Below are 144,179 nucleotides of genomic sequence, written 5' to 3' on the forward strand. Positions count from 1 at the left end.
CTAGCCCAACACCGAATCCATGTGCGACAGGTGCTCGAACGCCTTCTCCATCACAAACTTTTTGTTAAAGTGGAGAAGTGCGAGTTCCATGTGGACACTGTTTCCTTTCTGGGCTTCGTGGTGGACAAGGGGAATCTACTCATGGATCCCGGAAAGGTCAGTGCGGTGTTGGACTGGCCCCGACCCTCCTCTCTCAAACAATTACAACGCTTTTTGGGTTTCGCAAACTTTTATCGGAGGTTCATTCGCGGGTTTAGCGCCTTAGCGGCCCCGTTGACAGCCCTCACCCAGACTAGCCTACGCTCCTTTTCTTGGTCCCCGGAGGCGGACACCGCGTTCACGGCATTAAAACAGCGCTTCACCTCAGCACCCATCCTGGTGCACCCGAACCCGTCCCTACCCTTTGTTGTGGAGGTGGATGCCTCGGACATTGCGGTAGGGGCGGTTTTGTCACAGCGCTGCGCCAAGGACAATAAGACTCACCCCTGTGCCTTTTTCTCTCGCAGGCTGTCCGCGCCGGAGCGCAACTACGACGTGGGGAACCGCGAGCTGCTTGCAATCAAACTCGCGCTGGAGGAATGGAGGCACTGGTTGGAGGGGGCCGCGCACCCTTTTATAGTGTGGACGGACCACAAGAACCTGGCCTATATCCAGGGGGCCAAACGCCTCAACTCCCGACAGGCCAGGTGGGCGTTATTCTTCACCAGGTTCCAGTTCACGATCTCCTATCGACCGGGCTCTAAAAACACCAAGCCCGATGCACTGTCGAGGCAGTTCGATCCTGTGGACCTGGTGGAGAGTACGGATTCGATCGTCCCCACTGGCCTGGTCGTCGCCCCCGTGTCCTGGGGAATCGACAGGGTAGTGAGGACAGCGCTGAGGCGGGAGCCTGACCCGGGCGGGGGTCCGCCGGGGAGGCTCTACGTTCCGAAGACTGCGCGTGCACGACTGCTGCAGTGGGCGCACGCCTCCTCCCTCACCAGTCACCCAGGGGCCACCAGGACATTGGACTTCATACGAAGGAGGTTCTGGTGGTCCACAGCGGAGGGGGACACGCGCGCGTTTGTGGCAGCCTGTGCCCTATGCGCGCGCAGTACAGCCTCCCGGCAACGGCCGCCGGGACTCCTACACCCCCTGTCCATCCCCAAACGTCCCTGGTCGCACATAGCCCTCGATTTCATATCGGGTCTACCCCCATCTGATGGGTTCACCGCCATACTAGTGGTGGTAGACCGGTTCTCCAAGGCGGCGCACTTCATCCCCCTCCCCAAACTCCCCACGGCCCAAGAGACGGCGGAGCTAGTGGTCCAGCACGTTTTCCGGGTGCACGGACTACCCCTGGACATGGTATCCGACCGGGGTCCTCAATTCGCCTCCAGGTTCTGGAAGGCATTCGCCACCAGCCTTGGCGCCTCCGTCAGCCTGTCCTCCGGGTTCCACCCCCAATCCAATGGGCAGACGGAGCGCGTCAACCAGGACCTGGAGGGGGTCTTGAGGTGCTACGTCTCCAGCAATCCGGCGACATGGAACCGGCGGCTGGCGTGGGCTGAATACGCCCACAACACCCTCCTCTGCTCCTCCACTGGCCTCTCCCCTTTCCAATGCCAGTACGGGTATCAGCCTCCCCTTTTCCCGGAGCAGGAGGAGGAGGCAGCTGTACCATCGGTCCAAGCCCATGTCAGCCGCTGTCGCCGTACCTGGAGGCGGGTAAGGGCGGCGCTTGTGCGGGCTTCGGACAGGTCCCAACGCCAGGCCAACCGCAGGCGCCGTCCGGCCCCGGTCTTCCGTCCTGGTCAGAGGGTCTGGCTGTCTACCCGGGACCTCCCCCTCCGGGTGGAGTCACGCAAGCTGGCTCCCCGCTTCGTGGGGCCGTTTAAGGTGGTGCGGCGGGTCAACGCCGTGGCCTACAGACTGCTACTCCCACCCTCCATGCGAGTTCACCCCACCTTCCATGTTTCACTCCTCAAACCCGTTGTTTTCTCCCCCATGGCCCCTCCACCCCGCCCCGCCCCCCTGCCCCGTCTCATTGATGGACAACCTGCCTACACGGTTAACAGGATTATTGACTGCCGGAAGGTGGGGAGGGGTCTCCAATTCCTGGTGGACTGGGAGGGTTATGGGCCTGAGGAGCGTACCTGGGTGCCTCGGCGGGATATTCTAGATCCGAGCCTCATCACGGACTTTCGCCGGCTCCATCCCGAGGCACCCGGGTGAACTTCTGGTGCCGTTCGTCAGGGAGGGGCACTGTTACAAGGGGGGTCAGCGAAGAGGACTCCCCATCGCCCCTACTGGTCGAAGAGCGACAGTGCTCCAGCCCTGGACTAATTATCGAATGATTGTTGTCACCTGTGAGTGTTTGTCAGTGTATTTAGGTGCGTCCCATTTCCTCGTTCCCTTGTCAGTCGATCACTTGTGTTACACCGTATGGAATGCTTCAGAACCCTGTGTATGTATTACCACTTCACGTATCCGTTACCCGGAACGTAATTTGAACTTTGACTTTGTTTGCTGGTTTGCAACCTTGTACCGCCTTTGGAGCCCTTTGCTCAATCTTTAGTTTTCGTGCACTTTATTATTGACCGCAGTGCCGGAGTTATTATTACCTACGTGCTGAGCCCTACTGCTCCCCTTTTTGTTGTCCGGCTAAGAGTTTATGTTTGTACCTATGAATCATACGTCTCAGTAAAGAGAATCTTTATTTTATTACATCTCCGTCTCATTCTTTACTTACACCGCACCTGGATCCGACATTATTGTGTACACCCAGAACCTATTGAGAAACATAACAGAACCTATTGAGAAACATAACACTTTCCTATTCAAGTGTCCTTTCCTATTCAAGTGTCCTTTCCTATTCAATTGTCCTTTCCTATTCAAGTGTCCTTTCCTAGCTTACCAGGTCAGACTGCTATGGAGAGAAACACAGTAATAAACGATGACAAAAAAGAGCATTGAAGCTTTTCTGATTGGGTTATATTTCTACTCTCTAATCTCACTCTCCAGTGTCCATGAGACATTATAAGGCTACATATGGGCCATTTACATCCAGTAAACCATACATTGACACTCTTTTTTTAATCTCTCAAGTCTCTGTCATCCTCACTGGCCCTCACAAGAGAACATAACGGTGATCTACAATTAGCCTGTGTCCACTAAACACCCATGTCCCCATGCATGCACGCAACTGTAATGCAAACGTGAATCTGGAAGGAGTGGGTAATCTAATGAGTATTTTAGAGAACATGTAAAGCTGACAGTGTGTACCATGAGAACAGTGTACCACTGTCAACAACAGTAGTCGTCTGTGTGCAGTGACAGTGACAGAAACAGGGTACTTTGCACTTACTTCTTTCAGCTCCTTTTCAATCTGCAACGCCCGCTGCACGATCGCGCGCACCGCGTATTCAACCCGCTTCACGTTGGGGTTCATTGTGTCCGGAGTCAGAACCTTCCCGCGGGGGCAGCAGAACCCGTTCTCCGTCATGTTCGGGTCCAAAGCCTCAGATCGTCCACTAAATAACGTGTGAAACCTACGAGACAGCAGGAGGGGGAGGGTGGTTAGTCTGGAAGTAGAGTTACTCAGCTACAGTGAGTGAACCCGGGTGATCACACCGATCTGAGGTCGTCTGTAGGCTATCACTTATACAATACAACCATGTCTGAATATAAGTTACCATGCTCAGAACATCTGATCTGTGCACATGTAAGCAAGAATCCAGCATGGTAAAATGTTGTTTCATCTCCTCGGTCGCTTGCTTTGACTCCTACAAACTGTGTTACACAGCAATGCACATAATGATCATCAATATTATGATATCTATTGAAGCAAAACCCTCACCAGTCCTTCTCCCCCAGCCCAGACCTCTGTGGGATGTACTGCCCGGAGCTCGCTGCTCTGCCTGGCTTTCTCACCAGAAGCTGTTCGCCAACTTTCAAACTCCCCCCACAACCCAGTGTCATGTGGCATAAGTTATAATATTATTAGATAATATTATTTACATTTTTACAAGCTTGCCTCGAACATGCCTGAGGTGTTGTCTGCAGGATACAACAGTTATGGTGAGTGTGTGTAGCTTTAATCCTGTGCGCCCTGATTCCCTTGTTCCATGCTTCCTGTTATGTCAAGTCTATGGCCCCATGGTGAGACCAAAAGCCAAGCTGCTAACCACCCATGGACCTGTCTGTCCCCCTCTATGGACCTGTCCCCCTCTATGGACCTGTCCCCCTCTATGGACCTGTCCCCCTCTATGGACCTGTCCCCCTCTATGGACCTGTCCTCCTCTATGGACCTGTCCTCCTCTATGGACCTGTCCTCTATGGACCTGTCCTCCTCTATGGACCTGTCCTCCTCTATGGACCTGTCCTCTATGGACCTGTCCTCTATGGACCTGTCCCCCTCTATGGACCTGTCCTCCTCTATGGACCTGTCCCCCTCTATGGACCTGTCCCCCTCTATGGACCTGTCCTCCTCTATGGACCTGTCCTCCTCTATGGACCTGTCCTCCTCTATGGACCTGTCCTCCTCTATGGACCTGTCCCCCTCTATGGACCTGTCCCCCTCTATGGACCTGTCCTCCTCTATGGACCTGTCCTCCTCTATGGACCTGTCCCCCTCTATGGACCTGTCCTCTATGGACCTGTCCTCCTCTATGGACCTGTCCTCTATGGACCTGTCCTCTATGGACCTGTCCTCCTCTATGGACCTGTCCCCCTCTATGGACCTGTCCCCCTCTATGGACCTGTCCTCCTCTATGGACCTGTCCTCCTCTATGGACCTGTCCTCTATGGACCTGTCCCCCTCTATGGACCTGTCCCCCTCTATGGACCTGTCCTCCTCTATGGACCTGTCCCCCTCTATGGACCTGTCCCCCTCTATGGACCTGTCCTCCTCTATGGACCTGTCCTCCTCTATGGACCTGTCCTCTATGGACCTGTCCCCCTCTATGGACCTGTCCCCCTCTATGGACCTGTCCTCCTCTATGGACCTGTCCTCCTCCATGGACCTGTCCTCCTCTATGGACCTGTCCTCCTCTATGGACCTGTCCTCTATGGACCTGTCCCCCTCTATGGACCTGTCCTCCTCTATGGACCTGTCCTCCTCTATGGACCTGTCCTCCTCTATGGACCTGTCCTCCTCTATGGACCTGTCCCCCTCTATGGACCTGTCCTCCTCTATGGACCTGTCCTCTATGGACCTGTCCTCTATGGACCTGTCCTCTATGGACCTGTCCCCCTCTATGGACCTGTCCTCCTCTATGGACCTGTCCCCCTCTATGGACCTGTCCTCCTCTATAGACCTGTCCTCCTCTATGGACCTGTCCCCCTCTATGGACCTGTCCCCCTCTATGGACCTGTCCTCTATGGACCTGTCCCCCTCTATGGACCTGTCCCCCTCTATGGACCTGTCCTCTATGGACCTGTCCTCCTCTATGGACCTGTCCTCCTCTATGGACCTGTCCTCTATGGACCTGTCCTCTATGGACCTGTCCCCCTCTATGGACCTGTCCTCCTCTATGGACCTGTCCTCCTCTATGGACCTGTCCTCCTCTATGGACCTGTCCTCCTCTATGGACCTGTCCTCTATGGACCTGTCCCCCTCTATGGACCTGTCCTCCTCTATGGACCTGTCCTCCTCTATGGACCTGTCCTCCTCTATGGACCTGTCCTCCTCTATGGACCTGTCCCCCTCTATGGACCTGTCCTCCTCTATGGACCTGTCCTCCTCTATGGACCTGTCCCCCTCTATGGACCTGTCCTCCTCTATGGACCTGTCCTCCTCTATGGACCTGTCCTCCTCTATGGACCTGTCCTCCTCTATGGACCTGTCCTCTATGGACCTGTCCTCCTCTATGGACCTGTCCTCTATGGACCTGTCCTCCTCTATGGACCTGTCCTCTATGGACCTGTCCTCTATGGACCTGTCCTCCTCTATGGACCTGTCCTCCTCTATGGACCTGTCCTCCTCTATGGACCTGTCCCCCTCTATGGACCTGTCCTCCTCTATGGACCTGTCCCCCTCTATGGACCTGTCCTCCTCTATGGACCTGTCCTCTATGGACCTGTCCCCCTCTATGGACCTGTCCTCTATGGACCTGTCCTCCTCTATGGACCTGTCCTCCTCTATGGACCTGTCCCCCTCTATGGACCTGTCCTCCTCTATGGACCTGTCCTCCTCTATGGACCTGTCCTCCTCTATGGACCTGTCCCCCTCTATGGACCTGTCCCCCTCTATGGACCTGTCCCCCTCTATGGACCTGTCCTCCTCTATGGACCTGTCCTCTATGGACCTGTCCTCCTCTATGGACCTGTCCTCTATGGACCTGTCCTCCTCTATGGACCTGTCCCCCTCTATGGACCTGTCCTCTATGGACCTGTCCTCCTCTATGTGTTACGGCTGGGCCTTCACACACGCCCTCCCCCGCCCCCACAACTCGAGCACAGCGTGCTCTCCGCCGCAGCTGAGGCTTGTCCCCCTAATTAGATCTTCAGCCAAACCTGCACACCTGTCTCCACTCCCAATCAACCCTCTGTCTACATCTACCCTGGATTTCTACTCACTCATCGTCAGTTCTTCCCTAAGAATGACCTGGCAAGTATCCTCTGTGACTAGTCGTGAACTTTGCTCTCGTGCCTAATTTTGTGATTCGTTTATATCTTATGTACTGGCCTACCGTGGAGACTTACCCTGTTTTTCTGTTCCTCCACAGCCCACGCCAACCACTACCGCCAGCCCGCCAGGTTGAAACCCCCGGACTCATCCTTTCAGTTTTTCCACTGTAAATAAATACCCTACGGGGCTTCACAGTATTCTGCCTCCGTTGTCGTGTCCTTGAGCCCCCTCACCACCGTGGCATAACACTATGGACCTGTCCTCTATGGACCTGTCCTCTATGGACCTGTCCCCCTCTATGGACCTGTCCTCTATGGACCTGTCCTCCTCTATGGACCTGTCCTCCTCTATGGACCTGTCCTCCTCTATGGACCTGTCCCCCTCTATGGACCTGTCCCCCTCTATGGACCTGTCCTCTATGGACCTGTCCTCCTCTATGGACCTGTCCCCCTCTATGGACCTGTCCTCTATGGACCTGTCCTCCTCTATGGACCTGTCCTCCTCTATGGACCTGTCCCCCTCTATGGACCTGTCCTCCTCTATGGACCTGTCCTCCTCTATGGACCTGTCCTCCTCTATGGACCTGTCCTCTATGGACCTGTCCTCCTCTATGGACCTGTCCTCTATGGACCTGTCCTCCTCTATGGACCTGTCCTCCTCTATGGACCTGTCCTCCTCTATGGACCTGTCCTCTATGGACCTGTCCTCCTCTATGGACCTGTCCTCTATGGACCTGTCCTCCTCTATGGACCTGTCCTCCTCTATGGACCTGTCCTCCTCTATGGACCTGTCCTCCTCTATGGACCTGTCCTCCTCTATGGACCTGTCCTCCTCTATGGACCTGTCCTCCTCTATGGACCTGTCCCCCTCTATGGACCTGTATACATTGTGTAACATAATTACAGTTTGAAAGTGACGTTCTTTTCTCATGGCCCCATTCCTTGAGTCTTTCTTTTCAAATAACATTTTAAATATTATTTACATTTTTACAAGCTTGCCTCGAACATGCCTGAGGTGTTGTCTGCAGGATACAACAGTTATGGTGAGTGTGTGGACGGACCCAGAACTCACTAGCCTGCCTAGATACAGGTTCACTAAGTCTCTCTAGATACAGGTTCACTAGTCTCTCTAGATACAGGTTCACTAGTCTCTCCAGATACAGGTTCACTAGTCTCTCTAGATAGTAGATAGTAATGTTGGTCAGCAGCAGAAAGACCATTGGTCATCATCTTATATACAGTGCATTGCTCATAGATGGCTATCATGTTATACAGTACATACCAGGGTTTTTCCTGGGTCAGAATCAAGCCTTGGAGGTTGATGTTGTGCGCGCGCAGTGCGCCCAATTTTTCTTTGAGGGACCCCCAATTGTTGTATTTGTATTGTAAATTGTAATTATTATTATTAATAATAATAATAATAATACGATGCGATGCGATTTGAAAGTACCAGTAGGCTACCAGATACGTATGCACATATTTTGCTACCAGGGTTGCCAGATGGAATTCACAATTTCCAGCCCAACCATTCTAAAAGCTGCCGAATCCACCCGTCCAGTGTGACCAAAAGTAGCCCAATCTGGCAACACGGCTTGCTTATGGAAGCATATAGTGGACTAAGTTCAAATGTTAATGCAATTTGAGATTGCATTTGCATGTTCCACTTTTGCATGCATTCTTTCAGACAATATTCAAATTCAAATGCAATTCTAATGTGTTTCCTAGAACATATAAATGCAATTGCTAATCCCATTATTGCATTACAATTTGAATATTGACTCAAATAACGCAGGCAAAAGTGGCAAATGAATATGCTATTTTGGGATTGCATAGTCATTTTCACATTAGAATGAAAATTTGAATTTTGTCAGCTACAAAGAGGATGTGTTTACTAGAACATGTAAATGCAATTGCGTATCACATTATTGCATTACAATTTGAATATTGACTCAAATAACGCAGGCAAAAGTGGCAAATGATTATGCTATTTTGGGATTGCATAGTCATTTTCACATTAAAATGAACTTTTGAATTTTGTCAGCTACAAAGCAGCGCATGACTTTGAAAATTAAATGTCAAATGGCTTTGCATTATCATTTTAATATTGACAGCGAATGTGCACATCAGGTACATGAAAATGAAAATGCAAATCATTAGAATTGCATTTGAATTTGAATATTGTCTGAAAGAATGCATGCAAAAGTGGAACATGCAAATTCAATCTCAAATTGCATTAACATTTGAATAAAGTCCACTATATGCTTCCATACGGCGCGACTGTAATCCCGGTCGGACTGTCTCAGTGCCCAGTGCTGCCCACCCAACCACGTGGCGTCGGGTCTACTGTAAAGCGGGTTAACCAGGGTTCGAGTTATGTGGGAGCCAATGGAGATGGTCTGAGACTCTCTGAGCTCCCATGAAGGCAGTAAAATCAGAAATCTGTGGGGGTCGCTAATAATACATTACCACAACTATTATTTGATCAAAATGTCAATGTAATGAATATTATTTAATTTATATTATAAATATTGTAAAATAAACACGTTTTCCAAAAGAGCTACGCGCACCATTAATCTCCTGTGAATGACAGTAGGCCTTTGACTGCCTGCACTTCACCACCAAGACACCATGGGGCACAGTAGAATATTGTGCAACAGCAAAAGGTTGATTAATCAGCTGTGCGGTAAACCGTTGGAACACACAGTGCACAGCTGATTAATCAATTAAACCAATAGAGTGAGACAGGATATGTTCATATACCAGTTGCCTTTCAGGAAGTAGTGAGATCGTGCACCTAGCCTATTATTGAGAAGCAAACATTCATTCATTAGCTATACAGGAGTATATACATACAGTAGCTACCATGCCGCCCAAAAAAAGGCAATTTTTTGACCCTCTCCCGTTCATCCAATCTTGGATAAAGAAAGAACATCGGACGTCAGCATCATGGGTTCCAGGACCGCGACCGCAGCCTACTGAAAACAGACCAAACAGGTCTATCTTGTCTCCGTAAAGGTAAGGTGGCTTTTACTTTTTACTAACCTAGTGTACATGTATTTTTCTCTCCTTCAGTATAGCAAAAATAACACAATTATTGGCCGAGATACATGTGTGACTATCGCTTTTATAGCTGTTGTTTCATGTGGGGCTGTTGATGTGGTGAAATGAGTAGCCTGCAGCTGTAGCGTCAGGATATGTTGGTATTTGAGGAGGAGGATGAGGATGAGGATGATGTTTCGGTACCGGTACCGTTTTTAAAGTATCGATTTGTCACCGGTATCGAATAAAACCCAAACTGTACCCAACCCTAACTATATGTTTACATGCCAACTAATTAGCTAATTCATTTCTGTCATTTAGAGCTGAGGGGAGCAACAGAGAGACGGACAACAGGACAGTAACAGAGAGACAACGGGAGAGGAGAGCAATAGAGACAGAACTGAATGCACTGAACTTTTTTTTTAATTCTTTGCATTATTAACACTGTTGTGTTATTGTGTTATTAAAGTGTTTAAGTGTTTTATGGTAAAGCATTATGAGTGGTGTGTGTGCAGGGTGCTCGTGAGCAGAGGCGCCCCGTCCATAGAGGCAACCAAGGCAATTGCTTGGGGCCACCAAACAAAAAGGGCCTCCAATTTTTTATTCAAAATTAATTTTTTTATTTTTTATTTTTATTTTTTCCAGATGGGAGTGTTACATTAGTTTTCTTAAGATAGGATAATACATAAATCTGTTCAATGGGCATTTGCCAAAGTAGCCTACTGTTAATCAGTATTTATCCTGTATAGAATAGAATAGAATAGACTTTATTGTCGTTGTACAGTTGCCTATACAATGAAATTGTAGTGGCTCTTCCGAAGGTGCAAAAAAACAGAAAACATATTCACAAACATATACACATATAAGATAAACATTTATGAACATGTCTTATGTCTACTGTTCAGTGTCTACTGTATGGTGTATATGAAGATGTTATGACGTTTTATCATGAAAATAATGAACAGCAAGCTAGATCCAAAACTAGGGCCGGTGGAGGAGGGCAATTGTCACATTGGACAGACTACCAAAACAGAAAAATAAAGTATCTTAACGACAGCAAAAGTGATGGATGTCAGAAATACATTACCTGGAGATTCAATAAGGTACTTTTATATGACAGGATATGGGTTAGGGTTATATGACACCTGTAGCGAGATAGATAGATAGAGCCAAAAGTAAAAAGTCGCTGAGAGACGCAACCAGGGTCTGGCTGGTAATTGTATGACGCGCCAAACAATCCGCTGAGATGAAAAGTACGTTATATAAATATCATTTACATGCTCCATGTTGCATGTAATTTGTATGCTACTTGTGGTCCAGTATGTCGCAATGTGTACTAGGTGTGCTACTGTACCTGTGGTCATGTACTGTTTTTACTGTTTCTACTGTTTTTACTGTTTTTATGTAATGTGCTTTGCATGTTTTTATGTGCTTTTATTATGTCAAATGTAATTGTTGTATTGTGGCTGTCTTGGCCAGGGCTCCTTTGTAAAAGAGACGCTAGTCTTTCAGACAGTTTTTTTACTTACACACACACGAGCGCGCGCATATGCGCGAACTTCGTAAAACCGTATTATATTTTAGTGTCAGGGAAATAAATACATTTTAAAATGTCCACATCGTCACCCGCCTAAGACCCTTACCAGGGGCCTCCATAATGTTGTTTGCTTAGGGCCCCGAAAAGTCTAGGGGCTCCACTGCTCGTGAGTTGTATATTTTGGGGAGGGGGGAGGCTTGTGTATGGGGGCGGGGGGTCCTCACACAAAGGAGTAGCCTAGGGCCACTGACCACCTTAATCCGCTACTGCCTATAGCTAATTAAAACTTGTAAGTCCCATCGCTGTGTGGGCATGATTCGCGCGTGCATGAGAACATTTCGCACTGTTATTTTGGAGACCCCCACAGAGATCAGCTTATAACTCGAACCCTGGGGTTAACGTGTCCTTTTCAAAGGTATTAAAATAGACGCAAGGAAACATAACGTCAACCATGTGTTTCCTTGTTGGAAATTATGGATCGTGAATCGTGATTGCTTCTGCACTCTGCAGCAATCGGATTTTGATTGACAGGCAGCTGCATCTCTTCCCCCAACGGCGTTCCGGCACAGAAAGTCTTGCCGGAACGCAGCACCGGACCATTCCGGCCCACTTTCACCTATGGCTGCATCTCTTCCCCCAACGGCGTTCCGGCACAGAACGTCTTGCCGGAACGCAGCACCGGACCGTTCCGGCCCACTTTCACCTATGGGCATAACTAGATTCAGGGGTCGAACATTTGGGGGTTTTGTGCAGAAAGTCACAGAAAGAAGTGTGTATCTTTGCTTCTGAACATGCTATTTTCATCTCTCTAATTTAAGTCTATACATTTGTAATACCTTTGTAATTAAAGGTTGAAAGAACACCCTATAATTATTATATATATATATATTATATATTATATAATTATTATATAATAAATTACTTTTATTTCTTTTTCGACACGGCCAGTTAATAGGATAACACATTAACTAATAGATATCACCATGAAACTTCCCCAGTTAATCACTTACATTAAGACTACTATTTTTTGTATTACAAGTTTTCTGAAATATTATGTTTAAATATGCAAATTAGGCATTATCTAATTAAATATGTGCTAATTTGCATAACATTCAAGATCAGAAATCTGAACATTGGATAAAGCCAGGTTAAAAATTATTGTTTCATCTTGTTGACATAATAGTCAAGGTCCTCTAAAAGAGGGAATTTGGATATCTCTTTTTATCACTCCATAAATCTGAAAATGCTGTCGCCATGTTTTTAGGAGTAAATGTTACATAAATCAGGCTATGAATGATATATTAACAAACCCCTCTATAGCAGACATCGGAATATAGGTAGGGATACAACTGGAAAGTTTGGTGTATGTAAGTGCTACTGAAGTGGAGATATCTGGCTCAGAGTATGAGAAAAAACTCATTTTGAGAAAACGGCCATTACCCCCTTGGGAGCACCCTTAACCCAAAATTATACTTTTATTTTATTCTAATTTTTAATTGATTTTTTTGCCATTTAGCAGACGCTTTTATCCAAAGCGACTTACAATTACGAATTACAGGGACATGTTATTCAAACAAAGTCAATCAAATTAGTTCACAACACATTTATTATCATTGACATTTCGGAACATACAGAAATGTTAATGTTTTTCCATGAAAACCATGTTGCATATCATATACAGATTAAACCCTTAAATGAGAAATAAACCATATATAAACCTATTAAAACCAAGCTTGAAATATGCCTTTACTGTAGGCCTACGTGTAACCTTCACTCCAGATGTCCTCATCCAAATGTTGTGCCAACATATTTGTGCACACACCTCTGCATTCTGAACAGGCTACGGAGCAATCAAGTCCTTGATGACGGCATTTGCAGCGCATCGTGCCACAACCTGACTTGCAATTACAGCGCACAAGCTCCAATACGTATTGAGGATCAGGGTCCTGGTCGGAATGGATGGGAATGAGGCATGAGTCTTGGATCCTCCAGCCCCATTCCTCTGGTGGTATCGTTTGACAGAAATCCATATGTCTTTCCTATCTCCCTAGGTAGTCGGTGGAGGAGGGCCCCTGCATCTAACACGTACAGGATGTCTCTTTCTGGCACATCATCATGAAGGACTGCGTTCCATATTGCTTTTGCAATTTGGGGTTTGTTCCCTGGGAGAAACACTGTTTTGTCAAGAGTTCATACTTGAAGGCTTCAGCTAACTTGTCTGCCTATGTCCCAGCAATCACTAGTCTCTGAAACAAGAGCTGCGAATCAATATGGACAACTTCTTCTTTGTTCAGTTGGACTGTGGATTTAGAATCCATGGTGACTGCATGTGCTTTCCTCTTGAAGGTATATTCGGTCACCTTTTTCCCTACCATGTCCTTTAAGACCCTTCTACCAACCTCTTTTGAATGGTCCACATTCACCTGAGCATTATGGGCTGTCACACCAGTGATTAGGTGCTGAAGGTGTTCATACCCGGCAAACGGATTTTGTGACTCCAACAATTGTAGTATTTTGATAGTCAGCATTGTCTCGTGCCTGTCTTGGTGCAGAAAGGTCCTTGTGCTGTTCACTAGTTTCATAGTTTTACCCCTGTCACTTCTTTCATTGCATTGTTTATTTCAGTTCTATATCGTGGAGCTCCGCCCCATAGGGGAGCTCTGCTCCTATTGGTTTACCCGCTACCTAAAGTAGCCAATGACTGAATTTTTCAATGCCTGCGCCCGCCTGGGGTGCTATATAAAGGGGTGTACTTCGCTCCATCATTCTCCCAAAAAGTTCAGCACGGGTTTATATCTGAAGACTGAGAAGGACGACTACTAAGACTGGAGGACCCGCCAGACTTTTCCCTTCAAGATGGATCGTCCGCCGCCTATGGAGAAGTTCCTCCGGGACGCCTGCCACTGCGACTTCCAAGCAGCGGAGGACACTTTTCAGCGGAGGAGACTTTTCCCTTCAGCGATGGATCGTCCGCTGCCGACCACGAAGAAGTTCCTCTGGGACACCTGCCGCTGCGATTTTCTAGCAGCGGAGGACAAGCAAGAACGGCGTTCTGGGCAGGCACCTCCCCAAGTAGGGATGGTCCCGCCCGCTCAGCCGGCCCTGACATCACGCCGCCCTCACCCAGCTGAGTGGTCGGTGCCGGTGTCAGAATCAGAAAGCTCTGATGTGAGCGAGCGGCAGGTAGAGCACGTGCTCCCCGCCCTCGCCCCCCCATCACTCCACCACGACTTCCAGGGCCTCCTGGAAGCTGCGGCAGGCGTGTTGGCAATTCCCCGTCCCGCCTCCCCTCCCCCAACAGAGTCCTTCTGGGAGAAGGACCTGTTTTACGGAAAAAGGGCGAAGCGACAGGACCAACCTCCTAACGCTGTCCTCCCGGGCTTAGATAAGTTCATGGAGGACAAGTGGGGAGAACCACTCACAGGCAGGGCGCCGGTGAAGGCGTTCTTGCCCTTTACCAGAGTGGAGGGGCTCGCGGAGGGGATGACCAACGGCTCCCCGCCGCTCGAACCAGCTCTAGCCGCCTACTTGGTACCGGGGTCCAGCGCCTGGTCGGTGCCTAAAAAACCTATGCCGCCCAACCAGCGTGACAGGTTTAAAGCCACCCTGGTAGACAAGAGCTACGCTCTCGGTGCGCAGGCGGCGGCAGCGGCGAATAACATCGCCGTGTTTAACGCCGCCATTGCGAAAATCACCACAGACCGACCCTACGGTTTGTCTGCAGCGGAGACGGTGCTTCTGAGCAAGCTCAGTGCCGCGACGATGTACCTGGCCCAGGGCGTCGCGGTTTGTGGGGGTCGCCTGATGGCAAACGCGGTGGTGCAGCAGCGACAGATGTGGCTGTCTCTCACCACCATGACCGGGGCGGACCGGATGGCCCTACTGAATGCTCCAATAGAGAGACAAGGGCTATTCGGTCCCGCCATGGACACCTTGACGGTGCGCCTGGCCGCGATGGAGGAGGCTAAGAGGCACCTTGCCAGCCACCTCCCCCTCCAGCGACCCTCCACCTCTTCTTCTTCCGCCGTGGTGACGACTAGACCGTCAACGGCTGCGAAACGGAGGTTTCGGTGTGATGCGGCACTGGCTCCACCTCTACAGACGGAGCCATGCCCCATTCGGCATCCCCAGCCCCCGCCGCTGACCACTGGGAGGGCCCGCTACGGCCCCCCACGGCAGCGTGGCCCGGTTTCACTGGCGGAGGGGTCGGTAATGACCCCACCACCGGTTTCCTCTTCATGGCTGCTACCTCATAAAGAGGTAAAAGAAGGAAAATCCCCACCTTACTTTTTCAGTAAAGGTGATTTTCCCATGTTATCTACCGGAGCGGAGACCCGCCTGCCTTGTCGGAGCGTGGTCCAATCGCTACCGGTTAGAAACGAAGCGGAGACTGGCCCAGCGTACCAGCGTGTGGCCAGCTCTCTGCCTAACAGACTTACCCCTATCACGACACAAACAGGGTTAAACACCCCTGTCTGTAGCCGTATAGAGGGATCGTTATTTACATCAATAACCCCTCCATGTCTATCAGGATCTGGCCCAGCTCATGAGCGTGCGGCCGGTTCTTTGATTATCAGGCATAATAAACCTGCGTCAATAAAGGGCATTGTTACACATAGCAAACACTCTTTACAGACGGCAGCCCATCCCTTTCGAAATGACCCCACCTTGGGCTGTGCCACCTCCTCGGTGTGCAGCGGCGGCTGGGGTCATACAGAAATTCAAGCTTTTTCTGTCGACTGCACCACAACAGAAGGCCCAGCCGCTGTCGTTGCGTTATGCAGAATGGCTAGAAGGAGCAGGTATTCTGTCGGGCTGGCTGGACAGGACATTGAGGAGGGGATATGCACTACAGTTCATTCAGCCTCCTCCGCCCTTCAGGGGCGTGAGAGAGACTGTTTTGTCCTGCCCGATAAAAACACGTGCGCTCCAGGAGGAGATTACGAATCTCCTAACAAAGGGCGCAGTGACAATGGTTCCGAGGGACCAGTGGGACATGGGGTGGTACTCCCCGTATTTCCTTGTCCCAAAGAAATCCGGAGGCATGAGACCCATACTAGATTTAAGGGTCCTCAACGAGAGAGTGGCGAAACGCCCCTTTCGTACGTTGACGACGAGGCGCCTTCTGTCTTGTATACAGAAAGGCGACTACGGAATCAGCATAGACCTGAGGGACGCGTATTTTCATGTGCCAATCACAGAGAGGCACAGGAAATTTCTACGTTTTGCCTTCCAAGGGAAGGTTTACGAGTACACGCGCCTGCCCTTCGGGTACGCGCTTGCTCCTCGAACTTTCTCCAAATGCGTGCAGACAGCACTCGAACCACTGAGGCGAAACGGGATACGCATATTAGCTTATCTCGACGACCTACTGGTCTTGGCCAAATGCCCAAATCGAGCCATTCGGGACGCAACCTCACTGGTGCAGCACCTCACTCAGCTGGGGTTAGCTGTCAACTGGACAAAGAGTGCTCCGTGGCCGGCTCAACAGTTTTCCTATCTAGGCATTCAGTTGGATACTGCCAAGATGAGGGCCAGTTTATCGGCACCACGGAGAGCGACACTCAGCTCTCCGGGTGTGTCGAGTGACAAATACAATCACCGCTCAGTCAATGATGTCCTTACTAGGACTGATGTCTGCAGCCCATGTAGTGGTCCCCTTGGGCCTATTACACATGCGCAGACTGCAGAGGTGGTTCGCACGACTGCGACTGGATCCAGTGAGACACCGTCGCAAGTTGATTGTAATACCGAGATCGGTCAAGACCGACCTGAGCTACTGGAGAGACCCGCGCGTCATCGCGCGAGGAGTCGCCATGGGCAGACCGGCATCCCACTACCCAGTCTTCACGGACGCGTCGTTGACTGGGTGGGGAGGAGTGTGTCAGGCAGGTTCGGTGGCAGGAAGATGGGGACCGTTAGAGACGCGTCACATCAACCTGCTGGAACTCGAGGCGGTGAAGTTAGTTAACGCTACTTCATTTTGCCCCGGTGTTAAAGGATCTGGACGTGTTAGTCAGATCCGACAACAGGACAACAGTAGCATACATCAATCGTCAAGGGGGAGTACGCTCAGCGTCACTTCATCGCCTAGCGACAGATATATGGCTGTGGGCTGTCACACACCTGAGTTCGCTAAAAGCTCTCCACATTCCAGGTCTGCTCAACGAAGGAGCAGATCTGTTATCACGGGGAGGCCCGAGGGACGACGACTGGAGGTTAGCACCCTCCATTGTGTCTCTGATTTGGGCACGGTTCGGGCAAGCAGAAGTGGATCTGTTTGCGTCCCGGACGAATGCGCAGTGTCGCCTTTGGTTCTCCCTGCGCGAACAGGACAACCCGCCATTGGGAGTCGATGCATTCGCACACCACCCATGGCCGAGGGTCCTGTTATACGCGTTCCCACCCCTGACATCTATCCTCCCACTGTTGGCACGAGTGAGGTCAGAGAGGCTAGAGTTAATTCTTGTAGCCCCGGACCGTCCCGGAGCCCCGTGGTTTCCGGAACTGATGGAGATGTTGGTAGAGGGCCCATGGCCCATACCTCATCGACAAGATGCACTCTCTCAAGCCAGAGGCTTGGTGAGGGGGCCGCCTATGATGGGGGGCCCCCTCATGGCCTGGTTACTGAGAGGGATTTGTTAGAACGCAGGGGTCTGACAGACGCGGTCATTCAGACCATTCAGAGTGCGCGCGCGCAATCCACTGCAAAGGGATATGCGGCGCGCTGGCGAGTGTTTACACAGTGGTGTGAGGGACAGGACGTTGACCCAGTCTGCTGTCGGGTCGAAACGTTCTTGTGCTTCTTACAGTCGCTGTTTGACAAGGGATTGGCGGCGGGAACTATTAAAGTTTACGCGGCTGCCATCTCAGCTTGTCATGAGGGTTTTGCGACAACGACACTGTTCAGTCATTCGCTGGTTAAGCGTTTTTTGACTGGAGTGTGTAGGCTTAGACGCCCTCATAGGACTCTAATGCCAAAATGGGACCTGTCGATTGTGCTAGAGGCGCTGTGCGTGCCCCCATTCGAACCCATTGACACTGTGTCGTTGCGTTTATTGTCTCTCAAGACGAGTCTACTCCTCGCCTTGACTACGGCTAAGCGAGTGAGTGATTTATGTGCTCTCTCGACACGGGCAGATTGTTTGATCATATCTGATGACGAAACAAAAGCTGTGTTACGTCCTAACCCGGCTTTTATCCCTAAGGTTAATCGTGGGTTTAGGGTTCAGAGCTGTGCTCTGAGCGCCTTTTTTCCTCCTCCTCACGACGGAGAGAGGGAGAGGCGTTTACATTGTCTATGTCCGGTGCGCGCGTTGGCACAATATGTGAAGCGCACGGCAGGACTGAGATCTTCTCCCCAGCTTCTGATCTGCTACGGCGGACAGAAAGCCGGGGCACCACTCTCGAAGCAGAGGCTGTCCCATTGGATTTGCGAGGCTATTAGCCTCGCATACGAATCGAAGGGGCAGCCCGTGCCGACTGGCATTCGGGCTCATTCCACCAGGGGCATGGCCACATCAGTGGCCATTCTCAGGGGAGTGGGAGTGGAGGAGATATGTGAGGCGGCGTCTTGGTCGTCGCCATCACCTTTTGTACGGTATTACTTGAAAGATATTTCTTCCTCATCCTTTTCTCATTCTGTCCTCAGTTTTGCTGATGACTGATGTAGTGGGGAAGGCACGTGGATTACCCTGGTCATGGGGATTCTATTCAAGTGCTGTCAGGATGAATACGGATGTGCCTGGGGAGGGGACCCTCCTCCAGGACATGTTCCGTTAGATCAACAACCCTACGTGCTCACGTAAGGGTTAGATCAGTGATATTTCTTCCGCATCCTTTTCTCATTCTGTCCTCAGTTTTGCTGATGACTGATGTAGTGGGGAAAGCACTTGGATTACCCTGGTTGGGGATTCTATTCAAGTGCTGTCAGGATGATTACGGATGTGCCTGGGGAGGGGACCCTCCTCCAGGACATGTTCCGTTAGATCTACAACCCTACGTGCTCACGTAAGGGTTAGGTCAGTGATATTCTTCCTCAATCCTTTCTCATTCTGTCCTCAGTTTTGCTGATGACTGATGTTGTGGGAAGGGCACTTGGATTACCCTAGTCATGGGAATTCTATTCAAGTGCTGTCAGGATGAATACGGATGTGCCTGGGGAGGGGACCCTCCTCCAGGACATGTCTGTTAGATCAACAACCCAACGTAAGGGTTAGGTAAGTGATATTTCTTCCTCATCCTTTTCTCACTCTGTCCTCAGTTTGCTGAGGACTGATGTAGTGGGGATGGCACTTGGATTACCCTGGTTGGGGATGCTATTCAAGTGCTGTCAGGATGATTACGGATGTGCCTGGGGAGGGGACCCTCCTCCAGGACATGTTCCGTTAGATCTACAACCCTGCGTGCTCACGTAAGGGCTAGATCAGTGGAGCAGACTCGTGTGGGTTGGGCCAACTTTTTAAGGTTGTCTTGAACCAACATCAGTGGTCAGCTCCGGGTGCCGCTGAGATTGTTTTCGGATTAATAGTCTCAGTGGGGGTACATTTGGCCTCGCTCGCTCCGCCTAAACCAATAGGAGCAGAGCTCCCCTATGGGGCGGAGCTCCACGATATAGAACGATAGTTATGGAGATAGACTCCAGTTCTATGAGTGGAGCGGAGCCCCATAGGGCTGCTGGCCCACTTCGACTCGTTCAAACCCGGCTGTTTTGTATGTTTGGGAGAATGATGGAGCGAAGTACACCCCTTTATATAGCACCCCAGGCGGGCGCAGGCATTGAAAATTTCAGTCATTGGCTACTTTAGGTAGCGGGTAAACCAATAGGAGCAGAGCTCCCCTATGGGGCTCCGCTCCACTCATAGAACTGGAGTCTATCTCCATAACTATCGATGTTGCAGGGTTGGAAAGAGCCCACACCAAACGTTGTGTTTCAGACATACATACCCAGCCATCACCTTGTCTTGAGATGTCTTAAGATGTCTTAAGATGTCTCGAGACAAGGTGATGGCTGGGTATGTAGGCCTACCCCTTTCCCGTGTCAGTCCTCACTGCTCAACACTATAACCCTCTATCATATCTTAGCTTTCCGCTATCTGTAACCATACCCTAAATTAATTCAAGCAGAAACAGACAATGTTCAAAGTTTACCAACTGGTTGTCACTTAAGAACATTCAGTTTCTGTGGGAGTCTGTGATGACGTCCTCAGGCTGTTCCAGGCTACCCTGTAGGCTGGTTGCAAGGTGCTGCAAAGAAAATAACACTACTACACACATACTAATACAATACATTGTTTACAGAATATGGGACCAAGATAAAACATCAACATGCTTGGGGTTAGGGTTAGGGCCATGGTGAAAAATGCAACAAGTTTTTTGGCCACATTCTATTTTTATCTTCTCTTGCTGGAGTTGCTGAACACCCAGAAAGAAATGTCTGGTACACACGCGGTGTGCTCCTTCCCCTCCAAACCAAGGGTGTAGTGTTACTACCAGGGAACACAAGCTGCCCCCCTACCCAGAGGTCATGGCCCTGTTCCAGAGGGTGGCACCCATTGGTCTGCAGTGCCCTGCGTAAGTAACGGCACAGTGACGCATTTCTTCTTCTTTTGGCTCTACACTCCAAAAGTTTGGATTTTAAAGTGTGTTACGTCACATCATGTGTGCCGTCATGAGAGAGTCTCCATGTCTAGTATATAGTATATAGTATATAGTAGTATATAGTATAGTACTGAATTTAGGTTTTGTGTTTGCCTTTGGAGTCTGCTATTGGTGTCAACATGGGGACCAAAGAGATGTCAATGAAAGTCAGGGAAGTCTTTATGAGGAAGAAATATCAGGGGGAAAAAAATAAACCTATACCAAAATCAATAACAGACCATAAGCCCATAAACCTATACCAAAATCAACAGATCTCAACATCATCAAAAGGAAAGAAAGCACAGATGACCTGCTTCAACAGCAGACCTACAGAGGCTACACTAAAAGCTGCTAACCCACTAGTTAGCCGCAAAAACAGGTTTGATTGCGTACGGGGGGGTTTTGCCGATGATGGATTTATAAATGAACTGTTACCAGTGAGTCTGTGGCCTGGTGTGGAGTGATGGCCAGCTGACCACCCTACAGAGTCATGTAGTTACTTTGATGTAAGGTAACATGGAGGCACTCCACCGTCACAGTGAACACATTCTAAGGTCTGTGGTCTGCCTAAGTTTGGGACAGAAGATCAAGTCAGGTCAATTGGAACTATTTTATTATTTTATCAAGACAAATTGTTTTAGAAATGATGTTTTACTATGAGAGAGAGAGAGAGAGAGGTTTTAAAACAAAGTCATGGAAGGAAGGGATACAGTTAGCATGACCCTAGACCCTAGTCCTATGAAACAGTACACAGCAGAAGATGAGAGGCCATTTGAAGGGACAGCCATTGCACAGAGGTTGGTCTTTAACTCCATGTTTGCATTCGCACTTTGATACCCATTGTGTTTTCCAATTAGATGAATCACTCCGACAGGCAGACGTAGCCTCTGTGTCAGTGATCAGCAGCTTCTGAGGTTATGTTATTCTGTGGTTATTCTGATGGAATGGAATGGACTTTATTTGTCATTGCTACAGTACAGGTACCAAACAACGAAATTTAGGAGGGGTGGCTCCCCTGGTGTTAGGAAAGGGAAAAAAAATAAAAAATAATTAGAAAAAGCACAAAATCACAAGAAGGTAAGGAGCTGGTTTACATAAATAAAGGCTATGTACACAATCCACTGTACTATACTGCACAGATAGTCAACTAAGGTTGTCATATTGCACAAAAGTATTTTTTCACGTTATTTTAAAGTGTCACAGTTTGCAGGCTTGAAATGTACATGTTTGTGCCTCAGCACTAGCTGCCATACAATCCGTCCGGACTGTCCTGGGCCCAGAACTTAGGCCTTTGCTGTGTTCAGGGACTTGACGGCCCTGTGGTAGAAGCAGTTCTTCAGTCTGTTTGTCTTAGCGGCCGGGGTCCTGATGTTATTCTGGTTATTCTGTGGTTATTCTGATGTTATTCTGATGTTATTCTGGTTATTCTGAGGTTATTCTGATGTTATTCTGATGTTATTCTGATGTTATTCTGATGTTATTCTGGTTATTCTGATGTTATTCTGATGTTATTATGATGTTATTATGATGTTATTATGATGTTATTCTGGTTATTCTGATGTTATTCTGATGTTATTCTGATGTTATTCTAATGTTATTCTGATGTTATTCTGAGGTTACTATGAGGTTATTCTAATGTTATTCTGATGTTATTCTGATGTTATTCTGATGTTATTTATTTATTTATTTATTTATTTATTTTGCAGACGCTTTTATCCAAAGCGACTTACAATTACGAATTACAGGGACATTCCCCCTGGAGTAACTGAGGGCTAAGTGCCTTACCCAAGGGCACACTAGTAGTGGTGTGGCTTCAGGCCACACATTATTCTGATGTTATTATGAGGTTATTCTGATGTTATTCTGATGTTATTCTGATGTTATTATGATGTTATTCTGATGTTATTATGAGGTTATTCTGGTTATTCTGAGGTTATTCTGAGGTCTTTCTTTGGCGGTTGTCTTCACTGGACCCTGACAGCCAGGACATGAGAAGCATTAGTCACTGATAACGTCACACCTTTCTCCCTGCCCTCATGATCAGTCCTTCTCAAGGAGCGTCTATTAAGGACTGAAATAAGAACTACTCTGACTGCCCTTTGCCTTGGAGGGGCGGCCTGTCACTGAAGCGTGCAGTAAGAGTGGGTGAGCTGGGTGCCTTCTGTTTACCTTACTAGGGGTCTCACCCAAGCTTACTGTGTTAGGACTAACTGTGTTAGTAAGGATGCCATGGAACGTAAGGGAATTCACATTTATAGTCATTTATGTAATAAAAGATAAACATCAAAATGAACCCTTAAATGGTCTGATTATTTCAAAACATTCAATCAATGTGTTCTTCTTCTATAGTTACTGAAAGGGGGAAAAGTTGTGGTGTGGAGGGGACTGGCGATGACTAGAGGTCCTTAGGGGACATTGTTGTCTTTCACCATGTGGTGGTAGATCATTATTAACTCCTCCCCGTGTCGACAGCCAACCGTCTGGAGGAACAGGTGGATCTGGGGGATCTGGGGGAACAGGTGGATCTGGGGGAAAGCCTTGTTGTGTCTGTGGAGGGTTGGAGGCTGAGCTGGGCACTTGGACCTTACATGATTGCACCATGACAGTGAGCTGTGTGTGTGTGTGTATGTATGTGTGTATATATGTGTGTATGTGGTATAGGGCAACGCTGCTCTACTAGGTAACTGCACATTTTCTCCACAGGGGGGGTGACATCTTCAGCTTGAACTTGAACTTCAGCTTGAACACACACAGCCTACTGTACAAATACATGAACAAGAAAACACCCAGGGCAGTTATATAATATATTTATTCTAAAATATTTACAAGGGCTCTAGATTTGTTGTAAGGTGCTGCAAAATAAACAAGGAGCGAAGAAAAAAAGGTACAGAAACAGGTACAGCAGGTCCTCGATCAGTCGGAGTTGCCTGGAGTCCACCCCCCCCCCCCCACCCTATGGAATGAGTCCACCCCCCCCCCTCCTATGGAATGAGTCCTTATCCTAACTTGAGATCTGTGTGTGTAACTCACGTATTCACGTAAAACATCCATCGCGACTACTACGTAAAACATTCGATAGAGAGAAATGTTGCGAAAAAAGTTACTGATATGAGCACTTATATAATATAAGTGACATGAGTTAGGAAACTGTCCTTAATTTAAAGAGCAATAATGTTTGTCAGCTTGACTCCCTCTCCAACACAAAGCCCATATAGCATTACAAAAAACTAATCAATACAAAAATCGTCTGTGAAAACATGACAAACCTTTTGAACAGACAACAGTACAAATCATGGACTACGACAAACAAAAAGTGAAACATGTAACTGAGAGAGACAGTCATTTGAAAGAGGCTTCCTGTTCCATACTTCCAACCCAATCAAAGCTCCACCTGACCTGGGCTGAAGTTGGATGATTTGTTAAAAACTTTGTGCAAGCATCGCAAACCATGTTTCATTTACCAACCGTACAGAAGGCACTTATCTTAAACAAACTATTACATTGTTAACACCTTGCTTAAGACACAGACATTGAAATAGATTGTTTTGTTTTTTTCTTTCAATTGCTCTGATGACACCTTCATTTCATTAAGACAGTTATATAGATCCTGGGTTTCAAGGTAGGAATGTAGGGGAATTGTGGAGGCCATAGAAGACATCCTACTCTATACCTCCAGTGAGACAGTCAAAGAGAGAAGAAAACCCTGCCCTGTCCAGAGCATAGAAACATGTTCAATATCAATGCCTAGTCCTTATCCTGCAGGGAAACATTAAAACAAACACAGTCATTACATTAATTTACACATAAATCTCTTACAATCATTTAAATAAACAGAACAAATCTTTGTTTACAAATTGCAACATCAAAGTATCAAAATGTAGGCGTTTCTTAGTCCATGGAACAGTAGATTGGTTTATATTTTAAGAACAGTGCAGATCAGGAGTTAAGGCAGGGCAGTTGCACTAGTTTACAATCATGTGTAAATGTGATGCACATTCAAACCAACAGGAAAGAGACACCATCATCTACAAACACACTCACTACTGTACCTTGTCAATAGACTGGTGTGTCTGGATGGAACACAATAAATAAGATAAATAAATGCAGATTATGATATATCATTAAGATTAATCATTTAGAAAAAAACAACTCTTCCTTCTCTCAATCACAACCTGTCCTTCTCTAAAAATATTCATTCACTTGCAGTGCACATATCTGATCAAACTCAGTCAATCATGAGTACGAAATTATAATTTATCCTTCACTTGTCTGATTATCATTTTAACAATATAATAATAATCAGCTTTGGTACATTAACATTCACTCTGCTCTAGACCCTATTTGCTTTATGTATAAGCAATCAAAATCATTTGGGTCATGTGGTATTTTCAGATATTGTGCTTAAAATAATGTGAGAAGATATTTCAATTGAAATACCTCAACATGGACTGTCGTACATGCAGTCGGTGAAACCGTAGAATGAAACAGTGAAGTACTCTTAAAAGCCACCAGGTGGCCATCTACGGTCCAGTGAGACCCATACCCTCCTAGAGGCAATGCTCTTAACTTTGGTTAAGTACTCTTATTATATAGGGTACATTCTATCACAGTATAGAATGTGTTGTTCTAGAGCTGAAGAAGGGAGAGTTGATAGCTAAATCGTGCAGGAGGAATGTACTTATCGTTGAGAAATGCAGTGTAGACAAAGTATGAAATGGCATGTCATTGATGAAGGTTGGACACACATTCAAATAGCTGTTAAATCAACCTGAAAAACAATCCTTCAAAAGTTGCGCCACATAGGAGTGTTATACATCCCTCACTTTAATTTATAGTCAGGCAGTCTCTACATGAGGCCACAGCAGGGGTCCTTGGTGTTTCTAGTCAGGCAGTCTCTAGGCCACAGCAGGGGTCCTTGGTGTTTCTAGTCAGGTAGTCTCTAGGCCACAGCAGGGGTCCTTGGTGTTTCTCTACATGAGGCCACAGCAGGGCTCCTTGGTGTTGGAGGCGTCCTCCTCCGGGGCTCGTAGTTTGAGGAGGGGGGGGTCCCCGCTGGCTGGGTTGAAGTAAATGGCGCTGGGGTCAGCTTCCTCCTCAGTGCTGGGGGGCTCCTGGGGGACTGGGGGCGGGGCCTCAGGAGGAGGTGTAGTGGGAGTGTCCTCCTCTGAGGTAGGGAGTAGAGGCGGGGGGGTAGGGAGTAGAGGCGGGGGGGTAGGGAGTAGAGGCGGGGGGGTAGGGAGTAGAGGCGGGGGGGAGGGCATGGTGCTTGTGGAGCTTAGCAGCAGCCCGCTGGCGCTTCAGGTCTGCTAGGGTCTGGTGGGACTTCTCCCGGGTCATGCTGTCCCCGCCCTCCCCCTCCTCTGGTGGGGGGCTCAGCTGGTAGGAGGCGCTGCGCTCCATCAGACCCCCGCCGCCCCACTGTTCCCCCGGGACGGACGAGGACAGGCTCATGGACGGCCCCCCGTTCCCCAGGCTGGACTCCCTCTTCCTCGCCACTCCCTCCTCATCCTCGGCCCTCAGGACCCCTACAGCTACCGCCTGGGAGGGAGAGCAGAACTACCTCAACACCAGATGGTTCTACAGCCTACAGCCTAGTCATATAAACATAATAATAACAATAATCATAATCATAATATTGTGGGGAGCTTGGCGCGTTTGGCCTGCAGGGGTGAAGGGGATGGGGGCGTAATTGGCACCGGCCACTTAATGTGTGTGTTTGTTTCCCCCGGGAGAACAGTAGGTGGAGGAGCGGAAGCGTGGGTGGAGAGAGAGACTGAGAGAGAGAGAAGCGGAGACTGCGACCATAAGGGGTGGAGTGAGCGGTGGAGTTGAGCAAGGCTCAGACACCGCGGCGAGCGGAGCGAGGCTCCGAGACACAAGAGACTTTGAGAAATACTGACTCTGTCGAAATAATAATAAACCAGGCGGTGCGCTTTTCATTTAACCTGCATTCCTGTTGTCCGGCTCCCTCTGTGCGTGTGAACTCGTTACAAATAGTAATAATAATCATAATAATAACTTTTTATTTGTATAGCGCTTTTCCTGCAAACGTTGCAGCTCAAAGTGCTCCAATCATTATATAATCATCATTTAATTATTTAGTCATTTAAAGGCACTTTTGGGGTTTTTAGTCTCGACTTGAACATGTGCTGAGGTTGCATCCCTATTGTAAACTGCCAGTGCATTCCACAATCTGGGTGCATAAAATGAGAATGCAGCTTCACCAAATCTCTTCTTTTGTACATGTGGGACACAGAGAAAGCCAGCGTCAGAAGACCTGAGAGCTCTATTGGGCTGATATGCTAGCAAAAGGTCTGAGCATATTCTGGTGCTGTGCCAGTGAGAGCTTTATAAACAAGCAGAAGGATCTTGAAATCTATTCTGAACTTCACAGGAAGCCAGTGTAGAGTCTCTAAAATAGGAGTTACATGAGCTCTTCTGCTTGTTTTGATTAAAACTCTCGCTGCTGCATTTGAACTAATTGCAGCTGGCCAATAGCTTTCCTCGGAAGGTAGTAGTTCCATTTCAAAACAAACCCTAGCCCCAAGCCGAAGGCGATACAGTACAGATTTAAAAAAATAAACATTGAATGAATTTCCACCATATACTGTATTATATTGTATATAACAGTGTTTCCTCTATATGCATTTATTGGTGGCGGGCCGCCACGAATGAATTTCCTCCGCCACTAATTGATTCAGTCCACTAAGTGCACGATTTCTCAAAAAAAACAAAAAAACAACTCTGAACATTTTAGCTGATTAAAATATATCTGATCCTAGATCAGCGCTATAATGGATGTTGACTAAAAGTGCACCTAAATCCACGCCCATCTCTCTCTAACCGCTGATCCAAAATCAGATTAATGACATTAAACATTCAGTTGACGTCGACGTGACACAAGGGCTACTCTTGATTGGTCTAAATGTGAACTGTGGTATTATTGTTATTGTGTACAGGCCACCGTAGTGACATCAGGTCAGGTGGGCAGGTTACGACGAGACAACAAGAGACCGGTATTGTAGAGCTTACAGAGCGAGTTAAAATAAAGACACTTACATTGAAATACAGAAGGACTCACGTGTATGTTTAATAGAATAACACGACATGGTGTCAGAAGTCCTGTAAGTGAGTGTTAAGAGTTAGATCGGCCGACAAGTGTCATTTGAGCTCGTGACGGTGAGAAGGGAGGAAGAAAAGATGGATGCTAATGCTAACGCGGGAGCAGCTGCAGCCCAGAGAGCGGCGCCAGTTTCAAGTGCTACGTTCAGCATCCAGCCTCCGGATCAGCCTAGCATCTAAAAGATACAAAAAGCTGATCTAGCTAGCTAGGTGCACAAATAAGATATCACGTTAAATAACTTCGAAAAATTAAACGAAAACAGCGACAGATGGATGGATTTTTCAAGAAAAAAGATGTCCCAGACACTTCAAACATTGCTGAAGCTAGCAGTGGCTATGAGCGATCCGAAACTGCATGGCTGGCAAAGGAGCTAGGTGGTGGATCAGCTAACAACGTTTATGGCGGGGTACCACCACCACCAGCTACAACTACAGCGGGAGAGCCATCAGCATCGGCTAGCTGTGTTGGTGTATCAGCAGACATTAGCAAGTCAAAAAACGATTCTTATGTGCCGTCACTTTAGCAACGACACAGTATTGTCAAGGGGAAAAGAAGGGGAGTCGATTTTTTTATTGACAACGGAATTACATGCTGGAAAAACATGCAGCTAAAATTCAGGGAACATTTGGACAATAAGAGACACACGGGAGAAGTACGGGAAAACAGGGCTGATGTGGGTGTCATCAAAGGTAAGAGTTTGTTTTCTTTAACTCAACTGATACTCAGCTGTTTACCGAATGCTCCATCTGACTGTGATTTTACTTGTGTAATGTGGTGCGTTGACATATTTCACGCACAGAACTATGGGTTGGGAGTATTGTTCCGTCCACAGTTGAGTGCGTAGTACCCAAGTTGTTTAGTCTGTTCTATTTACTGCTTGAGTGTGTTGTTGACAATCGTTAATGTCCTTCATTAAACGTTTAGCTTTGTCATTTGATACGCCGCCTACGACTCCCGTCTCTCGGCACTACAGTAAACAGTATGAGTAACGTTAGCCGCTTTTGTGCTCTTATGTAGGCCTACTTCGTATTATATTATAGCTGATGATCTTTGTGTGTGTGTATGTGACTGTCAGTCACAAGTTTATATTCTGTATATATATATTTTTTTTTTTGCCATCCTCCCTCTAGTTTTGGTTGAAATTAGGTCGTTGTTTTGAGCGCGCGTGCACGCGGAACAGGACAGGGCTATCCGCCACTAATGTAAAAATTCCTGGAGGAAACACTGATATATATTATATACTGTATTATATTCCCACATTTTCAGGTGTTTTTTGAGTAAGGGTTGATTTGGACGATAATCCTAGACCGTCCTTATTGTGGAGGTGTCGGTGCCGTCGTCAGCAGAACAGTGCCACTTACCATAGCAGCCTGCTGGTTAGTGCTGTCCCAAACGACTATTTTTCTAACGATTAATCTAGCGATTATTTTATCGATTATTCGATTAGTCTAACGACTAATTTATCGGTAAGTCTAACGATAATTTTTGTACTGTAAAAAAAAAAAAAAAAAAAAAACTTTTTTGTCTCCACCTCACTGCTATGTTTAACTTGAATGCCAACATGGCCATTTAGAAGTCTGTCCATCACCACAACACATAGCTAGCTAACGTTACTCTCGCTGCTATGTTATGATTAGCTAAATTGATGCTAACGTAGCATGCGAGCTACGAGCTAGATAACGTACAGTAGGTGCTCGCACCACAATGACAATAGGCTACCGTAGCTAGCCAGCTACATAGCTAACGTTACTAACACCAGAAGACAAGACATACGAACTGTGGTGAGCTACATTGCTTGTGTAACATTAGCTAGTAGCTATCCATTTTCACTCATACACTTAATTGTCTCGCCTGGTAAAATAAAGGTTAAAAAAAAAAAAAATTTTTTTTTTTTTGCGACTAACCGACGCATATTACGCTAACCGACGTATTGACGTAGTCGGTGACGTCGACGACGTCGAATAATCGTAACAGCCCTACTGCTGGTGCAGCTCGTTGTCTGTCTGTCTGTCCTCGTCCTCGTCCTGCGGCTCGGCCTACCGGCCGCGCTCCTGCCACACTATGGCCTCCTTGTGGTGCTCCCGGCGGTACAGACTGGACCGCTCGTTAACGCTCACCCGCCGCACCACCTTACTGTACCCAGAGAGAGAGAGAGAGAGAGAGAGAGAGAGAGAGAGAGAGAGAGAGAGAGAGAGAGAGAGAGAGAGAGAGAGAGGCCAGAAGAGACGAGATTAGGTGAATAAAAATAACAAACAGCTGGACAAACACCATTCCCCTCTGGAACGCCCTCCCCAACCACATCAGACAGGCCAACACCTTCCCAACATTTAAACAGGCCCTCAAAACCCACCTCTTCAAGCTCGCCTTCACCAGTTAACCCTCTCCCCCTCCCCTTCCCATGTGTCCCCAGCACTACCTTCATTAGGCCCCTATACTTTCTTCTATATACCTTTTTATTATTACTACTCAATCTTTTCAGTTTGTAAATAGTCTTTGAGTGTCTAGAAAAGCGCTTTATAAGTTAATGTATTATTATTATTATTAATATTATTATTATTATCATCATCATTATTATAATTATTATTATTATTATCATCATTATTATTATTATCATTATTATGATTATGATTATTATTATCATCATCTTCCACTTGTAGGTGAGCTCACCCCCTGCTGCCTGTGCTGGAGGCCCGTCTCTGCAGGGTGCCTTTGTGTCGGTCCTGGCTCTTCATGATGGCGTCGTGTTTGTGTTTCAGCTCCATCAGCTTGGCTCTCACCTCCTCGTCTGCACACACGTCTACCACGGACACAGCACCACAACAACACAATCATCTACCACGGACACAGCATCACAACAACACAATCATCTACCACAGACACAGCTTCACAACAACACAATCATCTACAATGGACACAGCATCACAACAACACAATCATCTCACATCGGTTAACATCAACTTCTATGTCTCTATTACACAGGTACCCTTCAGGACACCATTGGGGCATTGCCAGTCAGGTCTCACCCAGTGGCGTCTCCTCCAGAACAGACTTGGTGTTGAGACTGGCCCCATGAGCCACCAGGAGCTCCACCATCTGGATCTGGGAGAAAACAAGACCGTTGACATTGTCAGGTTCAATCATGACAGTGGAGAAAAAGGCTCCTTGATGAATCCAGTGCAGTACTGACCTGTCCCCAGCAGGAGGACACGCAGGTGTACCAACACTCTAAATGACCTATGCAGGTGTACCAACACTCTAAATGACCTATGCAGGTGTACCAACACTCTAAATGACCTGTGCAGGTGTACCAACACTCTAAATGACCTATGCAGGTGTACCAACACTCTAAATGACCTATGCAGGTGTACCAACACTCTAAATGACCTATGCAGGTGTACCAACACTCTAAATGACCTATGCAGGTGTACCAACACTCTAAATGACCTATGCAGGTGTACCAACACTCTAAATGCTCGATGCAGGTGTACCAACACTCTAAATGACTCTATGCAGGTGTACCAACACTCTAAATGACCTATGCAGGTGTACCAACACTCTAAATGACCTATGCAGGTGTACCAACACTCTAAATGACCTATGCAGGTGTACCAACACTCTAAATGCTCTATGCAGGTGTACCAACACTCTAAATGACCTATGCAGGTGTACCAACACTCTAAATGACCTATGCAGGTGTACCAACACTCTAAATGCTCTATGCAGGTGTACCAACACTCTAAATGACCTATGCAGGTGTACCAACACTCTAAATGACCTATGCAGGTGTACCAACACTCTAAATGACCTATGCAGGTGTACCAACACTCTAAATGACCTATGCAGGTGTACCAACACTCTAAATGACCTGTGCAGGTGTACCAACACTCTAAATGACCTATGGAGGTGTACCAACACTCTAAATGACCTATGCAGGTGTACCAACACTCTAAATGACCTATGCAGGTGTACCAACACTCTAAATGACCTATGCAGGTGTACCAACAGAAAAAAAAACAGTTGTTAAAAATCTAGATTTTAGACAGAAGGGTATACAGCATGCAGAGATGGAAGATGTGTCAGGTCAGCTCTTACGTGTGTTTGTCTTTGAGAGTCCATCTGGTGTCTTTACGTTCATACATGACGATGGGGGGAACCCTGTAGTCAGGAGACATCTTCTCACCGTCAATCTGGGAAGGCAGAGTAGTCATCCAGTCATCCAGATACCAGACACAGACACAGACAGATACAGACACACACAGATACAGACAGCTGGAGTGGAGCTGACAACATACTAAATAAAAAAACGTCCTTATGCATGCATGCATATATGGACACAGACGCACACGCACACACACACGCACAGACACACACCACAAGAAGAAGGAAGTAGTAGTCCATACCATTAACAATACTGCGTTGTTACACTGCTCAGCAATCTTGTCTGCTATCTTCAGAGCACCTGGAGTAGGACTAACCAGGGGAGAGAAGGGACATGTCACATGGTGTAGGGCTAAGCAGGGGAGAGAGGGGACATGTCACATGGTGTAGGACTAACCAGGGGAGAGACATGTCACATGGAGTAGGGCTAACCAGGGGACAGAGGGGACATGTCACATGGTGTAGGACTAACCAGGGGACAGAGGGGACATGTCACATGGTGTAGGGCTAACCAGGGGAGAGAGGGGACATGTCACATGGTGTAGGACTAACCAGGGGACAGAGGGGACATGTCACATGGTGTAGGTAGGGCTAACCAGGGGAGAGACATGTCACATGGTGTAGGGCTAACCAGGGGAGAGACATGTCACATGGTGTAGGTAGGGCTAACCAGGGGAGAGATGAGAGACAAACACATGTTGAAGATGCTGCTGGACCACTTGTACAGGAGACCCACCTGCTGTCTGACACACAGGCGTTGGCTTGGTAGTATCCTACAATCCTCTGCTGGGTCTGTGCACACCACACATCCACCTGAAGAGAAGTGCATTGTATAGGTATGTTACAAAACATGACCAAAGGCCCCTGACTGTCTCTCGCCAGCTGCTGCGCTCTGAAGTGAAGTGAAGCGAGTTCTAAACTTGTGATCCATCAGTCAAACAAATGTTTAGCCAGTGGAATTTTGAAGAGGAAACCGGAGTGCAACGTGACCTCAACATTACCAGAAAGAAAGAAAAAAATTCAACATTTGCCGGCCACCTAAAGATGAAGCGCATCTTCGCGAGCCTCCCAAACGACAGGGGAGAATCTTCCAACGATCAAAAGTAACTTTCCATTGAAAAGAGGATATCATCTAATAAATATGTTAGTATCATCAATAATTTCACGTGCAAACTCGCACACGAAGACCCGACAGCTGAAGCGCACTGAGTCAAGTGTCAGTATTTCATGAGTATTTACCTCAATTTGCATATTTAAATTTGTTGGTAAATAAACTTGTAATACAAAAACATGTTCTATACATGTTTGCTTTCACTATGTTAAGTTTCATTATGATAGGAGTAAAGGGAAAAAAATATCCTATTCTGGGGTGGTGTCTGACCTAAGATCACAGTTTTTAGGCCATTTACATTGAAAACACAGGGACTAAATCATTCACTTTTGACAGAACTAAGATTGGCATAACTTCCTTATTTCTTAACAGATTTGGACAATCTTGGTGTCTTTCGTTTTCTTTTTCCAAGCCCCTATAGGCTGGACAAAATGGTTTCAATGTGTTTGTAACATACCTACATTGTTAGTGAATAACAACAAGAAACCAACCACAAGTCCCAGGAACATGTACTTGACCATCTCAGAGACATTATGATGGACTGACAGTGAACAGACAATGAGGGTACCTGTGTGAGGGCCAGCTGAGTGATGGGGGACAGAGGCAGGTGAGAGTGCAGCAGGGGGACACTGTCTGTGACGCACACTGCGCCCCCTGGCGGGCCGGAGGAGAGCAGCAGCCCGTTGACACTCCACCGGGGGAACAGACAGGCGTGCAGGTACATCTTCACATAGGCCAGGCAGGACAGCTCCACCTCCCCCATCTCTGCTGGGAACACAGACACATCATGTTAATCATCATAAACCTCTGCGACTCAACATAACAGCGGTTACCCCACCACTGTGCTTTGGGAGTTGATTGCGACTGTCATCTACTGTCATTGATCAGATGAGCCACAGCAATCCGTCTTATCACTATCGAGGTAGTCACATATTAGGTTTGAATTTCATTGATTTGAGTTTGATGGTGATCAACAAGACATGATGGATCAGCTAGCGACTCAAACCAGAACTTACCGTTAAAGGAGGATTAGCTGGGATGAGAGGTTAGAAGTGAAAGTGCTGTAAATAAACGTTAATGTTGAAGTAATACTATATCTAATAGTGCATATTCACGATATGACTATCTACTGAGCTAAACGTTTAATCTGACAGGCGACTTGCGCTGCAAAAAACCTGCTCCGGTTTGATGGAGAGATACTTCCTGTTTACGCCCACGAACAAAAACATCTGTGTTTGGATTGGCTTACAACACGGAGCTTCTAAAAGCTCCATTGGTGTCTCATTATGTCAATCACCAGAGTCTCGCGTCTTCTTCTGTGGTGTGTTGGTCGCGTTCTGCAGAACGCATAACCGTTTCTGACCCCAGCGGCCCCCAGTGGATGGAGTCTGCAGTTATCTGTTTTAGGCTACATGCACGCAACATGATTTTTCAAGATGTTCTTTTCTTTGGGTAAAAATGTTTGTTGTAGAAAATCATTATTTATAAACAATAGACATTAGTGTCTATGTGTACAGTTATTTTCAATTTTGCATTGCATCCTAAAAGTAGTTGAAGATGAGGGACCCCAGTATTAGGGCCACCAACTGAGTTTATATATATATACTGTATACATATATATATATATATATATAGTTTAAAGTCAGAACTTCTGAGAAAAAAGTCTGAATTTCTGAGATAGAGTCATCATTTATGAGATTAAAGTCAGAAAAGTCTTTGACTAAAGACTTTTTTCTCCGAAATTCAGACTTTAATCTTTAAGAATATAACCCCGCCTCAGTGGGTGGCTCTAATCCTCCTCCGTAGGGACCTACTCCAAACATCAGATATTTCTCTGGGAACCTTGAAGAGGAAGGCTTAAATAATTTGAAAATAGAGAACCTACAATGCATTATACTCAACATTTTAAGCTGTTTATTTCACAAATGGATATGTTATTATTTGTCAGACCCCTTTAATGACGCTTGGTGTTATTATTGTATATGGAGACCGAGCGTGACCTATATGTGACCTATATGGTCGGTGCTGCTCGCTCCTGCTTCGTAGTGAGGCGCGCGCTGAGAAAGTCCGCCGAACTCTCTCAAACGAACTCTCTCAAACGAACGGGGCAAGGTTCATCTTTCAACATCGAGGATATCATAAGAACTTCGATGAGAGGAGGTAGATGGCAACGTCGAACCCAAAGTTGAGCAGTTTAGTGACTAAACTAAGAAAGCTGCAACAAGAAGCTTATTCCCGACGAGGACCAGAACACTGTCATGGTTTAGTCTCACAAACCTCGAGAGAATCGCGGAATACTGCGAGAGCAACTACGTCCAAAGTCTAATTGTGGAGTATCGATAACTGGAATACTCGCAATAACTAGAATACTACTGGAATAATTCTACACGAAAGAGACATCTTTTCTACCACATAAGGATTTATTTGGAATTTCTAAGGTCTGTACAAAATGGCGCGGCTCTCAACTACCTCCCCTCCCCCCCTCACCTTACCACAGAGAGTCCATTGTTTCACCACCCCTCCCCCTCACACCACGGTTGATGCTTATCTCTCTGTGGAAGCTATTAAAGTACCCTCCAGCCTTTACAAAAGATCTAACGAAGAAGAAACAGTTTAAGTCAGATCTCCTAAAAAGTAATCCAAACATATTATTTGCTGATCTTACGGCCACAGGTATAACTTCAAACCAAGGCCTCGTCGGCGGACATCTCCGCGGACATCTCTGCGGACATCAACAGCACAAGAACATCTTTATCCTGTCCTTAAACTAGACTAGACTAGTGTGGTGTAATAGTATTTTCATTTTTCACAGACCACAGACGATCAGGGACAGCTGGAAATCCAGTGGATGCGCGGTTCCCCAGCACCAGATGCTGTCTTGCAGTTGCTCTCCTGCAAGTGTGTGAGGTCATGCAAACCACCACAGTGCACATGTATCAACAATGGCCTGAAGTGTACAAACCTGTGCAAACTACAAACCTGTGCCAACCAACACAGTGAGGAAGAGCCTGCTGCACATCTGACAGACTCAGATGTGGATTGAAGATGCAGATGATGATCTGACCTGAAATACACTCCCACCTCCGCTTCATCCCATGGCGAATCATACGAAGTACCTCACCTAGCACCCATACAGGTGCTACTTCCTGTCTACAAAGAGGGCGCAATTGCAATTTACATCTGTGTCGTCAGCCGTGATGATCACCGCCTTATAGCCAGACTCTGCTGCATGGAGAGCATGCAATAGCATGCGGGTGTCAGCTTCTTCCTGAGAGGATTTGAGCTGTGTTACCTCTTTCCACTGGGTCTTGCTGATTTTGAAGCAGACTTCTTCACAGGTAACATATAGGGTCTTGTCCTGTAGTTTATTTCTGTGATTGGGACCTTTCCATTCCTCAACTAAGAACTTGATCAGACTGGCTTTGCTGGCATGATGATGACCGATCGAGTCATTTGGAGTGAAAGTGGCCGATAAATCGGAGCATCCCTAGTCCTGCGGATGCTGATGACCCCCCTGCTCCTGTTCCTGCTGCTGAGGTTGCTGCTGGTGGTGATACTGCTAGTGGTGGTGATGTCTCTGCCCCTGCTACCGTTGCTCCTGTCGGTCCTTATACCCACCTTATCATTGGCGACTCTATGGTCCGCAATGTTGCTGTTAAGGGAGGGGAGACGAGGTGTTTTCCTGGAGCTTTAGTGAGGGACATGACTACTATGATACCCAGTATGAATGTCAACCAGAACTTTCTGGTGCTCCATGCCGGTACCAATGATGTGCTGACCGGTACCTCTGAACTTCTAAAGAAGGATTTCGCCTACTTGCCTGAGACTGTCTCAGATCTTCATCATAATCTAGTTATCTCTGGACCCCTGCCTTGTTTCAATCGAGGAGATATGAGATACAGCTGCCTTCGCAAACTACATCTCTGGCTGAAAGGACAGTGCTGGTGGTGGGGCTTCCCATTTGTGGACAATTTTACTTTGTTTAGTACCAGACCGGATATGTTCTATAGTGATGGAATTCACCTAAATAGCTCTGGAGCCACGTTGCTATCTATGAACATTTCTGACACACTCAAATCCACTGCCTCCTACTTATCTTCTCTTTGATGCTCTCCATGTCCAAGCCCTAAATCTCCACAGTTATGTTATTCCCCCCAACCCTCCCCTCAGACTAGGCTTGGGCAGTTAAGTAGTTCTTATTACACTACTGCAGTCCCACCCCCGCTATCGCTATTGACTCCTTCATTAATTCCCTCCCGAATTACAGTGAGACACCCCCACCACTATCCTAACCGTGCTGCTGGAAATTCTTGCCTACCTACAATTACTCTTCAGCCCTCTCAGACTTCTCATGAGTCAGACCCCCCCTCTGCCCCTCTCAATAACCCCCAATCCCTTAAGGATAGGAAAGGGTTGGGGCTGATACATTTAAATGCTAGAAGCCTTCTTCAGCATGATAAAATGGACCACCTGAGAATACTTGTTACTGAAGCAAACCCTGACATTGTGGTTATATCTGAAACATGGTTACGAAACACAGCTTGTGACTCAGCTGTGGAACTGCAACATTTTAATTTGTTTAGGGCTGACAGAATTGGAAGAGGAGGGGGTGTCGCCATATATGTCAAATCAAGGTATGCTGTTTCACTAATCAAGTCAGTTACTCTTCCAAAGTCTTTTGAGTTACTTGTTTTGAAGGTTGTCCTGGGCTCCAATAGCTCAATTTATGTTGCTGGTGTTTATAGACCCCCCTCTGCAAATACTGACTCTCTTAATAGTCTTGCTGAAGTGCTCTCTGCTTACTCTGATTTTGAATTGCTTGTGCTGGGTGATCTGAACCTTGACTGGTTGAGTGATAACTCTCAAGGACTCAAGGAAGTCTTTGGGAACCTGGGCTTATCCCAGCTAGTCGCAGAACCTACTAGACCTAACCCCAAAAACTATTCCAAATCCACACTCATTGACTTAATTTGTTCTAATAAACCGGACAGGATTTCTGCCTGTGGTGTTTTCGATCTGGGAATCAGTGACCATTGTCCTATTGCATGTATAAGAAAAATGAAAGTTGCTAAATCTAAGCCTCTCGCTGTACTGAGGAGAAACTTCAGACTGTTTGATGCTCAAGCTTTTTTAGATGATCTGGAAGGAACTTTACACCCAATTGCCTTAACTGAATCTGACGCTCAGGTAGCCTTACATTCATTTATCGATTGTTTTAACACAGTGGGTGTTAACACTTTTTTGGGTTGGGGAGTTCGATTTTTGCTTCTTTTGATTGTTTCAGAAACGTTGTTTAAATGTAAGGGTTGTTCAATCTCCTGTATGTATGAATATATTTGGTAATAAAAATTATTCTGATTCAGATTTTCTAATAATAATAAATGAATGAAAACAAAGTGTTTCAGTAAATCAAATCACCCTCACATTACTGTGTATTTTTTTTTAGTGTCTCTAGCTCCCTTTCGTTTTCATCTCTTTATGCTTTTAATATCTCAATATTTAATATTGAACAACAGTGATGCACTGATCAAGCGGCGTGGCCAAGAAGAAGAGAAAGCATCAGCCTCAGCACCAGCACCAGCCACAGGCCCAGTTTTCCCTGATTGACAATGGTATATTATTACACGTAATAATGACAATGTAATTGACAATGGTATATTATTACACATAGACATGCACCACTTAAGATGATTCGCATTAAGGATAGAGTTACCCCTTGGTTTAGCTCAGAATTATCTTTGTTGCTTAGGGACAGAAACCTAGCCTGGGCCCTCGCTAGGCGATCGGGAGACCCTCTTCATTGGACTACATTCAGGCAAATCAGGAATGCACTAGCGCTGTAAGAAAGGCAAAATCTAGCCCCGCGGTGGTGTAGCGGTCTACGCACTGGCCACTAGTGCATGCTGCCCACCGGGGCCGGGGTTCGTATCCCGGCTCGCCAGATCCAGATATGGCCGAGGCACACGGGAAGCGGCATATTGGGCGGCCGCTTCCGAGGGCGGTATAGGAGTATTTCTGGACAAGGATCCGTCGCGCAACACCGCCCCCTGGGTGCCGGAATAACGGTGCTGGGCTCGAGGAGCCAGTCAGCTAGTCTGCCTGGCGGCCTCTTCTGGGACTGCCGGCCACGGGGTCGTGCGGCGGATCCTATGCAATAGGCAGGGGATAATTGGATGCTAGGTTGGGTTCAATTGGCTACCAAATTGGGTGAAAAAGGGATAAAATCTGAAAAACAAAAATAAAAAATAAAGGCAAAATCTGATTATTTCCTAGATCTAGTTACAAACGCGCATTCTAATCCCTCTAAATTTTGGAAAGCAGTAAACATAAACAAGAAACAATTCTCCAACTCCCTTCCCGCGCGAATTAAAATTGAAAATAACGAGATCTTTGATCAGAATGAAATCTGTCTGGCTTTTAACAGGCACTTTGCTGAGGCAGGACATCTGTTCGACAGGATTAATACTGGGTCCGATCCTGCTGCAACAGTTGCTACCCACTCTTCAGTGTTTAAACCATCTACAGCCTCTCCCCGCTCAAACTTTTCTTTTCTTCCGTTTACTCACGAGGAAGTTCTTGGGGCACTTCAGTCTATTAACCGGAAGTGTACTACTGGTGAGGATGAACTAGAGGCCTTCTTCATTAAATTAGCTGCCCCAGTTATAGTTGAACAGTTGACTTACATTTTAAACCTCACTGTTTCTGAAGGGAAACTCCCCCTTGAGTGGAAGTCCGCTAGGGTGATGCCATTACACAAAGGAGGTGACAGGGATAATGTGGACAATTACAGACCAATCTCTCGTTTATGTTGTTTAGCAAAAGTGCTGGAGTGGAGTCATTAGTAAATGTCCAAGTGAAATCCTTTCTTTCTACCTTCTCTGTGCTCAGTCCATTTCAATCAGGTTTCAGGGCCCAGCATAGTACAATCTCAGCTGCCACTCTGGTTGTAAATGATATTGTTACAGCGTTGGATCAGGAAAAACATTGTGCAGCCCTGTTCATTGACCTGTCTAAGGCCTTTGATACAGTAGATCATTCTCTACTTCTGCATTGTCTAGCTAGCTTAGGCTTGGATAACACTTCTCTCAACTTTTTCCTTAATTACTTTTCTGATAGGTGCCAGTGTGTAAGTGTTGGTACTGTCCGGTCTGAGTTCCTGCCCCTTACTAAGGGTGTTCCGCAGGGTTCAATATTGGGTCCGGTTCTTTTTACAATCTATATTAACAATATTTTAACTGCTCTGGACGACTCATGTAAGGCTCACCTTTACGCGGATGATACGATAATCTATTGTACTGCGGATTCTCTTGAGTCAGCTAATCTGAAATTGCAACTAGCTTTTGATAATCTTCAAAGGGCATTTAAAGAACTTAAATTGGTTTTAAATGCTAGCAAAACAAAAGTCATGTTTTTTACTAAGTCTAGAAATATTGATGTTAATAGCTTCCAAATTTCCTTATCAAATGGCTCCATACTAGAGCGAGTCAAGAAGTATAAGTACCTTGGTTTATGGATTGATGAAAAATTTACTTTTAAACATCATGTTGATATCTTGTCCTCCAAACTACATCAGAAGATTGGCTTTCTCTACAGAAATCGCAGTAACTTCCCGCCGAGCTGTAGAAAGAGAGTAATTGAATCTGTTTTTATGTCTGTACTGGACTATGGAGACGTGATCTATCGTCACGCGGCTGTCACTACCTTAAAGGCTCTGGATTCGGTATACCACTCTGCACTCAGATTCATCACTCAAGACAAATATAACACTCACCACTGTGTCTTATATGATAAGGTTGGCTGGACATCTCTCGCAGCCCGCCGAGATTATCACTGGTATCGATTTCAGGCAAACTCCCCCCCTATATCACTTCCCTGTTGGACTGGAATGTTTCTTCCTATCAAACACGCTCCAGCAAGTGGTTGGTTTGTACGGTCCCTCAAATGTCTACTAAGCTGGGTAGGACAGCCTACGCTTATGATGCTGCTAATAGTTGGAACTCTATTCAGAATTCTCTGAAACTGGTCACTCTCCCATCACTCAATGATTTTAAGAACTTGGTTTTTCCCCTCTGTGTCACTTCTTGTAACTGTTTTTAAATTATGTTGTACATTTCTTAGTAATGTTTTTTGTTTGTTTTATATTTTGGGTTGATTTCTATTCTGTTTATGACTTGTATTGTTGGTTCTCTTCTGTTCACTCGTTGCTGCTGTAAATGAGGGCAACCTCAGTAACTTACGAGTTTAAATAAAGGTTTGAATGAATGAATGAATATGGGGCTGTGGGTGCGGGTGGTTCTTTTTCTCTTCCATGTCTGCAGAAAACTCAATAAAAGACTTCATGTATAAATTGAACTTTTATTTATATTTTCACAGACAATAAAATCAACATTAGTTATTACAAATGTCTACATTCTGAGTGTTCATCACCAACATTACAAACACCTGTTCTCCCAGTGCTCTTTTCTCAATGCAACATCTATTGTACACCCTCTGTTGGTCTACATCTATGCAAACAATTTACTCCCCATTTTGGACCATAGAGTTGATGTATGAACTGCAAAACTATTAGGGTTATTCAAACATTTGAAACCTTGTCAGAACAGTTAGCTAAATCCTGAACTGGCATGAACATGACTTGAAGATAACACAGATAATTACAGACGAACTACGAATTTGGCTAAAAACAAGCTAAGTACCAAGGTAAAAAGGTGCATTTTGTTGAAACCCTTGTTGCAATGAACTCTGGGACACTGAGAAACCCATACAGGAGGTGTGGTGTTGTGGGGGGGCTGTTCTGTTCCAGTCATAAAAAGGCACTTCATGAGATACTGGCACACAGTCAGAGTGGATAACATAACATGTTCACAGCTTCGCAGGGCAGCTAGTGTCCTGTGTGGGAAACAGACCAAGTACACTAGGAAGGGGAGGATGGAGGAGAGGGGGGTTAGGAATACTGCTCTGTAAAACGTTGATGGAACTCCCTGATCTTCTCCAACACCACCTTCAGCTTTTCGATAGAAGGCAAGATGGTCATTCTAGAGAAAGAGAGAGAGAGAGAGAGAGAGAGAGAGAGAGAGAGAGAGAGAGAGAGGAGTTATCTTAGCATGTACTCTATCTCTGGAATAACGGTTGTGAGGTTGTATGTAAGCAGCAGGCGAGGCTAACCTGAAGTGGAAGGTTCCGTCCCTCTGTCCAAACCCGCTCCCTGGGACCAGGCAGATGCCCGTCTCCTCCAGCAGCTGCATGCAGTAGAACATGTCTGGGGCCTGGCCCTTCTCCTGCACAGACAGACAGACAGACAGAGGAGGGTTAGGGTTAGGGCCACAGACAGACAGACAGAGGAGGGTTAGGGTTAGGGCCACAGACAGACAGACAGACAGAGGAGGGTTAGGGCCACAGACAGACAGACAGACAGAGGAGGGTTAGGGTTAGGACCTCTCCTACACAGACAGACAGACAGAGGAGGGTTAGGGTTAGGGTCTCTCCTACACAGACAGACAGACAGAGGAGGGTTAGGGTTAGGGTCTCTCCTACACAGACAGACAGAGGAGGGTTAGGGTTAGGGCCACAGACAGACAGACAGAGGAGGGTTAGGGTTAGCGCCACAGCAGACAGAGGAGGGTTAGGGTTAAGGCCACAGACAGACAGACAGACAGACAGAGGAGGGTTAGGGCCACAGCAGACAGAGGAGGGTTAGGGTTGGAGCCACACAGACAGACAGACAGACAGAGGAGGGTTAGGGTTAGGGTTAGGGCCATTCATTCATCACAACACGCTGCTGCGTTGGACCAAGTCACATCATGTTATTTCGATTGGAAAGGCCTTGTCTTTTATCTGACCATATTTTCTTTTAATCAAGAAAGTAACTATGGCAACATATACTTAATATATACTGTATGTTAGGGCACATCTTTTATTTGTTTACGAATAGACAAAAACCAAGTCAGAAGAAAAGGAGACATACACAAAGAGGCAGAGATTCACAAAGAGGCAGAGCGAGAGGAAGGGAGGAGGGAGGAGGGCGGAGGGAGACCTTGGCGGCGGCGATGGCTGCCTCTGGCAGGGAGATGCGGGGGAAGGTGTACATGGCTCCCTGGACCGGGTTACAGGAGATCCCAGGGACCGTGTTGAGGATCTGCTCTGTCAGCCGGGCCTTCTCTGCCAGGTCAGCCAGCACGGCGCTGCGCTCCTGCAGGAGGGGAGAGGAGGGCAGGTTGATCCAGCTGTATGTATAACCCTAACCCTTCATCCAGAAATACTGGTATCTTTGATTTGGAAGACAACTGTCATTCTATCCATCACACTCAGTGACAGTGTGTGACAGCGAGTGACAGTGTGTGACAGTGTGTGACAGTGAGTGACAGTGAGTGACAGTGTGTGATAGTGTGTGACAGAGTGACAGTGAGTGACAGAGTGACAGAGTGTGACAGTGTGACAGTGTGTGACAGTGTGTGACAGTGTGACAGTGTGTGACAGTGAGTGACAGTGAGTGACAGTGAGTGGGTTAGGGTTAGGTGGGTTAGAGTGACAGCGTGTGACAGTGTGTGACAGTGAGTGACAGTGTGTGACAGTGAGTGACAGTGAGTGACAGTGAGTGACAGTGTGTGACAGCGTGTGACAGAGTGACAGAGTGTGACAGTGTGTGACAGTGAGTGACAGTGAGTGACAGTGTGTGACAGTGAGTGACAGTGAGTGACAGTGAGTGACAGTGTGTGACAGCGTGTGACAGTGTGTGACAGCGTGTGACAGAGTGACAGAGTGTGACAGTGTGTGACAGTGTGTGACAGTGTGTGACAGAGTGTGACAGTGTGTGACAGTGTGTGACAGCGTGTGACAGAGTGACAGCGTGTGACAGAGTGACAGCGTGTGACAGAGTGACAGAGTGTGACAGTGTGTGACAGTGTGTGACAGAGTGTGACAGTGTGTGACAGTGTGTGACAGTGAGTGACAGTGAGTGACAGTGTGTGACAGTGAGTGACAGTGAGTGACAGCGTGTGACAGTGAGTGACAGCGTGTGACAGTGAGTGACAGCGAGTGACAGCGTGTGACAGCATATGACAGTGAGTGACAGTGAGTGACAGTGAGTGACAGTGAGTGACAGTGAGTGACAGTGAGTGACAGTGAGTGACAGTATGTGACAGTGTGTGACAGTGTGTGTCAGTGTGTGACAGTGTGACAGTGAGTGATAGAGTGTGACAGTGAGTGACAGCGTGTGACAGCGTCTGACAGCGTATGACAGAGTGTGACAGCATGTGACAGAGTGTGACAGAGTGTGACAGAGTGTGACAGCGTGTGACAGTGAGTGACAGTGAGTGACAGAGTGTGACAGTGAGTGACAGAGTGTGACAGTGAGTGACAGCGTGTGACAGAGTGTGACAGTGTGTGACAGTGAGTGACAGTGTGTGACAGTGTGTGACAGTGAGTGACAGCGTGTGACAGTGTGACAGTGAGTGACAGTGAGTGACAGATTGACAGTGAGTAACAGTGAGTGACAGAGTGTGACAGCGTGTGACAGTGTGTGACAGTGAGTGACAGTGAGTGACAGAGTGACAGTGTGTGACAGTGTGTGACAGTGAGTGACAGTGAGTGACAGAGTGACAGTGTGTGACAGTGTGTGACAGTGAGTGACAGTGAGTGACAGAGTGACAGTGTGTGACAGTGTGTGACAGTGAGTGACAGTGAGTGACAGAGTGTGACAGCGTGTGACAGAGTGACAGTGTGTGACAGTGAGTGACAGAGTGTGACAGCGTGTGACAGAGTGACAGTGTGTGACAGTGAGTGACAGTGTGTGACAGAGTGACAGCGAGGGTTCTGACCTTGATGAAGGTGGCGTGGGAGGGCTCGTGGGGCTGGGGGGGGTTGACCACCAGGTCCAGGAGAGCCTGGCCAGGGACTGGGGGACACAGCCGCACTGACACCAGCTTAGTGAGCTGGACCTTCACATCAGGGTCCAGGTTGACCACCTCCATGTACCCGCCCCGGAACCCACATCTGCCAGGCGGTTAGCAGGAAAGAAACTGTTACATCATCAGTATGATCATACTTAAAAAATATATTTAAAAAATCATCATTATGGTTTCAGCATGTCTTTTGTGAGAATGTATGTGTGTGTGTGTGTGTGTGTGTGCAACTGCATGTAGCCACAGACTTATTATAAGTAATCATTATGGTTTTAGCATATCTTTTGTGAGAATGTATGTGTGTGTGTGTGTGTGTGTGTGTGTGTGTGTGTGCGCGCGCGTGTGTGTGTGTGTGTGTATGTGTGTGTGCGCGTGTGTGTGTGTGTGTGTGTGTGTGTGTGTGCAACTGCATGTAGCCACAGACTTACTCTCCCATGTAACATTTGGAGGTGGAGTGGAAGGAGGCCAGCTCCACGCTGCTGGAGAACTCTGGGCCCATCTCAAACAGAACCTTCTTAAAGGAGTGGAACTGACAGCCCTCCGCATACACGTTATCCTGGTACACCTGACACACACAGAGGAGGGGGGAGGGAGGAGGGAGGGAGGGAGGAGGGAGAAGGGAGGAGGGAGGGAGGGAGGAGGGAGGAGGGAGAGGGAGGAGGGAGAGGGAGGAGGGAGGAGGGAGAGGGAGGAGGGAGAGGGAGGAGGGAGAGGGAGGAGGGAGAGGGAGGAGGGAGGGGGAGGAGGGAGGGAGGAGGGAGAGGGAGCAGGGAGGAGGGAGAGGGAGGAGGGAGGAGGGAGAGGGAGGAGGGAGGAGGGAGAGGGAGGAGGGAGGAGGGAGGAGGGAGAGGGAGGAGGGAGGAGGGATGAATACACATTGAACAGCGAGTGAGGAACACATGAGAGTTACAAGAGGGACTGTACTGAGTTACCTCATCAGCCATGAGGAACAGGTGCTCCTCGTGAGCGAATCGGATCACATCTTCAATGCACTGCCTGTCCTGGACCTGGCCTATCAAAGGGTACAGAGTACAAGAGTCTTCTCAATAGGATAGGTATTGGCAAAAAAAAGATTCACCACATAAAACTACAATACAACAATATTGCAAAGATAGGGTTGCATTGAAGGTCATTCTAAATACATCAAATAGTTGATTCAGAGTCTAAATTTGAACATTGTCGCATAATTGGTCATGCATGGCCAAGCCCCCAGCTACATCTCCGATCTCCTCCACCCCTCCTCCTCCACCCCTCCTCCACCCCTTCTCCTCCACCCCTCCTCCTCCACCCCTCCTCCTCCACCCCTCTTCATCCACCCCTCCTCATCCACCCCTCCTCCTCCAGCCCTCCTCATCCACCCCTCCACCCCTCCTCCTCCACCCCTCCTCCTCCACCCCTCCTCATCCACCCCTACTCATCCATCGTTAGTGTTAGGGTTAGGGTTAGGTAGGTTAGGGTTAGGTAGGTTAGGGTTAGGGTTAGGTAGGTTAGGGTTAGGTAGGTTAGGTACCTGTGGGGTTTCCAGGGTTGATGATGCAGAGGGCTCGGGGGACGCAGTGCTCCCTGGCCGCCTTCACGGCGCGGCGCAGCTCGCTGACGTCCAGGCTCCAGCACTTGTCCTCGTCCAGGAAGTAGCTGATCTGCACCGCCGCCAGCTCAGCCAGAGCAGCGGAGTAGAGAGGATACTGAGGGATGGAGATCATCACCCCCGTACGCGTTCTCCCCTCGCCAGACACCAACAACTTCAGCATTGTCTACAGGAGAGAGGAGGGGAGTAGGGGAGAGGAGGGGGTGAGAGGAGTGGGTGAGAGGAGGAAGGGAGATCCCATTTGGCATTGGGAGGACAGAAACAGACAGCAGGGTTCCCACACCTTCTGAAACATCACATCAAACAGCTATCAAGGACTTTCAAGACTCAATTCCCTCAAATTCAAGGACCCAACACGGCATAGTTTGAGACAGATCTAGATGAGAATTTATATAATAGGAACTATCCGCTCACAGACAACAATTAAAAAGAGAGGCTTGAATGTAAAGGCTTGAACACTAGATGGCAGAACAATATATTGTGAAATATGTGTAAAGTTAAGCAATACAGAGACTTATTTACTAGTTGACGAGCTAAGTAAAACATTTTTTAATATATATTTTTTTTGAGAGAGAGAGAGAGAGAGAGAGAGAGAGAGAGAGAAAGGGGAATTCAAGCACTTTCAATGGCCCATGTCTATTTTCACAAACCTTTAAGGCCTTGATTTTTTTTCTCTAAAGTTCACAAACTATCAAGGATTTCAAGGACCCGTGGGAACACCGAGATAGGTTTCTCAACTTTTCGTCATCGACATCCTTCTTACCACGATGGCGTCACTCGCCCCGGTGGAGAGGTAGATGTTGTCGGGGTTAGAAGGGATTCCGCCGTCCCGCTTCTCAATGTAGCGAGCCACGTCCTGGCGTACAACCTCGATGCCCTGACTTGCACTGTACGCCCCTGGAAATATACAAATAAATCACGAGTTGATGGATGGATTATCACATTTGAAAGATCAACACACACACACACACACACACACACACACACACACACACACACACACACAGTGAGCAGAGAGATCATTCACCTAAGCTGCCGCCTCCACAGGCCTGAAGGATGCGCTGTGCTCTGTTCTTAGCGTCCTCTGGAAACTTGTTGTCCTCTAGGAGTTCTGGGTAGGAGCACAGTGCCAGAACCTGCCAGGAGGACACATAGAAACACAGGAGGACACATAGAGACACAGGAGGACACATAGAAACACAGGAGGACACATAGAAACACAGGAGGACACATAGAGACACAGGAGGACACACATAGAAAGGTTTTAGCCATGTGTATAATAATGGAACACTAACAAAGTCACCACAGCTTTGAGAGATGAATGAACCCACCTGTCTGAGAAATGTGATTGGTCGCTGGCCCATGGCATGGGCGTCGCCGATGTTGGCCTTGATGACCTCTATGAAAGGCTTCTTAACTCCCTGCAGACGGCGGAAAACAGACATGTCAGGTATGAATGAAATGAATCTGGAAATTCTAGTTGGTTTCGTTTCGTTACACCGTAACTGCTCCTCCTGAGACACCTACTGCCCCCCAGCACTGCGTCTCCTGAAGACACCCGTTTTTCCCCTTTACTCTGTCCCCTAAAACTTCTATTGCCCCCCTTGTACTGTTTCTCTGTTTCTCCAGTGTCTATATAATAAATAAATAAATAAATATATATTTAAAAAAAAGTCTAGGTTTAGAAGATGGTGATAGAAGAAGGTTTTTCCTTCTATCACGACGACTGCCAGTGGCTCCTGGCCTGAGCTAGATTACTCTTCCTGCTACGACTGGTGGATTGATGATTCACTTGCTTAGTCAAATGTATCGATTGTAAGTCGCTTTGGAATAAGGCGTCTGCTAAATGACAACAATGTAAATGTAAATGTTACGTTGACTCTAGTTAAACAAAGTTCAAAGTTCAACATTATTAAAAAAAAACATTACATTTCTACGGTGCACCTTATTGGTTAAGAATGTATGCTCATTCAAATACTGGACTGTAGAACCAGGAGGATAGTCATCCCTGACCAATAGGAGGTCAGATAACCGTCCCTGACACCAGGAGGAGGTCAGATAACAGATAAGGGAGAGCCAGACAACAATCCAGCTCTTGTGCCAATTCATCTCTTTTTTTGCCTTTCTCCCTCACGTGCTGTCTGTCTTGTTCGTGACAGTCACCGTTTTCTCTCTTGTGAGGTTATCTATCTCGTGACCATAGTATCATTCTAAGCTGTGACACAGCTGTGACAGCTTAGAAATGGAAACAATTTGCTTCTGCAGCTCCAAACATTCTGCAGATCTAAACATTCTGCAGCTGTAAACATTCGGCCTTGTACATAAAGAGACCCAACTTGGATTTAGCACAGTGCAGTAGCACATACTGTAGTTGACAGCGTATGTTTTTATTCTCTAGTAGCTGTGGAACAAGTAGAATCTACATACTGTCACCAGTACAAAGCGTGTAGATGGTGCACATGGCAGGGTGCTCTGAGAATGCCGTGTGCAGCCCCCTAGGCTGTGTGACAACTCTCATCTCCGAGGCTAGACATGCCATCCGTTTTTTTTTCCTTTCCTGAAAACTTAACTGACAGGAGACCTTCCCTCCTGTCTCCCATTGGTCAATATCAGGGGGCGTCACTAGTATCCACCAATCAAAATGGAAGAGGTCGAGGGTGACCCTGGTGTGTGTGTGTTTGTACTGGGGCAGCAGTGTGCTCAGGCAGGGACAGAGAGGATCTCACTCCACAAACACACAAGAGAACAGTGCTGGTCTAACAACCTCAATCCAGAGACCCCAAAACCATTTACCGTAATAACCCTAGAATAACACGCGTTCAACATAACCCAAAACACTTAGCTAGGACTCACAGAGACAGAGGACACATACATATGACTAGAGGTTGCCTCTCCTCTCTTGAATTGATGTATACTATTCTCAAACTGAATGAGATGTGTTTGTTCATTCACCATCACACACAGCAAATCTCCCCCTGGCCTCCCCTCTCGTTGGCAGCCTGGTGCCCTGTGGTCCAGTGGACCTGTATAGACCCAGGCTGGCATAGAGTCAGCCTGGCACAGGGGATATGGGGGGTAGAGAACACAGTGGTGGGGTAGGGCTATTCGGGCCGGTGTAAAGGACAGGAAAGGGACAGACACATCAGTGTTTTGGTGAGGGGTGTACTCAAAACGAATGATGCCGTGTGAAGTTGTCCACTGTTATGCTAATGGTAGCATATAAACGGTTGAGTTCCTTGAATACTTTTGTTAAGTTATGTAACATCAGAAACGATGAAAACGTTTTTTCTACAGCCTATTCTAAAGATTTTCCATAGTTATTTGTTATTTGTTTAGTGAGTTTAGTGTTTTTCATTTAATCTTCATGGTAGGTGGTGTCTGGTCTGGTGCCTCTGCGTGTGTTGGTAATGACCTGTTACTGCCACGATTAAATCAGCCCACATGACAGTTGTGCTCCATGCTTCATTCAGCCCCAGTGGGATAGACGTTCTGATTCAGCCACTGTGACTTTCACCCCCAGGCCACACTGACCTGTGTAACGCTATTAGTGTTATTAAATGTCACTTATCAGCCTGACATTTCTGTGACAACTACAATAAAACACTTTCAGTCAAGAAGAAAACTGCCGTCTTGGAACAGGTCTTTCTTCTCCATGAGACTAGCCTTTAACATGGAAAAGGTTATATAAAGAACCCAATATCTGCCAAATCCCTTATTCAAGTGTCCTTTCCTATTCAAGTGTCCTTTCCTATTCAATTGTCCTTTCCTATTCAAGTGTCCTTTCCTATTCAATTGTCCTTTCCTATTCAAGTGTCCTTTCCTAGCTTACCAGGTCAGACTGCTATGGAGAGAAACGCAGTAATAAACAATGACAAAAAAAGCAGTGAAGCTTTTCTGATTGGGTAAAAGAACGGAAATACACAGGACAACCAACTCTTAGCTGAGCATAAATGATATATACTTCTAGCATGTCAATATGTGCATTTGTTGTGGGTGTTTTTATGTAGGTTATAGACTATGTCTGTGTTTCTGAAGTCCCGGGGAAGGGTACACAGCTCTCACGTTCCAGGCCCTTGTTTGGGTCTTACAAAGAGTCTGTTGTTCACTGTGTGACCTCACCTCGTCCTCGGTTCAGCACCAGGCACTGATGACACTGGTCTGGACCAGAGACACCAGCTTCATCAGACTGGTCTGGACCAGAGAGACCAGCTTCATCAGACTGGTCTGGACCAGAGAGACCAGCTGTTTTAATCACTTATTAATTAATTAACTAAATCTATATCAGTAAAAACATTAAATTACTTTCATCATCCTCGCTCCTCATGAGGCAGAGATCTTATCTTGCACTTATGTGGGTATTTGGTAACAAAATTACCCAGAGACCAGGCAATGATTCTTACAAAAGCCAAACCATTTTGCCAAACCAGGTTTGATGACTTTATAAACACCTTTAAAGACATTTTCTGGTAGATATTTTCTTAGACGCAGAAGTCAAAGCTTTTGCTTATCTTATCTTATCTTATGATGGAATTAGGAAGAATATTTACTTAAACAAAAATATACTCCCCAAAATATAGACTTTTAGCTTTCATTTAACACCCAATTTGATATGCGCTGATGAATTTCACATGTTCACCTTTACACAGAACTGCCCATACAGTAACTTATGAAAAGACCCTAACCAAGCCAAACAAACAGAGCTCTCTCCTAAGATAATTGTCCAATAATATCACTGAGTTTCTTTTAAAATAGTGACAATAGACAAATTAATAAATAAATGAGCATCACACAGTCTTAGAAAGCTGATCCCAGAGGTGTGGGTGTGTGTGAGCCTGGCCTGTATCCAGTCTGATCTGCTGAGTCGTAAGTGTCGGACATGTCATGCTGCCTCTCAGCTGAACTGACATCAGCACCTCCCACACCCGTCATTACAACCTTTGAGTGTTGTTGCAACATATACAGTATATAGCTATATATATCATGTTCACAGAGTATATGTATATATATATATATACAAAGAAAGTTATATATATAATGCTCCACATTATTAGAACTTTATTTGTCCATACTTTGAACCCTCTAAAAACGTAAACATTGTCTTAAATTGCGCATGATTTATTGTCAGAGAGAGAGACAGAGAGAGAGACAGACAGAGAGAGAGAGAGACAGAGAGAGAGAGACACAGAGAGAGAGAGAGAGAGAGAAAGACAGAGAGAGAGAGACAGAGAGAGAGAGACAGACAGACAGAGAGAGAGACACACAGAGAGAGAGAGAGACACAGAGAGAGAGAGAGAGACACAGAGAGAGAGAGAGAGAGAGAGAGAGAGAGAGAGAGAGAGAGAAAGACAGAGAGAGAGAGAGAGAGACAGAGAGAGAGAGAGAGAGAGAGAGAGAGAGAGAGAGAGAGAGAGAGAGAGAAAGAGAGAGACTGGAATACTCTGGTGGAGTCTGGGAAGGGGATATGTCACAAAGGGGCTCTGCAGGATTCAGTTGTGACTGAGACAGGGTGCACTGCACAACTAACGCATGGTAGGGCGGGAGGGAAGGAGGGAGGGACTGTGTGTAAGGCTGTAAGCTATTAAATGTCTACACTGAATCTATCCACTCTAGTCCGGTTCCTACTGCCACCTCAGGCACATGACATGGCTCCACTCCTCTCTGTACCGGTATGTGACTCCATTCGTCTCTGTACTGGTATGTGACTCCATTAGTGCAAATCCCTTAGGCAAGCAGTGGCTTCAGAGATACTTCTTCTATAACGGGGGTCTGTTTCTTTAGAGACTGGGCATTAGTTTCAGCACAGTCCAAGGATGACATCACAACCTCCACAATGACATCACAACCTCCACACTGACATCGCAACCTCCACAATGACATCACAACCTCCACAATGACATCGCAACCTCCACAATGACATCACAACCTCCACAATGACATCACAACCTCCACAATAACATCGCAACCTCCACAAAGACATCACAACCTGCACAATGACATCACAACCTCCACAATGACATCGCAACCTCCACAATGACATCACAACCTCCACAATGACATCACAACCTCCACAATGACATCACAACCTCCACAATAACATCGCAACCTCCACAAAGACATCACAACCTCCACAATGACATCACAACCTCCACAATGACATCGCAACCTCCACAATGACATCACAACCTCCACAATGACATCACAACCTCCACAATGACATCACAACCTCCACAATGACATCGCAACCTCCACAATGACTTCACAACCTCCACAATGACTTCACAACCTCCACAATGACATCACAACCTCCACAATGACATCACAACCTCCACAATGGTCACTGCTTTGTTCACTCTTTTGTGGTCTCCTTTCCAAAGGGAATGGACCCTAATCTGACCCTAATCACCTTAACCAACACCAACAGTTTACCTCCGTGGTAAAGCTCTCTCTGTCTGGTTTGTGTTCACACATTTAGCAGGTGAAGTGTCAGCCAGTGGACTGACCTGTAGCCTTGTGGAATGAGGAACTCTGCTCCAAACTCTGGGATGGGTGACTGAGTACCATCTCTTCTACTCTCTAATCTCACTCTCCAGTGTCCATGAGACATGATGGCTACATATGGGCCATTAACATCCAGTAAAACCATACATTGACACTCTTTTTCATCTCTCAAGTCTCTGTCATCCTCACTGGCCCTCACAAGAGAACATAACGGTGATCTACAATTAGCCTGTGTCCACTAAACACCCATGTCCCCATGCATGCACGCAACTGTAATGCAAACGTGAATCTGGAAGGAGTGGTAATCTAATGAGTATTTTAGAGAACATGTAAAGCTGACAGTGTGTACCATGAGAACAGTGTACCACTGTCAACAACAGTAGTCGTCTGTGTGCAGTGACAGAAACAGGGTTAGGGTTAACTTACTTCTTTGAGCTCCTTTTCAATCTGCAACGCCCGCTGCACGATCGGCCCGCGCACGGCGTATTCCACCCGCTTCACGTTGGGGTTCATCGTGTCTGGAGTCAGAACCTTCCCGCGGGGACAGAACCCGTTCTCCGTCATGTTCAGACCGTCTTCAGCCTCAGATCGTCCACGAAATAACGTGTGAAACCTACGAGACAGCAGGAGGGGGAGGGTTAGAAGTCTGGACGTAGACAGCATGATCATATCCAGCTACAGTGAACCAGCCCGGGTGATCACACCGATCTGAGGTCGTCTGTATGACGTATTGTATTGTTATACAATACAACCATGTCTGAATATAAGTTACCATGCTCAGAACATATGATCTGTGCACATGTCATGTAAGCAAGAATCCAGCATGGTAAATGTTGTCTCATCTCCTCGGTCGCTTTGACTCCTATAAACTGTGTTACACAGCAATGCAAAATAATGATCATCAATATCATGATATGTTTTTAAGCAAAACCCTCACCAGTCCTTCTCCCCCAGACCTCTGTGTGATACACTGCCCGGAGCTTGCTGCTCTCCCTGGCTTTCTCACCAGAAGCTGTTAGCCAACTTTCAAACTCCCCCCACAGCCCAGTGTCATATGGCTGAACTACATTCAGGGGTCGAAAATTTGGGGGAAATCGTCACAGAAAGAAGTGTGTGTCTTTGCTTCTGAACATGCTATTTTCATCTATCTAATTTAAGTCTATACATTTGTAATACCTTTGTAATTATAGGTTGAAAGAACACCCTATAATTATTATATATATTATATATAATATAATAAATAATTATTGCATAATAAACTTTTATATTTATAATAAACGTTTAAATTTATTATATAATAAATACTTTTATTTCTTTTTCGACACGGCCAGTTAATAGGATAACAAATTAACTAATAGATATCACCATGAAACTTCCCCAGTTAATCACTTACATTAAGACTACTATTTTTTAGTTTTCTGAAATATTATGTTTAAATATGTGCTAATTTGCATAACATTCAAGATCAGAAATCTGAACATTGGATAAAGTTTCATCTTGTTGACATATTAGAGTCAAGGTCCTCTAAAAGAGGGAATCTCTTTTTATCACTCCATAAATCTGAAAATGCTGAAAACGCCATGTTTTTAGGAGTAAATGTTACATAAATCAGGCTATGAATGATATATTAACAAACCTCGGAATTATATATTAGCAGACCTCGGAATATAGATAGAGATACAACTGGAAAGTTTGGTGTATGTAAGTGCTACTGAAGTGGAGATATCTGGCTCAGAGAATGAGAAAAAACTCATTTTGAGAAAACGGCCACCCTTAACCCAAAATTATATTTGTATTTTATTCAAACAAAGTCAATCAAATTAGTTCATAACACATTTATTATCATTGCCATTTCTGAACATACAGAAATGTTAATGTTTTTCCATGAAAACCATGTTGCATATCATATACAGATTAAACCCTTAAATGAGAAATAAACCATATAAACCTATTAAAACCAAGCTTGAAATATGCCTTTACTGTAGTACATGGAACCTTCACTCCAGATGTCCTCATCCAAATGTTGTGCCAACATATTTGTGCACACACCTCTGCATTCTGAACAGGCTATGGAGCAATCAAGTCCTTGATGACGGCATTTGCAGCGCATCGTGCCACAACCTGACTTGCAGCTCCAATAAGTATCAGGGTCCTGGTCGGAATGGATGGGAATGAGGCATGAGTCTTGGATCCTCCAGCCCCATTCCTCTGGTGGCATCGTTTGACAGAAATCCATGTCTTTCCTATCTCCCTAGGTAGTCGGTGGACATCTAAAACGTACAGGATGTCTCTTTCTGGCACATCATCATGAAGGACTGCGTTCCATACATACCCAGCCATCACCTTGTCTTGAGATGTCTTAAGATGTCTTAATTAACAAAAAATGTGTCTGTCAAGATGTCTTAAGTCGTCTTAAGACCTAACCTGAAGACATGCACTCATGCACTCACTTAAGACATGGAGCATAAGAGCCATATTTTCTGTGTCTTGAAGACACAGAACATCTTGAGATGTCTTAAGACACTGAATATCAATAGTATTGCTTTTGCAATTTGGGGTTTGTTCGCTGGGAGAAACACTGTTTTCGTTTCAAAGAGCGCAGGTGGATAACCGCAGAGTTCATACTTGAAGGCTTCAGCTAACTTGTCTGCCTGTGTCCCAGCAATCACTAGTCTCTGAAACAAGAGCTGCGAATCAATATGGACAACTTCTTCTTTGTTCAGTTTGACTGTGGATTTGGAATCCATCCATGGTGACTGCATGTGCTTTCCTCTTGAAGGTGTTATTCTGTCACCTTTTTTCCCTACATGTCCTTTAACCTCTTCTTATCCACCTCATTTTTCTGGTTTTCTGCTCGAAATGACATGCCCACAGTGAATATAGAATATCTCCACAATCACAAGGGCCTTCATAATGATCTTGTTATCAAATGAAAGCTAACACCTGTGGGGTGGCTGTAGAAGTGTCAGAATCAAAATCTATGTTACTGTGTCAGAGTAAATAGCGCTAGAACATTATAAAACATCTCAAATTCAGTCTCCGCCTAAAAAAACAACAGCTTTTACAGTGAATATCACCTTGGAAACCTGATAACCAAGCCCAAATCATCTAGGAATCAGTACTCCAGGGTCTTATTAGTACTTGTGCCAAAGTTGATGCTAGTAATGTGAGCAAATGCAACTTTGTACCTGTTTTAGTACAGGTATGTTTAGGCGGACACCTATATGTTTAGGCCATTCGGAGATATGTTGGCACCATCTTTGACCTTTGACCTTTCTCATGTATCAGATTTTTTTTTTTTTTTTGGGGGGGGGGGGATTTTTTTGAGTTGGCCGACCAATGGTATGGAAATTTGGCGTTGAAACCGGACATGAGACATTCTCCAGTTGGAGAAAACTGGATGTGACTTAGGCCGTGTTTACCGTCTCTGGGAAAAAATGGTGGCATCGTATAGCATGCAAAGTTGTGAAACAAATTTGATATCGATGAAGAGAATTGATCGAGGTAAACTCTTTATATCACTTCGGATCCCCATGAGGGTCCGACCCTTCTACCAATCTCTTTTGAATGGTCCACATTCACCATGGCATTATGGGCTGTCACACCAGTGATTAGGTGCTGAAGGTGTTCATACCCGGCAAACGGATTTTGTGACATTTTTGTGAACAATTGAAGTATTTTGATAGTCAGCATTGTCTCGTGCCTGTCTTGATGCAGAAAGGTCCTTGTGCTGTTTACTAGTTTCATAGTTTTACCCCTGTCACTTCTTTCATTGCATTGTTGATTTCAGATGTTGCAGGGTTGGAAAGAGCTAGCCCACACCAAACGTTGTGTTTCAGACATACATACCCAGCCATCACCTTGTCTCAAGACATCTTAAGACATCTCAAGACAAGGTGATGGCTGGGTATGTAGGCCTACCCCTTTCCCGTGTCAGTCCTCCGGTTGTTTTCATACTTCGCATGAGGGCTTGTTCTATTACAAGGTCGGGGGATAGTCCGGCCCAGTATTCATTTCATCTACGAACAACTTGCAGACCATCTTCCTGAAAGTACCCACTCGATATAGGCCTTATAAAGTTGAACGATCACTAAATACTTATAACTTATAACGTGTGTGAATTGGATTCACTGTTCTCCTCTGCCGTAGGCTACTGGTAAGGGAGACTTGACTTGTAAACATACAACTCTCTTTTTTGTTCGTGTTCAAAAGCAAGGACTGTGTGATCATCTAATGATGTGTAGTTATGTGTTTTTAGCATGTTGATGTTCTCTCAGCATGCAGTTAGATGTTCTCTCAGCATGCAGTTAGATGTTCTCTCAGCATGCAGTTAGATGTTCTCTCAGCATGCAGTTAGATGTTCTCTCAGCATCATGCAGTTAGATGTTCCTAGCTATGTGCCATTCTTAGATTGCTAGCTGTTAGCAGCGTTTGTTGTGACTTTTCTCCCATTCTGTGTTTGAGGTGTACCAACATTCAAATACTCGTTTCGTCTTCAATTTCTGTCCGATTTCAATGTATGACACGTAATTTGAAAGCTTACAATCTGTAGTTTCAGAATATGTAGAGTTTAAAACTTTGAAACTGAGAGTTTATGTAGGCAACTGATTGATGAAAACATTGTCTGGTGTCACATTTGGCAAATAAGTGGTGTTGGGGTAGTAGTACCCCTAATACAGGTATACGACTTAAGAATATCCTCTGAAAAAGTGTTTTATTGGAAAGATTGACCCCCAAAACTTAGGAAAAGACACCAAATATGTTGGATAGGTATACATAGGCCCTCCAATATTAACACCATTTTACCTAGATGGCGTCACTAGTCTAAAACATTGTTTAACCTCTTTTGACTTTGAAAAAAGTATGATCCAATAAATTCATTAAGTAAGACTTTTAATATATGATGCAGGAGGGTATTAGGAACAATAAAAACTATGAATCATTACTATTGCAATTTCTCCTGGGTTGACAACTTCTATGTCCATCTAGTTAGCCTATCTTTAGCTTGCTAGGTATTTGGAAGATGAAGGCCTACAAGTTATCTGGCATGTTTACCTTCCCGCGAATCCCACATTCCTCTTCCCCCTCAGCTGAAGGAGCCTAACACACATTGTCATATGTCTAATATATACACGCTTAGAATACAGCTAATATATACTTTTTAATTATTATTTTAGATTGTTTTAGCAGGTGAAGTCATCAGCTGACACACTAGTCAGAGTGTGAGGGAGTAATGGACCCCTCTGTTGACTTCAGAACCGCCTTCATTCTTCCTGGCAGAGATTCAACAAGGTGCTGGAAACACCTTTTGGTCCATATTGACATTATAACATTATAACATTATAACATCACACTTTGCTGAAGATTTGTGCCAAGAACATATTCCCCACACCATTACACCACTACCACAATTTTCTGCCGCTCACTGGACATTTTCTTTTTTCCTGACCATTCTCTGTTACCTCTAGAGATGTTTTTGTGGATTAGCACCTTCTGAAAAACTCATACCAGCCCGTCTGGCACCAACACCCATGCCACGTTCATAGTCACTTACATCACCTTTCTCTCCCATTCTGATGCTTGGTTTGAACTTCGTCTTGACCATGTCTACATGCCTAAATGCATTGAGTTGCTGCCACATGATTGGCTGATTAGATATTTGCCTTAACATGCAGTTGAAAACTACTCAAGTGGTGGGTACTCGAGTCGAGTGTATGTTCAACACTATAACCCTCTATCATATCTTAGCTTTCCGCTATCTGTAACCATACCCTAAATTAATTCAAGCAGAAACAGACAATGTTCAAAGTTTACCAACTGGTTGTCACTTAAGAACATTCAGTTTCTGTGGGAGTCTGTGATGACGTCCTCAGGCTGTTCCAGGCTACCCTGTAGGCTGGTTGCAAGGTGCTGCAAAGAAAATAACACTACTACACACATACTAATACAATACATTGTTTACAGAATATGGGACCAAGATAAAACATCAACATGCTTGGGGTCAGGGTTAGGGCCATGGTGAAAAATGCAACAAGTTTTTGGGCCACATTCTATTTTTATCTTCTCTTGCTAGAGTTGCTGAACACCCAGAAAGAAATGTCTGGTACACACGCGGTGTGCTCCTTCCCCTCCAAACCAAGGGTGTAGTGTTACTACCAGGGAACACAAGCTGCCCCCCCTACCCAGAGGTCATGGCCCTGTTCCAGAGGGTGGCACCCATTGGTCTGCAGTGCCCTGCGTACGTAACGGGACAGTGAAGCATTTCTTCTTCTTTTGGCTCTACACTCCAAAAGTTTGGATTTTAAAGTGTGTTACGTCACATCATGTGTGCCGTCATGAGAGAGTCTCCATGTCTAGTATATAGTATATAGTATATATAGAAACTGGTCTTGTTAAAACTCGCATGCACAGTGTTCTCCGACCGCAGCCTCTCAGGTGATCAGTGGGTTTTCGTGCTGCACAAAAAGGCTTGGGCTGTTTAACACAAGCAGAGCTGCATAAACAAATTATAGCCCTTCCCCACATTGCATCCAACTAGAATCACTATTTCAGACTATTATGTTGACCTGTAAAAGCATGAAAAGAACATTTTAAACAATATCTACCATAACATCTTTACTCATACTATGCCATGATCCAACTACATACTGTAAGTATTTCAGACCGCCCTATGCTATTAGTGTCTTATGCAGCTCATTCCAGTGAGTAGGGGCAACAAACTGGAAAGAGTGACGGCCAAAGGAGGTGTGGACTTTGGAGATGACGAGAGTAGTGGATTTACTGACGCGTAGATTGCCGATGATGGATTTATAAATGGCCTGGTGTGGAGTGATGGCCAGCGACCCTACAGAGTCATGTAGTTACTTTGATGTAAGGTAACATGGAGGCACTCCACCGTCACAGTGAACACATTCTAAGGTCTCTGGTCTGCCTAAGTTTGGGACAGAAGATCAAGTCAGGTCAATTGGAACTATTATATGATAACTTACACCATTTATTAACTTAATCAAGACAAATTGTTGTATTAGAAATGATGTTTTACTATGAGAGAGAGAGAGGTTTTAAAACAAAGTCACGTAAGGAAGGGATACAGTTTGTTTTTCTAGGTTAGGTAGCTAGTTAGGTGACAGAAGGGTTCATAGAGGTTGTTCAACACTCAAATAACAAACCATCCAGTTTGGCAAGTCGATACTGGGTCCTAGCTTGTTGAAATCACCTAACATTAACATTCTCAACATACCTAAAATCCCTAGCATGACCCTAGACCCTAGTCCTATGAAACAGTACACAGCAGAAGATGAGAGGCCATTTGAAGGGACAGCCATCGCACAGAGGTTGGTCTTTAACTCCATGTTTGCATTCGCACTTTGATACCCTTTGTGTTTTCCAATTAGATGAATCACTCCTACAGGCAGCCTCTGTGTCAGTGATCAGCAGCAGCAGCTTCTGAGGTTATTCTGATGTTATTCTGATGTTATTCTGATGTTATTCTGAGGTTATTCTGATGTTATTCTGGTTATTATGAGGTTATTCTGATGTTATTCTGAGGTCTTTCTTTGGCGGTTGTCTTCACTGGACCCTGACAGCCAGGACATGAGAAGCATTAGTCACTGATAACGTCACACCTTTCTCCCTGCCCTCATGATCAGTCCTTCTCAAGGAGCGTCTATTAAGGACTGAAATAAGAACTACTCTGACTGCCCTTTGCCTTGGAGGGGCGGCCTGTCACTGAAGCGTGCAAAATGAGAGTGGGTGAGCTGGGTGACTTCTTTTTACCTTACTAGGGGTCTCAGCCAAGCTTACTGTGTTAGGACTAACTGTGTTAGTAAGGATGCCATGGAACGTCAGGGAATTCACATTTATAGTCATTTAGGTAATAAAAGATAAACATCAAAATGAACCCTTAAATGGTGTGATTATTTCAAAACATTCAATCAATGTGTTCTTCTTCTATAGTTACTGAAAAGGGGAAAAGTTGTGGTGTGGAGGGGACTGGCGATGACTAGAGGTCCTTAGGGGACATTGTTGTCTTTCACCATGTGGTGGTAGATCATTATTAACTCCTCCCCGTGTCGACAGCCAACGGTCTGGAGGAACAGGTGGATCTGGGGGATCTGGGGGAACAGGTGGATCTGGGGGAAAGCCTTGTTGTGTCTGTGGAGGGTTGGAGGCTGAGCTGGGCACTTGGACCTTACATGATTGCACCATGACAGTGAGCTGAATGTGTGTGTGTGTGTGTGTGTATGTATGTGTGTGTGTGTATGTGGTATAGGGCAACGCTGCTCTACTAGGTAACTGCACATTTTCTCCAGAGGGAGGTGACATTTTCAGCTTGAACTTGAACTTCAGCTTGGACACACACAGCCTACTGTACAAATACATGAACAAGAAAACACCCAAGGCAGTTATATAATATATTTATTCTAAAATATTTACAAGGGCTCTAGATTTGTTGTAAGGTGCTGCAAAATAAACAAGGAGCGAAGGAAAAAAGGTACAGAAACAGGTACAGCAGGTCCTCGATCAGTCGGAGTTGCCTGGAGTCCACCCCCCCACTCCCACCCTATGGAATGAGTCCACCCCCCCCCCTCCCCTCCTATGGAATGAGTCCTTATCCTAACTTGAGATCTGTGTGCGTAACTCACGTATTCACGTAAAACATTCGATAGAGAGAAATGTTGCGAAAAAAGTTACCGATATGAGCACTTATATAATATAAGTGACATATGAGTTAGGAAACTGTCCTTAATTTAAAGAGCAAGAATGTTTGTCAGCTTGACTCTCTCCAACACAAAGCCCATATAGCATTACAAAAAACTAATCAATACAAAAATCGTCTGTGAAAACATGACAAACCTTTTGAACAGACAACAGTACAAATCATGGACTACGACAAACAAAAAGTGAAACATGTAACTGAGAGAGACAGTCATTTGAAAGAGGCTTCCTGTTCCATACTTCCAACCCAATCAAAGCTCCACCTGACCTGAGCTGAAGTTGGATGATTTGTTAAAAACTTTGTGCAAGCATCGCAAACCATGTTTCATTTATCAACCGTACAGAAGGCACTTATCTTAAACAAACTATTACATTGTTAACACCTTGCTTAAGACACAGACATTGAAATAGATTGTTTTTTCTTTCTTTCAATTGCTCTGATGACACCTTCATTTCATTAAGACAGTTATATAGATCCTGGGTTTCAAGGTAGGAATGTAGGGGAATTATGGAGGCCATAGAAGACATCCTACTCTATACCTCCAGTGAGACAGTCAAAGAGAGAAGAAAACCCTGCCCTGTCCAGAGCATAGAAACATGTTCAATATCAATGCCTAGTCCTTATCCTGCGGGGAAACATTAAAACAAACACAGTCATTACATTAATTTACACATACATCTCTTTACAATCATTTAAATAAACAGAACAAATCTTTGTTTACAAATTGCATCATCAAAGTATCAAAATGTAGGCGTTTCTTAGTCCATGGAACAGTAGATTGGTTTATATTTTAAGAACAGTGCAGATCAGGAGTAAAGGCAGGGCAGTTGCACTAGTTTACAATCATGTGTAAATGTGATGCACATTCAAACCAACAGGAAAGAGACACCATCATCTACAAACACACTCACTACTGTACCTTGTCAATAGACTGGTGTGTCTGGATGGAACACAATAAATAAGATAAATAAATGCAGATTATGATGTATCATTAAGATTAATCATTTAGAAAAAAACAACTCTTCCTTCTCTCAATCACAACCTGTCCTTCTCTAAAAAACCTATTAATTCACTTGGAGTGCACATATCTGATCAAACTCAGTCAATCATGAGTACGAAATTATAATTTATCCTTCACTTGTCTGATTATCATTTTAACAATATAATAATAATCAGCTTTGGTACATTAACATTCACTCTGCTCTAGACCCTATTTGCTTTATGTATAAGCAATCAAAATCATTTGGGTCATGTGGTATTTTCAGATATTGTGCTTAGAATAATGTGAGAAGATATTTCAATTGAAATACCTCAACATGGACTGTTGTGAAACCGTAGAATGAAACAGTGAAGTACTCTTAAAAGCCACCAGGTGGCCATCTACAGTCCAGTGAGATCCATACCCTCCTAGAGGCAATGCTTTCATTGCTTTCAAGAGTACTTTCGTTAAGTACTCTTATTATATAGGGTACATTCTCTCCACAGTATAGAATGTATTGTTCTATACTTTCGTTAAGTACTCTTATTATATAGGGTACATTCTCTCACAGTATAGAATGTATTGTTCTAGAGCTGAAGAAGGGAGAGTTGATAGCTAAATCGTGCAGGAGGAATGTACTTATCGTTGAGAAATGCAGTGTAGACAAATTACGAAATGGCATGTCATTGATGAAGGTTGGACACACATTCAAATAGCTGTTAAATCAACCTGAAAAACAATCCTTCAAAAGTTGTGCCACATAGGAGTGTTATACATCCCTCACTTTAATTTCTAGTCAGGCAGTCTCTACATGAGGCCACAGCAGGGCTCCTTGGTGTTTCTAGTCAGGTAGTCTCTAGGCCACAGCAGGGGTCCTTGGTGTTTCTCTACATGAGGCCACAGCAGGGCTCCTTGGTGTTGGAGGAGTCCTCCTCCGGGGCTCGTAGTTTGAGGAGGGGGGGGTCCCCGCTGGCTGGGGTGAAGTAAATGGCGCTGGGGTCAGCTTCCTCCTGGGAGGGAGCAATGGTGCTGGGGGGCTCCTGGGGGGCTGGGGGGGGGACCTCAGGAGGAGGTGTGGTGGGAGTGTCCTCCTCTGAGGTAGGGAGTAGAGGCGGGGGGGGGGGCGGGGGGAAGTATAGGCGGGGGGGGGGCAGGGTGCTTGTGGAGCTTAGCAGCAGCCCGCTGGCGCTTCAGGTCTGCTAGGGTCTGGTGGGACTTCTCCCGGGTCATGCTGTCCCCGCCCTCCCCCTCCTCTGGGGGCGGGCTCAGCTGGTAGGAGGCGCTGCGCTCCATCAGACCCCCGCCGCCCCACTGTTCCCCCGGGACGGACGAGGACAGGCTCATGGACGGCCCCCCGTTCCCCAGGCTGGACTCCCTCTTCCTCGCCACTCCCTCCTCATCCTCGGCCCTCAGGACCCCTACAGCTGCCGCCTGGGAGGGAGAGCAGAACTACCTCAACACCAGATGATTCTACAGCCTACAGCCTAGTCATATACAAATAATAATAATCATAATCATAATAGTGTGGGGAGCATGGCGCGTTTGGCCTGCAGGGGTGATGGGGATGTGGGCGTAATTGGCACCGGCCACTTAATGTGTGTGTTTGTTTCCCCCGGTTGAACAGTAGGTGGAGGAGCGGAAGCGTGGGTGGAGAGAGAGACGGAGAGAGAGACGGAGAGAGAGAGAGAGAGAGGCGGAGACTGCGACCATAAGGGGTTGAGTGAACGGTGGAGTTGAGCAAGGCTCAGACACCGCGGCGAGCGGAGCGAGGCTCTGAGACACAAGAGACTTTGAGAAATACTGACTCTGTCGAAATAATAATAAACCGGGCGGTGCCCTTTTCATTTAACCTGCATTCCTGTTGCCTGGCTCCCTCTGTGCGTGTGAACTCGTTACAAATAGTAATAATAATCATCATAATAACAAACGTTACAGCTCAAAGTGCTCCAATCATTATATAAATCATCATTTAATTATTTAGTCATTTAAAGGCAATTTTGGGGTTTTTAGTCTCGACTTGAACATGTGTGCTGAGGTTGCATCCCTATTGTAAACTGCCAGTGCATTCCACAATCTGGAGCATAAAATGAGAATGCAGCCTCACTAAATCTCTTCTTTTGTACATGTGGTACACAGAGGAAACCAGCGTCAGAAGACCTGAGAGCTCTATTGGGCTGATATGCTAGCAAAAGGTCTGAAGATATTCTGGTGCTGTGCCAGTGAGAGCTTTATAAACAAGCAGAAGGATCTTGAAATCTATTCTGAACTTAACAGGAAGCCAGTGTAGAGTCTCTAAAATAGGAGTTATATGAGCTCTTCTGCTTGTTTTGGTTAAAACTCTCGCTGCTGCATTTGAACTAATTGCAGCTGGCCAATAGCTTTCCTCAGAAGGTAGTAGCTCCATTTCAAAACAAACCCTAGCCCCAAGCTGAAGGCGATACAGTACAGATTAAAAAAAACATTGAATGAATTTCCACCATATACTGTATTATATTGTATATATATATTATATACTGTATTATATTCGCACGTTTTCAGGTGCTTCGTGAGTAAGGGTCGATTTGGACGATAATCCTAGACCGTCCTTATTGTGGAGGTGTCGGTGCCGTCGTCAGCAGAACAGTGCCACTTACCATAGCAGCCTGCTGGTGCAGCTCGTTGTCCGTCTGTCTGTCCTCGTCCTCGTCCTGCGGCTCGGCCTGCCGGCCGCGCTCCTGCCACACTATGGCCTCCTTGTGGTGCTCCCGGCGGTACAGACTGGACCGCTCGTTAACGCTCACCCGCCGCACCACCTTACTGTACCCAGAGAGAGAGAGAGAGAGAGAGAGAGAGAGGGCCAGAAGAGACGAGATTAGGTGAATAAAAATAACAAACAGCTGGACAAACACCATTCCCCTCTGGAACGCCCTCCCCAACCACATCAGACAGGCCAACACCTTCCCAACATTTAAACAGGCCCTCAAAACCCACCTCTTCAAGCTGGCCTTCACCAGTCAACCCTCTCCCCCTCCCCTTCCCATGTGTCCCCAGCACTACCTTCATTAGGCCCCTATATTTTCTTTTATTTACCTTTTGTTTCTTTTTATTATTACTAGTCAATCTTTTCAGTTTGTAAATCGTCTTTGAGTGTCTAGAAAAGCGCTTTATAAGTATAATGTATTATTATTATTATTATCATTATTATTATTATTATCATTATTATGATTATTATTATTATCATTATTATTATCATCATCATCTTCCACTTGTAGGTGAGCTCACCCCCTGCTGCCTGTGCTGGAGGCCCGTCTCTGCAGGGTGCCTTTGTGTCGGTCCTGGCTCTTCATGATGGCGTCGTGTTTGTGTTTCAGCTCCATCAGCTTGGCTCTCACCTCCTCGTCTGCACACACGTCTACCACGGACACAGCATCACAACAACACAATCATCTACCACAGACACAGCATCACAACATCACAACAACACAACAACACAACCATCTCACATCGGTTAACATCAACTTCTATGTCTCTATTACACAGGTACCCTTCAGGACACCATTGGGGCATTGCCAGTCAGGTCTCACCCAGTGGCGTCTCCTCCAGAACAGACTTGGTGTTGAGACTGGCCCCATGAGCCACCAGGAGCTCCACCATCTGGATCTGGGAGAAAACAAGACCGTTGACATTGTCAGGTTCAATCATGACAGTGGAGAAAAAGGCTCCTTGATGAATCCAGTGCAGTACTGACCTGTCCCCAGCAGGAGGCAGCGTGGAGCAGTACTGACCTGTCCCCAGCAGTACTGACCTGTCCCCAGCAGGGGCAGCGTGGAGCAGTACTGACCTGTCCCCAGCAGTACTGATCTGTCCCCAGCAGGGGCAGCGTGGAGCAGTACTGACCTGTCCCCAGCAGGAGGAGCAGTACTGACCTGTCCCCAGCAGTACTGACCTGTCCCCAGCAGTACTGACCTGTCCCCAGCAGGAGGCAGCGTGGAGCAGTACTGACCTGTCCCCAGCAGGAGGCAGCGTGGAGGGGCGTCCAGCCGTCAGAGTCCTTCTGCTCCACCTCCGCCCTGCGCTCCAGCAGAAGCTCCCCCACAGACAGGTACCCGTTAGCAGCAGCTATGTGTAGCTGGAGAGAGACAGACAGGTACCCGTTAGCAGCAGCTAGGGTTAGGTGTCTCAGCAGGGTTAGGGTTAGGGTTAGGTGTCTCACCAGGGTTAGGGTTAGGGTTAGGGTTAGGTGTCTCACCAGGGTTGCTCCGTGGTCATCCTGAGCGCTCAGTTCCACCCCGGTCTGGACCATGGCCCGGAGGTCAGTCAGCATCTCCATCTCCTTCGCCCCGCGAGACGCGTCTATACGCTCCTGAGTTATACCTGCAGAACGAGCGCACACACGCAGTCAGCACTCAAATTGAGGGGGGATGAGGTGGGATGGCATCCCCCCTGAAATAAAAACGGTCAAAATCATCCCCCTTCTAAAACTGCCATCCCCCCTTTCCATCTCTTATGTCATTTTATCAACGTGGTATTACTGCTATTGAAACATTTAGTTTTGCGCATATTGAGTAAAATACTGTGGGCGAGGGGGCACGCACACATGCAATGACATTTTTACCAAGTCACTGACACTGAAGTCACTGACACTGAAGTCACTGACACTGACGTCACTGACGCTGTGGAGATGCTAAAATTGTTCCCATATGATAAAATCCACCATCCCCCCTGATTTTCTTTTACAACTTGAGTACTGCTGATATGTACATCTTCTCACAGACGGTTCTTATTGTTTGGATTAGAAAGAGCAACTACTGTAGGTAGGGGCGTTGAGTGTGGTTAGGGTTAGGGCTGGGCTGGGGCTGGGATAGGTAGGGGCTAGGGTTCAGTCCAGGTGAGGTGTGGTTGGTGTTTCTACTGACCTTGTTCTGCCATGACCATCTCCAGAAGCTCCAGGGTGGCGTCATCCTCACAAAGGTCGTAGGGCATGTTCCCGTCCGCGTTGACGGCCAGCAGGTCTGCTCCACTGGACACACAGGCAGGGTGGATGTTACACCAGTGACACAGGCATGGTGGATGTTACACCAGTGACACACAGGCAGGGTGGATGTTACACCAGTGACACACAGGCATGGTGGATGTTACACCAGTGACACAGGCAGGGTGGATGTTACACCAGTGACACAGGCAGGGTGGATGTTACACCAGTCACAGGCAGGGTGGATGTTACACCAGTGACACAGGCATGGTGGATGTTACACCAGTCACAGGCAGGGTGGATGTTACACCAGTGACACAGGCATGGTGGATGTTACACCAGTGACACAGGCATGGTGAATGTTACACCAGTGACACAGGCATGGTGGATGTTACACCAGTGACACACAGGCATGGTGAATGTTACACCAGTGACACAGGCATGGTGAATGTTACACCAGTGACACACAGGCATGGTGAATGTTACACCAGTGACACAGGCATGGTGAATGTTACACCAGTGACACAGGCATGGTGGATGTTACACCAGTGACACACAGGCAGGGTGGATGTTACACCAGTGACACACAGGCAGGGTGGATGTTACACCAGTGACACAGGCTGGGTGGATGTTACACCAGTGACACACAGGCAGGGTGGATGTTACACCAGTGACACAGGCAGGGTGGATGTTACACCAGTGACACAGGCATGGTGGATGTTACACCAGTGACACAGGCAGGGTGAATGTTACACCAGTGACACAGGCATGGTGGATGTTACACCAGTGACACAGGCAGGGTGGATGTTACACCAGTGACACAGGCATGGTGGATGTTACACCAGTGACACAGGCAGGGTGAATGTTACACCAGTGACACAGGCATGGTGGATGTTACACCAGTGACACAGGCAGGGTGGATGTTACACCAGTGACACACCCTCGTGGCTATCACCACAGCTGCACTGCACTGCTGAAGGACGTTTGCACACCCAAAGTGCTTATTTACCTAAGTGCAGCAGCACTGATTTGAATAGTTTATGCATGTAACCAAGGTAACCCAGGCGCTTAGCCTTCAAGAAGAGTTGGTTCCCTAACCCTAAGACTCAAACCCCCCATCAGTGTGTGCTCTACACTACGCTGTCATTCAGCATATGCACATATCATTATACACTATGCTGTCATTCAGCATATGCACATATCATTATACACTACGCTGTCATTCAGCATATGCACATATCATTATACACTATGCTGTCATTCAGCATATGCACATATCATTATACACTACGCTGTCATTCAGCATATGCACATATCATTATACACTATGCTGTCATTCAGCATATGCACATATCATTATACACTATGCTGTCATTCAGCATATGCACATATCATCATTTATACACTATGCTGTCATTCAGCATATGCACATATCATCATTTATACACTATGCTGTCATTCAGCATATGCACATATCATCATTTATACACTACGCTGTCATTCAGCATATGCACATATCATCATTTATACACTACGCTGTCATTCAGCATATGCACATATCATTATTTCTGCAATGAGTGCAGTATAGTCTCTCCCACACCTTCCCAACATTTAAACAGGCCCTCAAAACCCACCTCTTCAAGCTGGCCTTCACCAGTTAACCCTCTCCCCCTCCCCTTCCCATGTGTCCCCAGCACTACCTTCATTAGGCCCCTATACTTTCTTCTAATTACCTTTTGTTTCTTTTTATTATTACTACTCAATCTTTTCAGTTTGTAAAGCGTCTTTGAGTGTCTAGAAAAGCGCTATATAAGTCTAATGTATTATTATTATTAGCAGTAGTATTATAGTCAGCAAACCAAATTCCTAACATGTTTACATGTCATGGCAATAAAGTCTTCTGATTCTGATTCTGTGTTGTGCTGGAACAGGGAGACTCACGCCTGCACCAGGAGCTGGACCAGGCCCGTGTGTCCGCAGGTGGCGGCAGCGTGGAGAGGCGTCCACAGCTCACTGTCGCAGGCGTTCACACTCGCCCCCGCGTCCAGCAGACACTGCACCACCTCCACAAAGTCATCAATGCAGCACTGCCCGAGAGGGAGGACACAAACGCACACATGTAAGCGCACACATGTAAGCACACACATTTAAGTGCAGTGAGTGCACACACACACGCACACACACACACACACACACACACACGCACACGCACACGCACACGCACGCACACACACACACACACACACACACACAGCCAACTGCAATGTAAACACAATTTCATGTTCCAGACCTCGGCTAAGTAAACATATGACTTTTTTCCAAGAATAATTTTGATGCTTTACTGTATAAAGAGAGCAGTGTGTCTTTCTAACGGTGTAAACCTCCCCAAACACAACCCAGCAGCACTATGTAGTGTTGGGAAATCAGTCCTCAACTGTCTAGGAATGTAAGCAAGAGACCTGGTGCAGACCAGCAACATCTGGAGCAACTAGAAGTTACTCTAAGGTGTTTATATAAACTGTGACTTTAGACAGTAGGGTTAGGGTTAGACAGTAGGGTTAGGGTTGTGTGTGTGTGTGTGTTTGTGTGTGTGTGTGTGTGTGTGTGTGTGTGTGTGTGTGTGTGTGTGTGTGTGTGTGTGTGTGTGTACCTGGTGCAGGGCAGTGAGCCCGTCCTCATTGAAGAGATCTGGGCTGACTCCACTGTTCAGCAGCTCCCTCACTGTAGGGAAACCCATCACAACATGAATGTTATTCACAATAACCCTAACACACTCTGGCAGTCTATGGGCTGTGTTCTAACCCTAACCCTAACACACTCTGGCAGTCTATGAGCTGTATTCTAACCTGAAACACACTCTGGCAGGCTATGGTTTATGTGAACGTCTGAATTACAAGTAAGGTCTATAATCAGCCTGACAGCCATAATCCCCAGGGCTAACAATAACACTTTTGAAAACAAACGCCTGGTCTGATAAACTTGTGTGACGTGTCCAACATCAGATATGTATGAATCATTTCCTCGTGCCTATGAAGCACCAGTCCCCAGCAGCTGCCCTGCCAGTCTGGTGATAGCCTTGCTTGAGTTCAGTGATAACAGCATGTTTGTAATAGTAGCAATTAAAACAGCAGAGATGTTGATTAATTAAATATAAAATATAATCTAACATACTTTTTTCAACATTTCAATGAGTGACTTTTCCTTGATTAGCAATACGTTCCCGAGGTTGACTCCAGCGATGATGTGCCTGCTGTCATAGTGTAGGAGAGTCTGCTATCACATGTATCTATCATAGTGTAGGAGAGTCTGCGGTCATAGAGTAGGAGAGTTAGGGTTAGGGTTAGGGGCGCGTGGGTGGGACTGACTCACCCTCCTCCAGGTCGTTGCGAGCTGCCGCCTCCAGCAGAGTGATGTTGTTGGGGAAGACCACCCTGCGCGTGCGCCCCTTCTTCTTGTCACCCTTGGCAGTCTTTCCACGGGCCGTGTCTTTCTCCATCTGGGCCCAGCCCTTCAGCTGCTGGGCGCGCCGCTTCTGGGCGTGCTTCAGTCGTTCTGTGGCACTCAGCCGCCCCACGGTGGCCATCTCGCCAAGCAGCTCACCGTGTTCTGCCATTCCACGCCACTGCCACACTCCTTGAACCTCCGACCCCTCCCTCCCCTCCCTTCCTCTTTCTTCAGTCGATAACCTCTCTGATCTGGTTTTTTTCTGCCTCGAATCCCTCAAACATCCCCTACCTATCCGTCCCCAGAATGGATTCCTCTAGGTCAGGATCCACCTTTGAGGAAAAGAAAAAAGGTGGAATGGAGGCAGTGAAATTAAGACTCTAGTGGGGCTAAAGTCAGAGGTGTTTGAACAGTGGACAGTGAGCACAAAAATAATCAACGCTGTTTTGAACTGCAGGATGGGCCAAGTGTCAAACAGACTCGGGTAGTAGAGTGGTGGACACATCCATGGCCAAAAGGTCCAAGCAGATAATGTTTGGATGAGAAGCAGAGCAGAAACGTCTCATCATCCATGGGTCTTTGCTCATATACGGCCTAGACAATGCGGAACAACAATGGTGGAAAACAAAACCGCCAGGTATCGTACAGTTTATTATTTCAAATTTCTACGGAACATCTCGCTTAGGAGACACTGCCAATACTGAACCATCCAAATCATGACTTTGACCCGTTTCTCAGTCCTTACATCCATCTCAGCTCTGTGTTCTTCTGGGACTATTCTTCAGAGACTAAGAAAAGGTCACTAGTTCTCTCCTGTCCGAGTCAGATGCAGCATCTCCAGCCCCTGATGATGACTCTCCTGGAGATGGACCCAGCAGAGACACCTAGATGGGAGTCCATAGTGAGAGGAATTCAGAGGTAAACGTCATAGGCTCTGCAAGCCTTGAGGTGAGGATGTGGGTTGAGAGAGTACGAAGTCAGCAGTCGAGAGGAACCAGGTCACGGTTGCACCTCCCGTACTTGATATTTTGTCATGTAATAAGGACAAAAGTAGTCGTTCAATAGTGCACGGAGCTTGTACTCCTACGGAGGGCCATGGTGTGACAGTATTCAAGAAGACCCAGCCTTGGGTGGAGGTGAGGGCTATACTGAGGCGGCTTTCAGCCTTGGGTGGAGGTGAGGGCTGTACCGAGGCAGCTTCTAATGGAGGGACGTCAGGAGATCAAGACTCAGGCATTGAGGTTTCTTCCACATCCGTTGTGCTGACAACTCACAACATTCTCCTCCCCCTGGCACCTGCAGATAGTAGAGAGTAGAGATAGTAAGAGAGAGAGAGAAAGAGACAAATAGGCAGAGAGAAAGAGACAGACAGGCAAAGAGAGGGAGAGGGGGGGAGAGAGAGAGAAAGAGAGGGAGAGAGAGAGAGGGAGAGAGAGGGAGAGAGAGGGAGAGAGAGAGAGTGCATGGTTACAGTAATGTACACAACCCGCTCTCCTAATCCTGTTATCTTTAACCCCTGACTCTCCTTCCCTGCTCCCTCCACTCCCACTCCTATCCCTGAGGAAACCGGAGATGGGACGGCTTTCATTAATGATTGACACACCCTGCGCAGCTCCTCGACTGCAGCGGACCACACCAGACTATGTGGTTAGTGTATGAGGCAGGAATGGGGAGGGATGATTGTTGTACAGTGGGGGGTTGGCTAAGGTGTAGCTACGCTTGTTTTTGTGCTTAGCGCTAACCGCGGCATCTCAGTTACCAAGCCCTCGCTCCCTCCCTCTCCTTCTCCAGGTAGGCTACCTCCCACACCAGCCTCTCTCTCCCTCCCCTCTTCTCCAGGTAGGCTACCTCCCACACCAGCCTCTCTCTCCCTCCCCTCTTCTCCAGAAAGGCTACCTCTCACACCAGCCTCTCTCTCCCTCCCCTCTTCTCCAGGTAGGCTACCTCCCACACCAGCCTCTCTCTCCCTCCCCTCTTCTCCAGGTAGGCTACCTCCCACACCAGCCTCTCTCTCCAGGCACCTCATCCATTATTTAGCCCCAGGCCTGTGAGCGCTGAGAGGAAGGTCAACTAGACGCACTCAGAGAGATAGGGAGGGTGAGCCCAGTGCAGGTAGGCCCAGTCAGAGAGATAGGGAGGGTGAGCCCAGTACAGGTAGGCCCACTCAGAGAGATAGGGAGGGTGAGCCCAGTGCAGGTAGGCCCACTCAGAGCGATAGGGAGGGTGAGCCCAGTATAGGTAGGCCCACTCAGAGAGATAGGGAGGGTGAGCCCAGTACAGTTAGGCCCACTCAGAGAGATAGGGAGGGTGAGCCCAGTACAGTTAGGCCCACTCAGAGCGATAGGGAGGGTGAGCCCAGTACAGTTAGGCCCACTCAGAGAGATAGGGAGGGTGAGCCCAGTATAGGTAGGCCCACTCAGAGAGATAGGGAGGGTGAGCCCAGTGCAGGTAGGCCCACTCAGAGAGATAGGGAGGGTGAGCCCAGTGCAGGTAGGCCCACTCAGAGCGATAGGGAGGGTGAGCCCAGTATAGGTAGGCCCACTCAGAGCGATAGGGAGGGTGAGCCCAGTGCAGGTAGGCCCAGTGCAGAAACAGAGTGCTCCACACCAATGGCCTAACTTAAGTGGGAGACTGGGACTGGGACAGCAACTATTTAGACATTTCCTCTACTCTAAACCAGAATAGAGAAAAAGTCAAGAACACCATCAGACGTTTAGCTATGCCCATGTGCGGACACACAGTGCTTTGACCATCTGACACCACAACCTCTTCCCAGTGCTTTTGTTCCAATGTCTTAAATGAGCCTGCTTTATGAAAAGACACTTGTGTCACCGTGGCTTGGGACTATATTTAGGATGACCTTTCCTTTGTCAGTGCCCACAATGTAAGGATTTCCTTAGATTCAGTTAGAAAGGTTACCATCCTACACCAACTCCTCAAGTGGTAGGCTATTCTCACACATAAAACAGGCATACCAACTTACAACACAGAGTATTCACACGACTACATAATGCCACACCAGATACATTTATAGATGTACTGGGCCATGCCCATGACGCACCGTAATCACCCACCAAACAGAACTGAACTTCCTTAAACAAGAGAGGGAGATGCAAGTCCTCTTCACCCTATACAGAGTCCATCTAATGTCATTTAAGAACACAGAACAGCTGGAGGATAAATGTCACATGCACAGTAGGTTGGTGGTGCATGGTAGCTCACCTCTCTTAGGCCTGCATGGTAGCTCACCTCTCTTAGGCCCTCTTTTCCACAGTGAACATGCAAGAGGAGAAACATGACTTAGGCCAAAAAGATTTGGAGGGGGAGTGGAGGGGGGGGGGGCTATCCTCACAATCCCTTTAGGAACTTTACTGCTGGAACAAAGTGATAGAACTCCACAGTGGATTGAAACAAACGATAATGGCATGGCTCAATAAAGCAGAAGAAGGCCACATCAGGACATAGCTTACTACTGTGAGCAGCCTACCAGAAAACAGGTATGATGCCTTCATCTCTATTGGCCACAATATATTGAAGTTATAGGCTAGTAGGCCGAGATAACCTATTAGTTTGGTCTATAGTCTGGTCATCTTTGGTCTATGTTTGTTTGGCCATCTCCGAATCACAGATCAGTGGTCATAAAACCGGTTTACTGTGTTTGCCATCCTCTCTTGGAACAGGTAGGCTACTCCATGTGACTAACAGGGCCTATTGGCCGTGTTTCTAGCTATGTGCCTGGGCTTCTTCTACCTGTCGCAGCATGTCCTCCTCAAAAGTCAAGAGTCACTTTATTGTCCCATCACTGGGAAATTTGTATTGGGCTTACACCCCACAGCAGCCAACAAAGAACAACAGACAATACAGCATGTTAAAACACAGACAGGAGGCAGCCCTGATTAAGACAAGAGTGGAAATAAAACGATAAGCAAGATATGTTCAACATTCATCTGGTGCAGTTTAAAAGTTTAACAGAAACCGGAATAAAATAATTTTTAAAATCTGTTTAATCTCTGTGTGACTGTCTCATACCACACCAAACCTCTCCAACCGCATTCCAGTTTGCAGTTCACAAATGCATTCCCCATTAAGGCAATCATCACCTCCTACCCATCATGCCTCACACTATAAGGGGAATTTACACAAACACTGTTAGATAACCCTCAACCCACACAGTGGATCTTGAAGTATCAGGCCGAGGTCTCTAACACAAGAGATCATCTCTATAGATCTCATCACCTAACACAACAGATCATCTATAGATCTCATCACCTAACACAATAGATCATCTTCATAACAGTTTCCAAGGTCATCAATCATCTTATCAAGGGTTAGTCCTTACATAATCCAAGATAACGTCACGATTGGACACACACACACACACACACACACACACACACACACTCTGTGTGGCAGAGGAGCTTGTATGCCTAGAATCATACAGCTTCTGAGTAAGACAAAGTCCTCTTACCGTCTGTCGTGAGCAAAGATTTGTCAAACCAAGTAGCAGTGAGGCCACAGCCAGCAGACTGTGTGAAAGTACTTCAGACTAGCATTGGCTCATACTTAGCCTAGCGTTGGCTCATACTTAGCCTAGCGTTTGGCTCATACTTAGCCTAGCGTTTGGCTCATACTTAGCCTAGCGTTGGCTCATACTTAGGTTTAACACAATAACAAGCACTGTGCCCCAACCCAGAGCACACACACTCCTTAGCCATGCAATACCCTACTTCATCCACCTGAACCCCCACCCTTTAAATACCCTACTTCATCCACCTGAACCCCCACCCTTTAAATTGACACTTCAGGACTGAGCTTTGCCTAACACGATCCACGAGTCATTCCACCGACAAAGCTGCACCTCTCAATAATGACAACCTCCCTGGCAGGGAGGGAGGGTGAGGGCTGGGTGGAGGACGGCTATGAATAGAATGATGATGAATGGGAACAGAAGATGAAAGAAATGTGATCACTTACCGTGACGATGTAGGCTTTTTCCAGATCACAAAAAACATTGCAAATGTCACAAAGAAGCAGAAAACAATGAAAATATGTTCAACAATAGGTGCCACAAGGTGTGTTACATTTCACACATCTCCCCTAAGCCCCAACCCAGCCAACCATAAAGCTGGACCAGAGTGTCGTGGTTAGGTTTGGGATCTATTTGGTCAACATCAGCAGTCTTGACTCATCTGGGAACATCTTGTCTTGAACGCTTGGAACTGTTAACAAGAGCAACTCTGTCAATGAGTCACTGACTCAGCAGGAAGGGCTGTTGGTGCAGTGGAACATATCATTCATTGAGCCTTCTCCATGAATACTCACATACATTCAGCTGCTAGGCTAGCCTTCTCCATGAATACTCGCATACATTCAGCTGCTAGGCTAGCCTTCTGATACTCACATACATTCACTTGCTAGGCTAGCCTTCTCCATGCATACTCACATACATTGAGCTGCTAGGCTAGCCTTGTGCATGCATACTCACATACATTCAGCATTCCTGGTCAGGACTCAAGTCAGCATGGTGTCCTTTCAGAGGACGAAGCCGATTCTCAATGTGACCACTGCGTTTATGCAAGATAACAATGCCGAGTACAATCTGATTCAACGCTGTTATGTAGCAGCGCTGTTCTGGAATGATCCAGCCACTTGAACCACTGCCCAGTAGTGTAATCTCTACTGTTGCATATTCCCCCAGCTTAGAAAAGTTTTAGTGAGCAATTAAAACACAAAGCCCAGGACGGAGAGGGAGAGAAAGGCACCCGGTGCAGGAGGTGTGAGCTTCATAAGTCCTGTCATGTGTGGGGTGAGCTTTAGCCATAATAACTCACACACAGAGAGAGAGAGAGAGAGAGAGAGAGAGAGAGAGAGAGAGAGAGAGAGAGAGAGAGAGAGAGAAAGAGAGGTCTGTGATTACACACACACACACAGAGAGAGAGAGAGAGAGAGAGAGAGAGAGAGAGAGAGAGAGAGAGAGAGAGACAGACAGAGAGACAGACAGAGCGAGAAAGACAGACAGAGAGAGAGAGAGAGAGAGAGAGAGAGAGAGAGAGAGAGAGAGAGAGAGAGAGAGAGAGAGGTCGAAGAGAAGTTATAAGGAAGAAAAAAAGGGGGGGGGGGGGATAGTGATTGAGATGAAGGCAGATTTGGGAGGAGGAAGGATGGGGAGGAGACAAACTACCCCAGGAAGCCAGGACAGTCACCAAACAGGAGGAAGTGATGTGAGACTGAGAGGGTAGGCCTACTGCTGAACCTAACTCTCACCCTAACTGAGAGGGTAGGCCTCCTACTGAACGTGTCCAATAAGAATTCATTTCTTCTTTTTTTTGCGGTTTCTGAATGTTTCCTACTATCTACTATTTGTTCTTGCCTAACATCATGCAGCTATGATCAAACCCTGTGCATTGCAGTTAAATCAAGGAGCAGAAGAAGGGCCAATAAACATATTTTACTCTTGTAAAAGTCGATCACAGCCAAACCTTATCAATAAACGCTAAACCTTATCAATAAACGCTAGGCCTACATGTCATCAGGGAGGGGTCATAGTTCACACTGCAAAGCGTGTTCCATGTCGCAATGCAGCCGAGGCTGTAGTGGTAAACTCCTGAACCTTAGACAGGTTACACACACGTGCATGTTATCTCTGTCTGTGTGTTGTGTGTGTGTTCCCTTTTTCCAATACATTGCAATGTATTGATATGAAATAAAATACTAGTTGAAAACCATTTTGTTCTGTGAAAGTATCTTAAACATGTGTGTTGTGCTGTAAGGACTGCATACACCATGGCATCTTGTGTAGGAGCTGAGGGTATTCTCATTCAGATTGTGTCTATTGGTCCTTTCGGTTGGCAACATAATAGGCTATTACATTACAACACACAATCAATACAACAACAGACACCTTTTTGTTTTGGTCATAATAAGCACTGCAGCCCTTATAACTAAAAGCCACTGACTGACCCAGCTGAGACAGACCCACCTGTTGACTGAGCCAGCTGCGCATAGACAGACTCACCTGTTGACTCAGCGAACCCTAACCCATCTGTATGTTAGCTGGTAGGAGAGGTTAGGGTGAGTAAGTATGATAACATCCAGAGCCATGTTGTGTCTGTATGGTAGGATACTACTAGTATTCAGTGTCTTAAGACATCTCAAGATGTTCTGTGTCTTCAAGACACAGAAAATATGGCTCTTATGCTCCATGTCTTAAGTGAGTGCATGAGTGCATGTCTTCAGGTTAGGTCTTAATTAAGACGACTTATTAAGACATCTTGACAGACAACATGTCTTATTTTGGTTAATTAAGACATCTCAAGACAAGGTGATGGCTGGGTATGTATGGGCTATAACTTGTCTGCAAGCTTGCCTATAATATGGCGAATCATAACTTACATTATAACGTGTTTGCTGACGTCAAACATGCCCGATGTCCCGTCCTGAAGGCTGTTTAGATGTTAGGAATGTGTTAATGCGTAGTTAGCTAACTAAGCTAGCGTGTTCGTTACTACTTTGTAGCCCAACAACCAGCCAGGCAGCTACCTGTCACCATTCACCTCCGTGAAAGCGCTTCTTTATGTGGCTTAAAATGTCCACATTCAAATTATTCGCTGAAGTTGAAGGACATATTGAGGCATTAATGTAAGGTTGTGTTGTTGTCTTACCTGTGGAGTGTTGTAGTGAGTGACAGCAGCCGGTCTCGTCCCCAACGCCCTCAGGGGAATGCTGCTCCTTAACAACGGTGAGGCGGTCCCGCAGCTCTCCACTAGAGGGCGCTGTTGTGTACAGAACAAGGTGCAATAGGGGGTAGAGGTGTGTAACATTATATTTAAGATGTATAATTAGAGACCAATATAATAAACCTCTGCACATACTGTACATTGCATAGTTACCTGTCACTATCTTTCTTATTTTATTGAATCTAATCTAATCTAAAACATCAAACCGAACAAATGCAACAACATTTGATGCAACTATTACAGAATCATAGTTTTAACCAGATGTTTATCTTCATATTCTAACAAGATGTTTATCTTTTATGACATATTTTCCCAAGGATGATTTACCTACAGACCTACAGAAATATGACATATTTACAAAATGTATTTGATGTGATGCTAGCATCAGATTGTGATTGGGACAACTATTAGACGTGTCACCGGCCAATCAGGTAGAGCTTCTCTTCTGAATATTCATAAGCCTAAATATTCATGAGCTTTCCCCAAGTACCCTAGATTTCGGAAATTCAGGGATGCACTGTGCGCTTTTCATCACCTGTTGCTTTCCGGTCTGAGACAGAGCAGCCATACCACACTGTGATGCAGTTTGTCAGAATGCTCTCGATGGTCTCAAAGTCATTCAGACCCCCTGCAGCAGAATGTCACCATGGTTGCTGACTTGAGCAGTGACAGGTTAAACATGTCAGTGAAGACCTCGGCCAGCAGCCCAGCGCACACCCTGAGCACACACGGCCAGGTAGGGCCATCAGGGCCAGCAGCCTTGCTGCATTGACCTTACCCAGTGGTTACATTGACCTTACCCAGTGGTTACATTGACCTTACCCAGTACATTGACCTTACCCAGTACATTGACCTTACCCAGTACATTGACCTTACCCAGTACATTGACCTTACCCAGTACATTGACCTTACCCAGTACATTCACCTTACCCAGTACATTCACCTTACCCAGTACATTCACCTTACCCAGTGGTTACATTGACCTTACCCAGTACATTGACCTTACCCAGTACATTGACCTTACCCAGTACATTCACCTTACCCAGTACATTCACCTTACCCAGTACATTCACCTTACCCAGTGGTTACATTGACCACCCAGTACATTGACCTTACCCAGTACATTGACCTTACCCAGTACATTCACCTTACCCAGTACATTCACCTTACCCAGTACATTCACCTTACCCAGTACATTCACCTTACCCAGTGGTTACATTGACCTTACCCAGTACATTGACCTTACCCAGTACATTCACCTTACCCAGTACATTGACCTTACCCAGTACATTCACCTTACCCAGTACATTCACCTTACCCAGTACATTCACCTTACCCAGTGGTTACATTGACCTTACCCAGTACATTCACCTTACCCAGTGGTTACATTGACCTTACCCAATGGTTACATTCACCTTACCCAGTACATTCACCTTACCCAGTGCCCAGCACACATCAGTGGTGGAGAGTGTGAGGGGCTGGTCATCTTGAGGGGTTCAGTTCTTATGGTCGGCTCCTTGGTGTCCCGGGTTAAGTGAGCATAGAAGGGGTTGAGCTTGTTGGGTAGGGAGGCAGTGCTGGTAGAGGAGGCTGGTAGAGGAGGCTGTAGTCTGTGATGGCCTGGATGCCTTGCCACATGCGTATTGTAAGGGGGAATTCTATCCCCTCTGATAAGTCATCCAACATCCAGCATCCAAGGGCTCCCTCAGTCCCATAGAAGGAAGTCCAGACAGACAGGGAATGTGTCTGACTGTCTATGATGATCATTTAGCAGATCACAAGTCTTGGTTAACAAACTTGGTTAACAGTTTGAGAAAGGCGGTTAAAAAGGCAGAGAATCCAGAGACACTGAAGAAAGTAACTAGGGGTCCGTTCCAATTTGTCAGTTATTCCCTACGCAGAGCACTGCACAGGGCATTCACACATTTTAAGGGAGATTGCAATCCAGAGGAAATTAAAATGTTCTGTTGGAAGTGACCTGCACCCAGGTTGGGTGTAACCATGGGAACAGGTTTATACAGGAAGTGACCTGCACCCAGGTTGGGTGTAACCATGGGAACAGGTGTATATTATACAGGAAGTGACCTGCACCCAGGTTGGGTGTAACAATGGGAACAGGTGTATACAGGAAGTGGAGCAAGTCCTCCCAACAGTCGTTCTTAGAGCTGTGAGAGGATTGCAGAAAAATACAATAATAAATTGTCAACTGTCAAAGATCTTTTGTTTACTTGTGTGGGTGACTGAAATAAGGCTACAACTTAACTGCTCCTCCTGAAACATCTACTACCCCCCTGCACTGTGTCTCCAGGGTCTATTAATGCAAAATTAGAAAAAACACGATGACTGTCAAAGGCCCCTGGCCTAAAGATTACTCTTCCTGCTACGACTGGTGGATAGATGATTCACATGTATTGATTGTAAGTCGCTTTGGAATAAGGTGTCTGCTAAGTGCCAAAAATGTAAATGTGAAAAAATACAGCAGCCACTGTTAGAAATGATATGTTCTCAAGTATAGTCACCTGTCATTTGTCTTCCTTTTGTATTGTGGAGGTTCAAAAGCAGACACAAATGTTTGGTGATAACCATTATGATCAATATTCATGTTGGTACTTAAACAACAGTTTTATAGTTCACTTGTGAGCGTTTGGTGGGTGAGAACATACCCCATGGCTACTGCTTTTATCTGTAGTCCAGCTATTCAAGGCAACTATTTAATTAGGATATTTGAAGGATTGCATGTTTGTTGTTCTTGGATAATCCATGCTGTGTTTCCCCTTCGTTTCATTTCAGTGTCTCATTCTTAAAGTCTTTGTCTTTGTCTTTTCTAAAGCAGAGCCTTGTGCGCCCTGGATGAGGATGTCTTTAATGGATCTGCAGATTCAGACATGGAATGTGTTCTCCATTCTAAAGCCTCTTTAGGGGGGGACAAAGAAAGACACCCCGCTCTCTCAGCAGCGCTACATTGACCCTCTCAGTTTCGGGTAGTATCTCAGGGAAGCTTAGAGAGATTTAACCAGAAATAATCCAGCGGTCCACCCCAATCCTGTATGGCACCTCTATTCATGTGGCACCCCTGACTCACTACCCCACCAAAACCTATTGTCTCTGCAGCAGCCAGCAGCCAAAGGTAATTGCAGCTTGTATTCACTTTTTCCTACCATGTTAAGAAGTGTCACTTAATTTGCACAAACCATTTTGACCAAATAGGCTATCAGGAGTACCTCTGTCTCACAGTTATGAGATGACTATGACAGTTTTCCTGGACATTATCATGGACATTTAAGGGTCATTAAGGCCTGGACATGTTTCTAGTCAACTATACATGCCCGTGTTGTGTCATTTTCTTTTCTGTTTATTTCTGATATGTGACATGGCCTCCTCCCCCCCTGTTTTTTTGTTTTGTTTAGTTTTTGTTTGTTTTTTGTTTGTTAGTTTTTTTTTTTTTTTTTTTAAAGAGAGAAAGAACATTTTCTGTTATTGTTTATGGACAATGTACTGCATAACAAAGTGCAAAACTAGTTTTCTACTATTAATGGGACAATAACCTCCCCCACGGATACTAGTTGTTGTTATGTCCTGTTGTGTACATGTCTCTGTGAAACTCAATACAAATATTAACCTAAAACTATACATGCCCGAACATATTTCTAATAAGTAAATAAATAAGTAGTATTATTTGTCTTGCTTTTTTAAGCCAAATAGCTCGGATTACTAAGAGTGGCTTATTTTATATGGGCCGTTACAGTTGACCTAATTCTATATTTTAATACCATGAAGTGAATAGAGTAGCGTTTAGCTTTAAAACATGACTCATAGAAGGGAAAGGGTTTAATTAATTCCAGCCAATCAGAAGTTAGAAGAGAAAGGGTTTAATTAATTCCGGCCAATCAGAAGTTAGATCACATCGGCGCAATCAAACCGTGGGCCACAGGCCAGGTGAGGAGGGACAGGGTGCGCCAGGGTCACCTGGGTTTGTCAGAAACCTATGGTTCAAAACATACTTTTCCCATGTCTTCTCCTGTTTATTTTTTAAACATTTGACTGCCAACAACATTTCTGTACGGTAAGATCGAACACACATGAAACGGGAAAAACTGCAAGTTTTAAGTTTTTTTTGTTACTGCTTTTACATGAAGACCTAATTTATTTAATTAATTCATTTATTGGAATAATAAAATAAATATGTAGGCTACCAGTGTAATTCCCTCTTCTACTAGCCTACGACAGTGCCAATTTAGACTAAATTAGCCCCTCAAATTGCCAATTAACAGGGCAGAGCTGCATTGTAACTTAATTGAAGCCTATAAGAGTTATAGACCTACTTGTAATTTACATTTACAGAATTTCGCAGCCTTCATAATTTCACAACATTGTTCATCTATTCGTCTTCATAATTACTGTGCCAGATGCACAAATCGGTGGCCGGTCTTTACAAGGTGTGAATGTCCCCACCACTTGTCAGCCAATAAATATCCTGGATGGTGTTGAATCGTCCATTGTATCTGCCTCACATGCTAAATAGTAAAACCACGTCGTCAGATTGCCGATGAAAACCCTTCTAATCCAACTTGTTTTCACTGTCTTGCTGAGAGGAAGGCTAAGAGCTGGGGCATTAGCACTACATTAACTTGAACAAAAGCGACAAGCGTTCCCGAAACTCTTCTATCATGCTGGACACACCATAAGGTGCCCAAACACCCCCCAACTGTTGCGCACCATGAGGGACATGTTTTTTTTAGCACTATTAATGTGTTCAGCAGTTCTGTTTAGAATTTGAGGTTAGCCTCTTTGAGTAATTCCGTTTTTTATGTGCACGTCCATACACTTTTATTACGTCTTTTAAAATAAAATAAAATATGCAAGGCAATAACTATCAGGCTATAGTTGACCCCACCCAATGTACTATTTGGCTTTATCAACAACAGCAACAATTGATAATCAGAACTATATAGGGGTACCTATATTTAATTGATATTAGGCCCATCTCAATATCCACTGTCTGAAAGTGACATATGCATTTGGCCCAAAAGTGTTAATCTTCTTACGTTTGTTTATTAGCTGTTTGTATATTGCTATCCATAAGTTGTTGATTGAATGAATGAAAGCCTCACCCAAAATCCCTCTCGGTTTATTTCCCCCCCTCTCATTTTGTTAATTCCCCTCCCTCCCCCACCGTAACATTTTTACTTTCCTCTGCGATTATCTCCCCCCCCCCCTTGTGACGTTGGCGACGATTCCACAGTGCCATTGGAAAATCACAAAACGACCTGTACTTACTGTAAGCAAGTTCCAACAATGCAGTTGTGTGGGTGTAAATGCAAATAAGTGCAAATGACTCAAGCAAGCCTCACAAATGATTTTCGTGATAACACATAGCCTATAGAAAACGGTTGGATACACGTGTGTCCATTTAAGGAACCCACCCATGCACTCTTATGCGCAGCAGATGCGTAAAGTTTATGGAGCACCCACCGTTTCCAAAGCCAGGCGGTGTACCGAAAGTGTGGATATGTGTCAGAGAGGGGTTATTTACAGATTTACTGTCTTTCTCACACACAGAGGACCCTCCCCAACCCCCCCCCCCGGGGCGATCAGTCATTCTGCCCGCAGATAGCGCTCCATTCTCGCCTCGATTACGCAGCGGGATTTACATGAGACTGTTAATTGTTTGCTCTTCAAATAGTCGGCCTGGAGCCAGCAGTCTGCCAGAGGTTAAGGACCGACTCCCCCCCTCCCTCCCTCCCCCCTCTCCGTCCCCCTGTCCCACCGTGCGGGCCGATCTGCCCCCCTCCCTCCCCCTCTCCGCCCCCCTGTCCGATCTGGGCCGATCTGCCCCCCCTGGGTGATCAACATGACAAAGCACTGGGGGGGACAGAGCCTGTTGTTGGCACCGCCCGCCCCCCTCTCCTACCTGTACTCTCCCGGCCTGGGAACCCACCACGACCATCAACTTGACTTAGCCGGCAAAGTCTACCACACCCAGAGCCATCCCCAGAGCAACATTACGCGGAGCTCTCCAGCCCAACGCTGGCCTTACTATTCATATTCAACCCAGGTGCCAGTCCAACTCCAACAGCCACCACGGCAGGAAAGGTCTGCTGCCCCCCCGGCCCAGTTCACCAGGGCGCCGGCGCCCACGGATCTTACAGCGATGCAGCGAGACCACCACGGACCACCCGGGTCATCCAACCCGCCGGCCCGTCCCAACAAAGACGCGCCGGTAAAGGAGGAATCTTCTGCCGCCCCCCGGGACTCCTCCTGGGACCACGACAAACATGCCAACGGGGGCAGGAAAAAGAACTATCAGCGCTACCCCAAACCACCGTACTCGTACCTAGCAATGATCGCCATGGTCATCCAGAACTCACCAGCGAAGAAGCTGACTCTATCCGAGGTAATTGAATGAATGAATGAATGAATGGTCTTTATTGTCATTAATACAGTACAGGTACCATACAACGAAATTTGGGAGGGGGGGCTCCCCTGGTGCTAGGAAAAAAAAAAAAAAAACTAAAAACAAGAAGGGAAAAGAGCTGGTTTACATAAATAAAGGCTATATCCACTATCCACTATACTATACTACTATACTATACAAGTAAAACACTGTGCTGTACTCTATGCTATGCATTGAGCTTATGTACCCTTGTGTCGATGAGCATGTAAGACTTTGGATTGAAGACATTTCGATTGTCTTTTATCTCATGGTCATGTTTTACGCATGGCAGCCTAAACATAAGAAACATAACAGGCGTAATGACAACTTAACTGCATCAACAGACTACTTTTAAGTTGCCATTATATTGTTTTGAGGGCTAGACCATCCGATTGCTGTCCATAGCCTACAATCATTTGACATGAAACAGTCTCCTCTCTGTGTGACACTTCAGTGACTGCCATGCCTTTCTTGGGTTGTTTTGATAAGGATACCATCCAGTGAAGCCAGACTCTTGACTTGTATCACCTGGAGGGTTGGGTTGATAACATGGTTGCTGTCTTAACATCAGTTCTCAGCCACAATTACTTAAAAGCCAAATGGAAAATCATCTAAATGTGAAATTAAGTCTGCTCATGCATGATGGCCTATTAATTATATTAATAATTAATAATAATTGAAATGACAGACTTGACTGTAATGTAGGCCTGTGTAGCCTACTATGTGCAATATGACAACCCTTGTGTACATAAGGTTCAGATACAGGAAAAGTTAGGATATTTATAGCATAGCATAGAGTACAGCACAGTGTTTTATTGTATAGTATAGTAGTATAGTAGATAGTGTACATAGCCGTTATTTATGTAAACCAGCTCTTTTCCCTTTTTTATTTTACCCGTGGCCCTCTTGTTTTTAGTCTTTTTTCCAAGCACCAGGGGAGCCCCCCCTCCTAAATTTCGTTGTATGGTACCTGTACTGTATTAATGACAAATAAAGACCATTCCATTCCATTCTAATACAGCTGTAATGTAGGCCTGTATGTACCCTAATACAGCTGTAATGTAGGCCTGTATGTAGCCCAATACAGCTGTAATGTAGGCCTGTATGTAACCTAATAGAGCTGTAATGTAGGCCTGTATGTAACCTAATGCAGCTGTAATGTAGGCCTGTATGTAACCTAATGCTGCTGTAATGTAGGCCTGTATGTAGCTTAATACAGCTGTAATGTAGACCTGTATGTAGCTTAATGCAGCTGTAATGTAGGCCTGTATGTAGTTTAATACAGCTGTAATGTAGGCCTGTATGTAATCTAATACAGCTGTAATGTAGGCCTGTATGTAGCCCAATACAGCTGTAATGTAGGCCTGTGTAGTCTATTACAGCTGTAATGTAGGCCTGTATGTAGCCTATAGCCCAATGCACACAGCGTGCGATTTTGTCGCACGGCAACATTCGATTCTCCATTCACACCACCGAAGTGAGTGGGTGTGAATGGAGAATCGAATGTTGTCCTGCGACAATATCGCACGCCCTGTGCATTGACGTGCGATGCGATATTGTCGCAGGACAACATTCGATTCTCCATTCACACCCACTCACTTCGGTGGTGTGAATGGAGAATCGAATGTTGCCGTGCAACAAAATCGCACGCCGTGTGCATTGGGCTTAATACAGCTGTAATGTAGGCCTGTATGTAGCCTAATACAGCATAAGTGGACAGTCATGTAGGCCGATGTAGCCTAAAACGCGGCCAGTATAAATTCACCTCATGGTCGTATGTGTGGTGGCAGCAGTGTGATCCTAATGTTATGTAATGTAAATTGATGGAGGTTAACTTCCTCCTCCCCTCTCCTCAGATTCTGTTGGAGATCAGCGCGCTGTTTCCCTTCTTTAAAGGGAACTACAAGGGCTGGCGGGACTCCGTACGACACAACCTGTCTTCCTACGACTGCTTTGTTAAGGTGAGTGTGTGCGTGTGTGTGCACAGGCCTTTCTTCCTCTGTGTTACGGTTTGTTATTAGTCTCAACAGCAGCGTTTGGATGTGTACGTCACGGTCACACAAAACACTGACGGACACTTTGACTTTAGGGGGTCAAACCATTTTGTTCATTGAAATCACAGTCACTGCTTAAGATGGAACAGCTAATCCTTTCTAAGTGTGTGAAACCGGGCCAGTCCTGTCTGACAGGTCTGCAGGGTGTTGATCTCTCTGCTGTCCCTCCCGGTCCTGTAGGTGCTGAAGGACCCGGGGAAGCCCCAGGGGAAGGGGAATTTCTGGGCCGTGGAGGTGAGCCGCGTCCCCCTGGAGCTGCTGAAGAGACAGAACACAGCCGTGTCCCGCCAGGACGAGACCATCTTCGCCCAGGACCTGGCCCCGTACATCATGCATGGCCACCCCCCCAAGCCAGATACGGCGCCCCCCATCTCCGTCACCGCTCTCTCCCCCATGCCTACCAGACACCCTTCACCCCCGCAAGAGGATCTGTTCCGCCCTAAGCTGGATTCGTCCTTTGCCATCGACTCCCTCCTCCACAGCCTGAGGCCCAGCAGCACGGGGGGGGGCCTGGACAGGGGCAGGGACAGCTGGGGGGCGGAGCACGCCCGCCCCTCCCCCCCGCCACGCCACCGCTACTCTTCGTCTGCCCGCAGCGCGTCAGCCAGCTCAGCCAGCCCCGCCTCCTCCTCCTCTGACGAGGACTGGCGGGGGGCGAAGGGCAGGAGGTGCCTCCCCGAGGGGGAGGCGGGCTCGGACGGCTACGAGGACTGCCGCCCCCCCCCACACAAGTCTGCCAGGAGAGGCTCCGCCCCCCCCTGGGAGCTACCAACCTCATATGCCAAGTACACCCCGCCCAACGCCGTGGCCCCGCCCAGCATGCGCTTCAACGGCGGCCCCCTGGTGCCCCTGGGGGGGCTGCCGCTCTACGGCTACGCAGGCGCCCCCGGCGCGCCCAGCCACTTCGTAGGCCACGCCTACTGGCCGCTTGTTTCACTCCAGGCCCCGCCCCTTATAATGGACCTGGACAGTATGCTCCAATCAGTGCCTCCGAATAAGAGTGTGTTTGACGTCCTCTGTCCGGCCAGCCAGGCGTCACACCAGCCGCCTGGGCAGTACAGCTTGCAGGGCGGCCCGCCTCTCAGCAGGTACCCTCAGTATTGACTCTGATACGCTGGCTCAAACCAGCACCAAATATATTAGTAATGTAATGCAGAGATATTTACCTATTAAACATAGTTGCTGTGAACGAGAGATTTAAAAAGACAATACCCTAATTCCTGTCATTTGTAATTGACAGGCCATGGTATTAAATGTTTACAGGAAATATAGGAGAACTAATGCAGATCAACCAGAAACACAACTACCTCTAGTCTGTCGCCATGCAGCACAGATCAGTCTATACAACTATCTACCTCAGATCAGTCAATACAACTACCGGTATCTACCTCTAGTCAGATTAGTCTATACAACTATCTACCTCTGGTCAGATCAGTCTATACAACTATCTACCTCTAATCAGATCAGTCTATACAACTATCTACCTCTAGTCAGATCGGTCTATACAGGGACTTTGCACTGACAGTGTTGTTTGCACTATTTTATTGTCAGTATGATTCTATGAACTTTTCTTTGAGATATCTTTTTGAATGTTGCCTACCTCGACTATTGAATGTTTTTTTCAGAGAATGTCACTTTCTCCCGTCTTGTTTTTATGGTTGTCTTTTGAAAAGCTTGTACAGTATTTTTACGATGAATTATAAAACTGCACATGAAGCCAGGTTACAGGGAAATATAAGTATTGAAAGAGGTTTGTTACAGCGCCTCACAGGTATGAAATAAACATGTCTTTTCTTCTCGATCGTGATCTGTTGGTTTTGACAAGGTATTAATGTGCAGAAAACCTTCCATGTAACCCCAACTCTTCCATCTTACAAGTAGGGAAACAGCAACAGAAGAACATCTGAGCTTCACCTAAGTCAAGAATGAGCTGTTTGTTTTCAGTGTGTGTTCTTAGGGGTCTCTTGGCTTTAGAGCTCAGTGTATCAATGCTTCTAAGTGGGTTTTACTGTTTATCCAGATGGCACAGCCAAAATGTGTTTTTTTTTGTCCGACTGGATTTTTGTTGTCCTTTAACTTAAAGTTAATGGTTCAAAGTGAATTATTAATTGTCTTTCCTCGTGTGAGAACACAAAGTTTTAACTTTCTGTCACGTTGGAGCCCTTTGGTGTGCCAGTGGCTTTAGTCTCAGCACAGGCCACACACGCATGACAAGGACCGGTTCAGCTCTTGAGCCTCTTCATGACTATAGGCAGAAATTCTACAAAATGATTCTGTACCGTCACTATAAATAAGTCTGGTTTTGTTAAATAATTAATTACTGAAACTATTTGCGAAAAGTTTAATTCTAAGTGGTTGCGCAGTACATCCCGCAGTACATCCTTACCAGGTCAGTAACAAACCCCTCGTCTCCCCGTGGAAAACCTCAAGCCCACTGTCAGTTAATACAAAAGGCTGGAGCGGTCAGGTGATGAAAAGAGGAGGGACTCAAACCTCAAGACGTCACCGTTTAGTCATTTTTACCACTGGAATTGTGATTCATAAATGTGATTCATAAATGTAGCTATTCTGCCTTTCATCCAGTCCTTCACCACTACAGAACCCTGGCACCGGGTCGACATCACCCCCTGCTGCTGTAACAACCATGTCCACTATCTCCCAATCAGCCACACATGCATGCCTGCACTCCCTCTGCTCCTTCCCCCATCACCCTTACCACTTACACGGCACCCCTCCCCCTGGAGGAACCAGCCCCCCCCCCCCCACACACACACACACACACACACACACACCCCAACCCTCCTGCTGATGTCCTTATCTCTCCCTCACACCCTCTGACTCCCTGGAATTCATTTTGGGGGCTGGTTTGCCTTTATTGCAAAAGCTTGAAGTGATTTAGAATGGAAGAAACTGTAAACCTAGAGACCGTACCGGGTTGGTGTTGTGTTAAGGGGAACCGTGTGCATTGAACTGGATTATTGTAATTCCCACAGCTCTTGGATAGGTCCTGACTCAGCAGATATCACCGAGGTACTGGTATGTTGGTATGTTGTATGTAGTGTGGTGCTCTGACCACAGGGTGGCAGTGCAATACATGAAAACTATTATGCATAGTGTTTAGTAGCATAGTATTTAGTAGCATTGATTGAGAATGTTTATTTTGGTCCCTTATACAATTCATAACACAGATATTAAAAATGTACACAGTCACAATGTGTAACACCATAACACACGTAACACAGCATAGTGTTTAGTAGCATAGTATTTAGTATTGTTGACAAACTGCAAACACTCACTGGTAGCTTTTATAAATCTCAACTGTAATAGCATTTAAAAAACAGCAGAAACACAAAACTATAGTTGTACATGAGTAACGGAGTGGTTGACATCGCCACAAACATCACAGAACAAATCAAATGAAGTTTATTGTACTGTATAGATCTCTAACTTCTAAGTCTGTTACACCTCAGCTTATAATTGAAGATAGACAAGCCAATTATATAAAACTGGCTTGATTAAAATGTGTATGAGGTATAACTGGAGTGAGTAATATTCACTGTTTCAAGTTTGGATATCTAGCACTATTGTAGATATGTATTTGTTTCTTGTCTACAAATGTTTCCCTGACAGTGGATGGGTTAGGGTTACAGTGGAGCAGTTCTGCTTTATTTGGGCAGAGGAGAGACTTCTGAGATCTCCGCCCGCACTCACACACTCTCCTGTGCCCTGTGGTACTCACACACACTCACACACTCTCCTGTGCCCTGCGGTACTCACACACACTCACACACTCTCCTGTGCCCTGCGGTACTCACACACACTCACACACTCTCCTGTGCCCTGCGGTACTCACACACACTCACACACTCTCACACACTCTCACACACTCTCCTGAGCCTGAGTACTCACACACACTCACACACTCTCCTGTGCCCTGCGGTACTCACACACACTCACACACTCTCACACACTCTCCTGTGCCCTGCGGTACTCACACACACTCACACACTCTCCTGTGCCCTGGGTACTCACACACTCTCCTGTGCCCTGCGGTACTCACACACACTCACACACTCTCACACACTCTCCTGAGCCCTGGGTACTCACACACACTCACACACTCTCCTGTGCCCTGGGTACTCACACACACTCACACACACACTCCTGTGCCCTGTGGTACTCTCACACACTCTCCTGTGCCCTGAAGTACTCACACACACACACTCCTGTGCCCTGCGGTACTCACACACACTCACACACTCTCCTGTGCCCTGCGGTACTCACACACACTCACACACTCTCCTGTGCCCAGGGTACTCACACACACTCACACACACTCTCCTGTGCCCTGTGGTACTCACACACACTCACACACTCTCCTGTGCCCAGGGTACTCACACACACTCACACACTCTCCTGTGCCCTGTGGTACTCACACACACTCACACACTCCTGTGCCCAGGGTACTCACACACACTCACACACTCTCCTGTGCCCTGGGTACTCACACACACACTCACACACTCTCCTGTGCCCAGGGTACTCACACACACTCACACACTCTCCTGTGCCCTGAGTTACTCAAACACACCCACACACTCCTGTGCCCTGAGGTACTCAAACACACCCACACTCTCCTGTGCCCTGAAGTACTCACACACACTCACACACTCTCCTGTGCCCAGGGTACTCACACACACTCACACACTCTCCTGTGCCCTGGGTACTCACACACACTCACACACTCTCCTGTGCCCAGGGTACTCACACACACTCACACACTCTCCTGTGCCCTGAAGTACTCACACACACTCACACACTCTCCTGTTCCCTGGGTACTCACACACTCTCCTGTGCCCTGGGTACTCACACACACTCACACACTCTCCTGTGCCTGGCGGTACTCGAACACACTGCCCCTCTCTGGGAAGCTCTCATTGAAGCGCCTGCGCTTGGTTGGCGGTCTGCCGTTCCCAGCCTCCTGCCCCTCCTCTTCACTTCCATACCCCCCCCCGCCAGGGGTGTAGAGGCAAAACATGTCCTGTCAACAAACACACAGAGAGGGTCAGGTGGTGACCTTTCACATTTGTTTGATATGAGCACTATATATAAGGATAAGACCGATACTACAATACAATACAACCCTGGGTCAGTCTTACCCCTGGGTCTAGTGTCACGCTGGTCTTGGCCCCCAGGTTGAGGACTCTCCCGTCTGCTCTGTGGAGCTCGTTCAGCCCTGCCGCCCCACACCCGCCCCCTGGAGGTTAGGAGGGAAAGATTGATCAAATCATGAAAGATTGGTTGGAAGGAAACAGTGACAAGTGGAGGTAAAGGGACCACTAACCCTAACCCTAACTAGAAGATATGGCAGAAACAAAACAATCAATAGATGAATAGAGCAGAGGTGAGAGGTCAGAGGTCATAGGTCATAGGTTACCATGCATGCCATAGGGCCGGGTGGAGCGCCTCTCTGACAGGACAGACAGGACCACTTTGTTGCGGAACAGGAGCTTCCGGACCACCCCGTCCCCCCCTTGGTACTTCCCTGCACCCCCAGAGCCGGGGCGGAGGGAGAACTGCTCCAGAACCACAGGGTACCTGAGAAGGAGAGCGCACGGGAGGTCAGATCAACAGAGCTGAGGTCTGTCCAGAGTAGTCTAATGTGAAGTGTCCCCACCCTAACCCTAACCCTCAACCACAACGGAACTCATTTGTCATTGTGGAAATGTGACGTGTTCAAAGTGAAACCTCCTTCCCCCACCTCTTCTCCAGAATCTCAGGGTCAGTGATGCGTGTGTTGGTCATGTGACTGTGAACACCACTCCGCCCATTCCAGGATGGCCCCGCCCCCGCGCCCCCAGCAACCGTCTCATAGTAACCGCTGTTCTCACTGCCGAACGACACGTTGTTCATGCAGCCCTGCAGAGACAGAGAGAGAGAGAAAACATTAGAGCAGTTAGCAACTCGCCAATATCTGATGGTGAAAAGCTTCTAGACTAAATATTCTTGTCATCTTTAAAAAACATGTCTATTACTTGCTGTGGCAAATCAGAAATCAGAAATTTGCCAACTCCCGCCATTGTAAGTCATTGAATGTCATTCAGTCACGGTCGGTCAGTCAGTCACTGTCAGTGAACCGTTGTTTGGTTTGTCCGAGTTTTCAAAGGGGGCGTGGCTTAGCGATAGGTCCATTGTTTTTCCAAAGGCTTGTTTGTACAGTATTTTGAAGGACTACTTCCTCTTTCCCCTTACCTGTGAGGCCGCGCAAACCTCGAATGCCCGGAAGATGACATCGACCACTCTCTGTGACGTCAGCACGTTCCCACCCACCACGGCAGCATTGGTGGAAGGCTGAAGAATGGAGCCGGCAGGAATGATGACTTTGACTGGAGTGAGACAGCCCTGAAAGAGACACACGTGGTTTTAATGCAAGTCATCACTGTATAGAATCTTATCACATCACCAAGCATAGTATTGTCCTTCTTCATAGATCAAACGACAGTCAGCCGCACTGTATCCAAACCCCAACACTGCAGCACCCGATGACGATGGTGGTTCGTCATTGTATTTTAGTGTATTTTAACAGTGTAAAAGCCAGTCTAGGGAGGGTTCATATTTGCATCTGATGGCTCTTGACCTTCATACTGTCAATGAACACACCTGAACACATCTGAACACACCTCTGACTGACACTGACACAAACTCTGTGTTTCAGCCCGTCTGAGAGGGATGTCCTGCCTGGTCTCACCTGGTTCAGAGGGATGTCCTGCCTGGTCTCACCTGGTTCAGAGGGATGTCCTGGCTGGTCTCACCTGGTTCAGAGGGATGTCCTGCCTGGTCTCACCTGGTTCAGAGGGATGTCCTGCCTGGTCTCACCTGGTTCAGAGGGATGTCCTGCCTGGTCTCACCTGGTTCAGAGGGATGTCCTGCCTGGTCTCACCTGGTTCAGAGGGATGTCCTGCCTGGTCTCACCTGGTTCAGAGGGATGTCCTGCCTGGTCTCACCTGGTTCAGAGGGATGTCCTGCCTGGTCTCACCTGGTTCAGAGGGATGTCCTGCCTGGTCTCACCTGGTTCAGAGGGATGTCCTGCCTGGTCTCACCTGGTTCAGAGGGATGTCCTGCCTGGTCTCACCTGGTTCAGAGGGATGTCCTGCCTGGTCTCACCTGGTTCAGAGGGATGTCCTGGCCCACCATGCAGCGCAGGCAGTAGATGAGGGCAGAGAAGGTGATGGCACGCGGGGCGTTGCAGTTCCCCCACACCTCTGTCCCCGTCCCAGTGAAGTCAAACACGGCACTGCCCTGGAGGGAGGAGGAGAGACCAGTCAAACACAACACTGCCCTGGAGGAGGAGGAGAGACCAGTCAAACACAACACTGCCCTGGAGGAGGAGGAGAGACCAGTCAAACACAGCACTGCCCTGGATTATTATTAATAATAACTGAACACAGCAAAGACCTAGGTTCTGAGCCCTGGACAGTCTGGACGGATTGATGGCAGCTGCTGGATTGAAAAAATCAGGTGTAGTGCTGAGGCACAAATGTGTACATTTCAAGCCTGCAAACTGCGACACTTTAAATGAATGTGAAATAACACTATATGCAATATGACAACCCTAGTCGTCTTATCTGTACAGTATAGTATAGTGGATAGTGTACATAGCCTTTATTTATGTAAACCAGCTCCTTTCCCTTCTTGTTTTTTTTTTTCTTGTTTTTTTTCCCCTCTTTCCTAGCACCAGGGGAGCCACCCCTCCCAAATTTCGTTGTTTGGTACCTGTACTATAGCAATGACAATAAAGACCATTCATTCATGCATTCATTCATTCATTCATTCATTCAATAATAATAATAATAATAATACATTAGACTTATATAGCGCTTTTCTAGACACTCAAAGACGCTTTACAAACTGAAAAGATCGAGTAGTAACATAAAAAGAAACAAAAAATAAATAATTTTTAAAAAGATACGAGATCCTTTTTGATGGACTTATTGATCCATTTCACTGTGCATCATCATTTCCCCACAATGTGATGTCAAATGTATGACAAGTGGAAGCGAATCAAATGTGGTTCAGTTCATTATCGTCCTGTAGCTCACCTCCTCTTCATTGATTTGGACCCGCAGTCTGATCGCTGTTCCGTCGTCCATGAAGTCTTCTGCCTCCACACCCTGGCAGCTGGCCTGCCCTCGGCGCCGGGCAAACTGTTTCAGCATGGCCCTCACTGCCAGCTCTGCATTACTCTGAGAGGGAGAGAGAGAGGGAGAGAGAGAGAGAGAGAGGGAGAGAGAGAGGGAGAGAGAGAGGGAGAGAGAGAGGGGGAGAGAGAGAGAGAGGGAGAGAGAGAGAGGGAGAGAGAGAGGGAGAGAGGGGGAGAGAGAGGGAGAGAGGGGAGAGCGAGAGAGAGGGGAGAGAGAGAGAGAGGGAGAGAGAGAAAGAAATTATAATATATATAATATTATAATATAATATTTAAATATAAATATTATTATTATTATTATCATTATTATTATTAGTAGTATTATTATCATTATTATTATTATTAACATTATTATCATTATTATCATTATCATTATTATTATTAATATTATTATAATCATTATCATTATTATTATTATCATTATTATCATTATTAATATTAATATTATTATCATTATTATTATTATTATTATTATTATTATTATTATCATTATTATTATTATTATTCTGAAACCTGGCTAAATGAAACTATCTTGGACTCCGCGATTAGCTTGGAAGGACGGACCTTACACCGCGCAGACCGCACGCTACTCAGCGGAAAGACTCGCGGAGGCGGCATCATAATATCTACGAAGGATAGCTGGTGCTTAAACACGAAAACTGTAAGTAGCCACTGTTCCCCAAACCTGGAATACTTGACTGTTAAATGCCGACCCACTTACCTACCGAGAGAATTCAATGCAGTGTATATTACAAGCGTTTATATTGCACCAAATGCAGACGGTAGCTTAGCATTGGCGCGGCTATATGACGTCATCAGTGGTCAACAAAGCACAGATCCACAGGCAATTCACATTGTGGCAGGAGACTTCAATCATGTCGACCTGAAGGCAGTACTACCCAAGTTCTATCAGCATGTTAAATGTGCAACAAGAGGAGAAAAAACACTGGACAAGGTATACACCAACATCAAACGTGCTTACAAGGCTAGTCCGCTAGCTCATCTAGGCATGTCTGACCATGTGTCAATCCTCCTGATCCCAGCATACACTACCATGGGGAAAAGTGCTCCCATCACCACTAAGACTGTCAGAACCTGGCCAGAAGGGTCCGCTCCACTGCAGATCTGCCTAAATGACACCCCATGGCAGGAATATGAGCATGAGGACCTGGAACAGTTCACGTCGTCGGTTCTGAACCACATAGTGAACTGCACCAACTCAGTCACCGTGGACAAACCCTAGTCGTCTATCTGTACAGTATAGTATAGTGGATAGTGTATATAGCCTTTATTTATGTAAACCAGCTCCTTCCCTTCTTGTGTTTTTTTTTTCTTTCCTAACACCAGGGGAGCCACCCCTCCTAAATTTCGTTGTTTGGTACCTGTACTGTAGCAATGACAATAAAGACCATTCATTCATTCATTCATTCATTATGAACAGATATCCTCACCTGGATGTAGCCCATGTAGGCCTGCACCACAGCCAGCCCGTAGCTGTCAATCAACTCTCCCACCAGTTGACTTCCTCTCTGATTGGCTGCTACTTGAGCTCGCAGATCAGACAGGTTGTCATGGAGATTGCGAGTCCCAGAGCAGTCTGGGTATTGAGCCGGAGCCATGAGGGCGTCAGTCACAGCTGATAGGAAGAGGAAACCAGCCAGATAGGTAAACCATGACAGGAAACCAGCCAGCCAGGTAAACCATGACAAACAGCCAGCCAGCCAGTCTCCTGCTTTGTGACTGGAATGGACCTATCGCCAAGCCACGCCCCAAAATAGACATTGTCCAATCATATCACAGCAAAAGTCACTACCGGCAGAAAACTCGGACAAGCAACTAAATATTCTTGTCATCTTTAAAAAACATGTCTATTACTTGCTGTGGTAAATCAGAAATCAGAAATTTGCCAACTCCCGCCATTGTAAGTCATTGAATGTCATTCAGTCACGGTCGGTCAGTCAGTCACTGTCAGTGAAGCGTTGTTTGTTTGTCCGAGTTTTCAAAGGGGCCGTGGCCGTGGCGATAGGTCCATTGTGCAGTTACTAAAGGACATCCATATCTTTAGGATGAAAGTCTCTCTACCAACACCTCCTGACCTCAACACTGCAGTGTGAGCCAACTGAAAACAATTGAATACAAAACAATCCCTATGGCCCCCAACCAGACACAGTAGTACAGTAACACGTCTCTCTCCTCTCTCATCCTTCTCTTCTCCCTCTCTTCCTCTCTTTTGCGTTCTCTCACCTTCCTCCTGGAAGACCCCCCCAGTGACCAGTTTGAAAGAGGTGAAGACGGCGCCCTCCTGCTGCAGGGAGGTGGAGTGGGGGGGCATGGACCCCGGGGTGATGCCCCCGATGTCAGCGTGGTGCCCCCTACTGGCCACGAAGAACACAGGCCCGCTCACACCTGTCCTGAACACCTGAGCAGTGGAGGAGAGAGAGAGAAGAAAGGAATGGTCAGACATGACCGCCATAGGAGATGAATGGGTGACCCTAGAGTATGTTCATCCACCAGATGGAAAACATCCCCCTACACACACACACATCCACAACCAGTACATTTTCAGTGTCTATTCTTTGTATAGTCACTGGAGTTATTCATGTTAACCTCTAGTCTGAGACATTGTTTACAGCTTGAAAGGGTGTCAAATAAAATTTGGTGATGATTTTTTGTGTTAATGTAAGAGCAGTTAAAACAAACCGGTCAAATTTGACCAGGAACACCAAAGTAAGGGGGGAGAAACGAACATGACAGGACTGTTAACAGGGAGTGTGGTTAGGGTTAGGGTTAGTGTGTCAGTGTGGTTGTAAGTCTGGTGAGTGTCTGACCGGGGTGATGACGGTGAGGTCAGGGAGGTGACTCCCCCCAGCAGACGGGTGGTTACTCAGGATCACATCCCCCTCTCTGATACTGGTCCCCAGTGCTTTGATCTGGAGGAGACAGAGAAGACAAGAGAGAAACAGATACAGGGATGTATCATTCTTCACTCTGTGTAACAATGTACCAGGGCACTAGCAACATCCCTTCACACTATTCTGCCATGAGACCATTTGAAGAATTGACCAAAATGTCAGTGGGACTTTTTACATGACTGCACTCTGTTTGTGATCGTAGTAAAATATGAATACAATATTATAGCACAGTAGTAGGAGCAAGCATTATCACACACACACACACACACACACACACACACACACACACACACACTCGCACGCACGCACGCACACACACACACCGCACACGCACGCACGCACGCACACACACACACACACACACACACACACACACACACACACACACACACACACATACAAATACACACACCTGGTACTGGACAGTCTCCTGCATGGCCCCCAGGTGGACGGGGATGTGGGGGGCGTTGGACACCAGGCCTCCGTCAGGCCCGAACACGGCGCAGGAGAAGTCCAGACGCTCCTTGATGTTGGTGGAGATGGAGGTGCGCTGCAGCACCCGGCCCATCTGCTCTGTGGGGGGGGGAGACCAGGGCAACGTCTCACAACACAGGTTCATACCCCTCCCTTCCTCCCTCCTGTTCCCCCCTCACGTCCTCCCTCCTGCCCTCCCTCTCCCATCTCTCCCTCCTGCCCTCCCTCTCCCATCCCTCCCTCCTGCCCTCCCTCTCCCATCCCTCCCTCCTGCCCTCCCTCTCCCATCTCTCCCTCCTGCCCTCCCTCTCCCATCCCTCCCTCCTGCCCTCCCTCTCCCATCTCTCCCTCCCATCCCTCCCTCCTGCCCTCCCTCTCCCATTTCTCCCTCCCTCCCTCCTGCCCTCCCTCTCCCATCTCTCCCTCCCTCCCATCCCTCCCTCCTGCCCTGTCTCTCCCATCCCTCCCTCCTGCTCTCCCTCTCCCATCCCTCCCTCCTGCCCTCCCTCTCCCATCTCTCCCTCCCTCCCATCCCTCCCTCCTGCCCTGTCTCTCCCATCCCTCCCTCCTGCCCTCCCTCTCCCATCTCTCCCTCCCATCCCTCCCACCTGCCCTCCCTCTCCCATCTCTCCCTCCCTCCTGCCCTCCCTCTCCCATCTCTCCCTCCCTCCCTCCCTCCTGCCCTCCCTCTCCCATCCCTCCCTCCCTCCCACCCTGGCCTGACCTGCGATGCTCATGAAGCGGTGGGAGAAGATGGAGAGCTGGACGGTGTTGAGCTCCGTGCCCATGATGCAGTTGGGATCCGAGCCCACCGCGATGCACACGTCTCCCCCCGCTGTGAGCTGAGCCACACAGCCCGGCTCCACCAGGATGGTGCTGAGACAGACAAGCACAACGTCCAACAGCAGTTAACAGTAGCTGTGCAGTCACTATATTCCTCTGATATGTCCCAGTTTAGCAGCCTAAAAAAATATTCAAACAAATCTCAAAAACAAGTGAAATATTCATCATGATGTCATTATTTATCGATGGAGCCTTTCATCGCTGACGCAGTGACCCAGTGACGCAGTGACACATTTCAGCCCAGGTGTACGTACTGCAGGGGCTTTCAGTATTTGTTTTCTGATAATAATATGGTATATAACGTCTAGTAGGCCTAGTTAGTTAATGAGACACTATTGCTATACTGCTCTGATACATTTGCTTGTATACAATGTTGATTTATTTTTTAGAGAACGGCTTATGACATCTGGCCACAGGGACAACAGTTGAAAAGTAGCCATCTGGCTAACACTGACTCGTTTACCCACTGGTTTATTAATGTGTACTGTCCCTGGTCAATAAATAAATAAAATTTAAAAATAGATAAAACTCAAATAAAAACACACACCTGTTCTTGTCGATGATGATGGCTGGACCCTGGATACTGTAGTCGCATAGCAGCTCCTCCCACAGGTAAACACTGGTGTCCAGGTACCCCTCCTCAAAGTAACACCTGGTCATCTTAGTGGGGGAGGAGAGAACACACTCAGAGCCCTGGGTGTCTTAGTGGCGGAGGACAGAACACACTCAGAGCCCTGGGTGTCTTAGTGGCGGAGGACAGAACACACTCAGAGCCCTGGGTGTCTTAGTGGCGGAGGACAGAACACACTCAGAGCCCTGGGTGTCTTAGTGGTGGAGGAGACAGAGAACACACTCAGAGCCCTGGGTGTCTTAGTGGTGGAGGAGACAGAGAACACACTCAGAGCCCTGGGAGAGAACACACTCAGAGCCCTGGGTGTGAGCTCCACCTACTTGGGGCTGAGGCATCAAATACTGCGCCTGTTGCTTTAACTGTGGCACTTCAGACTGGCACCACCCTCGGACCCGCTGCCCCTTTTCTACATCATTGAATTAGCATTAGAACGAACCACCATTCATCCTGTATTCCTATTAGAACTAACCACCATTCATCCTGTATTCCTATTAGAACTAACCACCATTCATCCTGTGTTCCTATTAGAACTAACCAACATTCATCCTGTATTCCTATTAGAACTAACCACCATTCATCCTGTGTTCCTATTAGAACTAACCACCATTCATCCTGTGTTCCTATTCATCTCTACCTGCCTCAAAGCTTATTCCCATCCATGTCAACACAACTGAGAAAATAGATCATCATCAGATAATACTATAAAACCTCCTTCTCCTTGTGTCCATCTGCGTACCGTGGTGGGTTTAGGATGTCCATGGCCAGTCTTGGCCGTAGTCACAGATCGGATGCCTGATTGGCCCGAGCCCCTGACTCTGATGTCATCAACCATGATGGCGCGCCCAGCGATGGTGAAGCCAAACTCCTTCAGATAGCTGGAGAGAGCGAGAGCCACTGTAACACTGTAACACTGTAACACTGTAACACTGACTCCAATCCGTCTATTGTTATCCAGACGGAGGGGACAAACAGAACACTAGGAATGAGGGGAGAGGTTATTGATCTCACCGCTTAGTGAAGGCACTGCGGAAGTCCCCAGATCGGCAGGATTGAGAGTTGCCGGGGTAACCAGTAGCCGTAACCATCAGCGCACAGTCGGTTTTCTCGTAGCGCAGGTGGAGGAAGACCTCAGTGCTGATCTGAGTGCTGAGAGAGAAAGAGAGGTGAGTGAGTGAGCGAGATAGTGAGTGAGAGGGTGAGTGAGATAGTGAGTGAGAGAGTGAGTGAGTGAGTGAGAGGGCGAGTGAGAGGGTGGGTGAGTGAGTGAGTGAGATAGTGAGTGAGAGGGTGGGTGAGTGAGAGAGTGAGAGGGTGAGTGAGAGAGTGAGTGAGATAGTGAGTGAGAGGGTGAGTGAGAGAGTGAGTGAGAGAGTGAGTGAGAGGGTGAGTGAGAGGGCGAGTGAGTGATGCTCTGACCTGCTGAAGCCGCGGGTGTTCAGGGTCTCATGACAGCGTTGGGTCAGCTGGTCCACGCGGCGGTCCAGCTCAGAGAAGCAGCCGGGGTCGTACTGCAGAGAGCTGGGCTCCTGCACCTCCTCCACCACGTCAGCCAGGGCCAGGCCGTAGGCCGACAACACACCACTGTACCTGAGACACAACAACACACCGCTGTACCTGAGACACACAACACACCGCTGTACCTGAGACACACAACACACCGCTGTACCTGAGACACACAACACACCGCTGTACCTGAGACACACAACACACCGCTGAACCTGAGACACAACAACACACCGCTGTACCTGAGACACACAACACACACACTGTACCTGAGACACAGGGAAGGAGACAGAGGTAGAGGGAGCGAGACAGGAGATTGTTTTCAGTGGAGTACTGAGTTCCTCAGGGGAGGGTGAGAGGATAGTCAAGGTGTCTGTCTCTGTTTCTGCTTAGGCAATACAATTCACTGTAGTGTTCTCCCATTCTCTCACTTACACCCCTGTCCTGTCTGTCTCCCCTCCTCTTCCTCCATCTGTCTCCCCTTCTCTCACTTACACCCCTGTCTGTCTCCCCTCTTCCTCCATCTGTCCCTCCAATGTGAACGGACATGTACAGACACACGGACATGTACAGACACATGAGTACGTGTACATGCATGCCGTAGGCTCACTTATGAATGAAGACGGTCTTCATTCCCAGGGACCGTGCGATGGCACACGCGTGTTGTCCACCTGCTCCGCCAAAACACGCCAACACGTGTTGGGACGTGTCGTGGCCTTTGGCCTGCAGAGGGAGAGAGGGAGAGAAGTGTTGGTGTCTATGGAGTGTACCAGACCATTCAACTTGATTATCATTCAACACAGACTAAAGTTCAGTTTCTTCCCCAGGGCCATAAGTGCACTAAACTCAGCTAAGATCTAAGCAAAACAAGACAAAACGTCCCCTCTGTAACACCCCCCCCCCCCGCCCCCCCCCCCCCCCCCCTGTGCAATACGAGAAACTACTGTGCAATAACCAAGGGAATAGTGCAATGTGCAATATGTTCTTCTTGTGATAGGGGTCATATACTGTATATAAGTCTACTAGTCCATATGTTTATATGTTTATAAAAGTACACAGTTACATGCTAACTCCCCCCTGTCTATATCCCCCCCTGTGAATAGGCCATACAGTGTATATAAGTATATAAGTTACATAATAGATACATTCTTAGGTGTCTAGCGATCACTTATCCCCCTATTTTTATTTATATCCCCCCTATTTATGTCTATTTATGTCTATTGTCTCATTCTATATGTCTCATTCTTGTTATTTTTATTATCTTATGTTTGTTTGTTAGCCTCTAGGGCTCCATTTAAACCAGAATATTGCTAGATAATAACGTTATTCCACAGTTCAGCTCCACCCAGATACACACCTGTGTCAGGGCTCTGATTGGGCGGCACATGGCCTCGTTGGCCACGCGGATGAAGCCCATGGCCACTTCCTCCACGCTCATCTCTGATTTGCCACCCTGGACTCCCCCCCCGTTGGCGCTGCTCTGGGATTGGTTGGTGGACAGGAAGTCGTTGATGTCACGGGTGAGCTTGTGGAAACCCCTCATGGTGTCCTGGCTGGACAGAGGCTCGTTCTCGCCGGGCCCGAAGATCCGAGGGAAGAAGGACGGAACCAGGCGGCCCAGAGCCAAGTTAGCATCCGTCACCGTCAGGGGCCCACCTATGGAAATCATCATCAGAATAATAATAATAATAATAATAATAATAATAATTATCATCATAATAATAATAATCATCATAATAATAATAATAATAATAATCATAATACACTATAGCGCTTTTCTAGACACTCAAAGACGCTTTACAAACTGAAAAGATCGAGTAGTAATAATAAAAAGAAACAAAAGGTAAATAGAAGAAAGTATAGGGGCCTAATTATGGTAGTGCTGGGGACACATGGGAAGGGGAGCGGGAGAGGGTTAACTGGTGAAGGCAAGTGTGTGAGAGATGGAGAAGGAGTGGGTAGGAGTGAGAGGAGAGGAGGAGAGTGTGTGAGAGAGAGGGGGGGGGGGGCGGTATCTTACCCTTCCTGTAGCAGGCTGGTCCTGGGTGGGCCCCAGCAGACTCTGGCCCCACTACAAACATCCCTGACCTGGGGAGACAGAGGGGCACATGGCCTCAGGACCAGAAGGTCAGAAGGACTTCCACTCACAGGACTAAATCCTAACTACTATTGGATGACTCAGCCCATAGTCAATCTTAGTGTTGGTTATGCTATCCTATCCAAGGTTTGTAGTTTAGCTAGGAAAGGACAGCGACTGGGTGCATATATTTAAAACTTCAAGGGGCGCTTAGGTGGCGTAGTGGATTAAGCGCTGACCATGTACCGCAGGGCTCCCGGTTCGTTTCCAGCCGCGGACATATCCTGCATGTCATCCCTTCTCTCTCTTTCATCCATCCTTCCTGTCATAATCTATACTATATCTGCCATTAAAAAGAAAAATATGAGTGGGACTGCCCCACTCAGAAAAAGAAAAAAAACACACCTTCAAACACCTTCAATTAGCAGACTGAAACAACACAAGTAAACCTACTTCCATTGAAGCTTTATGGAAACACAGCAGTCAAAGTCAAACCAAACCGTGCCCATAGAGTCATTCCATTGGGAAGCCACACCTACAGGGTTTCGAGATCAACTGTGACAGCAGCTGGTGAAAGCAGGAACAAGTCGGCAACCAATCAAAATGTTCAGACTTTTATTCTGAGGAAATGCAAGGCAATGCAATGCAATGGATTCGGTGAGTAATCCCTACTACTACCTAGTTAGGATAACTCACCGAATCCATTGCATTGCATTCTTTTGGCTTGACTAGCGAGTGTGTCGTTGATTTTCAACAACATTGACATTTATTGAAATTTTTCAGAATAAAAGTCTGAACATTTTGATTGGTTTGGTCGACTTGTTCCCGGTTTCACATATAAGTTCACATATAAACTATGTAGGAGATGTCCTGCTGCTGTAGGAGATATAAACTAGGAGATATGGGTTAGGGTTAGGGTGGTTGATGTAGGAGATATGGGTTAGGGTTAGGGTTGTTGATGTAGGAGATATGGGTTAGGGTTTGGGTTAGGGTTGATGTAGGAGATATGAGTTAGGGTTAGGGTTACTGACTGACCTGAAGAACAGACGGGAGCCGCCCCCCGCTGCCACGGTGTTGATGTCCAGCTGAGGCGCCTGCAGGGTGACGCCGGCGGTCATGGCCTCAAACACGTGCTCATACTGGCCCGCGTAGCGACTCACGTCCGTGGACGTGCCTGGTGGGACACACGGCAGGAGTCAGGACCCTCTAGAACTGCTGCTCTAGGTTGTAAAGGGGAACTACAGTGTCCTGTAAGTAATGGGATGGTGAAGCATCAAATAAAAGCTGCTCTACTAGAACCTTCCTGCTGTTCCTCACCCCCATGTCTCTACTAGAACCTTCCTGCTGTTCCTCACCCCCATGTCTCTACTAGAACCTTCCTGCTGTTCCTCACCCCCCATGTCGAACCCGATGACGGGCTTCTGTTCTGCCTGGCTGTACGAGGTGACGGCGTAGCCCACCACACCCCCTGCTGGGCCAGACAGAACCGCTCGCGATCCGTAGAACCGGTCCATGGGAGTGAGCCCACCGTCAGACTGCATGAACAGCACATCTACATCCTACAGGATATATAACACTGTTATAACACACTCATTAAACACTGTTATAACACACTCATTAAACACTGTTATAACACACTCATTAAACACTGTTATAACACACTCATTACACACTGTTATAACACACTCATTAAACACTGTTATAACACACTCATTAAACACTGTTATAACACACTCATTAAACACTGTTATAACACACTCATTACACACTGTTATAACACACTCATTAAACACTGTTATAACACACTCATTACAAACTGACCTTCAGGTTGTCCTTGAAGCCGGAGGTGAAGCTCTTCAAGTACTGGCGTATTTTGGGGGTGAGGTAGGCGTCAGCGCAGACTGTGTACCCGCGTGGCACCGCCCTCACCATGGGCATGACCTCACTGGACAGGGACACCTGGGTAAAGCCCAGCCTGAGGGCCAGCGAGCCAACAGCCTTCTCATGGTCCGACCACCTGGCACACAGAGAGAACACACATCAAAGTATGTTTGTGTGTGTGTCACATAACAGCCAAGTAAAGTTTAGCTCAGAATGTATCAAACTAGGCCGCTTCTGAACAGCTTAGTCAGGCCAGAGAACCAGAGTCATGTCTTAGTCAGGCCCAGAGTCATGCCTTGCAATGTATCAAACCATTCTGGAAGGTACGGAATCAATGCCTTTTGCACTAATCAATTTGTGATTCAAACACCACTGATGGAGTGGATGTTAATGACTAGTAGTGTAGACATGTAGGAGTGTTAATGACTAGGAGTGTAGACATGTAGGAGTGTTAATGACTAGTACTGTAGACATGTAGGGGTGTTAATGACTAGTAGTGTAGACATGTAGGAGTGTTAATGACTAGTAGTGTAGACTGACGTGTAGGAGTGCAGTAGCAGCACAGCCAGGCTGGTGATCCCACGTGACAACACCCCTGTCAGGTCCCTCTCCACGCCCTCCAGGTCCAACTCCTGCCACACCTCCAGAGAGTCCCCCGTGCTGCCTGAGGGGAGGAGACATCAAGGAGGGAGGTTATGACCCGAGGACAAGATCAGGCTGTGTTTGTGTGTGTCTGTGTGTTTATGTGTAAAGGGATGCAAATGGTTAACCCAAGCTGGGTTACCCAATCACAAGCAGTTAGCACCCAACCCACCCAATCATAAACCTGATAAACAGGGGGCAACATTCCTGAGGGATATTCAGAAAATGTATATTACCGGTGACAATCCTCTTGGTCTCTTTCCTGGGTAGCTGGCAGCCATCTTGTCTGAGGACAACTCTCTCATTCACCTCTATAACCTCCTCATACAGCACCTCAGGCATGGACACCTCCTGTAAACACACACACACACACACACACACACACACACACATGCGTAACATAACATTAACACCTAACAGAGGGGCCAACTCACTTAGAAATCTGAAGGTCAATAGTCTTATCAGAGGCTGGTCCAAAAGGTGCAGGCATAGCGTTTTAAGAGGTCAATAGATCATATTTCTGTCCAATCTTCCAGTCTTATAGATAAGTTTTTTGTCTACTGTTCCAAGCCCCTGTCCTCACTAGTAAGAACACTGATCTTGTGTGGTAGTGGTATTTCTTACAATATAATCTGTGTGTCAGTACAGGATCACACTGTTCTGCTATTGTCTGTCATGTTTAGAGAAGATGGCCTCTGCATCTGGCAGACTGGCTGGCATTCGGCATACCTTATCTGACTCCCAGGGGCACCGACCTGGGTGTCTTGCGTGAGCTGAGGCGCCAGGGCTGGCTGATGTGTTGATTATTACCATGTAACAACTGTAATGTAAGGAGTATTTAAACCATCCTTGGCCGTTGTGTGATTGTCTAACGCTGATCTCAGATGCCAGAAGACGTTCGTTCCGTATACAGTTCCTTCTGTTTAATAAACCTGAGTGATCATTACGACCCGTGTTTTAAATATCCTTGTCACTTCGTGTTTGCTGCACACCTGTTTTGTCATTATCATAAAAATTCACTTTTTCTTCATTTCTTTCTTTTTTATTTTTTTACAGTGAATACAGTACACCCATTCACAGGCAAATTGCACCCGTTCAGGAAAACTAAGAAGTAATCTAATGTATGTTAGAAGTAATCTAATGTATGTTAGAAGTAATCTAATGTAATCTAATGTATGTTAGAAGTAATCTAATGTAATCTAATGTAATCTAATGTAATCTAATGTAATCTAATGTAGTCTAATGTAGTCTAATGTAATCCCCAGCCCGTTCACTCCGCTCCTCCACCTCGGCTGGCCGACTGGCCCCACCACCTCTACACCAACACGGCAGTTGTGCTGCGCGATCACGTCTCTTCACAACACTGGCTCCCCGCTGGTGGAATGAGCTTCCCACGGCTGTCAGAACTGCAGAGTCACTACCCATCTTGGAGTCAGATTGATAAGTGTGTGTGTGTGTGTGTTTGTGTGTGTGTGTGTGTGTGTGTGTGTACACCCAGTGCAGCTGTGTTTCCCTAAGCTCTCACACACACACACACACACACACACACACACACATTCCTACTGATGGGCCGCTACTGATACAGTCCAGATGTGCATCACACTCCAATGACATAGAAACTAAACACTTCTACGGTTCATGTGTATAGATATATATATTCCCTGTTGTCTAGTAACAATATGGGCCCTTCATGAGTGCTCAGTTTAACAAGCTAGCTCAGTTAGCTGTATAACAAGCTAGCTCAGTTAGCTGTATAACAAGCTTGTATTCAGCGCATCAGTGTCAGTCTCCAACAAGGACAGGGTGAAGAGCCCCTGCCTCAACTACCCCAAACAAAAGGCCCTTACAGAAACGTCTATTGTGCTCCAGCATCACCTCCCACCACCCTCCACCCAAAATCCCCCTGCCAAAGAAGACAGCACTAACCAAATCAAAGAGTTTTGGCCTGGCCTGAGTGCCAATGTGCAGGAGATCCCGAAACCCCTTAGTGACCAGCAGAGCCGTCCTCTCCCCCTGCCTTTCGAGCAAGGCATTGGTCGCCACCGTGGTGCCCATCCTGATCCAGCCAATCAGAGAGGAGTCCACAGGCTGCTCCCTGGGAAAGGCCTGGCCAGTTTCCTGTAGAAGCAGAAGACATCAGTCCACACAACCCAGACAGGACAAGCCTTACCTTCAGTAAGATCACCTACTATTGATTTCATATTCAATAAGACAGTTTATTTTATTTTTTTATGCCGGTCGAGAGAGGACGCTGGCGTTGCTTGTTCGCCGCTTCTCTGCCCGAAATCTAGATGTAATTGCAGTATACAGAGTAGATTGTCCAACAAAGACACTTAGATTTAGATTTAGTAATCTAAAAATTATAATATGATATGATGTATAGATATGATAGATATCATGTATAGATAGATATGATGTATAGATATGATATGATCAGTTTAAAAAAATGCTGGTCGAGAGGACGCGATTAGTTATCTAAAAATTAATTAGACCCCTATACTTTCTTTTATCTATTTATTTGTTTCTTTTTATTTTATTTTATTTACTCAATCTTTTTAGTTTGTAAAGCGTCTTTGAGTGTCTAATGAAGCACTATATAAGTCTAATGTATTATTATTATTATTATTACTATTCATGCTTAAACAGGCCCAAACCCGAAAAATATATAAATCTGAGCTAAAAACCTTCATGTTTTGCAACAGTTATGATTAAACATTAACACTTCCATCCATGTCTTTTATCTTATTAATTGTTTACCTATATATATTCTATCATTTTACTTTTATTTTTTAATCTGTTTACTATTCTCCTCTTGATGTATCTTTTTAATGCTGTATGTAAAGCACTTTGAATTGCCCCTGTTGTATGAAATGTGCTGTACAAATAAACTTGCCTTGCCTTTAAATATTATTCTCCATTATAAGTCAATTGTTGCTCTTATCTATTCTTTGTATCTGAGAAGTCAACTATTGCTCAAGTCCTTCTCTTCCACCATGGTCAGCCCATTCTCACCTCCTCCAGGACCCTGCGAATCCCCTCGGTCGGTGCGTCTTGGTAGTTCTGGGGGTCGTGGGACAGCAGTTTAAGGACCCTCTCCTGACCATCAGGCAATCTGGCAAAGACATCAGTAAAGGTGCCGCCACGGTCAATGGCGAAGTCAAATTTCCCCGTAGTCTCAGCCATGGTGAAGATACCAAGTGAAGGGGGGTGCTGCTCCTGAAATAAAAAGAATGACACATTTCAGTCTTGAGTTGCTATACAGGTGCAACTCAAAACATTTGAATATCGTGCAAAAGTTCATTTATTTCAGTAATTCAACTTAAAGGGTTAAACTTAGATATTATATAGACTCATTACATGCAAAGCGAGATATTTAAAGCCTTTATTTGTTATACATTTGATGATTATGGCTTACAGCTTATGAAAACCCCAAATTCAATATCTCAGAAAATTTGAATATTACATGAAATCAATAAGAAAAGGATTTTAAATACAGAAATGTCAGCCCTCTGAAAAGTATAATCATGCATATGTACTCAGTACTTGGTTTGGGCCTTTTGCATGAATTACTGCCTCAATGCGGCGTGGGATGGATGCTATCAGCCTGTGGCACTGCTGAGGTGTTATGGAAGACCAGGATGCTTCAATAGCAGCCTTCAGCTCTTCTGCATTGTTCAGCCTCATGTCTCTCATCTTTCTCTTGGCAATGCCCCAAAGGTTCTCTATGGGGTTCAGGTCAGGCGAGTTTGCTGGCCAATCAAGCACAGGAATCCCATCGTCATTTAACCAGGTTTTGGTACGTTTGGCAGTGTGGGCAGGTGCCAAGTCCTGCTGGAAAAAGAAGTCAGCATCTCCATAAAGCTTGTCTGCTGAAGGAAGCATGAAGTGCTCTAAAATGTCCTGGTAGACGGCTGCGTTGACTGTGGACTTAATAAAGCACAGTGGACCAACACCAGCAGATGACATGGCACCCCAAATCAACACAGACTGTGGAAACTTCACACTGGACTTCAAGTGTCTTGGGTTGTGTGCCTCTCCATTCTTCCTCCAGACTCTGGGACCTTGGTTTCCAAATGAGGCAAAATGTGCTCTCATCAGAGAAGAGAACTTTGGACCACTGAGCAACACACAGACTTCTTTAGCCCAGGTCAGACGCTTCTGACGTTGTTTGTTGTTCAGGAGCGGTTTACAAGAGGAATGCTACATTTGAAGCCCATGTCCAGGATCCGTCTGTGTGTGGTGGCTCTTGATGCACTAACTCCAGCCTCAGTCCACTCCTTGTGAAGCTCCCCCACACATTTGAATGGCCGTTTCCTGACAATCCTCTCCAGGCTGCGGTCATCCCTGTTGTTTGTGCACCTTTTTCTTCCACACTTTTTCCTTCCACTTAACTTTCTATTAATGTGCTTTGATACAGCACTTTGCGAACATCCAACTTCTTTCGCAATGACCTTTTGAGGCTTTCCCTCCTTGTGGAGGGTGTCGATGATGGTTTTCTGCACAACTGTCAGGTCAGCAGCCTTCCCCATGATTGTGAATTCTACTGAACCAGACTGAGAGACCATTTAAAGGCTCAGGAACCCTTTGCAGGTGTTTTGGATTAATTGGCTGATTAGAGTGTAACACTTGAGCCTACAATATTGAACCTTTTCACAATATTCAAATTTTCTGAGATATTTAATTTGGGGTTTTCATAAGCTGTAAGCCATAATCATCAAATTTATAACAAATAAAGGCTTTAAATATCTCGCTTTGCATGTAATGAGTATATACAATATCTAAGTTTAACCCTTTAAGTTGAATTACTGAAATAAATGAACTTTTGCACGATATTCTAATTTTTTTAGTTGCACCTGTATAATATATAATGTATCTTGTCCCGAGATCAACAGGGAGGGGAGATGGGGCGTGTAGACCCTTGAAGACACATGCATTATGACATTATGCATTTATAAGCTTATTTGCCAATACTGATTGAACTGTAAAACTCCACAGAAAGATCCTGAAAAATCATGTGTTAGTTTACATAGTTATTGTTCTAGGGTTATAGATAGTTATATATAGTTATATCTAGTATAGATTGTTATAGGTGGTTATAGTTGAACTGAACCAGAAGTCAGGCTGCCTGGGGAACACGTCGCCACTGAGCGGCACAGGGAAGTTTGCTTGTTCGCTGCATTTAGGATCGTAGCCTGGCTGCGACCTTGGACAGCATTCTCAAACGGCTGGCAGCTATATCCACTTGTTTAGTTTTGTTGAGATAGTAATGGATCTTTTACTTACAGGTATTGGTACACTTACTGAGTTGATCGATGATAAGCCGATATGTTGCAAATCCTCGCCAGCTGTCAGCTGCAATGCATAGACTATTACTGCTGTCCTTTATCGGTCTCTCTCTCTCTCTCTCTCTCTCTCTCTCTCTCTCTCTCAGCTGAACTATAGGTTAGTTATGTTAGTGCTCAACCCTGAAAGCTGCAGAGAAAAGAGCAGATCCAGATAGTAGGGTCTGCAGTCACGATGTATGACCGCGCGCACCTAATGTCTCCACCTCCTTTAAGTTCTCTGGCCCCAGTCCGACATTCAGACGTATGCTACGCCCTCTAGTGTCAGGTTTTGAACATTGCCAAACCTTTCAGTAGAAGTCCCCCTAGCCTAGTCCCCCAGGGCCGGCTCTACGCATTTGATGCCCCCCCCCCACCACCACCACATTAACCCACCAGTACTGCCTCATCACCACCCACACCACCCACAGATTCAACAGTAAAAATATGGACAACAATGGTTTCAAGACAAACATATTGATTTTTATAAATGATAATGCCTGAAATCAGAAAACAAGCTACAAATAAACATATTGTCTGCATATTGCAGGCTGTAGAGTTGTGCTTGGTGTTGTTGATGGGGTGTCTGCAGGCTGTAGTGTTGTGCTTGGTGTTGTGCCTGTTGTTGTTGTTGACACCTCTAACGTTACACCACCACCAGGGGGCTATTCCACGTACGTTGGATTAGTATATCCGCGATTAAAAGAAAAGCCTCGTTCAGGCAACTCGTGATTGGGATTCAAGCCTCAAGTGATTCCTCGAATGAGGATCAGCCTTGTGTCATCAGTGTTCACAGAAGACCGGTTTGGAAATCCTCGATATGGGCGTGTGCACGCAGACATAAAGAGCCCCGAAGAGCCGATTGTCGAAATGAAGATACTAGCCTGCGCAGCGGTCCTACTTATTGCGCAGCGGTCTACTTATTGATCTTTATGAAGACAAAAAATAAGATGTAAAATAGTGCAATACTGCCGCAATTAACAAGGCGAGGGAAATGGTTTGGCAAGAAATTGCTGACCGATTTAATGCGTAGGTCATACTAGCCCCTACTTATTGTTATATGTTCATATTTTAATAAATGAATATTCACTACTGTGGGGATATCAGCAGCAGGCTACATACAGTCATGTTGTCATATTGTCACAATGGCATAGTGGTATTAACCGCTGCCATGGTACCAAATCGTCGTTTTAAGACGGTGGTTAAAATCCCTCTTCTGACACACTTTTTACTGCATTGAATCTAATCTAAAAAAGGATGTAGGCTATAAAATTAATCGTGTCGGCTAATTTACAAGAACTGACATGATCACAATGGTTTTTGAAGCCTTTCTGACTAGGAAATTATGTTCTTCTAACTGGACCCTGGATTTGGCATATATTCTTTTTTTCTTATGATTACTGATGGATAGATGATTCACTTAGACAGATATATATATATATATATATATATATATATATATATATATATATATATGTATTTGTAAATCAATTTGCATGAAGGCTTCGGTTAAAAGTTAAAAAAATAAACATTAAATTAAATCAAGTATCAAACCAGCAACCTTCAGACCTCTAGCTGGCTGCCTTAAGTGCGACGTTTTTCAACTGTGGGGGCACATGGTCAAGTTTAGACCATTGGAGGGGCACCAATAGGGCACATCCTCTCATTTTCGCCACTCAAAAGGGCATTTTTGCCACTCAAAAGGGCACTTAAGAGAGATGTTTTTCAACCGTGGGGGCACCAGGAGGGGCGGTCGCCCCCCCTGCCCCCCCACGGAGTCCGCCAGTGATTCTAGGTGTGACCATGTGTTTTGTCTCCCAGAAGAGAATGTGACTACCATGATGCACACCCTGCAGATGTGCCCAGACTGTCTCATCATGCACATGTGATATGACTCACTCACTGAGATGTGCTGTGGCTTGATAAAATTGTATTTGAAAATATATATACAGTGCCCTGTGTAAGTAATGTGATAAAGTGTTTTTTCTTCTTCTGGCTCAATACTCCAAGAGTTTGGATTTGAAATCAAACAATTACTATGGGGTTAGAGTGCATTGTGGATTGGACAAGTGGATTGTCAATATACAAAGGTGTTTGTTTCACCTTTTATACGTAGTCTCCATGTTTCAGGGCACCAAAAGTAATCAGACGGATTCATATAATGTCTAAATTAAAGTTTGTTTAGTGTTTAGTATTTGCTTGACAATCCTGCATGTAATAACTCCCTGAAATCTGCAACCCAGATGCTGGGTATCTTCTCTGGTGATGCTCTGTCAGGCCTGTACCGGAGCCATCTTAAGTTGTTAAAATCTTATCATTAGGAAACGATATACAGGTTCAATTGGATTTAAATCGGAAGATCGATTTGGCCGGTCAAGAACCTTACACTTTCGTTAGTCTCTGAAAAACACCCTAGTTGCTATGTCAGTATGTTTTGGGTCATTGTCTTTACTGTATGATGAATCGCCATTGAATGAAGACAAGTTATCAACTTTCCTGTTGCAACCTGCACAGCATTTTTTGCCCCACCTGACTACTACTTGAACGTCCTGTAATGCATCATATCTTAACTATATTATTGCATACTTGCATCTCATGTCATTGGAATCTGCACAGCTTTTTGCACGGCCGGTCCAGCTGTAGTACAACTATCACCTTTCACCTTATTACCTCATCCTTCATGTTTCTATTATCACCCTACTCATTAACTTTATTCTGTTATTGTTGGGTTTGCATTCTCCTGCTATTGATGCTATTGTTGATTTTGTTGTTTTATATTCTTGCTTTATTTTATTATTGATTGTATATTCTGCTTCAATGCCAATGTTGAATGAACCTGATCCCAAGAATTTTACACTGTGTACCCGTATATTGATGTAATTTTTTGATGTAATGTGATTTTTTTGTTGTTGTGTTATATTATGCATGACATTTCTGTATTTAAAATCCTTTTCTTATTGATTTCATGTAATATTCTAATTTTCTGAGATATTTAATTTTGGGTTTTCATAAGCTGTAAGCCATAATCATCAAATGTATAATAAAGACCATAATAAATAAATAAATAAATAAAGGCTTTAAATATCTCGCTTTGCATGTAATGAGTCTATATACCGGTAATATCTAAGTTTGAAAGACTAAGTTGAATTACTGAAATAAATGAACTTTTGCACGATATTCTAGTTTTTTGAGTTGCACCTGTATATCTCATGACTTTCTCAACTTTCTGTGCAATAATATCCCAATCTGCCCGTCTCAATTGTTTCCTTTTAGATTATTTTTATTATTATTATTTATTTAAATCTGAAAGGTCAGGATTAGCAAAAGTAATGTGGTGAATGCCTAACGTTAATAATCTTTGTTTCAGTACAGTCAGTCCATCACTGCAGAAAGCAGGATATTAAAGAAAGTAGACAAGGAAAGCATCGAGATAGAATAGTTAATTTCTGCACTACCAGTATCTCTCCAGCAGAGAGCAGTAGTGTCACACCCTCGACGTTCCAGACATCAACAATCAATCGCGCCTGCTCTTTTCAGGAATTATAATCAAGTGACGACTGCTAGTTAGCTGCTGCAGAGATGACACAGAAAAGGTACATTTCTACATTTCGCTACAAAGTATTTCCAACAGTTTAGACCTAAATCATTCTGGATAAATGCTGCTACAATCTCTAATTGTTTGTCATCCAATTATAAAGCTGCTATTGTCATTTCTAGCCAGAAGTAGCCATACTTGCTAGCTAGCTCCAGCTAGCTCCATCAGTGGTTACACCCATCAAATCATATTTTTTATGACCAACATTAATACCAATAATCACAATTTCCTTGTATTTCTTTGCAGTGCCAAAGTTGCAGCTGGAGCAGTTGTGTGTGTGGAGAGTGAGATCAGAGGAGATGTGACTATTGGTAACCTTTTATTTATTGGTAACCTTTTATTTTGCCCAGACTTACAGGTCTATCTAACCATTGCTGTAGTGCCATAGGGTTGCTTGGTTATTAAATATGCTATGTTTTCGTTTTGACAGGACCAAGAACAGTGGTCCACCCCAAAGCACGGATCATCGCAGAGGCAGGTCCTATTGTCATATTGTCCTATTGTCATATTGTCAGGAGGGTGGTCTTCCGGAGGGTCTTCCAGAGGATGGTCTTCTTCCAGCATTGGCATTGCCGTGGTGCTGGGACCATCAGGGCATACTTAAGAGAGGGAAGAGGTAAGGAAGGACATGCATCAGAGAACAGATTCAAAGAACCAAGAGTGAGCTGTGAATGGCAGCTTGCTGTGTGGCGGATTGATTTATAAGTACAATATACTGTATATACCTTAAAATAATGGCTTAATAGGCAATAGGCAAGTTCATAAGTGCCTAAATAATGGCTTATGTCATATTTTCAAGACAACACTGATAGTAAAAAAAAAAACTCACCTCGTTCTCTGTGGAGTGATCAGAGAGTCCAATCATTCTGACTCTCTCCTTCAGAGGAGACCGGTGGGTTGGCAGAAGTGGCCTTGTGACCTCTGGGACAACAGCAGGAGGAGGTGGTTCATCTCTAGGCCCGCTGGCCACCTGCCTGGCCTGGTCCCCTGAGGCCTGCAGCGTCTCAAAGTAAGCTGAGGCAAAGCCGTGGCATTGCTGTGGTTCTGGGACCATCAGGGCATACTTAAGAGAGGGAAGAGGTAAGGACATGCATCAGAGAACTGACGCAAATAACTAATAGAGTGAGCTGTGAATGGCAGCTTGCTGTGACGGATTGAAGTGCCTAAATAATGGCTTAAGTCATATTTTCATATTAAGTCATATAAGTTTTGCAAAAAACTCAATAGGCTGAACCAAATATAGAATATATGATATTTTGGTAAAAACATCATTTTCCTCAAAAGTGACTTTTTAAGCCATTATTTTAAGAAGGTGACGATATGTTGAAGTTGGATTTGGGGCAACCAAACACTGGCACATGTCTGACAACTGATAGTGAAAAGAAAACCACTCACCTCGTTCTCTGTGGAGTGATCAGAGAGTCCAATCATTTTTGGCCGATGGTTGTTGGCCCTTCTGACTCTCTCCTTCAGAGAAGATCGGTGGGTTGGCAGAAGTGGCCTTGTGACCTCTGGGACAACATCAGGAGGAGGTGGTTCATCTCTAGGCCCTCTGGCCACCTGCCTGGCCTGGTCCCCTGAGGCCTGCAGCGTCTCAAGGCTTTATTAAAAAAACAAATCTGTACTTAGTTATGCAATATTGTTCATATTGTTTAGTAATCTCTAAGCCAGTGTCAGGTCCCCCTGTGGTATATACATGACAGTGATGTTAGATCAAGTCAGAGTCATAATGATGACACTTTCATTCCAGTTCAAGGCCCAGGGGGCAACACTCACCAGGGGAATGTGGCTGGTAGTTGTAGAGACACAGTTGTAGAGGCAGCAGACTGCCCCTGCTCCCCCTGGCCTGGCCAGTGGGTTGACTGCAGGAGGGTGGTCTTCCGGAGGGTGGTCTTCCGGAGGGTCTTCCAGAGGATGGTCTTCTTCCAGCATTGGCATTGCCGTGGTGCTGGGAGTGGGACCATCAGGGCATACTTAAGAGGGGGAAGAGGTAAGGAAGGACATGCATCAGAGAACTGATTCAAAGAACCAAGAGTGAGCTGTGAATGGCAGCTTGCTGTGTGGCGGATTGATTTATAAGTACAATATATCGCCACCTTCTTAAAATAATGGCTTAATAGGCAATAGGCAAGTTCATAAGTGCCTAAATAATGGCTTATGTCATATTTTCAAGACAACACTGATAGTAAAAAAAAACTCACCTCGTTCTCTGTGGAGTGATCAGAGAGTCCAATCATTCTGACTCTCTCCTTCAGAGGAGACCGGTGGGTTGGCAGAAGTGGCCTTGTGACCTCTGGGACAACAGCAGGAGGAGGTGGTTCATCTCTAGGCCCGCTGGCCACCTGCCTGGCCTGGTCCCCTGGGGCCTGCAGCGTCTCAAAGTAAGCTGAGGCAAAGCCGTGGCATTGCTGTGGTTCTGGGACCATCAGGGCATACTTAAGAGAGGGAAGAGGTAAGGACATGCATCAGAGAACTGACGCAAATAACTAATAGAGTGAGCTGTGAATGGCAGCTTGCTGTGACGGATTGAAGTGCCTAAATAATGGCTTAAGTCATATTTTCATATTAAGTCATATAAGTTTTGCAAAAAACTCAATAGGCTGAACCAAATATAGAATATATGATATTTTGGTAAAAACATCATTTTCCTCAAAAGTGACGTTTTAAGCCATTTTTTTTTTCTTTTTTTTTTTCCAGATTTTATCCCTTTTTCACCCAATTTGGTAGCCAATTTAACCCAACTTAGCATCCAATTATCCCCTGCCTATTGCATAGGATCCGCCGCACGACCCCGTGGCCGGCAGTCCCAGAGGAGGGCGCCAGGCAGACTAGGCTGACTGGCTCCTCGAGCCCAGTACCGTTATTCCGGCACCCAGGGGGCGGTGTTGCGCGACGGATCCTAGTCCAGAAATACTCCTATACCCCCCTCGGAAGCGGCCGGCCAATATGCCGCTTCCCGTGTGCCTCGGCCATATCTGGATCTGGCGAGCCGGGATACGAACCCCGGCCCCGGTGGGCAGCATGCACTAGCGGCCAGTGCGTAGACCGCTACACCACCGCGGGGCTTAAGCCATTATTTTAAGAAGGTGACGATATGATGAAGTTGGATTTGGGGCAACCAAACACTGGCACATGTCTGACAACTGATAGTGAAAAGAAAACCACTCACCTCGTTCTCTGTGGAGTGATCAGAGAGTCCAATCATTTTTGGCCGATGGTTGTTGGCCCTTCTGACTCTCTCCTTCAGAGAAGATCGGTGGGTTGGCAGAAGTGGCCTTGTGACCTCTGGGACAACATCAGGAGGAGGTGGTTCATCTCTAGGCCCGCTGGCCACCTGCCTGGCCTGGTCCCCTGAGGCCTGCAGCGTCTCAAGGACAGCTGAGGCAAAGCCGTGGCATTGCTGTGGTGCTGGGACCATCAGGGCATACTTAAGAGAGGGAAGAGGTATGGAAGGACATGCATCAGATAACTGATTCAAAGAACCAAGAGTGAGCTGTGAATGGCAGCTTGCTGTGTGGCGGATTGATTTATAAGTACAATATATCGCCACCTTCTTAAAACAATGGCTTAATAGGCAATAGGCAAGTTCATAAGTGCCTAAATAATGGCTTATGTCATATTTTCAAGACAACACTGATAGTAAAAAAAAAAACTCACCTCGTTCTCTGTGGAGTGATCAGAGAGTCCAATCATTTTTGGCCGATGGTTGTTGGCCCTTCTGACTCTCTCCTTCAGAGGAGACCGGTGGGTTGGCAGAAGTGGCCTTGTGACCTCTGGGACAACAGCAGGAGGAGGTGGTTCATCTCTAGGCCCGCTGGCCACCTGCCTGGCCTGGTCCCCTGGGGCCTGCAGCGTCTCAAAGTAAGCTGAGGCAAAGCCGTGGCATTGCTGTGGTTCTGGGACCATCAGGGCATACTTAAGAGAGGGAAGAGGTAAGGACATGCATCAGAGAACTGACGCAAATAACTAATAGAGTGAGCTGTGAATGGCAGCTTGCTGTGACGGATTGAAGTGCCTAAATAATGGCTTAAGTCATATTTTCATATTAAGTCATATAAGTTTTGCAAAAAACTCAATAGGCTGAACCAAATATAGAATATATGATATTTTGGTAAAAACATCATTTTCCTCAAAAGTGACTTTTTAAGCCATTATTTTAAGAAGGTGACGATATGTTGAAGTTGGATTTGGGGCAACCAAACACTGGCACATGTCTGACAACTGATAGTGAAAAGAAAACCACTCACCTCGTTCTCTGTGGAGTGATCAGAGAGTCCAATCATTTTTGGCCGATGGTTGTTGGCCCTTCTGACTCTCTCCTTCAGAGGAGATCGGTGGGTTGGCAGAAGTGGCCTTGTGACCTCTGGGACAACATCAGGAGGAGGTGGTTCATCTCTAGGCCCGCTGGCCACCTGCCTGGCCTGGTCCCCTGGGGCCTGCAGCGTCTCAAGGACAGCTGAGGCAAAGCCGTGGCATTGCTGTGGTGCTGGGACCATCAGGGCATACTTAAGAGAGGGAAGAGGTAAGGAAGGACATGCATCAGAGAACTGATTCAAAGAACCAAGAGTGAGCTGTGAATGGCAGCTTGCTGTGTGGCGGATTGATTTATAAGTACAATATATCGCCACCTTCTTAAAATAACGGCTTAATAGGCAATAGGCAAGTTCATAAGTGCCTAAATAATGGCTTAAGTCATATTTTCATATTGAGTCATGTTTTCAAGTTTTGCAAAAAAAAACTGAATAAACTGAACCAAATATAGAATATATGATATTTAGGTAAAAACATAATTTTCCTCAAAAGTGACTTAAGCCATTATTTTAAGAAGGTGACGATATGTTGAAGTTGGATTTGGGGCAACCAAACACTGGCACATGTCTGACAACTGATAGTGAAAAGAAAACCCTCACCTCGTTCTCTGTGGAGTGATCAGAGAGTCCAATCATTTTTGGCCGATGGTTGTTGGCCCTTCTGACTCTCTCCTTCAGAGGAGACCGGTGGGTTGGCAGAAGTGGCCTTGTGACCTCTGGGACAACAGCAGGAGGAGGTGGTTCATCTCTAGGCCTCACCCTGGGATCCATTTCTCTAGTGAGAACTGACGCTCCCACCTCATCCTCATCATCAGTAGAACTCCAGAGGAGCGTCATGCTGCTGAGCATTGGCTCAGGCAGCAGTCCACTCACTACCTGAGGACCGACAGGGAGGGTAGCAGGGGGAGGGGGAGCATCTGCACATTGCTGGTCCTCTGAGCTGGATCCGCCGCAGTCACTTTTGTCTGTATGGGTAAGGTTATTCACAGTGTCAATGTCTTACACACCTGTTCATTTCTTCTCCAGGTAAATGTGTTTTGCAATCACCTGCAAAGGCCAACTTCCTTTTATCTGCCCATCAAAACACCATTTAAATAATTAATTGGACCTTTTCATTAAGCCATTCTTCTGACACTGTTTTGGACCGAGGCCATTTCCCACTTTCTGATGAGCAAACAAGGTACCTGGTGTGGTCGGTGTGTCTTTCTCAGCCAACTTCTCTTCAAGAGATAGGCACAACGCCTTCCTGGCCTCAGCTTCAGCCTTAAGGAGCTTCCTTTCTGCTCTCAAGCTCTTCACCTGGGACCTGCTTAGATTAAGCCTCTTTTTGGTGCATTTTCTCTGCTGAATCTTCTGAGCCAAATTAGTCTGCAGGGTTCTATTCAGCGTCTGCTGTCCATTTAGACTGCTGAGAAGTTCTTCAATTCGCTGTTTCTGATTCAAAGAGGAAAAGCAACATTATCTGCAACCATAAGCAAACTGCAGACTTTCTCCCAAATCATTCAAGAGTATACTACTAATAATAATTCCTTATATTTATTTATAAAACGGATGGTTGAAATCAAGCAATCTGATTGGTTCATAGCCGTGGTATATTGAGCGTTCATAGCCGTGGTATATTTCCGCTTGTTAAGTCGTGACGTATTTCCGGGGCCAACGTTGGCTGAGGCGCTGTCTTCGAAATGGCGAAATAATAATAATAATAAATTATATTTATATAGCGCTTTTCCGAGGCTCAAATACCCTGACAATATGGAGAAAACGGGAAAGTGCTGTGTCCCTTGTTGTATTAATAGATCCGAGTCTAAAAAACGATTAAACTGTCATTCTACCGCTGTAGTTCACAGTCACTCTAGTGCGGGGAATTTCTGATTTGGACTCGGAAATGGCTAAACGTCACTTTTGACGTCAGACTTAACAAGCGGATACCACAGCTACGATTAGTAGAGCTGAATACGCCTGTTTCACGGTCAACATTCCAAATATAACAGACTTTTAATTCAATCTCAAGGACATTTTATCAACTTGTTTTTATCAGCCATTTTATCAGCCTGCTTGAAAATGTGTCGAGACGTCGGAGTGCCCTGCCTGCGTCCACTACAGCCGCGCGCTGTGACAACACTACTTGTCAGCGTTCCAAATCCGTTACAAAATATCAAACACATACCATACTACAATCCGTTACAAACTAACAAACGTTTCTGAAGCTAAGGTAAAAGATATGAAAATGGAAACATTTCAGGTGAATTTTGACCTCCTGGGTGGCCTAACTATGGAGGAGTGGTTAGAGTGCTCTCCAGGTAAAGTTACACATAAACGGCGACATACCGAGATAACTGACGGAGAGCTGGACCAACTGGAGAAAGACCGAAGTGAACACAACACCGTGAAGCAGACCACGTGGCTAGTGGAGTGCTTTGAAGACTGGTGTCAGAGTAAAGGTGTGGTCGTGGACTTTCAGACAGCGTCAAAACAGCAGTTAAATGGCATTTTGAGAGAATTTTATGCAAGTGGGTGAATGTGTTCCTCCACCTAACAAAAAATGCAAGCCCAGTAACGATACAAGTGCTAGTTATCCTGCACAGTTTTTTAGTGGGTGTACAATCAACGGAGACGTCCAAATTAATGTAAATAAATAGATGCAAATAATGAAAATGTGTAAATAAATGCTAAATTCCTATGAAATCTACAATGCTAGTAGCCTAGGCTAATGAAAAAGAATGTTAGTGTTGTTGTTGCTTAGCGACCAACTGCAATAAGAGGAACTATTTTATTTGAATAAAAACTATTTGAATTTGAGTGTGCTTTTCTAATTCATATTGACAGTGTTGGTAACCGTTTTATAAAAGCAATAGCTCACTTTAGGCCAGTGGTATATGCTTATTATAATCTCCGCTATAACCTCCGCTTCGCGTCGGGCCGAACAACGCCCCCTAGCTGTGATATAATAAGCATATACCACGGCCTGTCGTGAGCTATTGCTTAAATATACTCACCATTGAGAGGACATCAGGGCACTCTCCAGTCTGACTGCCTTCCTCTGCATAATAGATCCTGAGCTTCAGGTTGAAGTTCTCCTGCTTCAGCTCAGAAATGAGCTGAAAGTTAAATGAATAATGCTTATGCTGTTGAGTTTACAGAGTTTATCAAACATTTAAAGCTGAAGAGAAAAAGAAGACATTTCTGATGTGACCTACATTTCTACTGTCGATCCTAGTCCAGTGACGACTGGAAAAAGGATCCATGCTGTGAAATACAATATCAGACAGTTTGAAAACAATCCTTGTATATCTCATCCTGTATCTTACAGTAAAATGACATTTTTAAATGTCATTTACCAAACACTGACTGAATGAATATGAGTAAATGAGATAGAACACATACTTATCACAAATATCTTATTTACTCTCCTGGTTACTCTGCAATTTACTCTCCAGCTGCTCTGCTCAAAGAACCGTTTGAGAATGATTGTTTTGACTTGAACACCTTGGTTAATGGAATCTTCAGCTTCAGGAGCACATTGTGACACCACATGCCATGAGAGAACCGGTGTGGTTGTGATGTGATGTCATCATTTGTTTGGTATTTTTTGAACTTTTTGTTGCCATGCGTAAGTGACATTTTGTTTATAAAAGTTTCAATGTTTTGATTATGCATTCATGGGGGGACATGCATACATGTAACAAGGGTAGGCGCAATAAGCCATGGCTTCAGCCTACACCTTTTTGGTCCTGGTGTTATGAATTGTGACTGTGTACATTTTTTTATATCTGTATTGTGAATTGTATAGGGGACCAAAATAAACATTCTCAATCAATCAATCAATCAATCAATTACCAAGTTCTGTCTCATCTCACAGGAAGTCTTGCAGGGTCTGTTTATCTTGTGTGTTTGTTTATTTACACCCACATACAGTAGCAGTCAACAACTGAAATCAATGACAAAATGGCAGCATAGGTAGCATACACACAATAGCATTGATAAATTGATACAAGTCCAAATAAAGGAATACATACAGTACATTCATAAAGTTAATAATTCCACATTAACAACATTTGCCTGGTTGTAAGATAATACTCTCTGGATATATTCAATGAATTATAGATTCTCTTAACAATGGTCTGTTGGTCTATATTAGAATGATTCACTGTTATTGTAATTTTGTAATACAATTTAACTGTGTGCCTGTGTAGACAGCTGCCAAAAGAGGGCAGTCTTGACCAGCATAATTTAGCCAAGAATTGACAGAGCAAGTTCTATAGTCGATGGAAATCCGCTGCCTTCAGCCATGAACACAATAGAATAGGACATCTGGAGTAACTTGATAACTAAGGGGGTAAAATAGAAAATATTTACTATATCTTAGGGTGGATGTAGGACATCCATCTTCGTTATTTGACAGCTGTATACCACGTTAGGAAGCGCGCCAACTGCTCATGTTATGGTGTGTTATGTTACTGAGTGGGTCTTAATATTTGACATCATCAAACTTTATGCAGTTATTAGCTGATATAAGATTAAAAACGTGTTTTATAGTATAACCAGACCAAATGCCCCAATGTTTCATTTCATGTTCATTTATTTGACTGGGACAATACAAATTGACATTGTTACATTTAGAAATCCTGCAACCGATGCAGTGTATATAGGATTAATGGGATTTTGTATACTACGAAATAGTTACATCGTTTTCCTATCTCTTGACAGAAGCTGAGTACATGGGCCACGAGGTTCATATAGACCAACATGAAAAACTGTTTGGGGTCACCCATGTTGTAGCCATTCAGCAAAAGGGTTGTTGCTCATTTGGATCCATTCTCCTGGATAGAAATTCTGTCCACACACTGCACAACAAGCTACGGTGTAGGCTATGGCTTAGGCTCCGGGCCAGGCTACGGCGTAGATTTTACGCAGAAGTATAAATTGGGCTTGAGACTGTCCATCTCTACATGGGAAACTTGAACTTGAACGTGTAAGTCTTCAGAATTGGTGGGTCATTATCAGCATGTATCATGCCTTATTATGTCTTCATACAGTATCTGTTATGTTATATGTCTATAATACTTTTTATCTGATGCAGAACGGCTGATAATAGCTCAGGATCATTATGAGATGACATAATGTACATACTGTACTATGTATAACATAGTCTTATAATGCACTATGCACCATTGTAACTCTCTGCTCTACTGTAATGAAAGTGTTCCTGAGAATGTTATTTAAGTTCATCTACAGAAACTATCATATCTCTACTTCCAGTGATGGAAAATGCCTCAGCTCTTCCTTCAATATGACCTTTCAAGTCACACGTAAGTCAACCACTGGTTTGCCTATATACTAGGACATCATCTTTGAAGCAATTATATTCTCCAATTCTCTATTTCATGTTGAGGTATTCTAGGCAGTGGCGGACTCAGGCTGTTTGAAGGGCAGGGGCGAAAAGAAAAAAAGGGCATCTACTGCACAACATGGGAGCCCATCAGTGCACATGGTCAAGTTTAGACCATTGGAAGGGCAGCCAATAGGGCACATCCTCTAATTTTGCCACTCAAAAGGGCACTTAAGTGCAACGTTTTTCAACTGTGGGGGAACATGGTCTAGTTTAGACCATTGGAGGGGCACCAATAGGGCACATCCTCTAATTTTCGCCACTCAAAAGGGCATTTTTGCCACTCAAAAGGGCACTTAAGAGAGATGTTTTTCAACCGTGGGGGCACCAGGAGGGGCGGTCGCCCCCCCCCTCTGAGTCCGCCAGTGATTCTAGGTGTGACCATGTGTTTTGTCTCCCAGAAGAGAATGTGACTGCCATGATGCACACCCTGCAGATGTGCCCAGACTGTCTCATCATGCACTTCAACAGCACCAGTGATATGACTCACTGAGATGTGCTGTTGAATAAAATAAAATAAAAAATTGTATTTGATATGAAAATATATATACAGTGCCCTGTGTAAGTAATGTGATAATGAAGTGTTTTTTCTTCTTCTGGCTCAATACTCCGAGAGTTTGGATTTGAAATCAAACAATTACTATGGGGTTAGAGTACATTGTGGATTGGACAAGTGTATTGTCAATATTTGTACATGTTTGTTTCACCTTTTATACGTAGTCTCCATATTTCAGGGCACCAAAAGTAATCAGACGGATTCATATAATGTCTAAATTAAAGTTTGTTTAGTATTTGCTTGACAATCCTGCATGTAATAACTCCCTGAAGTCTGCAACCCAGATGCTGGGTATCTTCTCTGGTGATGCTCTGTCAGGCCTGTACTGGAGCCATCTGAAGTTGTTAAAATCTTATCATTAGGAAACGATATACAGGTTCAATTGGATTTAAATCGGAAGATCGATTTGGCCGGTCAAGAACCTTACACTTTCGTTAGCTTTTTGCACGGCCGGTCCAGCTGTAGTACAACAATCACCTTTCACCTCATTACCTCATCCTTCATGTTTCCTTCATGTTTCTATTATCACCCTACTCATTAACTTTATTCTGTTATTGTTGGGTTTGCATTCTCCTGCTATTGCTGCTATTGTTGATGTTGTTGTTTTATATCTTGCTTTATTTTATTATTGATTGTATATTCTGCTGCAATGCCAATGTCGAATGAACCTGATCCCAAATTTGTTTTCCCCTGCACCAAACATACCACTGTGATGATGTCAATGCAAATATTAGTTTCCATCTTGTAAAAAGTGGGAACTAATATTTCCTAAAAGACACTTGACAGAACTGTCGTTCGGGATGTAGTTTTCGCCTGTGAGACATTTTTGACACACGTCTTACCTAAACCAGCCTGTAAACCTACCAGGTTTGTTCTGAAGGACTGGTTGCATAGCAACCAAGCAGCAAATTATTTGAGCCACATTCATGGAACGGAACTGGAGCTGAAATTTGCGCCCGGATCTGATTTAAACAGCCTTGTAGGAACACCCTCCTGTTTGCTTGCTTTTGGGGGATTTAACGAATTTAACACAGAGAAGGAACCCGAGACTGTTTACAGAACCTCTCCAGATCATCCAGGCTCCCAGGTCCTCTCTCCTCTCCTCTTCAGCTCAGCCCACAGCTTCTCAACGGGGTTTAGGTCCTCTCTCCTCTCCTCTTCAGCTATGGACATTTTCAGGTGAGTAGCTATTGTTTTATAGCCATTCCCTGACTTATGAAACTCAACACACTTTTCCCTAATGTCATTTGTGTTCTCTTATCTTTCCCATGCTGATGTATGAATAAGGGAATATGGCCTCTGTGTCACCTAATATTTTTTATAACCTTTTTTACTCATTTTTACCAATAATTGTAGAGGGCACTGTATATAGCTTACTGTACTCTCTGTATATAGCTTACTGTACTCTCTGTATATAGCTTACTGTACTCTCTGTATATTTGTATGTCTTCTCTGACAAACATGGGTAATATTAACTTAACTGGCCGGTTATACAAACACACTGAGCTTTGTTTAGAGTGGCTTTATTGGCCCACTGGTAAGGCACAATGGAACAGCAGCAGCCCTGTTAACCCTAACCCTGATCATCCTCTGTAATCACATGGAACACAAACACACTGGTACACAGATAGGTTTGGTACACAGCCAGGTATATCAGATATAGCATACCAGATATAGCATATCAGATTTAACCTATCAGATATAACCTATCAGATATAAAATATCAGATATAACATATCAGATTTAACATATCAGATATAACATATCACCTATCAGATATAACATATCACCTATCAGATATAACATATCACCTATCAGATATAACATATCAGATATAGAATATAAGATATAACATATCACCTATCAGATATAACATATCAGATATAACATAGAACATAGAACATATCAGATATAACATAGAACATATCAGATATAACATAGAACATATCAGATATAACATAGAACATATCAGATATAACATAGAACATATCAGATATAACATATAACATATAACATATCAGATATAACATATCAGAGCATGGGTAGTCATAGTCACGTAGCATCAGACCTGGGTGGCAGAGCCTGGCTTCATTCTGAGGTGCTGTAGAGATACAGAATGCCAGTATTCATGTCAGCATATACAGAAGAGGCAGTATTCATTTGATACAAACTCTCATGAACTTCCATGACGGTGCTGGCACTCTCTTGCAAAGCAACCCAATGTTGGTTTCAATAAAGATATGTTTGTTCTATTTTCATGCAGAAAATTGCATTATTTCTAGAACACAGTGTTCTCTGTTATTACCCCCGCAATGCTCATTAGCAGACTTCAGCTCAGAGCATTGGAAGGTTAAGGACACTTATTCTAATGCTTCCCTGAGCAGTATTGCATGACTCTCAGGGAGGAAAAACTCAACCCAAAAAAATTGCATAGTTAAATGTGCAGTGCAATTATTAATCATTTAAGTAGCGACGCAACACATTTGTCCTGCATGACCAACTTTGGCTTATGGTTCTCTCTCTCTTCCAGGTCTAACGTGGACACACTCCGTCACACCCCGTACATCTCAGTGGCAGTTCTGACACTTGGGGTGACATTTTTGCCTGTCCACATTGCAGCGACAGCCTCCGCTGGTGTCTCCTGGACCCTGTGGGAGAATATTAGAGATGTCAGACAGACACCAAATCACTGCATTTCAAATCATAAGCAATATGGAGAAAGTTTAGAGAGCAAGACCCCCCCCCCCCAGAGATACAGAAGGCTCTTACCCCCCCCCCCCCCCCCCAGAGAGAGACAGCTCTTACACCCCCCCCCCCCCCCCCAGAGAGGCAGAAAGCTCTTACCCCCGGCCCCCAGCGTGGCCCTCTGGTGACCCAGCAGATCTCAGTGTGACAGACCGTGCACCGCAGCCAATCACAGCCCTCCTTTTTCTGCACGATAATGCCACACTGAGGGCAGTGCATGGCCTCCCCAGAACGCACTAGAGTCTGTGGGGAAGAACAAGTTATCATATGTTAATATGAATTAGTACCTAACACATGAATAAGCACTTTATTTAGTTAATTTAAGTATTAGATGTCATAGCTGGCCTGTTACATACAGCACATTCCTCTCTAGAGACTGTGGGCTCAAACACTTCCTGGAATCAGTTTTCATAAACGCTTCTCCATTATGCACAACACACCTGCCTCCCAGAATGCATTTCGCACCAGCCGGCAGCGGGGATTTTAAATCCTCCATTTTAAACCTCCATTGGCTAAAAGCTGTAATTTTGTAATTTTTTCTACAAGTGTTAACATGTCATTTTATGAAGTTTTAATAGGTTTTCAGGCGAGAAAATGTATATATTCCAGTGTTTCCTCCAGGAATTTCCACATTAGCGGCGGTGAGGCCAGTCTTCGCGCGCGTAGCGCACCCTAACCCTCTCCTCACTCTGCACCCTAACCCCCACCTCACTCTGCACCCTAACCCTCACCTCACTCTGCACCCTAACCCTCACCTCACTCTGCACCCTAACCCTAACCCTCACCTGGGGCCGACAATCATAAATGTTGTATGTGTTCAATATTTACGACCAAAAATCCTTATGTGTGTGGGCAACTCCCGACAACTCCCGAGTCGACTAGGGTTGCCAGATGGGCTCGGGTTTTTTTGGTGGATTTAGCGGTTTTAGACTGTGGTTAGGGTGGAAAATGTCAATCCCATCTGGCAACCCTGTTCGCGAGTCCGATTGTGACGTGGATGGAATGTAGCCAATCAAGAAGCGAGTTGAATCAATGCATATAGAGGAAACACTGAGGTCATTACAGTAGGTCACCTTTAGCAGATTACAGTAGGTCATTATAGGTCACCTTTAGCAGATCTTTGGTTCTCCGGGCAGCAGAGTCATTCACAGCGCGGGCGGTCAGATCATCTTGATACTGCTTACAGTCCATCCCCTGATGAATCGCCTGAGAGAGAGAGATGCATAACACATTGCTCTCAAATGATAACATTGAACATATTCAGCTGATTCCACCATGTTTCCATTGTACCATATGAGGGGGATTGAGAGCAGATCAGGCAAAACCTTAAGAGGGGTGGAGACTAGCTGACACCTACCACTGCCTAGTGAGTTGACCTCCTACGGCCCCAGAATATCAATCGAGAGATGTGATTCTGGGTTCTGAGACCAGTGTGAGGGTACCTTGCAGAGCAGGCAGTTGTGCTGGCCACAGACAGGGCAGTGGAAGACGTTGACCGTGTCTTCGTAGACACACCAGCCAGAGCAGTCTGGGCTGGCACAGTGGTAGCTGCCCTCACAGCGAGACTCTGCCACAGACAAGCCTCTCTGCAGCCAGCGCTCGTACTCCTCTCCTGACACCAACTGAAAGTGAAAGAGTGGTAGGGGAGCAAGACAATATTAAATGACTAGTATTGTTATGTTGCGCCGGGTCTACATTAGCCTCTGTAGAACGTTACCATCTTCTGCAGAGCAGAATAAAATGAAAAGGTTCCTCCGATAGTCTACTTAAACATAACTGTACATTAGTGTCCATTGTGAAGCTAGCATGATGACATAATAAGAAGGCCAGGACGTCTCCACTCACAGCTCTGATCTCCCTCTCCTGCAGAGTGCAGGTGCAGGCATAGGTATGGTCACGGTAGGGACAGGCCACCTCAGGGTCCTCACACAGAAGGATTACCGAGCGCAGGCAATCTCTGTGGACACCACACACAGACATTTTGCATTAAACATCTGTCTGTCTGTCAATCTCTCTCTCTTTGAATTCAAGTCAGCCCACTCTGCACCCTAACCCTCACCTCACTCTGCACCCTGACCCTCACCTCACTCTCTGGTTATCTGAGAGGAATATCTGGCATATTGTTTAAGGTGCTTTTATGCTTTTATATTCATTCTATGGTTGTATATGTTTTTATATAGGCCTATGTTTTTATATTCACTTTATGTTCTTAATCCTGTTGTAAAGCACTTTGAGCTGCATTTCTTGTATGAAAGGTGCTATATAAATAACGCTTTACTTACTTACTACGGTGGAGAAAGTAGGAGGTGACTTTAGACTCTGTGTTTACCTGCAGAAGCAGTGGAGACACTCCCTGAGCAGGACGCCCTCCCCAGGCTGCAGGTCCAGGTAGCAGATCCTGCAGTCCACAGCCTCCGGGTTCAGGACCAGATCCTGACCGTCCATCATGACCAGCCGAGCAAAGTTCTCCCTCCGCTCCACCTCCCTCGCCTGAGTGACAGGTCCACAACACCAGGAAGTGCCAAATGACAACAGTGTTGTAACAACAAAAAAGAAACCAATTTGGTTATTTGAACTGAATTATCTATAATAATGTATATAATATCTATAGATCTATAATAATGTATTATTATACAAAACCTTGTTCAGGATGAACAAGCACACACATACAGATACACACTCACACCTCAACTTCAAAAATGTTTTTTTTATTTGACTGCTTTTTTGCAGTTAAATACAATTGCAATGACCTTCTGAGAATCCACACATTAAAAACAACCCTTATTGACTGAGGTCAATAAAAACAAGCCACATTTTCAACTTGGTGACCCAGGCTGCAACAAAACAGAAAGGTGTGCTCTACGGTTCACCTGCATGGCACACGTTAAACACGCCAACCCTGGACTTTGCAGCGTACTGTAAGTACTGTTCTTCATGACAAACACGCTAATTAACTGTTTTAGCATGTTCCTATATACAAACACTTAAACAAACAATAGCCAGGATTCGGCCATTTACTTAAGTCATACACGCATGTTTATGTGCTGACATACTTGTATACAGAGAGGATAGGTCACTGACCCATATACTGTATCTATACGTATGTAGATCATTGGGGTATGTACTGTATCTATACGTATGTAGATCATTGGGGTATGTAGCCATGAAGCAGCGACTGAGCAGTGTCCTGACGTGTGAGATTTGAAGAGAACCATCCAAGTATGTAGTTGTGAAATAGTGTGTCACCATGTGTGTATGCCAGTTTGTTTCTCTGTGATGTGGAGTGAGTGAGAGAGAGAGAGAGTGTGTGTGTGTGTGTGTGTGTGTGTGTGTGTGTGTGTCAGTAGTCCTGGTCCAGGTTTTGCAGTAGTGAGTTGTTTTGAGCACCAGCGCTCCTTAGCTCCTCTCTTCTCCCTTTCTCCTTTAAACAACAAAGAGACAGAAGAGAAGAGAGTCAGCCTCAGAGCCTCAGAGAGCCACGGCGTGTGTGTGTAACAGTCAGAGGGTCCTACCTGCTGGTACTGTCTGTGTGTGTGTGTGTGTGTGTGTACCTGCTGGTACTGTCTGTGTGTGTGTGTGTGTGTGTGTGTGTGTGTACCTGCTGGTACTGTCTGTGTGTGTGTGTGTGTGTGTGTACCTGCTGGTACTGTCTGTGTGTGTGTGTGTGTGTGTGTGTGTGTGTGTGTGTGTGTGTGTGTGTGTGTGTGTGTGTGTGTGTGTACCTGCTGGTACTGTCTGTGTGTGTGTGTGTGTACCTGCTGGTACTGTGTGTGTGTGTGTGTGTGTGTGTGTGTGTGTGTGTGTGTACCTGCTGGTACTGTCGGTGGGCCTCCTTCTCCTGATGCATGCGGGCCAGCTCTGGGGGGTCCGGTCTGTAGCCCCCCGGGACGGTGTAGCTCTCTGGACGGTCCGTGCTGCAGATCTCACAGCCGGGGCGCGTGGGCTTGTTAATGTACGTGCAAGACGGGCAGGCCCAACCCTGAGACACAAAGGCACCTCGTTGTGTGGGAGTGCTGGCTGCCTATGTGGAGTATATATCATTCATTTCTAGGGCAAGAGCTTGTTATTCAGTATATAGTATATAGTATATGCGCTTTGAGTTGCATTTCATGTACGAAAGGCGCTATATAAATAAAGCTTTACTTACTTACTTACTTACTATAGGTTATAACTGGAACCCACATTTGGTACTGGTCAGTGGACTCACAACAAGACCTTATTTATGTTGTGTGTGTGAGACACATTATATCACTTAACTTAGTGGAACACTTTCTCAGATCCTCCGTAGGGATAGGGTTGTTACTGTGTAAGTAGCTCCAGAGCTAGTGTGTACCTGGGGGCAGGAGAGAGCTTCATTGAGTTGAGGCATGTCCAGGTTGATGAGATCTTGGATCTCACTGATGTTCCCTCTCTCAGCCCCCCCTGTAGCACTCATGCCTGTAGGGACAGGAGGAGAAAAACGGGTCAGTGGCCAGTATGGACATTCTCGGACATTCTTCTGACAGGATTGGACAGGCGTGAGAAACATGACCACCAACCGAAGTGCTCTTGGGTAAGGGGCTGAGGAGTGATTTGGAATTGGACCTGTGTGTGGTTGAGTATTAAATGCGTGTGTGTGTGTGTGTGTGTGTGTGTGGGGGGGGGGGGGCAACTCTGGGTGGCTCACCTAGGCTGCTGTGGTTCAGTCTAGGGGGCAGGGTGCTGTATGAGGGGCCGTTGCTGGAGGGCAGAGAGGGGGGGGAGGTGAGGAGGGCGGCGGGGGAGAGGAGGGCGCTCTCCTGGTCCTGCTGGAGCAGCTGGCGCGTCAGGCGGGCGTGGCGGGCCGACAGGAGGTATAAGAAGGCCGTGTCCCCGTCCTGGCGCACGCCGTACGAGGCCAGCGAGCGCTGGTCAGCGCACAGGCATTGGCCAATGACCCAGCGCTGTACCCGCGCGTGGAAGCCATAGTCCCAGAACACCTGAGGCACAACAGGAAGAGTGAGAATTGATCAACTAGAAACATAGAAGAGGTAGAAACCATCCGTAGCTCTGGACTATAGTATGTGACCAGCCAGACAGAGGAGGAGTGATAGTGATAGAACATAGAAATAGGGTGACAGAGACACAGACAGAATAGTGTGTTACGTTGGATCTGGTTGGCGATATTCTAGAGAGAGAACATGGAAGAGAGGACAGGTCACATGACAGGTCTCAGACTGACCTTCTGTTTGAGTGCTGCGACGGTCGTGTGGGGCAAGACCTTCACGGTGACGCAACAGGAGGACGAAGAGTCCTCCACGACGACAGCCAAGCTTTGAGACACACACAAACACAATCAGAAGCTCCATAGCACTTGTTTTTTTAATGCCTCATAATTCATCTTGACCCTAGCTAGCTCTCTTTCACTCAAACAATCCTCACCTGATCTCTGTGTCGGCGTAGCTCCTCTCAGAGGGCTGGATCCTGAGCGCTACCTTCTGGCGCGCCAACGTGGCCGCAAACGTGGAAGCGGCCTGTGTGTCACCTGCCTCGATGGCCCGGGTAAGCTCAGTACACATGTCCTCTACAAAGATAAGGTGAGGGGGCATGGGGTCAGTGTGACTGTATCAATGTCTCCGTCAGATCATCTGTGACTGTACACTCCCATGATTTTAATGTAGTGTTATGGTCCATGCTGTGCTGTGCACCTGTGCGCGGCAAGGCTGCAGAGTTGGGAGGTTCCAGGGCCTCCAGAGGCAGCTGTCTGTCCTCAGCGGGAGAGCTGTCTGCAACTGAGGACGGGACGGACACACACAGGGGATTGCGATTATTACACAGAGAGACTATGAAGAAATTAGTTTGGACAAACAAATCAGTTGTAAGAGTGGGTGAGAGAGCGAGTGTGAGACTGACCCCTGTGCGCTTCTCTCAGCGACGACATCACCACGGTGGCCCACTCCTGCGCCTCTTGCTCGCAGCGAAAGTTGAAGCTGATCCGGTCATGAGGAGGCGTGGCCAGACTCAGCTCATGACATTTGGGCGACTTCACCTCATAATGCACCGACCTCAAGTCAAACTCTGCGACGGACTGAAGACATCGATAGGGAGCGAGGGAGGGAGAAAAGAAGAGACGAGAGTAATGTGTATTTGAGTTTGTACTGCCAACTCCTGGCTAAGGCACAGGTTAAGTGTAATACTAGCTAACGGGTGAAGTGTAATACTAGCTAACAGTCACCAAAGATACATTGGTCCATATTCAAAGGGAAAACAACTTCAAGCCACAAAAAGCTAAACTCCAGACATCTCCCTGATGGTTATATATTGTGGTTATACAATCCGTTGTTTGTACGTGACAGACATGTCACAACAACAAGTATGTCAATAACACCCTCACAGAGCCATAGAACGTACAACAAGAAAAGGAGACCCCCCCCTCTCAGCCCACCTACACCTGACCTGCCACACACATCGACAATAACAATAACATGCGACTCCACTTTCCTGCATTGGGGTTTGAAAGCTTAACAACCTACTAGTCAAACTGCAATCATGTGCTGCTGTTGAGTGACGACATGGTCAACTTTAGACTTCAGAGCAGACTGACTGAGACTGAAAATAGATCCAAGATCGTTGGTTACTAACTCCATGTCTTAAGGTAGTGCATGAGTGCATGTCTTCAGGTTAGGTCTTAAGACGACTTGAGACATCTTGACAGACAAAAATGTCTTATTTTGGTTAATTAAGACATCTTAAGACATCTCAAGACAAGGTGATCAGATGGCTGGGGTATGTACTGACGTTAGCTCTTTCTTATCTTACCACGCTGCTGCGACCCCCTGTCCCGGCGCTGGCTGTGTCCCGCAGAGAGAGGCGGAAATCCCCGGGCTGTCCCGGGTCCATGCTGAGCTGCAGCCGGAGGAGGGACCCCCCGGACCCCCCCTCCCCTACCTCCCCCCCCGGCGCCCCGGGGAGGCACAGAGGCCGGATCCCGGAGTGGCACACGGACACCCGGACCGAGATCAACACAGTGGTGTGGCAGCCAGGCCCAGCCTGCGAGGCACCCAGGCCCCCGGGGGTCTGTGACTGTGAGGAGCGGTCCGGAGGCACCACCGGGGTGGTCGTCCACCCGCCTGAGCTCAGAGACATGGCTGTCCCCCCTGTCTCAGCGGGCCTGGGAGACGTCAGGACACCGGTGTGTGGATCACCACCGCCCTGATGTTGTTGCCACTAGCGCTGGCCATACAAATAAGAGCTGTTTCATCGTAGTACAGATCTAGCGACTCATTTGATTAGCACACAGGACTGAACAGAGAGAGTGAACAGGAAGCAAGTGCGTTGTGGTGAGTTTGTTGCTCTCTCTTCTGGTTCGGCTCTGGGACATTGGCGCCCCCGCATGGTGTAGAATGGTACTACAAAAGATAAACATCCCCGATCCTGCAAAATGTCCACTGCTCCTCAATTTTTCAAAATCAGTTGTAAACATGTTGTACCAGTCCAGTATACTCGAATTGTTTTATATACTCTACATACTCAACTAACCTCTCTCTGCTATGACCTCTTTCTCCAAAATGATGGTCTCTCAGCAGCACTGGTGCTCTGTCGACAGTTTTTTTTCCTCTCAACCAATCTATATTTCTATGTATTTTGTATTTTGAATTTTTTAACTGTTTTTAAATGTGTTGTTGTACGGCGACCTTGAGTGCCATGAAAGGCGCCTTATAAAATAAATGTATTATTATTATTATTATCTTTGAATTAATTTAATCTATATTGACAGACACGTCAGCCAATCAGAGTGAACTGCTCCTGTGGGTAGGCGTGGTCTGTGACCATGGAGATAGTATATGGGCAGTGCGGAGGGAGGCGGGGTTAGAAAGTACAGTGGATTCCGTTGTTGTTGTGACTGTTGTTACGAGGCTAGCTATCTGAGGCTAGCTCTAATCTGAATAAATAAAGCGACTAAATCGAGGACACGGTAGCTATCTTGGACACTTAAAAACACAGGGGACTAGCTAGCTAAGTAGGTACTAACTGGGCGAGTACATCGATTCATAAAGGGCAACTTTATGATCTTTGTTTAGACATCGGACCGTTGATGAATTCAGAAGACGATCAATTCAGAAGACGATCTGTCCATTCGATGCATTCAATCAGCAGGAGCTGTTTTTCGATCAAAATAGGCACTCACTCGATAAGTCAATCTCGACCGACCAATGTTGTTGCACGATGCTAATTTTTAGTGAATAACTCGCCTGACAACAGTGCTAGCCAGGAAGCTAGTCTAGTGTTATTGTGTACTAGCCAGCTAGTCTAGTGTTATTGTAGTGTTATTGCAACATAACATCAACAACCGAACAAGTCCTTTTGTTTCGTGCACGAAGAAGAAGATCCAGTGAAGACTGATCTGTGTCGATATCGGTGAGCTTGACGGTTGTCATTATCAAGATAAGATGGCTACATAGATAGCTGTTTGTTTGTTGTGTAATATGCTTCGCTTTCAGCAGCTTGCTTTAGTCAATAACATAGACCTAGGCCTAACGTTAGTCAAATTCATTTAGCTTACAATGAATATATATTTCCCCATAATATAGCCTTTTAAATTGCATTCAGCTCGCCACTAAACGGGTGAATACATGAAACCAGGAAGAGTGTAAGCTGGTGTGGGGGCAGGGGATGTTTGGGTCAAAGTGGGATGGGGGATGGGCTGGTTAGGCCTTTTTTGTTGATAGGTGACAGCTAAGCCTGTGGTCCAAGTCACACTGTTCCCAGCATCAGATTACATTTGATCCAGGTGACATCATTCCAATCTTCAATTGGAACCATTACTTATATTACCTATTCACAGAGCACACTCTGAACCTGTCCCAAGAAGCTCAATAACAGCACAGCATGAACTACACTTCTTTTATGCGATTCTTGTTTTTATGGCGAGCAATACTTCAGCTAACCTGCCTAAGCAATAGAAAAGCCATTCCGATTGCTTGACTCACTGACTGTCCTTACCAATGTGACCGGCGTTATGTGTGAAAGGTTATCTATTTGATTTTGAACTCTGCTCTTTTTCAACAGGCAACGATGAAACTATTGGAGAGTTCCAGTTTTGAGGCTCTGAGCTCCCAGCTCTGTGTTGAAACAGGAGAGTCACACATCCTTGGCAGGTAATTGACTTGCTACCCTAAAACATTCATAGGACGTCATAGATACTCACAGAGCATTATGAAACTATATTTAAAAGGCACACAAGACTTCTGTGACCAAAATCATCTGCAGCCTGCAATGATGACCTTGCATGTAATTACACATATACATACAATATCACATTACATGTAATTACACATATATACATACAATATCACATTACATGTAATTACACATATATGCATACAATATCACATCTGAAGACAAAACAGATGATGGTAAATGGTGCAATAACAGAGAGGTAGTTTTCAAATGTGAACACACGCTGTTTTATTACTAAGGGTCACTAAAGCCCAATTTATACTTCTGTGTCGAATTTATGCGCGGCTACCCTAACCCTAACCCTGTACACAGACCACTACACCCTACCTCCTTCTTCTCCCAATGGTGTTTCAGGAGAGTAAGGCCCTCTGTCTGATTGGCCTAGGTGGTCCATGGTGTTTCAGGAGAGTAAGGCCCTCTGTCTGATTGGCCTAGGAGGTCCATGGTGTTTCAGGGTTAGGGTTAGAGAGTTAGGAGAGTAAGGCCCTATGTCTGATTGGCCTAGGTGGTCCATGGTGTTTCAGGAGAGTAAGGCCCTCTGTCTGATTGGCCTAGGAGGTCCATGGTGTTTCAGGGTTAGGGTTAGAGAGTTAGGAGAGTAAGGCCCTATGTCTGATTGGCCTAGGAGGTCCATGGTGTTTCAGGAGAGTAAGGCCCTATGTCTGATTGGCCTAGGAGGCTGCATTTTAAAAGGCCAGATTAACGCTAGGGGCTTAGTGTGATTATGAACACCGTACATCAAACATACAGCCTGGACTAAGGACAAGGACACATACAGAATGACAGCTTGTACACATACGTGCAGACAACTAGTGGACAACTTAGAAGGGAAAACTGCAGGGTAATGCAATGCCGTTCAAAACCCCCACCCAAAATACACACAGATGTCTGTTTTAGTACCACAGACAGACAGAGTGACAGACCAAGCATGTCAGTGGTGATATCATGAAGCCAGAAAGGTGTGTGTTCACACATTAGGTGTGTCTTTGTGCTAAAGATCAGTGGTGCAGATGATAAGTATGTGCATGAGGGAGACCAAACAGTGCAAAGCGAGATCAGGTGTTATGCAATATGATTTCCATAACAATATAACCCCATTCAATGCTCAATTTCTGTTGCAATTAGCCTGCATGTAATTATGGATAATATTGTTAATATGGCCACGCTCTCACCAAGTCTCGATCCCATTAATGTGGAAGATAATTGTTTTCTGTTATGCAACAGAGATGTTGGATTAGCTTCAGCAGACCTTGAGGTCACTTGGAGTGGGTTATGGACCCAGTGTTGGAGTGGGATATGGACCCAGTGTTGGAGTGGGTTATGGACCCAGTGAGTATGGAACAAGGCTGGTTGTGGTGACCCCTATCCTGGCTGTGAAGCAGGACAGAGTGTCCTCTAACAGGCCTTTGTGGCTATTTGGAGACTGTCATGGAGAGTGATATGGAGCTTATACACAGAGACAGACCCCCCCCCCCACACACACACACACAGCTGACTGTAATCAGAGTTGCCAAGTTTGCTGGTGTTTAGCCTGCTTACTGGATTAGTACGCCCCATGATACCAGCCTTGCCAAGCTGGCTTCAACACAACGAGACCTACGTGGCTGCCTCTTTCCACCCCCAATAAATAAGCTACATTTGTGCAAATACCTAGTATTTACAAGCAATGTTCAACTAAGACAAGAGCCCTGATGAAACACACTCACATGCAGCCAGCTATACAGTATAAGAATGTATGTAATGGAAATTGTGACAGTTTTTAACACTGTCAATTCAATATTTCAGAGCTGTATTGTCTTATTAAACCAAGCAGCCTGCTCTTGCAAATTACACTGACATCTAATTTTACACTTATACTGTATATAACTCCTGTGCTTTGAGCTAATAACACGTTTTCCACAGCTTTTCAATCTCCAGTGTATTTATAATTGACAAGTCCCATAACAATAACAATAATAACAACAACAACAATAATAATAACAACAACAACAACAACAACAATAATAATAACAACAACAACAACAACAATAACTAACAAAAATAACAATAACAACAATAGCATTACTACAACTGATTCTCCTTTCTCCATCCATCCAGGGCAGTTGCGCTACTACCGTTACCATGGTAACCGCGGTCGTGAAAGATGTCAGATGCAATCAATGATTCAAAATACATTTAACACCATCTACATATTCGGGTGCCCTGTAAATTACATGGAATCCCAACCCGGCTCCGCCAGTGATTTTCGCCGTTCACACATGCTAACCCTAACCCTAAGAGCTTAATGCCCTTAAGGCCAATGCACACGGTGTGCGATTTTGTCGCACCCCGAATTCGATTCCATTGTTTTGAATGAGACAATGCACACGGCGTGCGATGCGATATTGTCGCACGACAACATTCGATTCTCCATTCACACCCACACAGCTGTGGGAGGAGATGGTGTGGCTGCACTGCTCCGTAATGCGTCTATATCATAAAATGTACATTTGATTACGTATGTAACATAATAATAGTGTAGCACCACCTGCTGCTGGGATGACCGAATTGCAGCAATAAATCATTTCTATCAGCTTTGACTTTTTTTTTTTGCACGATTTCTCCTAGAAGGCTTAGCCTGTGCAGGGCGAGTCATCCTAGCCTTTTCAATGACTAAAACCGGTTTAATGTTTCCTCCAATATGTCCGTCCACTATAGTCTGTGGAAACTGGGTCATGTATGTTTCATGTTTTCTCCACTGGGGGTCTATAGTCTGTGGAAACTGGGTCATGTATGCCATTATGTGACCCCCAGCGACCTTTGGCGGTTTCTATAATTAGACAGGCCCATGATGTGTCTTTCAGAGCAAGAGCTTGGCAGTTGTACAACCTCTGCTCTTACATAACCAGGGTGGAGGTAAAGTAAACACGGCACCAAACCCTGCTCCACTCCTCCCTCTGCTGTGGCATTCCACTCACCCCTCAAATAGAACACACCCCTCAAATAGAACACACCCCTCAAATAGAACACACCCCTCAAATAGAACACACCCCTCAAATAGAACACAGTGAAACAGACACAAGCTTGTTGTATGCCACAACACAGACACACACAGAAACATCTGCTCGAGTGTAAGCAAATACCTCAAAATGAATTGGATGGCGATCATATAGTAACACAATGATCTGAAAACATATTGCCATAGCAACTAGGGAGTTTTTCAGGGCCAGAAAGTGTGAAGGCCTTGATTGACTTGGCCAATCCTCTGATTTAAATCCAGTTGAACAGCATTTCATTTCCTGGTGACAAGACTTGAAGTAAAAATAATGTTGCAGTACAAGCCTGGCAGAGCATCACCATGGTTACAGTACAGGCCTGGCAGAGCATCGCCAGGGTTACAGTACAGGCCTGGCATCTGGTGGGGTCAATTGATTTGCAGTTGGATTGATTGATTGGTATTAACGGGCTCAAAGTGTGCCAAGAAAACATCCCCCATGCTATTACACCACCTGAATAAATGAGAAGTTTACAGGTGTTCCTAATAAAAGTGCTCGGTGAGTGTATATGTATCAAAATGTGTTTTCTTTTTTTTTGGGGGGGGGGGGGGGTTGTTCAGATTGTTCAGATTCACCATGTAATGTTGCTGGGATACAGAACCGTGACTCCCGTCTCTGTCTCTGTCTCTGTAGGATCGAGAGCTACTCCTGTAAAATGGCTGGGGACGACAAACATATGTTTAAGCAGTTCTGCCAGGAGGGGGAGCCACACGTCCTGGAGGCGCTCTCACCCCCCCAGTCCAGCGAGTACCACAGCCCACCCCAGTAAGTACCCCAACCCCCTGCCCACCCACCACATACACCACATAGAGGTCAGACAGAGGTCATATCAATGTATACACCACATAGAGGTCATACAAGAGGTCATATCAATGTATACACCACATAGAGGTCATACAAGAGGTCATATCAATGTATACACCACATAGAGGTCATACAAGAGGTCATATCAATGTATACACCACATAGAGGTCATATCAATGTATACACCACATAGAGGTCATATCAATGTATACACCACATAGAGGTCATATCAATGTGTACACCACATAGAGGTCATATCAATGTATATGTTACGGTACATGTGGGAATACGGGAAAACTAGGGTTAGGGTTAGGTGCTAGGGTGCTACGGTTAGGGGTAGGGTTAGGGTTAGGATTAGGGTTGGGGTTAGACATGCCAGCATGTACCAAGTTGACGTAGCACCTAACCCTAACCCTAGTTTTCCCACATGTACCGTAACATATACACCACATAGAGGTCATATCAATGTATACCCCACATAGAGGTCATACAAGAGGTCATATCTATGTCGTGCCTGTGCCAGTCACTTCAGTAGAACATGGATAGATAAAGATATGAATGTACGTAACTAAATAACTGATCCACTCATCCCTTTAATAACCTGATCCACTCATCCCTTTAATAACCTGATCCACTCATCCCTTTAACAGCCTGGGGAAGAGCAGTGAGGAGCAGAACCCTCTGAGTGACAAGTGTTGCAGGAAGACCTTGTTCTACCTCATCACCACGCTCAACGAGTCCTTCAGGCCAGACTATGACTTCAGCGCTGCACGTTCCCACGAGTTCAGCCGGGAGCCCAGCCTCAACTGGGTCAGCACCGCCTCCTCTGACATCATGAACCTTACTGGAATCCAATCTGATTGGATGCGTGGTCTTTTACAAAAAGGACCCCTTCATTCAAGCCCAATTACAAAGTCGCTTGCAGATACAAATATAGACTGTAAAAGTCATACACATAAGGACTGTAAACGTCATACACATAAGGACTGTCATACACATAAGGACTGTGTAACAGGATTAGGTAGCACATCTCTATTGTAAATGTGAAGTCATAGTTATTGTGTGTTTCTGTCTCCCCCAGGTGGCCGATGCAGTGAACAGCAGCCTGTTCTCAGCTGTTGGAGAGGAGTTCAACTCCCTGGGGCCAGAGCTGTGGAACGCCATAGACCAGGAAATCAACCTGCAGGGGTGTGACATCTACAGGTGTGTGTGCGTGTGTGTGTGTGTGTGTGTGTGTGTGTGTGTGTGTGTGTGTGTGTGTTTGTGTGTGTGTGTGTGTGTGTGTGTGTGTGTGTGTGTGTGTGTGTGTGTGTGTTGGGTATGCAGTACTTTGTTTGTTTGCTGTTGGTAAGTAGTTGTATCCCTACATTTGCATTGTTTTGAGTACTCACCAGATTTTATTTAGAGTACTCATACACTCACTGAACACTTTATTAGGAACGCTATACTAATACTGGGTAGGGTCTCCCTTTACTCTCAGAACAGCCTCAATTCTTTGTGGCATTGATTCTACAAGATATTGGAAACATTCATTGAGATTCTGGTCCATGATGACATGATTGCATCACACAATTCCTGCAGATTCTTCAGTTGCACTTTCAAGCTGTGAATCTCCCGTTCTACCACATCCCAAAGGTGTTCTGTTGTCCGGTGACTGGGAAGGCCACTGAAGAACTCTGAACTCACTGTGATGTTCATGAAACCAGTTTGAGACGAATTTTGCTGTGTGACATGGTGCATTATCATGCTGGAAGTAGCCATTAGAAGATGGGTACATTGTGGCCATGAAGGGATGCACAGGGTCAGCAACAATACTGTAATAGGCCGTGGCATTCAAGCCATGATTGGTATTAACAGGCCCACAGTGTGCCAAGAAAACATTCCCCACAACATTACACCACCTGAACGAATGAGAAGGTGGACAGGTGTTCCTGATAAAGTGTTACTGAGTGTATGTGTGTATATACTGTATATTTTATCTACATTGCAAAATCAATAGCAAGCATGTTTAGAATTTATAGTAATTACAATTGAGTACCAATCCAGTACTTGAGTATTCATGCCCATCCCTAATAGTTCTGTATATGCCTCTGGTTGTATCAGTGTTATTCAGTTCTGTATACAGTATATGCCTCTGGTTGTATCAGTGTGTGTATTCAGTTCTGTATATATGCCTCTGGTTGTATCAGTGTGTGTATTCAGTTCTGTATATATGCCTCTGGTTGTATCAGTGTGTGTATTCAGGCCTTATGTCTCTCTGGTCCAGCTACAACCCTGACCTGGACTCAGACCCCTTCGGAGAGGAGGGCAGCCTCTGGTCCTTCAACTACTTCTTCTACAACAAGAAGCTGAAGAGGATCGTCTTCTTAACCTGTCGCTCTGTCAGGTTAGCAGCAACACCTCCCATCTCTCTGTCTAACCTGTCGCTCTGTCAGGTTAGCAGCAACACCTCCCATCTCTCTGTCTAACATTAGCTCTGTCAGGTTAGCAGCAACACCTCCCATCTCTCTGTCTAACATTAGCTCTGTCAGTTTAGCAGCAACAC

At 45.9% G+C, this 144,179-nt stretch overlaps 8 protein-coding genes and 1 pseudogene across 12 annotated transcripts in view; 2 read left to right on the forward strand and 7 right to left on the reverse strand.

The window, feature by feature from the left end:
• Positions 1 to 3,876, reverse strand: part of LOC308172671 (alanine aminotransferase 2-like) — a 16,713-nt gene extending 12,837 nt beyond the window's left edge. For 2 of the 3 annotated variants that reach the window (XM_080547599.1, XM_080547598.1), the window contains exon 1: positions 3,347 to 3,454. Coding sequence is in view for 1 of the 3 variants with exons in the window: in XM_080547600.1 (XP_080403726.1) it covers positions 3,347 to 3,484 (138 nt within the window). In the remaining 2 variants the exon portion in view is untranslated. Of the gene's footprint in view, positions 1 to 3,346; positions 3,531 to 3,838 lie in introns of those variants that run through there. The other variant, XM_080547600.1, reaches the window with a different exon arrangement.
• A 19,946-nt stretch (positions 3,877 to 23,822) lies between these two features.
• Positions 23,823 to 31,088, reverse strand: LOC308172403 (protein phosphatase 1 regulatory subunit 16A-like; annotated as a pseudogene). Its single transcript, XR_013938065.1, has 4 exons — positions 30,971 to 31,088; positions 30,615 to 30,744; positions 29,928 to 30,080; positions 23,823 to 26,362 (listed from the first exon to the last, which is right to left on the reverse strand). The product of XR_013938065.1 is annotated as a protein phosphatase 1 regulatory subunit 16A-like (transcript).
• Positions 31,089 to 32,035: 947 nt separating this feature from the next.
• LOC308172879 (ER membrane protein complex subunit 9-like) lies at positions 32,036 to 34,332 on the reverse strand (the record flags this gene model as incomplete). Its single annotated transcript, XM_080547833.1, has 5 exons — positions 34,233 to 34,332; positions 33,785 to 33,984; positions 32,842 to 32,918; positions 32,348 to 32,417; positions 32,036 to 32,134 (listed from the first exon to the last, which is right to left on the reverse strand). The coding sequence occupies exons 2-5, from the start codon at positions 33,977 to 33,979 to the stop codon at positions 32,036 to 32,038; spliced, it is 441 nt and encodes a 146-aa protein (XP_080403959.1). The 5' UTR covers positions 33,980 to 33,984; positions 34,233 to 34,332.
• Positions 34,333 to 41,557: 7,225 nt separating this feature from the next.
• Positions 41,558 to 54,218, reverse strand: LOC308172672 (alanine aminotransferase 2-like). Its single transcript, XM_080547601.1, has 12 exons — positions 54,140 to 54,218; positions 53,629 to 53,815; positions 48,036 to 48,125; positions 47,732 to 47,840; positions 47,468 to 47,601; positions 46,627 to 46,870; positions 46,049 to 46,128; positions 45,545 to 45,681; positions 45,033 to 45,207; positions 43,250 to 43,405; positions 42,382 to 42,494; positions 41,558 to 42,251 (listed from the first exon to the last, which is right to left on the reverse strand). The coding sequence occupies exons 2-12, from the start codon at positions 53,764 to 53,766 to the stop codon at positions 42,161 to 42,163; spliced, it is 1,467 nt and encodes a 488-aa protein (XP_080403727.1). The 5' UTR covers positions 53,767 to 53,815; positions 54,140 to 54,218; the 3' UTR covers positions 41,558 to 42,160.
• Positions 54,219 to 63,787: 9,569 nt separating this feature from the next.
• Positions 63,788 to 71,464, reverse strand: LOC308172667 (protein phosphatase 1 regulatory subunit 16A-like; the record flags this gene model as incomplete). Its single annotated transcript, XM_080547594.1, is given in 11 exon segments — positions 63,788 to 63,994; positions 63,996 to 64,331; positions 65,534 to 65,696; positions 66,162 to 66,291; positions 66,464 to 66,539; positions 66,883 to 67,008; positions 67,129 to 67,253; positions 67,796 to 67,899; positions 69,793 to 69,938; positions 70,502 to 70,572; positions 71,221 to 71,464. Coding segments are annotated over 11 exon segments (1,728 nt in total).
• Positions 71,465 to 84,882: 13,418 nt separating this feature from the next.
• foxh1 (forkhead box H1) lies at positions 84,883 to 88,622 on the forward strand (the record flags this gene model as incomplete). Its single annotated transcript, XM_080547312.1, has 3 exons — positions 84,883 to 85,425; positions 87,321 to 87,425; positions 87,699 to 88,622. 3 exons carry the CDS (start codon positions 84,883 to 84,885, stop codon positions 88,620 to 88,622), a joined length of 1,572 nt encoding a protein of 523 aa, XP_080403438.1.
• A 3,693-nt stretch (positions 88,623 to 92,315) lies between these two features.
• On the reverse strand, positions 92,316 to 109,864 carry oplah (5-oxoprolinase, ATP-hydrolysing; the record flags this gene model as incomplete). Its single annotated transcript, XM_080547591.1, has 26 exons — positions 92,316 to 92,559; positions 92,678 to 92,775; positions 92,956 to 93,116; positions 93,280 to 93,437; positions 93,771 to 93,920; positions 94,683 to 94,817; positions 95,618 to 95,761; positions 97,170 to 97,354; positions 97,963 to 98,137; positions 98,547 to 98,648; positions 99,043 to 99,203; positions 99,829 to 99,980; positions 100,495 to 100,607; positions 101,315 to 101,453; positions 101,587 to 101,724; positions 101,995 to 102,165; positions 102,692 to 102,804; positions 103,439 to 103,737; positions 104,102 to 104,169; positions 105,194 to 105,332; positions 105,552 to 105,717; positions 105,980 to 106,175; positions 106,580 to 106,703; positions 106,918 to 107,032; positions 108,608 to 108,799; positions 109,694 to 109,864. The coding sequence occupies 26 exons, from the start codon at positions 109,862 to 109,864 to the stop codon at positions 92,395 to 92,397; spliced, it is 3,930 nt and encodes a 1,309-aa protein (XP_080403717.1). The 3' UTR covers positions 92,316 to 92,394.
• A 17,924-nt stretch (positions 109,865 to 127,788) lies between these two features.
• Positions 127,789 to 135,780, reverse strand: shrprbck1r (sharpin and rbck1 related). Of its 2 annotated transcripts, none has more exons than XM_080547593.1 (14): positions 135,375 to 135,780; positions 134,469 to 134,643; positions 134,264 to 134,347; positions 133,998 to 134,139; positions 133,798 to 133,888; positions 133,264 to 133,555; positions 132,931 to 133,034; positions 132,406 to 132,576; positions 130,927 to 131,087; positions 130,443 to 130,554; positions 130,040 to 130,219; positions 129,705 to 129,803; positions 128,697 to 128,840; positions 127,789 to 128,500 (listed from the first exon to the last, which is right to left on the reverse strand). In XM_080547593.1, the coding sequence occupies exons 1-14, from the start codon at positions 135,699 to 135,701 to the stop codon at positions 128,420 to 128,422; spliced, it is 2,163 nt and encodes a 720-aa protein (XP_080403719.1). In that variant the 5' UTR covers positions 135,702 to 135,780; the 3' UTR covers positions 127,789 to 128,419. The 2 variants fall into 2 exon arrangements, with proteins under 2 accessions (XP_080403719.1, XP_080403718.1); XM_080547592.1 differs by having other exon boundaries at positions 132,406 to 132,618.
• Positions 135,781 to 136,475: 695 nt separating this feature from the next.
• maf1b (MAF1 homolog, negative regulator of RNA polymerase III b) overlaps positions 136,476 to 144,179 on the forward strand; it is a 10,816-nt gene continuing 3,112 nt past the window's right edge. Inside the window, exons 1-6 of the mRNA XM_080547602.1 lie at positions 136,476 to 136,973; positions 137,625 to 137,713; positions 141,464 to 141,595; positions 142,285 to 142,444; positions 142,716 to 142,837; positions 143,901 to 144,020. Of these exons, the coding sequence (XP_080403728.1) occupies positions 137,631 to 137,713; positions 141,464 to 141,595; positions 142,285 to 142,444; positions 142,716 to 142,837; positions 143,901 to 144,020 (617 nt within the window). The 5' untranslated portion in view covers positions 136,476 to 136,973; positions 137,625 to 137,630. The remainder of the gene's footprint in view (positions 136,974 to 137,624; positions 137,714 to 141,463; positions 141,596 to 142,284; positions 142,445 to 142,715; positions 142,838 to 143,900; positions 144,021 to 144,179) is intronic.

Source organism: Nansenia antarctica (genome assembly GCF_963989245.1).
Source record: "Nansenia antarctica genome assembly, chromosome: 17".
NCBI classification, from domain to species: Eukaryota; Metazoa; Chordata; class Actinopteri; order Argentiniformes; family Microstomatidae; genus Nansenia; species Nansenia antarctica.

What these genes read in the sequence shown, in the direction of transcription:
- shrprbck1r (XM_080547592.1), bottom strand. Translation starts at nt 135,701, where the DNA reads ATGTCTCTGAGCTCAGGCGGGTGGACGACCACCCCGGTGGTGCCTCCG. An exon ending in CAGGGGGTCGCAGCAGCGTG is followed by an intron (nt 134,644 to 135,374) that starts GTAAGATAAGAA and finishes CGATGTCTTCAG; the next exon opens with TCCGTCGCAGAGTTTGACTT. An exon ending in ACTGAACCACAGCAGCCTAG is followed by an intron (nt 133,035 to 133,263) that starts GTGAGCCACCCA and finishes CTGTCCCTACAG; the next exon opens with GCATGAGTGCTACAGGGGGG.
- LOC308172672 (XM_080547601.1), bottom strand. Translation starts at nt 53,766, where the DNA reads ATGACGGAGAACGGGTTCTGTCCCCGCGGGAAGGTTCTGACTCCAGAC. An exon ending in CAACCCTGGAAACCCCACAG is followed by an intron (nt 46,129 to 46,626) that starts GTACCTAACCTA and finishes ACCCTTTGATAG; the next exon opens with GCCAGGTCCAGGACAGGCAG. An exon ending in TCCAAATGTTACATGGGAGA is followed by an intron (nt 45,208 to 45,544) that starts GTAAGTCTGTGG and finishes ACCGCCTGGCAG; the next exon opens with ATGTGGGTTCCGGGGCGGGT.